General features: G+C 37.1%; 23 protein-coding genes and 2 pseudogenes across 30 annotated transcripts; 14 read left to right on the top strand and 11 right to left on the bottom strand.

Moving 5' to 3' along the window:
• Window positions 1-1,506: 1,506 nt before the first annotated feature.
• Window positions 1,507-3,842, bottom strand: LOC119988002 (annotated as a pseudogene).
• Window positions 3,843-3,995: 153 nt separating this feature from the next.
• Window positions 3,996-9,537, top strand: LOC119987780 (actin-related protein 2/3 complex subunit 2A-like). The gene is made up of 9 exons (XM_038832694.1): window positions 3,996-4,228; window positions 4,878-4,944; window positions 5,068-5,275; window positions 6,010-6,179; window positions 6,325-6,402; window positions 7,126-7,258; window positions 7,346-7,437; window positions 8,240-8,296; window positions 9,120-9,537. Exons 1-9 carry the CDS (start codon window positions 4,167-4,169, stop codon window positions 9,207-9,209), a joined length of 957 nt encoding a protein of 318 aa, XP_038688622.1. The 5' UTR covers window positions 3,996-4,166; the 3' UTR covers window positions 9,210-9,537.
• A 427-nt stretch (window positions 9,538-9,964) lies between these two features.
• Window positions 9,965-13,586, bottom strand: LOC119988071. Of its 2 annotated transcripts, none has more exons than XM_038832975.1 (5): window positions 13,283-13,586; window positions 11,989-12,525; window positions 10,932-11,346; window positions 10,735-10,812; window positions 9,965-10,473 (listed from the first exon to the last, which is right to left on the bottom strand). In XM_038832975.1, the coding sequence occupies exons 1-5, from the start codon at window positions 13,288-13,290 to the stop codon at window positions 10,420-10,422; spliced, it is 1,092 nt and encodes a 363-aa protein (XP_038688903.1). In that variant the 5' UTR covers window positions 13,291-13,586; the 3' UTR covers window positions 9,965-10,419. The 2 variants fall into 2 exon arrangements, with proteins under 2 accessions (XP_038688903.1, XP_038688904.1); XM_038832976.1 differs by having other exon boundaries at window positions 9,965-10,470.
• A 4,564-nt stretch (window positions 13,587-18,150) lies between these two features.
• On the top strand, window positions 18,151-22,028 carry LOC119988603 (leucine-rich repeat receptor-like serine/threonine-protein kinase BAM3). Its single transcript, XM_038833697.1, has 2 exons — window positions 18,151-20,875; window positions 21,386-22,028. The coding sequence occupies exons 1-2, from the start codon at window positions 18,244-18,246 to the stop codon at window positions 21,724-21,726; spliced, it is 2,973 nt and encodes a 990-aa protein (XP_038689625.1). The 5' UTR covers window positions 18,151-18,243; the 3' UTR covers window positions 21,727-22,028.
• A 3,077-nt stretch (window positions 22,029-25,105) lies between these two features.
• Window positions 25,106-26,445, top strand: LOC119989883 (probable purine permease 4). The gene has a single exon (XM_038835620.1). It carries the CDS (start codon window positions 25,203-25,205, stop codon window positions 26,310-26,312), a length of 1,110 nt encoding a protein of 369 aa, XP_038691548.1. The 5' UTR covers window positions 25,106-25,202; the 3' UTR covers window positions 26,313-26,445.
• Window positions 26,446-31,917: 5,472 nt separating this feature from the next.
• LOC119989349 (galactan beta-1,4-galactosyltransferase GALS3-like) lies at window positions 31,918-35,075 on the bottom strand. The gene is made up of 2 exons (XM_038834799.1): window positions 33,662-35,075; window positions 31,918-32,500 (listed from the first exon to the last, which is right to left on the bottom strand). The coding sequence occupies exons 1-2, from the start codon at window positions 34,852-34,854 to the stop codon at window positions 32,155-32,157; spliced, it is 1,539 nt and encodes a 512-aa protein (XP_038690727.1). The 5' UTR covers window positions 34,855-35,075; the 3' UTR covers window positions 31,918-32,154.
• Window positions 35,076-39,758: 4,683 nt separating this feature from the next.
• Window positions 39,759-41,174, bottom strand: LOC119990073 (probable GMP synthase [glutamine-hydrolyzing]). Its single transcript, XM_038835890.1, has 3 exons — window positions 40,654-41,174; window positions 40,510-40,567; window positions 39,759-40,403 (listed from the first exon to the last, which is right to left on the bottom strand). The coding sequence occupies exons 1-3, from the start codon at window positions 41,171-41,173 to the stop codon at window positions 39,914-39,916; spliced, it is 1,068 nt and encodes a 355-aa protein (XP_038691818.1). The 5' UTR covers window position 41,174; the 3' UTR covers window positions 39,759-39,913.
• A 1,476-nt stretch (window positions 41,175-42,650) lies between these two features.
• LOC119988380 lies at window positions 42,651-47,316 on the bottom strand. The gene is made up of 7 exons (XM_038833398.1): window positions 46,137-47,316; window positions 45,936-46,057; window positions 44,948-45,634; window positions 43,902-44,565; window positions 43,679-43,817; window positions 43,130-43,223; window positions 42,651-43,026 (listed from the first exon to the last, which is right to left on the bottom strand). The coding sequence occupies exons 1-7, from the start codon at window positions 47,043-47,045 to the stop codon at window positions 42,912-42,914; spliced, it is 2,730 nt and encodes a 909-aa protein (XP_038689326.1). The 5' UTR covers window positions 47,046-47,316; the 3' UTR covers window positions 42,651-42,911.
• Window positions 47,317-48,408: 1,092 nt separating this feature from the next.
• On the top strand, window positions 48,409-51,243 carry LOC119988573. Its single transcript, XM_038833657.1, has 3 exons — window positions 48,409-48,598; window positions 48,781-48,918; window positions 50,908-51,243. The coding sequence occupies exons 1-3, from the start codon at window positions 48,508-48,510 to the stop codon at window positions 50,919-50,921; spliced, it is 243 nt and encodes an 80-aa protein (XP_038689585.1). The 5' UTR covers window positions 48,409-48,507; the 3' UTR covers window positions 50,922-51,243.
• Window positions 51,244-51,528: 285 nt separating this feature from the next.
• Window positions 51,529-55,794, bottom strand: LOC119989980 (LRR receptor-like serine/threonine-protein kinase GSO1). The gene is made up of 2 exons (XM_038835770.1): window positions 52,090-55,794; window positions 51,529-51,998 (listed from the first exon to the last, which is right to left on the bottom strand). Exons 1-2 carry the CDS (start codon window positions 55,493-55,495, stop codon window positions 51,634-51,636), a joined length of 3,771 nt encoding a protein of 1,256 aa, XP_038691698.1. The 5' UTR covers window positions 55,496-55,794; the 3' UTR covers window positions 51,529-51,633.
• Window positions 55,795-60,228: 4,434 nt separating this feature from the next.
• LOC119988390 (transcription factor TCP1-like) lies at window positions 60,229-62,779 on the bottom strand. Its single transcript, XM_038833413.1, has 3 exons — window positions 61,875-62,779; window positions 61,693-61,772; window positions 60,229-60,512 (listed from the first exon to the last, which is right to left on the bottom strand). Exons 1-2 carry the CDS (start codon window positions 62,685-62,687, stop codon window positions 61,704-61,706), a joined length of 882 nt encoding a protein of 293 aa, XP_038689341.1. The 5' UTR covers window positions 62,688-62,779; the 3' UTR covers window positions 60,229-60,512; window positions 61,693-61,703.
• Window positions 62,780-64,714: 1,935 nt separating this feature from the next.
• Window positions 64,715-65,314, top strand: LOC119988092 (CLAVATA3/ESR (CLE)-related protein TDIF). The gene has a single exon (XM_038833006.1). It carries the CDS (start codon window positions 64,856-64,858, stop codon window positions 65,177-65,179), a length of 324 nt encoding a protein of 107 aa, XP_038688934.1. The 5' UTR covers window positions 64,715-64,855; the 3' UTR covers window positions 65,180-65,314.
• An 871-nt stretch (window positions 65,315-66,185) lies between these two features.
• Window positions 66,186-74,059, bottom strand: LOC119988160. 2 transcript variants are annotated; one of them, XM_038833098.1, is made up of 13 exons: window positions 73,904-74,059; window positions 73,709-73,821; window positions 73,129-73,272; window positions 71,895-72,025; window positions 71,321-71,554; window positions 70,353-70,531; window positions 69,531-69,631; window positions 68,491-68,637; window positions 67,921-67,976; window positions 67,763-67,820; window positions 67,402-67,522; window positions 67,207-67,317; window positions 66,186-67,104 (listed from the first exon to the last, which is right to left on the bottom strand). In XM_038833098.1, the coding sequence occupies exons 1-13, from the start codon at window positions 73,911-73,913 to the stop codon at window positions 67,034-67,036; spliced, it is 1,476 nt and encodes a 491-aa protein (XP_038689026.1). In that variant the 5' UTR covers window positions 73,914-74,059; the 3' UTR covers window positions 66,186-67,033. The 2 variants fall into 2 exon arrangements, 1 of the variants encoding a protein (XP_038689026.1); XR_005465561.1 differs by lacking the exon at window positions 66,186-67,104 and having other exon boundaries at window positions 67,763-67,804.
• Window positions 74,060-75,442: 1,383 nt separating this feature from the next.
• Window positions 75,443-76,517, bottom strand: LOC119990133 (transcription repressor MYB6-like). The gene is made up of 2 exons (XM_038835979.1): window positions 76,385-76,517; window positions 75,443-76,295 (listed from the first exon to the last, which is right to left on the bottom strand). Exons 1-2 carry the CDS (start codon window positions 76,512-76,514, stop codon window positions 75,532-75,534), a joined length of 894 nt encoding a protein of 297 aa, XP_038691907.1. The 5' UTR covers window positions 76,515-76,517; the 3' UTR covers window positions 75,443-75,531.
• A 4,615-nt stretch (window positions 76,518-81,132) lies between these two features.
• Window positions 81,133-82,649, top strand: LOC119988213 (pentatricopeptide repeat-containing protein At5g66520-like). The gene is made up of 2 exons (XM_038833175.1): window positions 81,133-81,171; window positions 81,274-82,649. Exon 2 carries the CDS (start codon window positions 81,313-81,315, stop codon window positions 82,612-82,614), a length of 1,302 nt encoding a protein of 433 aa, XP_038689103.1. The 5' UTR covers window positions 81,133-81,171; window positions 81,274-81,312; the 3' UTR covers window positions 82,615-82,649.
• Window positions 82,650-83,356: 707 nt separating this feature from the next.
• LOC119988214 (peptidyl-prolyl cis-trans isomerase FKBP13, chloroplastic) lies at window positions 83,357-85,243 on the top strand. Its single transcript, XM_038833176.1, has 6 exons — window positions 83,357-83,449; window positions 83,549-83,911; window positions 83,991-84,083; window positions 84,588-84,648; window positions 84,750-84,818; window positions 84,938-85,243. The coding sequence occupies exons 2-6, from the start codon at window positions 83,564-83,566 to the stop codon at window positions 85,000-85,002; spliced, it is 636 nt and encodes a 211-aa protein (XP_038689104.1). The 5' UTR covers window positions 83,357-83,449; window positions 83,549-83,563; the 3' UTR covers window positions 85,003-85,243.
• Window positions 85,244-86,090: 847 nt separating this feature from the next.
• On the top strand, window positions 86,091-87,574 carry LOC119988185. The gene is made up of 2 exons (XM_038833143.1): window positions 86,091-86,396; window positions 87,212-87,574. The coding sequence occupies exons 1-2, from the start codon at window positions 86,183-86,185 to the stop codon at window positions 87,355-87,357; spliced, it is 360 nt and encodes a 119-aa protein (XP_038689071.1). The 5' UTR covers window positions 86,091-86,182; the 3' UTR covers window positions 87,358-87,574.
• A 1,982-nt stretch (window positions 87,575-89,556) lies between these two features.
• Window positions 89,557-94,890, top strand: LOC119988182 (vacuolar-sorting receptor 6-like). 3 transcript variants are annotated; one of them, XM_038833135.1, is made up of 13 exons: window positions 89,557-90,115; window positions 90,929-91,621; window positions 91,714-91,802; window positions 92,016-92,085; window positions 92,827-92,910; window positions 93,027-93,103; window positions 93,247-93,328; window positions 93,419-93,501; window positions 93,650-93,713; window positions 93,837-93,965; window positions 94,198-94,301; window positions 94,388-94,498; window positions 94,601-94,890. In XM_038833135.1, exons 1-13 carry the CDS (start codon window positions 89,815-89,817, stop codon window positions 94,631-94,633), a joined length of 1,920 nt encoding a protein of 639 aa, XP_038689063.1. In that variant the 5' UTR covers window positions 89,557-89,814; the 3' UTR covers window positions 94,634-94,890. The 3 variants fall into 3 exon arrangements, with proteins under 3 accessions (XP_038689063.1, XP_038689065.1, XP_038689064.1); XM_038833137.1 differs by having other exon boundaries at window positions 89,558-90,115; window positions 94,388-94,510; window positions 94,601-94,873; XM_038833136.1 differs by having other exon boundaries at window positions 89,559-90,115; window positions 94,388-94,515; window positions 94,601-94,871.
• Window positions 94,891-95,274: 384 nt separating this feature from the next.
• Window positions 95,275-97,789, top strand: LOC119988184 (pentatricopeptide repeat-containing protein At1g06580-like). Its single transcript, XM_038833142.1, has 2 exons — window positions 95,275-96,052; window positions 97,349-97,789. Exon 1 carries the CDS (start codon window positions 95,311-95,313, stop codon window positions 96,043-96,045), a length of 735 nt encoding a protein of 244 aa, XP_038689070.1. The 5' UTR covers window positions 95,275-95,310; the 3' UTR covers window positions 96,046-96,052; window positions 97,349-97,789.
• Window positions 97,611-102,559, top strand: LOC119988183 (protein PLASTID TRANSCRIPTIONALLY ACTIVE 14-like). 3 transcript variants are annotated; one of them, XM_038833140.1, is made up of 14 exons: window positions 97,611-97,740; window positions 98,252-98,324; window positions 98,410-98,571; window positions 98,695-98,832; window positions 99,015-99,140; window positions 99,349-99,477; window positions 99,591-99,680; window positions 99,791-99,941; window positions 100,665-100,774; window positions 101,184-101,255; window positions 101,325-101,430; window positions 101,548-101,745; window positions 102,088-102,133; window positions 102,233-102,559. In XM_038833140.1, the coding sequence occupies exons 2-14, from the start codon at window positions 98,268-98,270 to the stop codon at window positions 102,309-102,311; spliced, it is 1,464 nt and encodes a 487-aa protein (XP_038689068.1). In that variant the 5' UTR covers window positions 97,611-97,740; window positions 98,252-98,267; the 3' UTR covers window positions 102,312-102,559. The 3 variants fall into 3 exon arrangements, with proteins under 3 accessions (XP_038689068.1, XP_038689067.1, XP_038689069.1); XM_038833139.1 differs by lacking the exon at window positions 97,611-97,740 and adding an exon at window positions 97,975-98,182; XM_038833141.1 differs by lacking the exon at window positions 97,611-97,740 and having other exon boundaries at window positions 97,975-98,324; window positions 102,091-102,133.
• A 138-nt stretch (window positions 102,560-102,697) lies between these two features.
• On the bottom strand, window positions 102,698-105,883 carry LOC119988181 (pentatricopeptide repeat-containing protein At3g57430, chloroplastic). The gene has a single exon (XM_038833134.1). It carries the CDS (start codon window positions 105,566-105,568, stop codon window positions 102,899-102,901), a length of 2,670 nt encoding a protein of 889 aa, XP_038689062.1. The 5' UTR covers window positions 105,569-105,883; the 3' UTR covers window positions 102,698-102,898.
• A 942-nt stretch (window positions 105,884-106,825) lies between these two features.
• Window positions 106,826-110,137, top strand: LOC119989570 (mitochondrial amidoxime-reducing component 1). The gene is made up of 8 exons (XM_038835179.1): window positions 106,826-107,038; window positions 107,355-107,504; window positions 108,236-108,412; window positions 108,652-108,740; window positions 108,825-108,889; window positions 109,107-109,209; window positions 109,629-109,739; window positions 109,832-110,137. The coding sequence occupies exons 1-8, from the start codon at window positions 106,936-106,938 to the stop codon at window positions 109,955-109,957; spliced, it is 924 nt and encodes a 307-aa protein (XP_038691107.1). The 5' UTR covers window positions 106,826-106,935; the 3' UTR covers window positions 109,958-110,137.
• A 794-nt stretch (window positions 110,138-110,931) lies between these two features.
• Window positions 110,932-116,597, top strand: LOC119989353 (serine/threonine-protein kinase haspin homolog). 2 transcript variants are annotated; one of them, XM_038834804.1, is made up of 15 exons: window positions 110,932-111,130; window positions 111,204-111,351; window positions 111,438-111,524; window positions 112,275-112,365; window positions 112,656-113,227; window positions 113,362-113,485; window positions 113,875-113,984; window positions 114,377-114,488; window positions 114,675-114,767; window positions 114,849-114,910; window positions 114,985-115,115; window positions 115,205-115,275; window positions 115,370-115,422; window positions 115,704-115,770; window positions 116,058-116,597. In XM_038834804.1, exons 1-15 carry the CDS (start codon window positions 111,115-111,117, stop codon window positions 116,193-116,195), a joined length of 1,875 nt encoding a protein of 624 aa, XP_038690732.1. In that variant the 5' UTR covers window positions 110,932-111,114; the 3' UTR covers window positions 116,196-116,597. The 2 variants fall into 2 exon arrangements, 1 of the variants encoding a protein (XP_038690732.1); XR_005465795.1 differs by lacking the exon at window positions 115,370-115,422 and having other exon boundaries at window positions 116,058-116,199.
• LOC119988001 lies at window positions 116,284-117,632 on the top strand (annotated as a pseudogene).
• A 203-nt stretch (window positions 117,633-117,835) lies between these two features.
• Window positions 117,836-120,122, bottom strand: LOC119989354 (rust resistance kinase Lr10-like). Its single transcript, XM_038834805.1, has 2 exons — window positions 119,363-120,122; window positions 117,836-119,176 (listed from the first exon to the last, which is right to left on the bottom strand). The coding sequence occupies exons 1-2, from the start codon at window positions 120,051-120,053 to the stop codon at window positions 118,020-118,022; spliced, it is 1,848 nt and encodes a 615-aa protein (XP_038690733.1). The 5' UTR covers window positions 120,054-120,122; the 3' UTR covers window positions 117,836-118,019.
• Between the last annotated feature and the right edge of the window lie 3,122 nt (window positions 120,123-123,244).

Here is a 123,244-nt window from a genome sequence, read left to right as displayed (position 1 = left end):
GACCTGCATCAAACACATGGTTGATCCTATATCATGTTCAAAGACTGGACCGAATCCAAAACTATAAACAGGAATTTCTTTCACCAGACCACATAGTTTAACAATAGTTGAATCGTGTCAGAACTGTCTAGCCCACCTCGCTGATATTATTGGACCACAATGCCAAAATTAACATTTTTTTTGCACATACCAAGGAATGGATTCCATATAAATAGACAACTCTAATTAATAAATATCATATTCTATTATTCTCAAATCATCGGCAATTTTTTTTAAAAATAATAATATATGAGCAAGTAGAGAGGCCAAATCCAGTTCAAAGTGATTCCCAAAACTTGATAAGGTTAGGCGGTAGTAAAGATTAGGTGGGCTAAATCAAGTTCAGCTGAATATGAAATGTGATGAAAGATTATTCCAAAACATCATAAAGTTGGCAGTACTAATTAAACATTATGTTTAAACAGATCATAAGAGAACACAAGCTTTTTTCCTGCAGATATTCAAGGTTGAACTTGCAACACTTTCACATGGACATAGAGTCTAGAGAGCTAAAAGTGGAAGTACCTTATCCAAACCCTTGCTTTTGTGAGTCCATTTGAAATGACTTTGCCTACTAAGTCTGGGCCTGTGAAAGGAGGACGACAAGTGGACGAGAATCTCTAAAGCTCAAACACAAATGAAATGGAAGAGACAAGAGAGCAAGTAAAATGAATAAAAACATAATCCAAAGACAACAAGAAAAGAAACCCCCGTCTTCTTTTGTTGTGTAGTATACATTATCTTTTCATGTACCAAAAAAAGAAAAAGAAAAAGAAAATTTCAAGAAATATTAAATAATATTCTTACGGTAAACTAGCTGGGTTTCTACTAAGTTCTTTCAAATTTGTAGTCTCTCTGTTCCTGAGAGTATTACTTTAAGTCATTTCCAGAGAGCAATCTGAGGGTTCAATACGTAACTAATACAAGAACAAAAGCCAAATTCTCAGGCTAGAATAATCAACTAGTCCCCGGTCATTGTTCATGCACTAACTTTAGAGCAAAAAAGTAACCTGATCCACCACAAAGTCTTTGGAAATTACTTAACCCTAATTGAATAATCCCAGTCCCTGTTGCTGGCCATGCCTGGGCAGCTGTATGTACTCTGGGCTGGAAATGATATTGAGCCCATTGGGCTGTGACTATCGTGTACTTTTAAATGAAGAACATAAGTCCAGTTTTCTCCTGTAAGCTGAAGATCGCGTAACCCTTTTTTTCTTAGGAGCATACATCAAAATGTCTAGAATGTACTTTTGTCAGCGGAGCAAGAAAATTTTGTTGAAAGCTGGACATGCCCTATTGCCCTCCACCAAGGCTGAAATGAACCTAATATTCAACTTTCCAGCCTTGTTGATTCCAGAGGCTATGCATATTACAGAATGATAAGGAATACTTGCCTATTGTTCAGCTATGTAGTCTAGAAAACCACGCAAGTTGGACTCATGGTGGTTTTACATAAACCATACAAAACTATACCTGGTTAAAAAAACAGTAAATGTGAACTTAAAAGAATGGTTGTGACTTCAAGTTCTTGAAAAACATTTGAAAATCTACCTGTGGACATGCAAAGTTGCTTCCATCTTTGTTTGATGTTGTTTCCCACTCATCATTACATTTGCTGCACTTGACAATATCCCTTGCATTCAAGCAAAGCCCAGTCTGACTACCATTCAGATGGCCATCTTCACCATTAACATCATCTAGTGTACTCAAATGATCCCAAAATATTTAACATATTTCAAATTATTCAAGACTTGAAATCTCTGTTTATAAATTAGAGCAGCCAACTCCATCCACTCTTGTGCATAATGGATATGCTTGCCATCCATCGACAAAATTACATAACCGGGAAACAGATGACCAAACAAAGGTGAGGTAGATGGTACGTCCAAAACCTATTCAGGTAATTTATTTAAAATGCAGCACATAAGTAGATGGCATGTAGATGTATACATACACAGCACATAAACAATGCATATCACAAATAAGAAGTATATAGACATAGATATGTGAAATATCTCTGTATTCTGGTCTATAACATATTTATGTGATGCATATGTATATAGCTACAATCCCATGAAAACACATGCCCACATGCGTGCATGTGCACACAATAAAATGTGAGTATTTACATACATGTGTGCGGACAGATGGATGTATCTCTATGACATAAAAAGTTCGTAAGATTATGATCAAATACCATTGGGCTTTCACCATCTATGTAAAACGAAAACAAGAGGAAAGAGGAAACTGCTACTCCATGAACTGCACAAAACTGCATAAAATGAACAAAAGCAACCGGCATCAGATTAAGCAAGTGATAAAATGAGAATAACGGTTCGAACAAAAACTGCAAAATTAAAAATGAATACAAGCACCCTCCCAGATCAAAGAATGAATTCGTATAGTGCAATACCTTTGCCAGACGCATATTACAACAGACTACCGCTTATGCCAAATTCCGGCACAGTATATTCGAAGGGCACTCAAGTGCGGCAACAACTCCTACAACTCAAAATTGAAAGCCACCAAAGCACCAGGAATATAACTTCGAGGAAAACTGCTGTGTACTCCATCTGTATGCCTTCACTGCTCGTCAAATAAAAGGCACCTAGAGTAGAAAGTTAGAACCTTTAGAATCTAGACGTTCACATATTAATTTATCAGGCATTTGATTGATCAAGGAACAAATCAAGGAAAACCAGGCAAGATGTTGTAGCATTGCACCCTGCATACAGCATAAATTATGGAATTGTTATCCTCTTTGATACAGTGCTTGTCATAATGGTTTACTCTTTGTACATCTACTAACAATCACATTAATATACTCCATTCAAATAAACTTTAAATTGATATATTTCTTAGTTCCATGTAATGAAAGTTATGTAGTATTCAATGTAATGATATGGATCACATAGAAACAATTTGAAGCATCAGTTTCGATTTTACCAGGCTAAAAAGGGCTACAATGAGCTGAAATTGATCAATATTTTTTATTACATTTGTTCCATTTTTCATCTAAAATCTTTTTATTCTGAAGCTAATGGTATACTTTCTGTACTCATTTGGCACTGAGAAATACAATCTAGGTGTAGCAAACACACGTCCCAGCACATATTCGGACAGATCAGAGCGTAATTAAAAATCATGAGAAAACCGACCTCGCAGCAGCGACAGCATGCCCAAATTCGATGATGGTAGAAAATAAAAGAAAGGCAGCATCAGAAAGTGAAAGGCTCAGGCCATAAACCTGCACATAAGGAAGGAAGGTAGTAAGAACCCCAACATTTTCACAAGCGAGTGGAAAGCATGGAAGCTGTATCGAGTGCATACCTAGGATCGAAGAAGCCAAACAACAAAGCACCGGAAATATTTTCAAACGCAGCATTTCCAGGAAGAAGCCTCAAAGCTATGGCGAGTTCCCGAACAAGAAACTAGCAATTCAATTCAAATGTCAGTAGTGTTGTCAATACAAGCAGCGAAGTGATAGAAACAGAAGTAACGAAAGATAAGTACGTAATATGACTTACTAGGATAACTACGAAGAGTGCAGTTAGGCTGAAGCCGACTCCAATAGAGAACCATATTCTCAAAGCGGCGTTGTATCTCTGTCCAAAACGGAGCAGAGGCTCATTGAAGGCGGAGATCTTACAGTCGCAGTACCAACACGAGATGGTGTTGGAGAGGCGACGAAGGCTCGCTCGACGATGAGCTCGGAGAGGTAGGAGACTGTGATTGCGACTCCGTGCATTTCACTTCCTCCTCGCTTCCATTAGTGCTGGCTACAGATTCTTTCCATTCACCATCAAAACTCATCAAGTGACAAACATCAAAACGCGGCGTTTTACTTGGAGACCGGTTTTATAATTTTATTTTATTTTTCTTGTTATTTTAAATTTTTAATTACTGTGACTGGAAAATAAAATAAAATAAAAACTGAAAGCGGGTTAGCTTTCGAAAAATGGCCAATTGGATTTTGTCGTTAGCGTAGTGAGACAAAAAGAATCTCCTCTTCCACACGACTCCGAGGATCAAATCCCCGCAATCGTCAATCCTCCAGTCTCTCACCGACGCAGAGAAACGGAGACGACGAGAGAAGATCAAAAACTGTCGATTTGTGAAGTTAATCGATGATACTGTTGCAGTCTCACTCTAGATTTCTCCTTCAGACCTTGTTAAATCGGCTTCAAAAGTTCGTCCTTTCTCTTCTCTCCATTTCCTGATTTTGTTCCTTGTATCTAAACGTGTGTGAATTAGATGTGTTCTAATCTTCTTTTTTCCTACTTTTTATCGATTGAATGCTCCTATTTTGAGGATATTTCGTTTGCTGATTTGCGCTCGTGAAAGGGACTTCCTAACTTTGGTGATTTGTTCTTCAGGATTCCCTGTCATATGTAAATGTATAATTACCTACACACATACAAGTCATGAATTGACAAATGAAATACTGTGCTTTTGGTTTTTTATTTGTTTGGCTTTCTATTGGTTGGAGTCTTGGACCATCTTGTACTATCTCATAAGTCATGATTCCCTGTTATATGAAATTGAATGATTGCTGAAACACATTAGAAAATCGTAAATTTACAATTGCAATGACAAGTTTGGTCTTTTATTTGATGCTTGTGTCTGCGCACTTTGGAGAATATGACCATATTAAGCTTTAATATTGGTTAGCTTCCTTTGGCTCGTAGGTGGTCATTAACAATGACCCAAGTTTTCGATTCAGTTTTTTGAATTACCTACACCAACAGAAGACATATACTCTGATACTCATGAATGTATTATTGCCATCTTGTTGAACTTTTGCTGATTGTTTATACGAGTGACTCTTGATTCTGCAGCCTTGAAAAAGGAATTGAACTCGACTACCACTGGGTCGAGTTTGATGATGTTCGTTACCACATTCAGGTAAGTTAACTTTTCAGTTCAGCAACTCTATGGATAAAAGAGAATCATTATCGATAAATATGTAGACGAGATTTATTTCTGTCTATGTGAGCATGGGTTTTCTGACTCACTGAACAATAATAGGTGTCAACAAAGAATCCACATCTCTTGCTCCTGTCAGTGTCACTGCCCACCCCACCTCCAGAAACTAATTTCATTGGTGGGCTTCCTTTTGGAGCAATAGAAGCCATAAAAGCTGCTTATGGTGTGGTGGTTCGAATTCTTGATCCTCCCAGGGACGGCTTTAATCTAACATTGAAGCTAAATTTTTCAAAACTTCCTCCAGATGAAGGTTCAACAAGTTCCTTTCCTAAGGTTATTATGAGCTGTGCCATGGACATGCCAAAACACTTAGGATGACCATGTCAAGTATTTCCATATTTTCTTTGTGGTTCGTTATTGTTATTGTTACTGCCCTTAATATTATCGCATGTAGGTAGCAGCTTAGGATTGCCCTTTGTCAATTGCTGGCTTCATTTTATATACATTTATTTTGTGCCTGTTTTGTCTTGTTTGGTTGTATGATAGTAACTCACGCGCTATATATAAATATACATACATAAACAATGTAACACACACAGAGACACAAATACCCACCCCATTTTGCTTGAGTCATAGTCTAATGCATGATTGAGTGTAGGCCTTTTGACCATTATGCACCTGGCTTATTAGACTCTTTGACCATAGAGCTTAGGCCATCCAATGAAGGCTGTAATTCTCTGGGTCTTACTTGCCATGACTATGGCATTGCAGCCTTAAGGCATATCAGTGTTCACAGTATTGTTGCTGATCCTTCTGTTTGAAAATTAGATATTGAGTACAAGATCATTGAATAATGAATGCATTCAAAGTGTATAAGATCATTAAACATGTTCTTGATTTCTTATGATTTTTTTATAACGATTCTGCAATAGAAAGAAGTTCTGGGGAATTGATTGGTAATTTATGTTGCAATATATATTTCTTTTTCCCAGTTAATAATTTGTATGATATGCTGTCACAGCTTTTGTTGTTGATGTTTTGCAGAGTTTAAACATGCTATTTTGGTGAAAATTGCATCTGTTAGAGAAGTGGTTTTAGGCGCTCCTTTAAGAGTAATTCTCAAAAACCTTGCTTTAAGGAGGGTTGCTCCAAACATGGATCAGCTTGTTGCCGTTGTTCATCGCCCGAATGAGTCGATATTCCTTTTTCCTCAGGTATAGCTTGATGTGGTTGCTGAACATATGTTATTCATAGACCTTTGTTCTTATCTTCTTTTTTTGGGGTCGACTTATTTGAGTGATGAGCGATGATTATGCTTGTGAATGTAATTTGTGATAAATTTGAAACTGTTTCTGACAGGCAGAAAGGGTGACTGTGGTTTTCCCTATGAGATTCAAAGATTCAGTAGACACCATTCTTGCAACTTCCTTTTTACAGGTAGCGTAATCATATTTCTTTTTATATACTGATTTAGATCTAGACATATTGTTGCAACTTCCTTTCTACAGGTAGATTAACCATATATCTTTACTGATTTAGTTCTAGACATCATTATTGCGACTTTCTTTTTACAGGTAGAGAGTAACCATATATCTTTAATATGCTGAATTAGTATCATATAAGGACTAAATGCTGGGATTTTTTTTGGTGATGGGCAAAGGAATGACATTTATAGCCTCTGATATTCTGTCATTGTAGCTTGCAAATGTACCTCTGGTCCTTTTGACAAGGGCCCGCCCAAAAGAATTTTGAGGGAAACAACAAAAGATGTTTTGCCCTTTATCCTTGTTTATGTGTTACTTGTAGCTACTCTGAATTTTTTTGATATTTAATTTTCTTGTTAAGAGATCGATTGGGGCCTAGTGGTAAAATTTGGTTCACTGCAACCTCGGGATCAAAGGTTTAAATCCTGGAAATAGCTAAACCAAAATGCAGCACAAGCCAATATTTGGCTTCAAAATCTTTCTCATGAATCAGATTCTTCGACATTTCCAATTCATAATTTTCGCTTTACTACATTTTAATCTGGAGTCCAACTTCTCCATACCTTAAAGCACCAAAACCACCCGCATGAGAGAGGTTCCAATTTTATTGAGCATTGAGTCTCTTCATCTGTAGATTATTTTATTTATCACCTGTCAAGGTTTGATTATCATTCAGGAGTTTGTGGATGCAAGGCATACTGCTGGACTGAACAATGCTCCTCCTTGTTTATGGTCTCCTTCTCCTCCCCTGGAATTGAAGGAAGCTCCTGCTGAAGCATTATCTGCAAATGCGGGTTTCGTAAGTTTCGGTAATGTCACAATGACCGAAGGAATTTGTTTTGCCTTTTCCATTTTCCATTCTCTAACAAAAATTGTTAACTGTTCAACTGATGCAGTCATTTTCCCACGTCATGTAGAAGGCAAAAAGTTAGACCGTGCTGTTTGGCATCTATCGACATTTCATGCTTACGTTAGCTATCATGTCAAGGTGAGGGTTCTTCTATGTAACTTGCTTCAGTGGTTGCATTTATCTCAAACTCTTTCTAATAATTACGCTGTAGCGTGAAATAGGAAAGATTTAACAACTAATGACTCATTACTTTAATTGATAACTCATTACACGCTGTTCCCGATCTTGTTGGTAAGCTTTGCAATTTAAGATCTGGTTTACTCATTACGTTTTCTGGTATTCGGCCTCTTCACTTTTTATTAGTCATGTTCGCTTGTTGATAGGACCTCCATGCCTCATGGCAAGTGTTAAGGATGCCGTTACAAATATCAAACCTTGTGAATCTTCTAAATCTGTTGGTGTAGTGTTGATTTGTGTTGCCAAAAACTTATCCCAATACGGGTCTGATGACGATTTGCTAACTTTTTACTATGTGTTTGAAACGCTCTTCGACTGCTGCCCATAATTTATGCTCTAGTTGGAAAGATGATGTCCTATCAAAACTTACTCATTCTTTTGGATTTTTGGTACGTCTTAAATTTTAAGTACATAATGAATGTTTTTTACCCTGATTTCATAATTATGTATTTCATGTGTTTTTCCATATAATTCAAGAAACCTTTGTTCGAAATGAGGTAATTATATGCTTTGATTTTATTCAGATTGCTTTCATCCTGTTGTCCAGAAATTCCCTTTTGTTGAATTGATGAGAATATGTTTGTGGATATTTTGTTTTTTGGCAGTGCTTCTAACTTTGATTGCTGGTGCTTTGACACTTGGATGCTTTCACTCTGGCATGCTTTAGTTCATCTTAATCATTTCCATTCATTTTTCTTAACAGTGCTCTGAGGGATTCATGCACACGCGGCTGCGTCGACGTGTGGAATCTCTGATTCAGGTAGCTTTCCTGTTTTCTTAAGCTACTGATACTGTGAATTTTATTGCTACTCAAATGTTCATTTTTTTGATAGCCTCTTCCTGTTTCAACTTATATATATCCCATCGATGATGCTTACTAAGTATATTAACAGTGTTTTAGGATATGATTTCCATTTATTAATATGGGCAATCTGAAACAAGGAATATTATCTCATGTATAATAGATATGTAACCTTGTCTTCCAACCTTGTGTAATAGATATGTAAAAACTTCAATGTTAAGATGCCACCTAGGTTAGCCTTTTAGTGTGAACCCGTCCTGTTAGGGCCATTATGTTGTGCTGCACTAAACCTAACAATCCTGAAGAGTCTATAGAGTGGCTGGAAGTGGTCTCTCGAGGGCACTCAGAGAAGATGACTGAATTCGCTTCTCTCTTTCTGCTAAATGAAGAAAAAGCAAGCTACTATTTAAGACCATTGACCCTTGCGAAGACTGTTTGAAGTTTTTCCTTAGTTGTTCTATGCATTCCATGGATGATCTTATGATATAAGTGGAAGCTCCCCTTTACATTTTCAGAAGTTCTGGTGGCCCTCTGGGTCATTTTCTATTGAGCTCTGTGATGAACGATGATGGAGGTTGCATAATGCATGCCATTTCAGCCCAGGGGTCATTTGTATGGCCTTATTGAATACCGTTTTAAAAATCTGTCTGGTTTCTGAAACTTGCCTTTGTTTTAAAAATCTGTCTGGTTTTCTTTATGTTTGGCTTTAATGGTATAAATAATCTTCCAGATATCTAGTTTGGTTCATTAGAAACTTAATCAATCATATACTGTGTTATAGGCTTTGGATCGTGCCAAACCTGCGTCAGAGGAGTCGAAGAAAACAGCAAATAGTAGGTCGTTTAAACGCGTGGTACGTCATGATAAATAATCAGGGCTTGAAGACATGGTGATGGTAGGCTTTATATTACTCGGATTGTAGTGCCTCAAGAACACTTTGGCTGATTCTCATTTAAGGAGAGGGAAAGTGGTGAAATTTTATTCTTCTTTTAGGATGAGAAAATCTGTTGATTAGCTGCTAGTGTGTGTACATTGTAGTTTGAATGAATTCTCATTTTCTTTTGAGCAGACGATTGCCATTTGCTTAGTCATCTTTAACTTTGTTTCGGCATATTTGCTTTCCAGAAATATCTTTTCAGTTAGCCTTCCTGTAATTATCAATTTGTCTCTGGAATTATACCCGAGAAAATGGTTGTTTTTTAGTTTACTGGGAAATCCTTATGAGATCCGAGCACTATCCATGAGGCATTGCTGGTTGGAGAGGCCAGGCATTTCCCGTTCTTCATTATGCAGTTCGAAGTAAGAATCTTGTTTGTTTCTCTCTGGATTTCTTATCTGGAAGAGTGAGTTTGGGTTTGAGCTTCCCTGAAATGGCTTTCAATTTGCTGCATTACTTTTCAATACACGTATACACTGCGTTGTGCACAACACACATCTAAACCATCCGGGAGCATGACAATTGTAGATGGACTGATATAGTCATCTGAATTCAAAAACTTCGATGATATGAATTCAAAACATTCCAGGTTTTGACAGTGATAAATTTGATTTTTGTTTTCATCGTTAGATTTGTTATGTTAAATACTACATATTTATGATTTGTCAAAATTCTTTGGCCATAGCATCTGTTCATTAACCCTGTTCATAATGCACAGATCCTCCCCGGATCGAAAATGAAGTGTAGAAGCAGCATGATTAAGAGAGGATGAGGTACATTTGAATTTTCAACTAAAAAAAATGCTTAAACCAAAATAAATAACAAAGCACCTATGGGGTATGGAGGTTTGGATAAATCATAAATGGATAATCACCACATGTCTCGCACGTGAGGGTTGAGTAAACGTTGTATGTACAAAATGACAAATCATGAGGTCACATGTCGTGAAAGCTGGTGTGGGTGCTGGACATGAAGTTTGGGGGTGCTGGACATGAAGTTTGGGCCCACCCAGAGAGGAGTGATGGGGCTCTTCTTCAGTCTTGGCAACTCCCTAGCTCCTCCCAGTCCCCAATCCCCACTCCCCACAATCATCCTCCAGCCTCCAGGTGTTAATAGCGCTTTCACAAGGGTGAACTAATAGCATTTATTCAGAATCACTGTCCATGCTCCCCATACCCTTTAAGCCTCTTCTCTTCTGCTGCAAATGCCAATCCCAACACAAACCAACCATGTTAGTCTCCATTCTTTTACACACTAACCACTACATTTTTACCCACTTGATTGTTTAATTCAATAACATCATTTGTTTTTCTTTAAACAATACCAGTTCTAGGAGTTTGTCTCCAAGTCAATTAAAAGCACTAATTGGGTATGATCTCATGGAATTGTTGTTGACAAATTCCAGACTTGTTGAGGTGAGAAATAGAGGAGAGCAAGAGAATAATTGAGAGTTGTTTACCTTTTTCACACTTTTTTTCTCTCTAACTTCATAACGACTCTTAGTCAAGTCTGACAGCCACATTCCTGGAAAACAATACTGCGAATACCCCACAGAAACAAAATACTCTTATTAATCTAACCTAACAAGCAACAAAGGGGGGGGGGGGGGGGGGAAGCCCCACAAAACAGTTTCTCTTTTTTGTTTTTTAGAAATACCTGGAGTGTTTTGTCTACATTCTTGGCTCTCTTTTTGGGTCTATGTGGAAGTTTCGTGCCTTTCATTGCTAGAAAATCCTCCTCCTTCTCCTTCCTTGACAAAGAAACGTAAATCCTTGGCCATTCAATCACTTCAACACTCCCCTTCTTCTCTAATCCAGTACTACTAGTATTATTGGTAACCACAGCTTCTTGTTCTGATTTTGCTGGAGTCTCATCACCAGCTTGAGCTGTGGATGCATTTGTTTTCTCTTCTTTACCTGACCTTGAATAAGGCATCTTTTTATCAAGTTTTTCCACGGCAGGAGGAGATCGTTTTCCGACAGCCGAAGATCTCGAAACATTGCGTACTCCGCTGCCATAACCACTCCTTGACGGCGAGCCATTTCCGGTGGCCAATCGCGCTTCTAATTTCCTGCTCATAGCCACAATAGACACAAAAAGATGGTGATGGTGGTGGTTTGGTATGGGAAAAAAAGTTGGGTTTAGACTTGTGTGAAGTGTAAAAGTGTAAATGAAGTTTTGCAGGTGCACTAATAAATTGGTGAAGCAAAAGGCAAATAATCAGAGACTTTATATCCACCTATAAGAAGAAAAAGGCATAGACCACCCCTATGAATCCATGGATTGCCTTATGTGGTACAGAAAACAACCAAGGGAAGATCTTTTTCATTCATAAATAAGAATAAGAACTTCCAGTTCCAGAAGAGAAGGAAAAACACCAGAAAAGGAATGATATTTTTAGTTGAAAAAATCAAAAAAGGACAAGTAATATGACATTTTCTTCTTATAGAAAGGTTAGATTACTGGAAACTCCTCTTGACCTAATAAAACAAGGCAGATGATGAGAACAGAAAAGGCAAACAAAACCAATTGTAAATCACAATTTCAGATCTAAGAATTAAACTGAAAAGATTATTTCAATTAAAGCGAGAAAATCAATGAATGAATGTAAGAAGAATTATGGGGATCTACAGATTATATCTACCCATCAATATATGCAATAAAAGATTTTTTTCTTTTCAAAAGAAGAAACAAAACAGGAAAGGGAGAATACCGGTGATTGTTTGGAAGGAAAAAAGGGTTTTCTGTTTTTGGGTTAGCAACTCTGACAGTGGACGGTTGGTGTGGGGGCGGCGGAGGGGGAGGCGGCGGCATCTTGTCGGCCTCCGTGACTCTGCGTTGGACCTGGACCTTATTGACGGCCGATGAAGATGATGATTCATCATCGGCTTGAGACCGGATCTCTGACCTTGAAACCCTACCCCTCTTTTTAATTCCCCACTGTAACAGCTCACCACCGCCACTGCCTATACGGCAGGGACTGGGATGGTGCTCCTCCTGGTGGTGGTCAGAGATTGAAGGAGAACCCAGACCACCATTAACAACTCCATTGACGTCTTGAGTTGTTCTAGAAGGGGATCTGAACCTGAAGGGTTTACTTTCAAAACTATCGGTGCTGTTGAGGAATCGATTTGGCATTGTTCTTCCATTATCGCCGTTGATGTCTTGCTTGCACGTTGTGGTAGTTCTCAAATTGGGTTTTTTGTTGCCATTACTTGAAGGAAGACCATCAGGGCTCAATCTTTGATATCTGCAAAACAAAAGTCATTTTCATCGCTAACCATTCACCTCAAAAAGCAAAATAGAGAGCAGGGTAACCCTGAATTGAAATCAAGCACAGCAATCAAAAATGGAAATTCAGAACAAGATTCAATAAAAATTCAGAGGTCAATCTATGAATCACCACTAAATGAGCATTAACAGTACAGTCGATAAAGAAAAGCATGAGAGGGTCGTATGTACTAATTCTATCACTAGATTTAGGTGTAGGAGAAGTGGTGTTTGATGAACAGAGAGAGATTGAAGTAAATCGCACAGAGAGGAACAAGACTCCCAAAACTGCTATGTTTCTTCCTCTCTAACAATCTCTAATCGATTACACTCATGGCGGCTACATTACAAGTGTCAACAGAATTTGAGCTTTTTCTGACAGAGCGATTGACATCGAATCCATTGCTCTTTCGTGCCTTACACACAACAATACAAGTGACAGATCGGAAGTCGAGGAAACGCATATTTCGATCACCAATCTTGTCACTTACACAATCCCACATCCGAACGACAAGTTTGAAATCTGATCTCACATCAAGATACACCCACAAAAAAACCATCTCAATACAAACCGGATCCACCCATCTATTCAATCTCATTCAGAAACTACGAACACAATCACAAAAAGAGATTTCAAGAAGGGCAAGTCAAATTAGATGGGTGGGGGAGAAGAGCTAGCACAAGGAGAAGATATAAAATAATGCAATTGAGAAAGTATTTGGGGAATCCAAGCAGACCTCATCATTATAAGTGTATATATATATCCAAACAAGGTCAAAAAGAGGTAGTAAGCACGACTGGGTTTTGATCTTCAAAATTCCAGAGCAGCCAGGCAGTCAGTTTAACATGCTCTGTCAAACGGATTCATCTACCATTTCGATTCAAACCAAACCCTCGTAACAAATCACAATGGTGGGAGCGACAGTCTAATCGGAGATTAAAGAGAGAAAGAGCGAAGGAGGCTATGTGAAAAGAAAACCAGAGAACAGGGGAGAGGTGGAAGAGGAGGAGGAGGCTGATAGCAAAACAGAAACAACCATGTGAGGCAGGGCAGCGGAACCGGAACCTAAGAATTATATGAGGATTTTAATTTAACCTACTTGTAAATTTTTAATATTTACCGTAGTTGTTAAAAAAATTATTTATTAATTTGCTTTCTTCTTTTTTTCTTGTGCATTTTCATACCTTCCAAGTTTGCCCCCCTACCCTCAATGGACAATCCACCAACTAAAACCAGCTCGCGGTTGAGAAGTTGAAACCCTTCGCTAACACTTTAGAGTCACACCTCTTATAAAATATCAACGACTTACCTTTATTCTGTGTAAAGAACTTTTGAATATGAGGATACGGTGCACGGATTCGTGAGTTTACTCCACCGAGATGGATCCATTGTAGCTAAACAAAAACACCATTCATAAACAAAGCTACTATTAAGGACCAACCCTACACAACAAGCAATATAAAATTACTCTAAATGTTAAAAGGTGTTAAAGGGATAAAAATCCCACATCGATTGTTGAGGGGCTTGGTGTCTAGTTTATAAGCTTGCCCAAGTCTTCAACTCATTGTCCAGCCTTTTCCAGGAAGGTGGGCTGTGAACTGCCACGGCCCAATGGGCCGAGATGGTGGGGAGGCTGGCTCTGGGTTGTGCCATCGTGGGCTTTTTCTACATGGTATCCAACAAGGCCTTTTAGGGTGAGTTGAGTAAGGGCCCAACTTTATAGGATGATATCGAGCAGGCCGACGGGGTTGAAAACTCCAAGTGTAAGTGGCGCAAGGTGCCCAAGTCTGGCTCGCGACCCAACGAGTAGAAATTGTTTTTATCGGGGACGAGCACACCTGCTCCGATACCATGTAGAAGATCCCACGATGGCACAATCCAGAGCCAGCCTCCCCACCATCTCGGCCCATTGGGCCGTGGCAGTTCCCAGCCCACCTTCCTGGAAAAGGCTGGACAATGAGTTGAAAACTTGGACAAGCTTATAAACTAGACACCAAGCCCCTCAACAATCGATGTGAGATTTTTATCCCTTTAACACCTTTTAACACTAAATCCAAACAATTTATGTGTCTAAATTACATAACATCAAAATATATTATTAAACCTCAAAATGCTCTTTAATTCATCCTTGTTCCTGCTGCTCTGGCTCTGGAGAATGTCACTTTCACTACTTGTCTTGCTAATTTATTTTTTTTAAAAAAAATTGAGAGAAAAAACAAAACAATTTTATTCTCATTCATTCCTAGATATCTCGTTAATACATGCTCACTCAATTGGAATAATAAGAGCTAATATCCAATCTTGTGTTATTGAATCCTCCGAAGGGACTTGATTGAATAGTACAATCACAAAAGTCACGTTCTTTATTTGTTTTTTCTCCTTTTTTCTTTGTTTCCATAAAAAAAAAAATCAATTTGAGGATTTTTGTGGTCATGGACAAATGTATAATGATTCATCCATGCCCATATAGCGTATATGTATTATATGTATTCATTTTTTTGTTTTTGAGAATCCAGTATTCGTTTTCACCATTCATTTCTATTTAGGGTCATCAATTCTTATTAAGTCCATACATTTTCATAGTATTTCAAGTCATGCCTTGCCTTTTTTAGGTATTCATTTCTCACTATCTCCTACGCAAATTCTCTTAATTTTTATCACCACCACAACGATATCTCTATGATGTACATGCACACACCATTGTCAATGTTTCTCTAGCATTTATGCTGCATAAATTTTTGAATATGGTGTTTCTTATTAGCCCAACACTGATCATAACCATACATCGTGGTCATATAGTTGATCTATAATTTTTTTTCCTTCAACGTTAGAGTAATCATTCTGTTGCATAAAATTACGTATGTACTCCTCCAATTGATTTACCAACTTTTAATCCTGCTAACTACATGTCTCCTTCATCTTGAAAATCGAGGTCAATATGACAATATATTTGAAAACCATACTTTTTATTACTTCTCTTCTATCTAATTCAATGGTTTGTTTGTTTCCTTGTCTCCTATTACTAAACTTAATTTTCATAAAAAAAAATTAATCATACTTAATTTAAATCCTTTCAACTCTAAGATCTTGGCTTTACATATTTTTTTTTTCTAGTAAGTGGGTTTACATATTTCAAATTTATATCCAAGTAATATCCATTTTATAATTTTGAATTGGACAAGAAGCCCTTACTTGAATTAAAAGCATGCCAATTTTCAGATCCAACTAGTATTAGTTTAAGATAATGCAAATTTGAATTAAAATAAGTTTCATGATTAGTTTGATGACTGAATAAATTCCGGTTGGCCCCTCCATATTTAGATTGGGTTATCACACGTATCTTTTTACCCATAATGGCCTGGTCAATTCATTAATAATCCAACATGTCATTACTTGTATAATTAAAATGCATGCCCACCACCAAACCACCAACATTGATTTTCAAGATCACTACATAAATCTAACATCACAAAAACAAAGTATAGGAAATTACAAACATCGGGCTATACTGACCTATACCGAACTATGTCGTAAATATATTGGACTACATCGAGATATGTTCATGTGGACTAATCAAATAAATACATTAAAAAAAATTAATTCTAGATCAAGAGTTTCAGTTTCTCCTTCATTAAGAGAAACTGATTTTTATCAGATTTAGGAGCCACATCACTATGCCCCGAATATGCATTCAGTAAACCATATTGCCATATGAAAAACTAACTGTACACGATTGAATCTACGCTTGATTGATGATGTGTTGGATGAATCCAACGGTCAAAAAGATGAACTCAGGGTCCCGAGCCCTCGACCCGATCATTGGTGCCTCATTCAAGGCGTAGGCTACGGAATTTATAGGTTGGTTAAAATATGTAGCTGTTCAAGTCCAGTCCAGCCACTCAGGCAGTGAAATCAGGCCCATTGACATGAGGAAGATCGGCCCATACTTTTAACAGATCCCAGGCCCGTTCAAAAATGTCTGGACTTTGGAGTTTGGAATTGCTAGTTTGCTACCCAATGGACCGTCGAAAGGAATGTTGACCTGATCCAAAGCCTATAATTAATAACTGATGAGTGCATTATTTTCTGATGTGACCAAAGTGGTTGGCTAGGTGGAAGGGCATGTCACTTACTTTAGGCCCCAAAACTAATTTGAACGAGTGCACATAACAAGTAGTAGAAAGTGGCCAAAAAAACCAGACAAGCCAACAAAAAAGGGGCCGAGGGGGAAGAAGATGAAGATTCCAGTGATAATGATGAGGATGATTATGGGCATCATCCCTTGAACCCAAGTACCCAACACCATCAATATGTATACACCTACGGAGACAATCAGCTCGTACATTAATCAATTGTTTGGACTGTTAGTGTATATATATATATATATTGTGTATGTAAAGCTAAAATGTCTCTAAATCCTTGATTTCAGGCGCACTTTGATCTGATGCATTCTGGGACCAACCTGTAATCATTATTAGTTGTATATATAATCTGCAAACACAAAGAGTAGTTCTTACTCATTGACCATATATATCATAAGGAAAAAAAGAAGTCAAACAACTGGTCCACGCACACACAAGTAGACACAGAGAGTAATGAATCTCAAGCATCATATTTCATGCTTTTCCTTTGAATTCTTTCACTTTCTATCCTAAAGTAATCGCTATCGTTGTTTCTAAAGCAATGCAAAGAAATATTCCCCACAACAGGGATGGTAAGGCTTGATTGTTAGATTTATAATCCCACATCGTTTGGAGAACATCAAACGATGTGGTTCTCGTTTGATTTATAAGAAAAGTTCAAGCTACTTTCAATCAACAAAGACCCCATAATAAAAACGAAATCATGAGAGTAATCCGATGTATCCAATCCTCAATCTCTAATAAAGACTTTTTTTTGGGCTCAAGTATTGTTAAGTGAGAGTGCTCAAAGAAACAAAACGTGCTAGCACAATGTATCAATTTTGAATCGATAAACCCAAAACGGATAATATTTGTCGTTAAGTGAGACAACATAGAGAAACAAAACTATGCGGACCCGATATATACACTTTGAATCGATAAATCCAAAACGGACAATATTTTTCGTTAAGTGAGACGGCCTAGAGAAACGAAACCATGCGAGTTCAATGTATCAACTTTGAATCGATAAACCCAAAACATACAATATTTGTTGATTTGAATGAGGTGGGATTTTTGATATTGATGTGATTTACTTAGCTACTAAAGACAGACTAACATAAGATTTAGCACACTCACATTACATGCAATGAGAGTGTATAAAGATTTGCTCTTCCCCATATATATGTTGCAAAGATTCAAATCTGATGGAACAAACATTGAGAGAAGAAAAGCAAGGGTATTGACGTAACTAAGGCTACAAAAGTGAGGGAATTCTAAAGCAATGGATTTTTGATCCCAACTGGCTATGGCTACACACATCTTTATACAAAAAAACACATTAGTGCTAGCTTTTGCTTTTTCTTTTCATAAAGCAAAAGATGAAAACCAAGATATACCAAACCCAAAGTGAAAGTGAAAGACTCTGGCCTTGGATGCTGTATTAGATTCATTAGACACCCAATTTGATTCTCTAGTTACCCACAAATTGAACCAGAAATGACTTTCATAATTTTCTTTGCTGGTTTCTGTTAAATATACCACACAAGACACATTCTCTTATTCCAAACTGCCTCCAATGGCTGCAGCTTCTGATATCAGGATTGTAGTCCTCACTTGTCTAATAGTATTCCTTTCTTTCACTTCTTCTAATTCACTTCCTTCACATAATCTGTATCTCAAACGACAAGCTTCGATCCTCGTTTCGCTCAGACAAGGTTTTGAGTCCTTTGATCCATCTCTTGATTCCTGGAACATATCAAACTATTTGTCACTTTGTTCTTGGACTGCCATCCAATGTGACAATACTAAAAGATTGGTTGTTGGTCTTGATATCTCCAATTTGAATGTCTCTGGATCTTTTTCGTCCGCGATCACTGAACTTAAAGGCCTTGTCAATCTTTCAATCCATGATAACAGCTTATCTGGTGAGTTTCCATCCGAAATTCACAAGCTCGCAAGGCTTCAATTCCTCAACATATCCAACAATCAGTTTTCTGGTGAGCTTAACTGGAATTTCGGTCAGTTGACAGATCTTGAAGTGCTAGATACTTATGATAACAACTTCAATGGCTCACTCCCACTTAATGTCACTGAACTTGCCAAGATCAAGTACTTGGATTTCGGCGGGAATTACTTTACTGGAGAGATTCCTACCAGCTATGGAAGTTTCAAGCAGCTCAAGTGGCTATCACTGAAAGGAAATGATTTGGGTGGATTGATACCAGGCGAGCTTGGCAATCTTACGACGCTTGAGCAGCTTTTCCTGGCTTATTACAATCAGTTTGATGGAGGAATCCCACCTGAGTTTGGTAAGTTGATCAATCTGGTTCATCTAGACCTTGCAATATGTGGCTTAAAAGGTCCAATTCCACCAGAGTTGGGCAATCTGAAGAAATTAGACACACTTTTCTTGCACGGCAATGAACTAAGTGGTTCAATCCCACCACAGCTAGGCAACTTAAGTAGCTTGAAGTCTCTTGATCTTTCAAGAAATGCACTAACAGGTGATATCCCATTCGAGTTTTCCGGTCTCCGCGAGCTCACTCTTATGAACCTGTTTATCAACAAGTTACATGGAGAGATCCCTCACTCCATTGCAGAGTTGCCAAACCTGGAGGTCTTAAAGATTTGGAAAAACAATCTCACTGGAGCCATACCACCAAAGCTTGGAGAGAATGGTAAGTTGACTGACCTTGACCTGTCAAGCAACAAGCTTACCGGATTAGTCCCTAAATCTCTCTGCTCTGGCAGGAGACTAAATAATTTGATTCTATTCAATAACTTTCTGTTTGGTCCTCTACCTGAAAGTCTTGGCCAATGTGCGACACTAGAGAAGGTTCGAATGGGACAGAATTACTTGAGTGGATCAATACCAAAAGGGTTTCTTTACTTGCCTGGATTGTCACTCCTTGAGCTGCAGAACAATTATCTTAGTGGACTAATTCAACAAAACACCAGCAAGGTACCATCAAAGCTTGAGCAGCTGATTGTGTCGAACAACCGCTTATCGGGGCCTCTTCCTTCATCTATTGGCAATTTTTCTAGTTTGCAGGTCCTGTTATTGAATGGTAACAGATTTACAGGAGAGATTCTACCTGAAATCGGTCGGTTGGAAAATGTTCTGAAGTTGGATTTCAGCAGAAACAACTTCTCTGGAGGAATACCTCCTGAGATAAGCAGTTGTTCCATGGTGAGTTACTTGGATGTGAGCCAAAACAAACTTTCAGGTCCAATCCCAATTCAGATTACCCAAATTCATTTATTGAACTACCTAAATGTTTCTTGGAACAACTTGAGCTCTAGCCTTCCTAAGGAGATTGGATCCATGAAGAGCTTAACTTCAGCTGATTTTTCCCACAACAACTTCTCTGGTTCAGTACCCGAATTCGGACAATATTCATTGTTCAACTACACATCCTTTTTGGGTAATCCTCTACTCTGTGGATTTTCCATGAGCCAATGTAACGACTCATCAAACTCACCTTCAAAACTCCACAACCAAAATGGCACCAAGTCTCGAGTCCCCGGAAAGTTGAAGCTTCTCTTTGCGTTGGGATTCTTGGCATGTTCTCTTATATTCGTAGTCTTGGCAATCCTCAAAGCGCGGAAGATACGAAAGAATTCGAATTCATGGAAGCTCACTGCATTTCAGAAACTGAAGTTTGGAAGTGAAGACATACTAGAATGTCTGAAAGACAACAATGTTATAGGCAAAGGTGGCGCTGGGATTGTTTATAGAGGAACAATGCCTAATGGAGACCAAGTAGCAATCAAGAAGTTGCTAGGCATCAATAGAGGCTCATCTCATGACAATGGACTATCTGCAGAGATACAAACACTTGGCAGAATCCGACACCGGAACATTGTCCGATTACTGGCATTTTGTTCAAACAAAGAGACCAACTTGCTGGTTTATGAGTACATGCCAAATGGAAGTTTAGGAGAAGTTCTGCATGGGAAGAGAGGTGGTTTTCTCAATTGGGATACCAGGCTCAAAATAGCCATTGAAGCTGCAAAAGGCATCGCTTACTTGCATCATGATTGTTCACCACTGATAATCCACAGAGATGTCAAATCAAATAACATTCTGCTTAATTCAGAATTTGAAGCTCATGTAGCAGATTTTGGACTTGCCAAGTTCTTACAGGACACTGGTACTTCAGAGTGCATGTCTGCCATTGCTGGCTCTTATGGTTACATTGCTCCAGGTACTTCTTCTACCCCCCTTTTTTTTTTTTCTGAATTACTAATTTCAACAAATATAGGAGTTTAGGGTAACTATGAATATTATTGTCATTATTTTTCTAAAAAAATGGAATATCCATTGTTTTGGTGGACCAAAGCAGTAAGCAGAATCATGTGCAGACCAACAAGGTTAAAGTCTCCACTAACACAAAGGAAAATTCTCCTTTTTTTTTCTTCTTTTAGTATTGCCCTACCTCTGTAAGCTTTTTTGCATGTCTTGGAAACCAAAATCCCTTCTTACATTCAAACCAATCACAAAGAACACTCTTTGACCAAAAACCCCCAGAAATTAGAAAACTAAACAAAACCTCCACAGAATCCAAAGCATACCCATGTGGAGAATCATCTTGATTGGTATCATCTAGGGTTTACTTTCCCAAACTCCAAAAAGAGTTTTTTTTTTCTCTGTCTTCAAATTAGCTAATTTAACTCATTTTTTAATTTTGTTGTTGTGCATTGATTTTGTGTTGCAGAATATGCATACACATTGAAGGTAGATGAGAAGAGTGATGTGTACAGCTTTGGGGTGGTTCTGTTAGAGCTGATAAGTGGGAGAAGACCAGTAGGTGACTTTGGAGAAGAAGGATTGGACATTGTTCAATGGACCAAGATTCAAACAAATGGAGTCAAAGAAGGAGTGGTGAAGATATTGGATCAAAGACTAAGTGATAAGATTCCAATCAATGAAGCAGTGCAGGTGTTCTTTGTGGCAACATTGTGTGTTCAAGAGTGCAGTGTGGAGAGACCAACCATGAGAGAGGTTGTCCAAATGCTTGCTCAAGCTAAACAGCCTAATACATTTCAGATGCAGTGATTTCAAAATACACCAATTAATTAAGCTTAACTGGGGCTGCTTTTAATTAGTGTATATGCTGCATTATTTTCTTTTCTTTCCTTTTTCTTTCTGTTTTTTGGTGCTTTTTTTTCTTCAATGTTTAATTTTATATGCTAGGTTGGTGTATTGTGTATTTAGGTCAGCCAATGGGTTTATTCTGAGCAGCATGAGGTAGAAAGGAGGAAAATTGTAGTTTTGATGGTACGGTTGGTTTCAGAATTATTTAATTTTGACTTTTTAAGCTGGTATGATAATAAATAACTAGAGCTGGATTTGGTTCAATTCTCTGCTGCAATGTTAGCTCCGATTCTCTCTCAAAATTATGTTAAATCATGCTTTAAAATGTGTTATTTTGATGTTTATAATGTTATAATATAATAGATTTTGAAAAAAAAAATTCTAAATTCTAAATCCTAAACACTAATTCTTAACTCCTAAACTATAATATGTATTTTTTTTTTAAAAATCGTAATTTAATATTTTTTTTGGAGAGAATTGTAACAAGAATTGGAGTCCCTCCCACTATTTATTCCATTCTTGACCCATGTATGCAAATTGGGAACAAGAGGAAGGGAAGGGTAATGGGTTGGGCCTTAACAAAATAAATAACGGTTTCTTCAAGGCTCACTTGTCCGTTACATCCAGGAACTTAAGGCCCAACTCCTAAAGCCTAAATGGGGGTAGTCAAGCCCAAAATCGTAAGCCTCCACTTATGCTTTGCTTTTTTCTTTTTTTGCCCTTTTGTTTGTGCTTTTGATTCAAAACCTATTTTAATACTTTATTAGAGAAAACCTTATTTTCTTAGAAAATTAACAATTCTAAAAAAAATTTGAGACATTAATAAATAATTACACGAATTTATGTTTGTGAATCGCCACTTTGACAATTTGGAGGGTATCAACATAGTGATTAGTAACTCCAACTTTAATCCTCCTTCCAAAAAATTAATTTTTTTATTTTTCTATTTGAAACAAAATTTTTTTAAAAAAAATTCTCAGCCTACTCAACCACTCTTGGATGGTTTTCCGTGTAAATTTAATTTTTTTGTATTTTTCCTTAATTATTATACTCCTTTTTTTTTTGGTTAAATTCGTAATAATAATCTACAGCTTTTGTTTGTTCAATTACAACCTTGTAAACAGTACAAATACTCCGTTTGTTTGGAGGAAAACTAACATCTTATGGAAAATATATCTCAAGAAAATAATTATCATGGAAAAACAACTAGTTTTTAGTGTTTGGACAAAAAAATTGCTAATGTTATAATTTTAATGTCTTATTATCTATATGAGGTACAATTTTAATTGACCTAAAAGTTCCTCTGAGTCCCATGTGACATTGAACCAAAAAATGTCTTAATTTAATGTCTTATTATATATATTTATATATATATGTACAGTATTATATATAAAATATACCTTTTTTTAATTCACCTTAAAAGGTCTTCCATGTATACTTTTAATAAAAAAATGAACTTAACAATTAGTTTATTGTTATGGGGAAAACAACATCCCAAAGATGATAAGGGAAGTTGTTTTCTATCTTACAACTCCTTATTCTGAGTTGACTTATTATAAATTTTATTTGACTAATTTTGTTTTCTTATCTCCAAACACCACAACTTAGGAAAACATTTTCAGGAGGTTGATTTTCTGTCAAACAAACGGAGTCAAAATGACACTCTCTTTTTTTTCCCCTTCTAGATTGATACATCATCACATCAAAAGGCAATACTACGATAAAAATCATTACTTAGATGACCAACCATTATCTTATCCAACATAGGATTTTCAATCGAAGTCAAAATATCATAATCATGGTAGGTAATCCAGTTTGGTTTACACGACTAGCAATAGGCAATAGCTATATATATACGTGGATGGACCTATATATATATATATATATATATATATATGGAAACAAAAAATTAAAACAAATTATTTTAGAACTTGAGCTCTAGAGAGAGGTCATATTTAATTAGAATAAAAATACTATTAGTGTTAGGTGAGGATATAGAAGATGTGTGCATTGTAATTACCAAAATAAAATAAAATAAATGCTAATAGGAGATAAATTAACTAAGATGCTTCATAATCGAAAAACAACTTACAATCCAAGAAAATAAGCTGCTAAAGATCAGTGTTCAATTTTTGAAAAAAGTCACTCCACATTATGTGTAAGTACTAAAGTATACGTACATTATACGTGTCCTCGACAATAAAAACTTTGTGAGTAAGGTATACATACATTATACGTGTCCTCGAACGTAAGAACTTTGTGAATGGATGGATGTTGTTTACTATTTTATCATTGGAGGTGGCCGTGACTTCTAGCAACCCAAATGGCCAAATGAGACCCAAAAAACCATCGATCAATTATAAGAGATCAAAAAACATGAGCGTGCATGTAACGCTTTGCTTAAGAAAAAAAAAATGGACACTTGTTCACACAATGCCCTCCACAGTCCACAATATGACACATTGTGGAGAAAAGCACAGGAAAAAATGGTTGAGTAAGAACTAGAAAGTGCAGGGAGGGGAAGAAGAAGCAGTCAACCTGCAACATGGCCGTTTCAAAATCATTAAATTTGTACTACTTACCAATTTCCATATCTGACTATCCTATGCAACCAAATGCCATTTGTCTCTATTTTCATTCACTAAACCAACACCTGCCTCTCTGTTTCTTTTTTCTTTATTAGTTTGTTACATACACATATCAAATAGACTAATAGTCTCATACCCATATATGCACACAATCCTCATTCTTAGAGAGGATACATGGGATGGGGTTGAGAGAGGCTCGAACTCGAGACCACACACATGAATTATCTTTATATTCTTATCAGTTGGTAATTTGAGATAAAATTAAATTTGTTTTGTATTTCTCTATAAATGGAGAATTCTAATGAAATGGTATTATAATGAGTGTAGATCTCTCATGAGACTCAACGGCTTTATATATTTCATTATTTGTTCTTCATTATGGTGGCAGTGATATGTGTATATGGTGTATAATCATTGGATCACATTAGTCAGCCGAAAGCCTAATTAGACCCCCCACAATTTGAACAAACCCATATGTATGAAGTTGTCAATTTAGCCTATAAAAATTTAAGTAACCTAAATAATACTTTCTTTCTTTTTTTTTAGTTATAGATAAACGAGAGTGGGAGTTCGAACCTAAGTACCATCCGAGTGTGCTCTCTTTCTTTGATAGGTAAACAAGAGTGGGAGTTCGAACTTAGGTACCGCCCAATTTGAGTATATGTCTTAATCAACTTATATTAGGAGTTGTTGGTAATTAATGCTGATATTACCCCCAATTAATACTCATCTTAAGAATCACAAATTCTTCTCCGCCCTTTTTAATGGAAGTCTAGCTTTCTTCCATCTCAAGCCCCACAACCAAATCCACAAGAATCAATTGAGGAAAAAAAAAATACATCACTAGCCATGACCAACTACAATACTGTTGATCATCAAGAAGGCCAGAAAACCAACAACAAAACAGGGAAGCCATACTTGCTCCTTTTAGGGCTCAACTATGTTTTTCTCTTTGTGGGTTCAATCTCATCAAGCTTGCTCTCCAAGTACTATTTCATTCATGGCGGTTCAAGCAAGTGGGTGTCAACATGGGTTCAAAGTGCTGGATTTCCCCTCCTTGTACCACCAATTTATGCTCCTTATTACCTCCTCAAATGCACTAATAGAAGACCCTTCTCATCTTTCACACCCAAAATTCTCATCTTGTCAATCTTTGTGGGCCTAATGTTGGGCATAAACAATCTTCTATTTTCATGGGGAAATTCTTACTTACCAGTCTCAACATCTTCTCTCCTCTTATCATCCCAACTAGTCTTCAATCTCATCTTATCTGTTATCATTGTGAAACAAAAGATCACATTTTTGAATCTCAATTGTGTAGTCCTATTGACAGTGAGCTCAGTCCTTACTGGGTTGGACTCGGATCACAACAAGCCACACGGGTTGACCCAACCCAAGTACTACATCGGCTTCTTTTGCACAATCGGTGCTGGCTTGTTATTCGCTCTGTATTTACCAGTCATGGAGAAAATCTACTCGAGAGTGAATACCTATTCAATGGTGATGGAAATGCAGTTTGTGATCGAGTTCGCGGCGACGGTGTTGGCCACCGTGGGGATGTCATCGGACGGTGGGTTTACTGATTTGAAAACAGAGAGTGATCGGGTATTCGACAAAGGACCCGGATTGTACTGGGTGACGGTGATATTCAATGTGGTGACGTGGCAGATGTGCTTCATGGGTACGGCAGGGATGGTGTATTTGACTTCATCGTTGACCGGAGGGATTTGTTCAACAGCTATTTTGGGTATGAATGTGTTGGGAGGAGTTTTGGTGTATAGAGACCCAATTGGAGGTGTTAAGGCAGTGGCTACTGTGGTTTGTCTATGGGGGTTTTGTTCATATGTTCATGGTATGTATTTGAAAATGAAGAGAGAAGAGGAGGAGGAGAGAGTGAGAGAGATTGAGAATAAGCAGAAGAATTTGGACATGGAGATGGCATCTGCAGAGAATGTTTGATCATGGGTGTTTAATTTTCTTTTCTTTTTCTATTTGATCTTGTCGTGGTATGTGTGTTTCTTTCATGCAATTGAATTAGCTTGTTGGGTTTAGTTGAAGAGAGAAAAATAACAAAATGAAAATAGTTTGTTCATAGTTCCACCCTTTCGAGAATCACGAGTAACTCATACGACACTCATGTGTATGATATATCATAAAGGTCTCGAGTTCGAACATTCTCATCCCCTTCCCCTATACTCAAGGAAAAAAAAATCCACCCTTTCATTCAAGCAACCTAGGGATGGATAAGTTGGCTGGGAATTTATCAATTTAGATGTGATATAGCTAAGTTAAACTTTTCATGTTGATAATCTGCGACTTGTTAAAGTATTTGGGGAGAGTGACATTCCAAACGCTTGAAAATTATTCTGTGACCTAAACTCTAAATTATAAATGGAAAGTAAAAAATAAACAAACAACGTAGTTGTGGTTTAATTTTCAGGGTTGGATTAATTAAGATTAAGTAGTGAGAATCGCAAGGTTCTCTATGAAGCAAACTTTAGTTCCCAACAAAATCAAGTCTTAAACTATTTGTTTATTTTTGTCGTAGATTGAGAGAGAAAAGTGAACCCATTTGTTCATGTTCCTATTTCTAGCTAGTTTGGATTTATTAAAAGGATTGGTACGTTTGTTTATTTGTCTTAACAAACAAACAAAATTCATGAAAAAACACTAAAATAAAACCATTGAGATGTGTGATTTGTTGTCTATTTTGCCAAAAATAGGGTTTCCTATTGCATCCAATAATCTATCTGTTTCTTTTCTAGTCTTGTATTATATTTTTTTGAATTTTTTTTCTTATAATAGAAGATAAATTCTATTTATCCATGTCATTACAAAATCAAATGGTATAATTGGGCACTAAAATGGATTTTGATTAGCTTCTTGATAGGCAACTTTTGTTGGTTTATAGCCTTTAGGATAATTTTTAGTGCAATTGGGGTGGGACATGCAATGAGACCCAAAAAATGGAATTTTTACTAGTTTGGAATGACACCCAATTGAGATATGCAAACCCTCCCTATTATTCATGCACTAATTTCCTTATTGTAGCAACATAGATTAACAACTAGATATACATGAGAGTGAAAGGGTCCTGTATTTTATTCAAAGAAGAAGAAGAATGAAAAATTGTTATTATTTTGATATTTCAATACTTTCTTCCAAATCAATTACAACCAAAAGATGGTAGATATGTCCCTTAGCTTGATAAGTATGATTAATGACTCTTGTGCTAATCCATACACATGTACACCATACAAAGGGTAGGCCTATCTCTTTCACCATTTTTTTTTTTTCTTTCCTTCATCAAAAGTTTTTTGCCCTTTTGTGTTTCAACGCATCAAGGGTCAAAACGAAAGTACAGGAAGCCAATGATAATAAAAAGGGTCAAAACGAAAGCAAATTTGATCATAATCACATTTTGATTGTGATCATAATCAATTAAGTTGTGAAACAATGATTTGTTGAGTTTGATAATGGGATCCACTCATTAGTCACATATGCTGAGTGACTACTTACTGTAATTAGAGATTGCAAGATCATTAACTGGAGACTAAATTCCAAAAAAAGAAACAAAGGGGATCAAAGAAAGGTCAATGGGCGTAGAGATTAGAGATCTTATAATGGATTTGTTTTACGGGAAAATGACATGTTAGTACCTATTATATGAAAGTTGGACACTCAGGTTAAAGAAGAAAATACTTTACCATATAAGTATCTCTTTTTCACATAAGTATCCATTTTAAAAATTGATAATTACATAATCTCACATTTGTTCTTCTTCTTCAATAGGAATGGATATAAAAAAATACCTAGATTTAAGACATATACTCTCCATCTCCATCATTGTCACGTTTGCCTCCATCTCCACCACCGCCACTGTTCGTCTCCATCTCCGCCACCATCACCATCGCACCTCTACAATCATCTTCTTCATTTTTTTATTAACATTCTTCTTATTTTTATTAGTCACATATGCTTAGTGACTAATTACTGTAATTAGAGATTGCAACTTGCAACTTGCAAGATCATTAATTGGAGACTAACTTCCAAAAAAAGAAACAAAAGGGATCAAAGAAAGGTCAATGGGCGTAGAGATTAGAGATCTTATAATGGGATTTTTATCGGCCGATACATTAGATTGTACTTAATTGTAAAAATGTACAATCACTAAAACATCCTTTTAAAAAGTACATTGGGACCAGCTTTTACCAAAATAACCTCAAATTTGATTTTCTCTCTCCACGAAATGCGATACAATAGTGATACTTTTAAACAGAAAGTCCAATATAGTGTTCAGTTTATATCTTTCCCTCATAAAATGATGATACAAATGTTGGAATGCAAGTTTGATTGCATTACGTGTCTTTCTGGTTCAATTGTATCATTTTAGTGGATTTTTGGTGTTAGTGATACTATAGTGATACATCTCTGAAGCTGTAAATGTTTTTTCAGAACAAGCAAGAGAGGTACAAACCAAGAAAAGAAAATCAAGAAAGGAAAAGTATTTAGGAAGAGGAAATATGCATACTGGTTCAATTATATCTTTTTAGTGGATTTTTTGTGTTGGTGATACTATAGTGGTACATCTTTGCAGCTGTACAATATCAATGTCCCTAAATTTTCTTCTGCTTATTATACGAGAAGAAAAAAAGACAAAAAATAGAAAACAAGACCAAACAAGAGTCATTCCGATCAATTTGATGAGGATCACCTCATCAGTTCTCACTCTCTGTATTTTATAGTGTTGAGAATATTTATCAACGTGCTCCTCATATTTGTTGTACAAAGCAGGAATTATGATGGATAAAATGGTTCCTGTGACAATGTCAGTGACAAAGCTTCATAAAAAGCCAAATGGAATTTGAGAGGATAGGAGGAGAAGAAGAAGAGAGGAGAGAAGAAGAAGGGTATTGTACGTATAAATCAAAAAATGTCTTAAGCCAGATGATCAAATTACCTTTAAATTGCACTTTTTTACAATTTTAAAAATACCCATGACCTTTTTACAATTAAATTGTCCAAAGTGTTCTTAGTGCCAATTGTTTGATCTTATAATGGACTTGTTTTATCAAATCTATTGTGGGTTTGGATTGGTCTGCAAGCCAATTGGGTTGGGCTTGGGCCTGATTAATGATTAGAATAGATGCATGGGCTTCATTGTTAAAGGCTTATGGTCCATTAAGTATTGGGTAAGATTAGAATTGTAGGATGGGCTTTATTATAAAGGCCCTTTATGTGGTTTTTGGCCCAAATTGGTACTGGAATGATTTTGGTTTGAAAGATTTGTAACATTTTTTTGTGATGTGGAATCTTCCCACCGAGTAATTGATTGGTAAATTTCGGGTGATATAGAAAACCTCACAATCCACATGAACCTGTTGAGAGTTAGGCTGAGATTTAGTGCGGAAAGATAACGCGTGGTGGCATTCGCATATGTTGGGCCGAACAATGACTCCTCTCGCAAATTAGGATAATAGAAATACCCATGTAACTTGAACTCACAACCTCCACAGCTTGCACTGAGTACTTTTGTCAGTTGTGCGACTGTTGACGATGACTCTGCAACTGTTACAAGTGCCACTGGCATCCTCATCCAAATCAAAATGCTTCCACCTCCACCACACCACTGGCACCCTCATCCAAATCAAAATGCTTCCACCTCCACCACAACATCAGCACCAGAAAGTACTGCCAACCTACACCATTTCTGGGTCTTATCCTTTGGAGTAGGAGGAGCGATGGTGTTAGTAGCAGGGGCTTCGAATTGGACAAGGATTGTAGAGGGGCTCTCAAGCATGGTTCAACCAGAGCAACCGCCTGTAAATCCCATGAATCCTCTCCCCATGTTCGGTTTTCACCATCGTCTCCAACATCAAACCATGCATCACCAGCTTCTTGCATTAAAATCTTCGCCAGAGTGCATAAACCGTTGCTGGATCAGGTAGTTCATTCAAGTTAGCTGCTAAAAGCTGATATTTCTTCTCGAGTAAGAGAATGTGGTACTGGACTACTGGAATGTGCTCCGCTCGTCCGCATGTCCGCCCCTGCTGGCCCATTCGGCCCGAACTCAGAGCCTTCCATTCCATTCCATTCCTGGGCTGCTAGAGAAGGAACAGCCCAGTTGTGCAAATTCTGTGCTGGGCTTTAGGGTGCACTGAGAAATTCAAGTGATAGGCCCAAGCCCATTATTAGGTTGCCCTAGTATGAATGGATGATGTCTTTTGAAACAGATAAAGATTCTTACAGAAAACAACAAAACCCATGCCATGGCCACAACACAAACTGTTAAAAATAAACAAATAAAACTATAAAGAAAAAAGAAGAAGAAGATACCAATATTTGTCTTGATTTGAATGACCCAGTGAACCCCAGGTCTTGGTAGGGTGATTATTCAGAGCTGAAAATGACAAGAGTCCATTATATCATGAAAAGTTTTGGGTTTAGTCAGTCTTGGCAAAATTCAGAACAAATTAGCTTCGTTAAAATATAAAATTAACACATTCTTATTTAAGATCATCTGAGAAAGAGTTTCATAATACAGAGTCAATGGAATTCAAGAAAGAATCTCTTCTCAGTTCTCCCCTAATGATACCCAACCCAAATGGACCCAGAAGAACATCTTATAATTCCTCCTACACATGCCTTGATGTGCGGTTTCCCCACACCTTTCCTTGTGATGAAATATTTATTATTAAAGAATATGAAAAGTAACAACAAAATAATGGCCAGGCCAGTGAAGCAATTCTATCTTTGAACATGTCACTACTTGTCCTGCAATAATAAGTGGGAAAAGGTAGACAACAAATTTCATAGCTGGACTTGTATGAGTTGTATCAATTCAGACTTGTTGACCCAAAACTTCTATAATCAACACGGATTGCTAAAGTTTACATCTTTGACATATTAGTATATATATATATTCACAATGACATACATGCAAAATCAATGTGTATTAAGGAAGTTTCACTAATCATGATCATTAATGTCTTCACATGTACACCCTAATGCCAGATCTTGTGATGTGTTCCTAACATTATTCAACTCCTGAATTATGGGATGTATATGAATACTATATATTTGCACAAACCCAGCTCATTGAAATTTTAGGTCAACTTCAGGAAAACCCTAACTCTCTGTATGGAAGCATCAAACATGTGGGTTTAACTGGTACAGAATTCTCCAGGGATTTCTCTAACTGAGTCATTTGATTAATCTTTCCTTCAATGAAGGATTAGTTACAAGATGAGACCCCAAAGAAAGCGACCAGTACCCCACATGACCTTTTGGACTTGTCAAAGAGAGAGACCAAATGGGTACAGCCTGTGACTTTCCTTGAACAAAAAAAATACTTGTACAAAACTCTACACAAAACCTCCACACACATTCATGATTAAAAAGAAAAAGAAGAGAGAAAAGGTTGAACAGCAAAGCAAACCAAGCACATTGGTCCCCCTCCCACTGGTTTGGTAGCAATGGTAGGTCCACATACCGACACGGGAATCAAACAAATTATATATTACTACTGTCATATTTTATTATAGAGTGATTAAATAAAAGAATCAAGCTATCAACTTCAATGCTACATGAAAGATTAATATTTATGTATAGAACAAGAATGAATGCAACACCTCCCATATTTCTCTAAAAGCATCATCATATAATATATCACATAGAAGAAGAAAGAAGAAAAACTATCATACAAAAATAACCCAAATGTATCTGCTCCCCTGTTCATCAATAACTTCAGAGAAAAAAAATAGAGGAAAAAAAGAGAAGTGTGAGCCCGGAGTGGCCGGAGTCATTGCCGGGTATTCTGTAATCTAGATCCAATCATTTTGCCCTCAAATTTCTTGATACCCCAGGAAATATCCCTCAATGTGGTGTCCAGAACATAGGGGTTCCTTTCAAACTCTAGCTCTGTCACATTCAACAGGTTCCGGCATGGCTCACGCCTTTGTGCAATGGTTCCATGGTAATGGTAATATTTGATTTTGCTCTCTGTCTGGTGTGTTGTCTTGCCATCTAGGTTCTGTGACATGTGCACTCCAGTGGCAAAGACACTGCGAGGTTGAATTGCGTATTTGCGATCCCTTCTAATGCCTTTCTTCACATCTCTATATACAAGCTTCTCAAATCCCCATTTCCTGCAAATCACAACAGAACAGGTTGATCAATGCCAAAATATGATGTGAAAGGCAGTTTCTTGATAATAATAATAGAACAGGTTGATCAATGTCTTGATTTCACAATTTTTTTCCAGTATTTTTAAGTCAGCATGTGGCCCAGTGGTAGAGGTCACTTTCCATTCCTGAAAACAGTCTCTTGACTTGCCCGTGCCCAACTCCACCCACTGCAGCAGCCTTGTACACGGAAGTTGTTTACATATCTTTTAAGTCAGCATCGATCTTATTTTGAGATTGACATCCACATTATTGAAGGTTCTCAAGTATTGTATTTCTTCAAACTTTTTACGGATTATTTTGTAAAACAAATAAACTTTCATCACCATAATTGACATAAATTTGAAAACAATGATGCTTCAAGCATCTTGATAAAGAAGGGAAAAATAAAAGTCGAAGCTTAGTTTTGATTATCCCCAAGAACTGAAGCAGGCTTTTGAACAAACATTGTAATTGCCAAAGTCTAAATCATTCATGAGAAACAGTCAGTTTATAACAGTATTGAAACCCCCCACCCCACTTCCACTTGGCCTACCACTAAATGAAGAGAAGAAAGAATCAGTGACCACACGACATTAGATGAATACTTCCAAACAAATACAGACCACTTGATCTTTCTCATAAGTTTTCAACATCAATTCTAAAAAGTTACCATCATCAACCACCATAAACACCACATGATCATAAACAAAATCATTTTAAACAAAACAAACAGTACTATTGCAGGCATCCAAAGTTTCAGTAGACAACTTGTTTTCCATGTATAGCTTCTAGTTAACACTGAACATGGCCTCCTTCAATAGGTAAAGACTAATCTAACCTGGCCTGCGCTCCAGTCCAGAATATGCAACACAGGATCTCAGACTAAATTCTCATGGTATGTGTAAATGAATTCCTATTTCAGCAACATGTACATAATTCAGAAAGAACAATCAACCGTGTTCTTAACTAATTATACCAAGTAAAATTAATTACCAAAACAGAACAAACAAACCACTGCTTCATGTCATAGCAAAAACTAATTCAATGCTGCTCAAGATGATCTATACCTAAAATTCTCAAGCAATGCACTGTTGAGCCTAACAAAGTAGAAGAAAAAATTAGTGCCAAAAACAACTTAATTACCTGTGCAATTTGTGGTTATCAGCAGTGAGGCAGAGCTTGCTGTTCATGGGCATCTGTTCAATGGTGAATTGAGAATACTCCGACAGAGAATCGAGCACCGACTTGAGGGTATTCTTCGGTATATAAATATACTCATCAACATCAAAGAAGAACATCCACTTCGCCATAAATCTGTATCTGTGTAAACAATCGTTCACCACCATGAATTGATTGTGATAATACCCATCAAACCTCTCCTGTTCCCTTATATCCTGCACAGTGACATACCCCAGCTCCATCCATGGCTTCAACACCTCCATAACTTCCTCGTGAATCCCTCCGGCGTCGTGTATTACGAAGTGGGATTTCGCACCGAACAGCCTCACGTGGTACACTATCCACTCCCTCACTCTCTGAGGGCTCAAATTGCCATACAAAGACGATCCACAATAAAAGTAATCGTACTTCGGCGTGGATGTAAAAATCGACACGTCTAGGCCACCGGGTGCTTCTTCAAGAACTTCAAATCTGTCGGTGAGGTTAAACTTGGTGTCTCCGCCTCCGGAAGTGGAGGCGTGGAGAATAAGCTTCCCACCGGAGTTGTCCCCGTTGATTTGCTGCTCAAAAGTGCAGTTCACAACAACAACGGTGTAGACACGACCATACCCCCAATCTGTAAGGAACTTCTTACCAATAGTGGTGACAGAGGAGGAAGAATTGGAGCCAGAGACCCACTCGCATTGGTAACTGGGTCTGCTGTACACATGGATAGGCTTGGAGGAGAGACCCACAACGGCAAAAGTGTTGAGTCCGCCTCTGTAAGCTCCCATGGTGATAAAATTGTAGGCGGCCGAACCGTACCCATTGAAGGCTCGCTTTAAGATTCCGTTCTCGAGAACCTGATCTCTTTCAACAGACGGTGGCGACGGAATTGGTGACGGAGTTGGCAACGGTTGCAAGAGGGGCGGCTCGGATAGTGGTGGGGTTTGGGAGATGTTTGGAGGGGCAACGGCAGGGATGGGAGACGAGATTCTGGAAATACAGAGACGGAGATCAGAAGTAGTAATGGTGAAAGGGGAAGAAGGCAAGACTTGGATCAGAGTGGCAATGCCAGCTAGAATCAAAAGAGCCGTTAAGAGAAGCTTAAGCTCTGTCGCACAGTTCCACACCACACCCAGAACCATCTTCTTCTCTTTCTCATTGGGTTTAACCATCTTCCACACCAATGAACAAGCTCTGCTACTCTGTTGATCCACAGAGAGCCGAAGAAAGTAAGAAGATAAGAGAACTAGAAAAGCAGAGAAAGAAGGGTACTATCTCTCTCTCTATCTGCTTCTCCGGCTTTTCTCTGCTGTTTGTCTCTCTTTCTCGCTTTTTAATTTAAGTTTTCCTTTATCTTTTCTCTTCACTGTGCAAAAAACTGCAATAATCGACATGGGAGTATGGGGTTCATCATGTGATTTGTTAAAGCAGATAACGGTGTGATTAAATTAAACAAAAACATAATTGGGATTAGTGAATAGTGGAGAGTGTGATTCGTCAAAGTAAACCAGAGATTAGTTAATTTTTGATTAAGCAAAGAAAGACGCGTCAGAATACGGTGGGTGGGTGGCTACCCCTACTACTCCTACGAATTTTTTCTGTCAAAGTCCTAACGACGACAAAAGAAAGAAGTGTGCATATACGACTCTTGCTTGATTTCCCGTCTTCAATTTTCATTATTGCATTCAATTATTTTTTTCACTAATTTTGTTGGATTTGGAATTTTAGCTTTTGTTTTTCTTTCGGATTTATGCGAAACTTCCATGGTTTTTGGATTTGTTTTATAGTTTTATTATTGGTGAAATTGTATAAATTTAAGTATGATTCAGCCTCATTGCTATTAAATAGTGGTTGGATGGAGGAATTAAGTCTTGACCTAACCGGTTATAATAAATAGTTGTGAATTTAATTCTTATCGAATCTATAAATTAAATTACTATTTACTTGTCTAGCATGAGTGGTGAGAGTTATTATGAGGCTCATGAATTTATCTAGTGCACATTCGACTTTGATGCTAAGTATTATTTTTTTCATTTTGAAGAAATGGAAATTAGCATGTTCATGTCAATAGTTAAATTTAAAATATTTGTGCTTAGATTATATTTATTTTTATGAATTTCTCCGATCTTATTGATTATTTTGGTGATCAAACGACTAACGAGGGGCATATGCTTTAATAATTAGGACTATCACCGTGACCGTCGGACCTACTAACCTTTTTTATTGTAGGTGATCAAGATCTAGGGAGAAACTTTTTATCTTGGATTGAAGAATTGAAGCTCAGAGCCACCAAATTGCATAAGGGCCCAACAAGGTGATAATCTTGTTCCATAGTAGCCCTCGTACTTGCAGGTCGAATATATGTGAATTCAAGCTCAATTTAATGCGAATAGGAAAAAAAAATCATAAACTTTCCCGGTCTCTTGGGTTGTCATTCAGGTATGTTTGTAACCTTAATTAATTGTTGATTTTGCAATTTGTTTAGTCAATTGGATTATGATTAGTATTAAGTTATTAACATAGGAAATTGATTTCAAACATACTGTTAAAGTTTTAATTGGAAAAAAAAACTAGTACGTATAAATACTTAAATAGAGACTAAAAAAAAAATTAGTACGTATTATTTACTTAATTATTAAGAATTTTATTATTGTGTTATTAAGAATTTTTTTGATAAAACGGTTTTTTTTTTATTGTTAATAGAAATTCTAGTCAAATTAGTATTTCTAATTTTATTATAAGTATTTTTTGATAATTTCATATCTATTATGGTTTTTTCAAGGGTTGTCCCTGTTAAAAAAAGAAGAAGAAGAGGTGCATATGTCTGCATTTTATTTGGCAATTAAAATAATATATCCAAAAACTGCAATGATATTATGCTCAATTCATTTTTGGTGTTTTGCAATCAAATTTTGGATCTTATGGTCACCCACCCAGTACAATAGAAACGTCAAAGTTGATTTTTTATAAGAAAAGACAAAATTATTAATTTTTTTTGTCTGGTAAAGTCAAAAAAAATTAATGAGAACATGAGATTATACAAGAAAACCGGTAATAATGCGTAATTTTACCAAAAGAGTGGATAGCATGACACGTGTCTAACAATAAGTGGACCTATTGATTAAAATTTCACTAATTTTAATAATTGCATAAATTTTTTATTTTCTAAATACATATTTAGTTTCAAAAAAAAAATAAATAAAAATTTACATAGTATCGTTTGAAGTTAGGTCCTAAAAAATAAAATGAAGGAGACATTTTTGTAAGTTTCTACACATAAATTAAATCAAATGATAAATTAATGTGACATATGATTTAAAGAGTTTGATACGTGGAAGGTTGTGGAGCAGCTGGTGAAACTTGTCAAATACATCTACATCATAGCTTTGCACTGTTTTTAATTATGACATTAAAACAGAAACAAAAAATTAAGGTTATATTGAGGTTAACTAAAGTGTATTAATTAGATTAGATTATGTACTAATTTTATGTTGCGGTGGGGATTTTTTGTTCTTTTATAAATACTTATATTATTATTATTATTAGGGATAAGTATCCATTTGACCCCTGTACTTATCAAAACGAGTCAATCAGACCCCTCTACTTCAAAACGGACCATTCAAGCCCCTCTACTTTCGACTTTGGGATTAACAGGCCCTTCTGTTAGTTAGACGTTAAATTTTGCTGACCTTGCCGTTAAACTATTGACATGTATTTTTTTATTTTTTTATTTCTGAGGTGGAAAATATAAAAATATAAAAAAAAATATAACAACCCTATTCTTCATCTCTGCTCCCCCGCCGACATAGCACGACAACCACACACACCATCTCCGTCGTCTTTCACCTTTGCCGGCCAACGACCACCCGAAAACCTTCCCTAGCCGGTCACAAAGGTAACCCGACCAATTTCGTCCATTCTCGACTATCGCATCTGCCATAACCACCTCACGAAGCCCACGATCATACATGGACAAAGTTGTTCGATCCGATCACCAGAGGGGCCTTCGACGGTCACCACCCATCCAAAAAGAATTCCCAAACCGAGGCGCACCTTCTCCACCCTTTTTCAAGCTGGAACAGCCACCGGAGGAGGAGGACCCGTGAAGGACCCAAACGGGTCAACCTTGACCCGAGTACAGTTTGTACATTTTGCAAACAGAGGCAATCATTTTTATTGTTTCTCTTTTGTCCATGTCATTTTTATTTTTTTTCCAAAGAATTAATTCCATGTCACAAAATGTTTGTCACATCAGCGACCATTTAACGTTTGATTAACAGAAGGGCTTGTTTTTACCAAAGTTGAAAGTAGAGGGGCTTGAATGACTCATTTTAAAGTAGAGGGGCTTAATCCATCCGTTTTGATAAGTACAGGGGTCCAATGGATACTTATCCCTTATTATTATTATTGTTTTACATAAATAGGTGGGGACTTTGAAAAGATTCGTTATTAAATGATTGTGCACATAGTGTGTGGGCTGGCAAAAAAAATATACACCCAGTTCATCAGCCGACGCCAACCAGTCGGTGGTCTTTCAATCATGGCTCCACCACATGACATGACCCATTTTTGTCAAACAACTAACCGTCTTACTCCCACCACATATATATATATATATATATATATATATAGATTTACATATATAGAGAGATTTATCCGGGGACCGTTCCAGCCTCCAGGTCCGAACCCTAACCATCCCACCCTTGTCTCACCTTTTCATAATCGTGGATTTCAACACAGATCATTTGAGTGTCAACATAATAATATCCGTAGAGCGAAAAAAAAAGGGGTGAGATTTCATCTTTATCTTTCTTTTAGATTTAGGCAATTCTCAATTTATCCAATTTGGAGTAAACTATGTTTTTAAAATTCAACGATCCATAATTTGTACATGACATTAAAATCCAACGGTCCATTATTTATACCTGACATTAGTTCGGTACATTGTGTACTAGACAGTGCCCAATCCGAATATATCCAACACATAGTTGTCTATGGTTGGTGTTCATTAAATTTGTATAGTCTACAAATGTAATTCTTCTGAATTAGTAGTTTACAAACTGATACTATCTATCGTAGGCCTTAAACAAGTCCTTAAATCTTGGGCCCATTTAGTCAGATCTTTGGAAGCCTTGCCCATGGTCAGAGAGAAGTAGTAGTAAGTAATAAATATGGTCAGGCTGTAATATAGTCCAGTTTGGTGCATACTGGATCCGTCAAGGATGAGGCATTGCCTGCAGCCTGATATACATGTAATAAGTATAGGACATTTCTTGAACCTGACAGGCTGACACAACTAAAGCTGGAAAAAAGAACCCAACTTATTTTTACCTTTTAAGGAAGTGAATTGATTGTTCTGGCTTTGGATTCCTCATTAATGTTAGTGTCCTCATCATTGCACTACTGTAACTATAGTCTATAGGTTACAATGATAGAAAGAAAGAAAGAAACCAAAGCATTTTATTTATTAACTCACTTATGATTCTTTTCTACTACATAGCCGTTACATTTTATTCTATATATTTTTTTCTTTTTCATTTTTTAAGGTCCATCAACGGTAGAAAACTACACTGCCCAAGCCCAAACATGTGGTCTGGAGGCACCGGCGGGCAGTTGCATTCTAAGAGTTCTAATTAATTGTTTGAGGAATTAAAGAATTCAGCCCAAATCCATAGTCCGGCAGAAGTGCGTCCCAAAGGCCCAAATATCTATAGTCCAACAGCAGAAGATTGGGCTCTATAGTCTAGGCTGATTATGTTTAATTGTTCTAAAATTGCTTTTAGATGACCTACTATAGTTGTGTCTATGTAGGCTAAAGATTGGGTTAGAAGGGGCAATATTGATCCAAAATATTACCAAATGATCCTCATAAATTTAAGAAACAACGAATATTTTGGAGTTTTTGGCAAAGGCGAGGGGTTATGACCCCCAACAACAACGTGATTCTGTCCACGTTTGTATTTACTATTTTTCGAGTGCGTACTTGATAAATTTATTACAACCACATAGAAATTCAATGTATGGATTCGACAGTAAAAAATAAAAACTCACAAGTTGTGCTGAAGAGAAACTCAAGTCATCTAAACATGCAAATATTTAGCTTAAACCAAAGGCATGCACTTTCGATCATCGCCCACAATTTCAACACTTCCTTTCTTGTCTAATCAACTATTCTTGTGCCATATATGTATGGACCGTGGTTGCTTGTGATTCTATAAAGCCGTTTCTACACTACGATTTTGAGATCGCCAACGCAGTGCATTGGATGTGTCTTGGACAAGTGATCAAGTGGTCATTGGTGAGACCAGCAGCTTGCATGAATGACTGAACAATAGTTGGTCCTACAAACCTAAACCCTCTCTTCACCATGTCCTTGCTTATGGTTTCTGATTTTGAGGTCTTAAGAGGGACTCTCTGGCATGATCTGTATTGGGTGCTAATAGGCTTCTGACTCACAAACCTCCACAAATACTTGTCAAATGACCCAGATTCCTTCTTAACTTGGAGAATACATTTTGAATTGTCAACAACTCCTCGGATTAGGCTTAAATCAAGGCCGTAATCAGTACCAATTGATGTGATTTTCTTTTCTGTGAATTTGGCAACTTCTTCTGCATCAAACCCGGAAAATGCCTCCCTGAAAGATTTGCGCTTTTTCAAGACTGAAGTCCAATCTGATCCAACTTGTGCACCAGTTAACACTAATAGTTCAAACAACATCCTGCAACAATGGCAGAAGGGCTCAAAATAATATCATTTTTGACATTTTCCATTGATTCAGGATATATTATGTGTGCTTGAGGAAGAAAGAAAGCTAGACAACTTACATATCATCGTGGACAGGAACGCCCCATTCGTCGTCATGGTAAGCAACATAAACAGGATCTGCACATTCTAAATCCTGTTATTTACTTTAAAAAAAAAGGATTACTGTTTATGGGGGAAATATCAGAGGTTTTGAGTTCTGGTACCTGAATTAGATGTCATGTATCCACATCTATTCTCCTCTTGAGCAATAGTACTCGTAGACGACAAAGAACCAACCGAAACCACCTTTGTTTCTGACTTGGCAGATTTAGTCCTTCCATAATGAGCAATTCTCAATTTTCTCTGTTCCTGCATTGTAGCAACTTGTTCTCTCCTTTTTGCTGCAATGCTACCCGGAGCCTCGACTTTCACTGAATTGTTGTTAGCACCGGCTTTCTTCGACGTCTTTGTAGTGGAGTTGAAGGCCTTGTCATTGTTTCTTGTTTTAAGTAATGGTGATGATTTTGGTGATTTTAGCTTAGGAGAGATAGGAGGGGACACTGAAGGCCTAGTACTAGCAGTACTAATTGGTGTTGGTGAAGGTTTAGGTGACAAAGTAGGAGATTTTGGAGAGACTTTCTTAAGCGAACTAGGCCGTTCCAAAACAGGAACTTGGTTCGATTTCGGCTGAAGAACAGGACGGCCATTGATATGATCAGGCTTAGAAAACTTGGAGTAGCACATATTTTGTTTGTGTGTGTGTGTGTGGAATGAAGAAAAGTGAAGAACACAAGGGAGGGTTTATAGAATGGCAAGTAGGGTCAAGCCCTTGTGAAGTTGTAACATGGGTGGGTTAGGGTCTGCCATACAGTTTCCTCATGCCTAGGACACTGTTTTCTCTTTTTTGTCTGATGGGGCATAGAAAATGACTCTGACAGATTGAATCATGGAAAGTCTCCTAACCCTAACTGGGTCCATATTAGAATAGTTTTTGATATATTATATGTTATGTGAAGCGGATGAAAGTGGTGCCAATGCCAGCTCTGTGATGGACCCTGCATTTCATTTTCAGTTTCTGCCTTTTACTGCTTGAATACTCCAAAGCCTAATCCTCAAGCTGAAGTGGGGATCAAGGCAAAATAGAATAATCATGATAATTGTGTTTGTCCCAAAAGCTAGCTGGAGTGAGTTAATTAAAAAGGTATTTTTGCTTTTTTTAGTTGGTGACTAATCAAACTCATGTCTCTCAAGGCATTGTTCTTTTTATGGTTTAAGTTGATGCTGTTATGATGGTACATGTTCAGAGCAAGTTTTCTTCTTTTTGCCCATTTGCTACAGCATTAGCAGCTGACGTGTGTGCAATGGTCCCAAACCCTACCCGCATGGGCTTCAATCCAATCACGTTGCGGCCTATTTGGCAACCCGAGGTACGTTTACGCTCACTCAACTGTATGAAGACCATGGTGAGCTGGGTGGTTCTTTGGTTATCAAAAAAAGGTCCCAAACCCTAGTTGCCACAATGGACCAATTCGGTTGATAATGAAATTTCTGAATTTCCTGTGTTTGATACAAAAAAAAAATGATATTCTTATCATCTTATGTCATGCACAGTTGATTTTGCCTTAAACGTGTACGCATATCAACAGACAGAACCATTTACAAACCATTTTTGAAGAATTATGACTAATATTGGTCACTGATCTATTAATAAAAAACAAATAACACTATTAATGCAGGACAGGAAAACAAATTAAAGAAAAAACTCAACAGCAGACATGACCACACTGATACTATCTTATCAGCACTCAAGATACACACATGTCCTCCAAAATGCAGTTGAAATGTAATTTCAAGAAGAACAACGCATATGTAATGTGTTTCTCCAACAAATTTGCATTTTTTTTAAAAAAAGAGAGAGGTACCTACCTGCAATACAGAATCCATGCAGAACACATGATTGATTGACATTTTCACAGTAAAAGAGCTTGATCATAAAAAATTCTGTCTTTTTTCTTTGGCAGGGATGAAAAATTTATCATTAGTGGAATTGTGGAGGATGATAGAGACTTGTCATATAGGATGTTCAGTGTCCTAGGAACAATCTAAAACATATGGGACCTGTGTTATCAGTATATGATAACATCAATCTTGATCACTATTCTGGCTAGTAGATGCCAGTGCAAGAAATATTCTCTAAAATTGTAAAAAGAGAAACAGAATATTGACAGAATGTAAAAAATGCAGCTTCTCCATTGATAAGCATACTCTATAGAAGTGAGAACCCATGTTTGACCTCAAATATAAGGCATGTACAAGAACAAGAAGGAAAAAAAAAAACTGCCCAGTTCAATGAGTTACGAAGGGGATATAGCATGCGTAAAGAAAGCAAGAAGAAGAATTTTTATCTTTAAGGGCATGATTATTAAGATTGGATAAAGGAAGAAGGCGGTCCTCAGTAGCAAGAACTCGTTCCCAGTAGTTATCAATCCAAAAAAGCTCGCACAACATCATCTATAGGAGCTCGGCATATCGGACATTTCCCACTGCTCCATTGCAATTCATGTGCACACTTCAGACAGGTGCACATATGGCCACATCTGAGAAGCATGAAGAACAACTATTCAGAACAACGAGTACTCGGGATGCTTAGAAATCGAAATGAGAATCGACAATATCAAAGTAAACTTCAGCAGCAAGTACCTGTACAAAAGTGAGTCAACTTGCATTTCATAGCAAATACAACATCTCCGATTCTTAAGTGCCCTATCAAGTGAATTATTTGCATCCCCTTGAACTGTGATGATAAATTCATAAGTCATTCATTGAAATGGTAGAAGAAAAGAAAAGCAAATTATACGCAAAATAAAGAAAAAAGAAGTCAAGGACCCAAAAGGTCCAAAGCTATCAATTTTTTGGTCTTCAAGCTTGTTTACCATTATGGAGAAAAGAAATAACTTTCTTAGAGACATTCTGTCATGACTATATAATCTTTCACATAACATCAGAATAAGCAAAGCCCTCCTCGGATAATATTTTCTTTTCCTCCCAACGAAATAGGGAGTTCAGTACTTCAGTCTAGAGCCATGGCGCAATCATCTTTTACATTGATGTTCTTATTAAGAATGCTCCTCTTTAGGTAAACGTCAAAAGATTGTCTTTCCCTGAACATCTTTTGACCATATATATCACATAAATCTTTGGTCATGGTTTTTCAGACAAAATATCACGAATTCAAATCTCTGAACTTACATGAATGTACTTCCCGCTTCATGGAGTTCAGACATTGCATTTGCATTTCCATGCAGCTCTGTATCGATTTTCTTAGCTCAAGCATTTCACGCTGCATTTGCACCATATGCCCTCGTAAGTCACATATGAGTTCCATTTCCTGCATGTCCAGCAGTGTTATTTCATTAACCATAGATCTGAAACTTTACACAGAATTAGCTCTTAAATTGAACGGAAAACTTACAAGAGAAGGATGGTTTGTTGAGGAAGAGCACTGTCGATTCTCCATATGGTAAGAGAGAAATTGCGGATGTTGTTGTGAAGATATTGAGGGAGCTTGATCAGAATCATCACTAATTTCATGAGATCTGTAACTCCATGACCTAAATGGAGATGGAGAATGCATTTGCAATGATTGTGAGGACTGACTGAAGTAATCACTGGCTTCAAGATATAGATGACCAGTTGGAGTTTCTCTTTCTTCATACATTTGCTCATGGTAGATTTCCTGCACTGGTCGTTCTTCTATCGCACCAGCCCTTCCTCTAATCTCTAGTTCTTCTCTTTGTTCCTCTACCTCAACTATACCCCCTTCTCCTTCTTCATCTTCTTCCTCACGTTGTCCTTCTGCCTGGACTTGTCCTCTACCTTCTCTTCCTGCTTCTTGTTCTTGCATTCGTACTCCAGCCACATTCTCATCATCATCTTCTTCTTCTCCTTCTTGATTGTCAACTTGTTGTGTATGACCTTGTAAGTGAGCCAACACCAATTGGTGCATCCTCTCCTGACTGTCATCATCATCATCTTCTTGATTGCTTGTTGTATCCGTTTGTCTTTGTGCATGACATGTCATCAATTGGTCCATTCTGTCTCGGAAGTCACTAGAAAGGACACTTGATACTGTTTGTCTGCAATCGAAAATTTGAAATTAGATTGACGTTTAGTAAAATAATGAAAGAACCTATACCTTGAATGTGATCATTGAGCCAAAATACAACTACTGTAAATTGGTATCTAGAAAACTATTGTTTATCCATTCATATATCCTAGCTTCAAATATACTGAAACAAAATAATCAAAATAGATCAATCAGCTTCGCTAAAATGCCGTATCCATAGGGTCGCTCACTTTCTCTTTTTATGGTTGGTATTCCTACTGATAACCTTCAATACTTGAATAAAATCATCCCATCTCTGGCTATTAATATTGATGCATTGTGAACTTAAATGAATTGTAGGGGAAAAAAAGCATGAAAAACAGGGCAAAAAAGAAATAAAATGATCATTATACCTTTCAAGGAGTCGGCGTATTTCTTCATTTTCTGAGCTGTTGCTAAGCATCTCCTCATACCATGCTTGCCTACGATCTTCCCAGAAACTCCGTGGACGAGCAATATCACTAAACCAATCATATGTTGAGCCTAAAAACTCATGTGGCTCATAAGCCTCTTGTTCTTCTTCCATCTCAGGTTCACTGCTCTCATTCAAGGATCCTGTTGTTTCTGCAATTTCTTCTGAATCTAAATTTCTATTGTCGAAGCTTGTCTCTTGCCACATGACATTTGAACTCAGACAGGATACTTCTGGAAGGGCCTTGCTGACTTCACTCCTCTGGGACACGGAGTGTTCTCCTAGTGCTGTGCCTGGCTTCTCCGAGGCAGAAACATCATGAGGCCTACTGTCTTCACTTAGTCTTTTGAGTGTAAACACGGAATGCTCCTCTGGTGCTGTTTCCTGCTGCTCAGAGGCAGAAACATCATGAGGCTGACTGTCTTGACTTAGTCTTTTGCATGTCAACATGGAGTGCTCTTCTGACGATGTGCCCTGCTGCTCGGAGGCAGAAACATCATGAGGCTGACTGTCTTCACCTGGTCTTTTGAGTGTTGGAGCATTCTCCAAACTGTTTACTGTCTGTCTATCAGGGCTTCTAGAAGTAGTTGTCGTCATGCCTTGCTCCACAGCTCCATTAAATTTCTCCCTGGAAATAGGAGACATTTCATGTTTATCCAATACAGAAAACGGATTATCTCAAATCAAAATGATTTTCCATGCTACAAGATTATACTAATTGAGCATTACCTCCTAGAAACTTTAATAAGATCATTTCCTTATACAAGCTATTCCAATAAACGGTTTTCATATATTTCTTGCATTGTCAATTGATACATCAAAAGGTCATTCACAGCAACAAAAGATGAAATCAACATTTTCTAAATCATCATAATATAAGTATGGACATGTTACTGTCCTCGTGAATTTACAAAAGTTAATGAACATACCTTAGATGCACGACGCCAGAACCTTGTTTCAATCTGCTCAATTGAGGAGCTGCCTGTGATTTTGTGCACAGTTGATCTTGAATTGCCATTCCACGTTGCAAGAACCTAAGACGAAGCATGGACTGCAACATAAAACAAGAAGAAGTGAGTGAATATATATGCTTCCACCATAGGAATTAACAAATTGCAATTCATATTCACCTGAATGCGGCCACGTTGTGCAAATCTTGACACGACCTGACGCTCCCCAAGTGAGCAAAGCTCCTGCTTCCTGTCGCGCTCCATCTGTACAATCAAATCATTGAAAGCTTGCCTTCCTCGGATTTTTGGCGAACACACTATCTGCATCAAAGGCCCTCTCAATTCTGACTGATCAGACCCTGAAGAGAGCCTCCGGGAGGGTGAATTGCAGGCGCTAATGCTATGATGTTCGTGATCATTGTTGTCAGCGAGTCTCCTAATGATATCAGCGACTCTAACCACCCTCTCGCTCTCTCCGGCATCAGAACTCCTGCTCTGTGACAATGTAGGCGGTTCGCTCTGTACGGTTCTCTCACATTGTGATTCCCAATCCATTAAAGACTCATCATTGTTGGTGCGAGTCTCCAGCCTTTCATCACCAGAGTCCAATATTTCATAGCTTCTTGATTGTTCTTTGGCGCCCGAACATGGTTTCTTTGTGCTGTTTGATCGATGCAGCCTGGCCTCCCACATTTGAACGAGTGAAGAAGCTCCAAGATTTTGCGCTCCGGTGGACTCTGATTCTTGGGTCCGTCTTGTCTCGATGTTGTCCGACACCATCTCCCGTGCTTGTCTCCATCGATCAAGAATCCGAGCATGTCTGGAGCTTATAGAATTCTCCTCTGTTTTTTCAATTTTGTTGTTAATCCTCCTCAAGTTCCGATTTTGACAACTATTCTCGTCGTTTGAAGACGAATCAGGATAAACAGAAATACAATTGTGGACAAGTTGTTTCAGATTCTTCTCAAAAGCAGCGGCGGCGGTAGCGCTCTCTCTGCCGAATCGCTCATTCCTATTGTGGTCTCTGAGAACGCAACCGAAAGGGGCAGACGAAGCGAATTCCACTTGCGACGATGCCATTTTCGTCATATCAATCCAAATTCATAACTGTTTAATCAAACTGGAGATTGAACATTCATCACCAACCCGCTTCATCAGTTTTAGAATAAATTGCAAAAACAAAAAAAAAAACCCTGAAACAAATCTCTCACCGCGAAATCAAGGGTTTATTTTACCACAAAAGACAATCAATCCCTTTTGGGGATTCTATATTTAGCGAAATCAGAGAAACTGTTATCTATAACAGGAAAACAAGAGCGCATTCTAATAAGAAACAGCGGGACTTGTGGTGGAAAACAGAGCATGTGTGGGGGAGAGACGTTGGGTTATAGCCGTTATGGATGAACATGTACGGGCCCACAAAAGAAGACTAATTTTAGCTACAAAAGTTAGGTCATGATTGTACAAGAGAGCATAACTTATAGTACCTATACATATACTAAAGAAAAAACTATAACTAGATTTATCTTTTTTGACTTTCTTCATTGTAACGTTAATTATGTTACTTTATATTTATTTTTTGATTGGATTCTTGAGATTTTGACATTATTATTCTCCCCCATAAATGTTGGTGTTCAACAATTTAGTTGCTTAATGTTGGATTGTATTCCTTGTTTCACACACACATACTCATTTTAAAATCTCATAGGAGAATTATATGAGGTCATAACTTTTAAGGTTCAAAATATTTTAAAAAAATATATATTTGTAATCCAAAAATATATTTGTCGTTCGAAATAAAAAAAAACATATATAGAAAAACAATTTTGACCCAATGCTTGTTATACAAATTTACCATAAGTTGTTTTCATCCCAAAATCTTTGAATTTTGGGAAAGATAATCCATTCAATATTAATGTTGCCAGAATGTTGGATTTCAGTCCTTATTCAATATTTTATCTAAAAGAACGATTTTCACCTAATACTCATGTACCATTTGTTGGATACTCATGGAGATTAAAAAAAAAAGGTTTATACTTCAAATTAGATAGATGGAAAATTTGGATTTTTTTTGTGAAATTTGGAAGAGGATCACAAATATTCCATTATTTTTTTGATTAATTATTAGTATAATTGTTTCAATATATTTGAAGAACCATGAACATTTTAACAATTTGGGTGATAATTTAATTGGTGAATCTCTATGTGGCAAAACTTGGATTCGAAAGGTTATGAGTTCGATTCTCATTGGAAACAATACTCTTGTAATCACACGTTGGACTTTGATCCATCTTACCATGTTGTCAGGTGAAAAACTTATGTACGCGCAAACTTGATGATATGAGTTTAGATCCATATTTGATGTCTAAAAGGCAAGTTTTGCACAAAATAAGGAAATGGTAAAGTGGTAAATTTGCTCACAATAAGATTGTCCACGTGGTGTAACGTTGGGTTAAAACGACGGCGAAACCCCGATATCCGAGCATCACTAGACGAAGACGACGCCGACGAGACCAAAATTTGCAATTGCAAAGCAAAAGCTTCATTGCAAATGGCACTGACAGTGACGATGATCGGGGCCTTGTGGGGTTTGAGTGTGCAGATGCACTCCAACGCTCTTCGGAAGCTCCCTTACATGCGTCGTAAGTTTTTACCCTAATTCTTCTCCAATTTCTTTCCTAATCAACATGTGAGGAAAAAAAAAGAAAAGATCTGTTGGGATTACGATTAGATTTTTTTTTGAGATGCTTCTTTCCTAACCAACATGTGAGGAAGAAAAGAAAACGTCTTTTGGGATTACGATTAGATTTTTTTTGAGTTGCAGATCCATGGGAGCATTTGATTGCGATGGGATGTGGGTCGGTCTTCGCGAACCAGCTGGTGAAATGGGACAAGCAAGTCGAAGAGGACACTGAGAAGATTGTTCAGAAGGCCAGGGAAGCCAATGAACGTCGCTACTTTGGTTCGTTTTTTCTATAGCTTCACACTGCATCGATTTTTATTCGTTAATTTTGTGCTTGTGGTGGTTTTGGGTTCTATATGAAATCTAAACTGAATTCGAATTTGTGCTAATGCCCAGGTTTAGTCTGCCAATTCGATATAGATAATGTTTGGTGTCTAGATAGTGACATGTGATCAGCATTTAGTTGCCAAACTCATGTGATAATAAAAATTCAGACTTGATTTGAAGCTGGTTTTGAGTTCCAAATGATTTGTAGATCATTTAGTACCAGAAGCAACAGACTATATTTTTATACATTCAATCCACTTTTCCTTGACGCTTCTATAAAACATGTCGTGTACGTATAAAGCTTTGAGTAAATTAAGATTGGTGATGGAGGTTATTTGGAGTGTTAACAAGTGGTGCAAGGAGGTTTGTTGGAGGCTTTTGGGGCTGGAATAGGATGAAGAAGAGTCACTGGTGTATTATCTTTTATTTCAGATGATTTTTCTAAACTTTCAGAAGGTGGATATGTGACGAAGCATTTTTTTTTGAACGAAAAAATTTATTAACAGCACCAAGGGGGTGCAACCGAAGAACAAAACAGATTACATAATCTTAATATAATCGAAAATATTATAACAAGTACTAATCAACCAAAGCTTAAGCTCTGAGAGCCAAATCATTATGTTGGCGTATATTCTACTTTGCTTTGAAATTTGTTATTGGTCTTGCAGTGAATCATGCTTAAAGTGAAGTTATAAGGTCGATGTCTTAGCAAGTATCATGGATTGTATTGTACGATCCTTCCAAGTTCTAATCTTGGTCTTCCCTTGGGTGCGAATGTCAAAATATTTTTGGGGCCCAAATTTAAGTGGAAAAGGAGTTATCTCTCGAAGGGATGGAGATTAGCTCTTAGCCTCTTAGGAACTTTGTTGATCTTGCTGGTTCACATGATGGGTGAATTCCAAAGAATAGATGAAAACCATATGGGATATGGGTGTGAAAAAAAGGGTTAAGCAAGAATGATGTAGTTAGTACCCATATGCTGGCTTTTGCAAAACAGGCTATTAATGGGAGCTGGCATTCTATACTACTTGTCTATAACTAACTATGGTTGTAGCTGACATTCTATATTTGGGTCGGCGCTTGTTTTCTGTATGAGACAAATGAACTCTAAGAGTGTGTTTGGATTGAGGGATTTGGAGGGAAGGGAAAGGAAGGGAAATAGAGTTTCCTTCCAGTTCCCTTGTTTGGATAGTTTATCAAAAATTAAGGGGAGGGATTTGAGGGGATTTGGGAGGAAGATTTTATTAAATTTTTGTTAAAATTCTCTCTCCAAAATGGAGTCATTTGGAGGGAATGGATTACTAATTAAGTCATTTGTAAGTTAAATATCTATTTTACCCTTGTACATAATATTTTAACATAAAAATAAGGATAAATTAGTAAATTAAACATATTTTCTTTCCTTCTTTTTTTTATCTATCCAAACATGGGAGATGGAAAAATAGTCCCCCTTCCCCTCCCTTCTTTTCCCTTCCCCCCAAATCCCTCAATCCAAACACACTCTAAGTTAATTATATTTACTATTTCTGTGTGGGTATGTGATCCTCTTCTTGCTAAGAGTAAGCTCTGGTGACCATGCAACTCAAATTTCTCTCATCTTTTGGCTTGGAAGATAATGATTTGATGTTGAAATTATAGGACTTTGCTGTTTCGTGTAATAGCAAATTTGGTTGATGTCGTAGGTCGGTTTATGGGCAAAAGTAAAGTTGTCAGTTATGGCTACGTTTACCTAAAATGGTTGTTTTGGAAATTCATCTATGCTCGTTACAGTGGAAGCTCATGTATGTTGTGTTGCTAAGTCTTCGGGAACATCAAAAATCCTATTCTCATTTTCTTTCAGTTTTACTAACTGTTTTAGTATATAGTGATAATTCTCGTATGTGCTTATTACCATTTCAATGTCCAATTTTCTTGATATTGGTTCAACTGATTATGTTGTAGATGAAGACGAATAAGTATTTGCAATCATCCTCCAGACAAGAACTTCTCTATTTCCTCCTTATGTTATGGTCTATAGACACTACTGTTTTTGCTTTTCTATTCGTTACTTCATTTTGGTGGCTTACAATCTCTCTAGTTTTTGCGGCATATAAGAGCTGTGATGCTCTAATGATGGTAATTGGCCAGACTGTAATAATACTAACTGGAAGCTGAGTTACATTTTTCAGTAAGAGTAGCTGTGGGCATGTCTTAGACACGGCTTAAATGCGTAAATGCTTGTGTTTCATCTATAATAAACAGATCATTACTGAAATGTATTAGCTTTACCAATGTTGTTTATGAAGTTGTGGTGATATAAGCATCTGGCTGTATTAAATTCCATGACCAATGCAAGACACCAATGCATCCGCCATTCAATGGTAATTGCTTTTCAAATTCACTAGAAATAGTAGAAACTGATAGCAGCAGCAATAGGTGATTAGAAATTGAAGCTGCTCAAGTTCATCTGCCCACTTTTTTTCATTGAGTTACCATGGTTTAAATCCTCACAATTTAGGTGAAGATATGTTGGTCAAGCCTGCCCAAAATGCAGACAAGGCCTATTAGGCTCTGGCCTAATGATCACCATAAAACTTGAAAGACTGCAAATGTACGATTTTGGCATGAAATGTAAATAAATCAAACCGATTGTTTCCCTAGCATCAATCAACTTAGAGAGTAGTTTTGTCAGTTATCCATGTTATTCTTCCCAAAATCCAGCACGCTATTGCTAATAATGTGTCGCAGTTGATCACACACTTGCCGGGATGATGGCCTCTCTTGTGGCACTGTTTTTGTGCACTGCAATGCTAACTCAAGCACTTGACATGCTGCACTTTCTTCATCTGGCAAGAGTGGCTTCAGTGCAGGATCAATCAGCTCCTCGCGCTCTGAACCTTGTGTTTCAATGCCTTTCTCTACCCATCTAACCATGTCCATCTCGACACCAAAAGTTGCATCTGTCGGCATTTTTCCGCTCACGAGTTCCATCAGCACGATACCCATGCTGTAAACATCACTCTTCTCTGTGGCTTTCAGTGAATATGCATACTCTGATGACCGGCCACATAGACATTTGTTAGAAATGCATAAATAGTGAAACAAGCAGTATTACTGCTTTAATTAGCAGAACATATCACGTACCTGGAGCAATGTAACCATAAGAGCCAGCAAACCATGCACTTGATTCTGTATGCGAGTCGTTGTAGTCTTCGACTACCGCTTTTGCCAGCCCAAAATCTCCCAAGTGTGCTTCCATATCGGAGTCTAGCAACACATTGCTTGATTTAATGTCCCTGTGAATGATCCTCGGCACGCAGTCGTGATGGAGGTACTCAACTCCATGAGCTAGTCCCACTGCTATCTTCAGTCTTGCTTCCATGTCAAGGCATTTCTTCTTCTTGTTATTTACTGTTTGCTGGTGCAGCCAGTCCCAGACACTACCATTCTCCATGTACTCATATATCAACAGATTTGAACCTGCTCCTCTGTTGCTGCAATACCCCATCAACTTCACCAGATGCCTGTGCCTTATCCTCCCAAGCGTCTTAACTTCTCTTGTGAAGCTCTTGTTCAATAAGAAATCGTCTTTCCACAATATCCTTTTGACTGCTAATGTTTCTCCGGATGAGAATTCGGCTTTGTAGATTTTTCCAGACCCTCCTGAGCCGATGAGGAACTCGTCACTAAGACCATTTGTAGCTTCCATGATGTCTTCCCATCTGTAATCTCGCTTGCCAGCTCCATTTGGGAATATCAGTCTTCGCTGCGCTTGAGTAGAAGTGGAAGAGTAAGCACAGTTCACTTCTTTAGCCCTCTTCATGAATTCCCTTTGACGTTTCAACAAGATGGCTCCGAGTATAAGTACAGCAATCGCGGCTAATGTTGATACTGCTGAGATTGCAACCACCGATGACTCGCTTAGCCTTGATTGCTGCTTCTTGGATCTGATGTCATTGCAGTGATCAAGCGGGCTTCCACAAAGACGCAAGTTCCCTTCGAATGCCTCAGGAGGCCAATGAGAGAATTGCTTCCCTAGTTTTCCTTCAAGATTGTTGTAAGAGAGATTAAGCTTGCCCAAGCTACTCATGTCACTGAGTTCAGGAGGAACTTCTCCCATAAGTTGATTGTGAGACAGATCAAGTGCTTCCAGCTTAGATAGAGTCCCAAGAGTAGGTGAGATTTTACCACTTAAATTGTTGTAACTGAGATCTAGAATGCTTTGAAGATCCTTTAGTTGGCCGAGCTCGAAAGGGATCTCACCATTGAAGTTATTTCTTGAGAGCCTGAGCTCATACAGCTTGCTTAGTTTACCAATTGCCGGAGGGACTGGCCCGGAAAGGTTGTTCTGGTTGAGGTTAAGGACATTAAGTGATGCCAGCCTACCAATCTCAAGAGGGAGCGTTCCATTGAGCGAATTGCCATCAAGAGAAAGTACTAGCAACTTGGAACAATTGAATAGTTCAGGAGGAAGAGACCCAACAAATTGGTTGGAGGAGAGCTTAAGCTCCCCCAACTGAGGCAAACTTCCAAGCCACCGCGGTATTGGCCCCGAAAGAAAATTGTTGTTTAGATCAATGTGGGTCAATTTCTTGCACAACAAAAGCTCAGCTGGAATAGGTCCAGTGAGCAGATTCCCTGAGACATCTATGAGTGATAGTTCATGAATCTTTCCTAGTATCCATGGGATTTTCCCCGTAAATCGATTCTTCCCTAATCTCAGCCTCTCCAGCATAGGAGAGTTTCCCAGCTGGGGAGGAATTTCATGGTCAAATGCATTGTTTGTGACATCAAAAGAAAGAAATGAATGCGAGCTACACAATGCAGCAATGCTACCATTCAATCTGTTCTTCGAAAGATTGATTCTCGTCAAGTTCGCTAAATTCACAAGTGAATCAGGAAGATTACCTTCTAGGGAGTTATTGTATAGCATGAACTGTTCGAGACTCTGAAGAGACCCAAAAGTGTTGGGGACACCACCAGAGAGACGATTATCCGCCAAGTCTAGGATAGTTAGTTGATGACAGTTACCCAGTGTAGCGGGAATCTCACCGACAAGCTCATTCTGCCTGAGATGAAGCAAATTCAATCCCTTCAACATCCCAATAGAGTCCGGAATATTCCCACCGAATCGGTTTCCATAGAAATCGATCATTTGCAAGTTTGAACAATTGCCAATCTCTTTTGGAATCTCCCCAGATAACTGATTGTCATAAAGATACAAAATTTCTAGATTGCTGAGCATCCCAATCTCCCTTGGCAGATTTCCCTGTAAATTGTTGTGATACAATGCCAGTGCCTCCAGGTTGCTAAGGTTTGATATGAATGGAGAAATTGAACCCACCAAGCTGTTGTTGTGGAGAAAGAGATCTGTCAAATTAAGCAACTGATAGAGCTCAATTGGTATTGATCCATTGAGAGTATTATTGGACAAATCAAGTTGCTTCAGTGACTGACACTGGCTCAATTCTCTTGGAATCTCTCCATATAGTTGAATTTCTGATAAAATCAAGTGCTCCAAGTTGGGAGTGTTGGAGCAAATGTTCTTTGGGATAACCCCAGAGAGATTGTTGTTTGTTATAAACAAGTAAACAAGCTGGCTCATGCTACCAAACTCCTCTGGAATTCCTCCTGTGAGCTTGTTCACTGATAAATCAAGAGTCTGAAGATTACCCAGTTTTGCAATTGACCTTGGGATTGGACCTTCAAGTTTGTTCCCCATGAGATTCAAGTAGTTAAGCTGAGTCAACTCGCCGACTCGAGTCGGTATCTCACCAGAGAGGCTGTTGTTTGCCAAGTTAAGAAGTTGGAGATTCCGGAGACTACCCAATTCAGATGGGATTGACCCATTTAGGTTGTTCATAGCAACAGTGAAGACGGTGAGGCTAGAACAATTGCCTAGCTCAGCTGGAATCGGACCCTCTAATTGGTTCTGTTGCAGTACCAAGCTCTCAACCCGGTTGAGTTGGCCGAGTTGGGGAGGTATTGGGCCTGTAAGACTACATGAGGCTAAACCAAGAGTGACCAGATTGACAAGATTGCCAAATGAGGCAGGGATTGGTCCACTGAGTCCGTTGTCACCGATTCTCATAACTCCGAGTCTAGTAAGTGAGCCAAGCTGAGTTGGGATGGACCCAGTGAGTTGGTTAGAGAACAGAAGCAGAGATTCCAATGAAGAAAGGTTAGACAGAGTGGTTGGAATGGGACCGGTGAGACCGTTCAAGGAAAGATCAAGGTGGAGCAGGTTCTTCAAACCACCGAGTTCGGGCGCTATTGACCCGCCAAGTGACGAGTCAGAAAGGTTGAGACTCACCACGGCCACTGTTCCATCCACCGAGTTCCTCCCACAAGTGACTCCTCTCCATTTACAAAAATTTCTGTTCTTTTTAGACCAATCACGCAGAACTCTTTCTGGGTCTTCTGTAAATGACTTCTTCACCTCCAAAAGAACAGAAAAATCATTGCTTTGACACAACACAAACCCAATCGAAAAACAGAGCAGATGAACAATAACAAGTGAATAAACTTGTCTTTGCATTTGCAGCGCCATTTCTGTGAAAAAGAATTGAATGTCTCAAAAGAATTTGATGACGAAGAGGGACTAAATAGTTTTAATTCATGTTGGTGTTCATAACTGCATGAATTGAAGAGCTCTGTTCATGCATGCATTGATAAAGACAACTAGTGAGATTGTATTGGTTATGGTGATTGGCGGTGGCAGGAGCAGTGATTGGTCTTGGATAGTGAGAAGACGCGTGAGACAGCCATGTGAGGCTCTGCATGATGGTTGAGTAATTCTTAATGGACAGCAGAAACAAAAACAGGGGGTTACCGTGGAAAAGCAGAGGAGTCTTAAAATTGGTGAGAACAACAGAAAGAAGAGATAAGAGAGATCATGAAATGTTGTCTGTGGAGTAAATGACAACAAATTTGTATTAAATAGGGGAATGGTCTGGTTGATTCAAAGGTCAAAGAGTAGTCAGAAAAAAAAAAAAAATCTATATAATTTTAGAACAATGTTTCTTGCCCTATTTTCAAAATTTCTTATCCTGCCTGTTTTAAATCTCATACATATGGAATGTGTTTATAATGAGTGTCTGAGTATGTGACATTGTTAATAATTTTATGGGAAAAATTAATAAGTGCTCTTAGGGTATTAGATGAGGATAAAAAAGCGTATTGAAACTTGAAGAAGATAGTGTATTTTAAGTTTTAAAAAAATAGGTGAGAGAATATGCTATGATTAATTCTTAACAAGTGTTCTTAAGGCACCCGTTAATATTACTATAATTTTATAGAATGGTCCAATAGATATGGTGTTCTTGTTCATATTGGGTGAGTCAAAAGCTAAAGGAAACCCCAAAATATTAAGAGAGAGAGAGGAGATATGGGATTGTATGGGAGAAGATACAGTGGTTGTGGGTTTTGCTTGTAATAGTGTGTTAGCTCAATGTGACTGAAACCCTAATGAGAAAGTGAGTTGTTGAGTTTCTATATGTATTTCAATTTTCAGTTGGGATTAGATTACATGGGAGAAGATACACAGTGGTTGTGGGTTTTGCTTGTAATAGTGTGTTAGCTCAATTTGACTGAAACCCTAATGAAAAAGTGAGTTGTTGAGTTTCTATAATGTATGTATTTCAATTTCCAATTTGTTTAGGCCATTAATGATGAAGCTTTAACAAAGTCAAACTAATCCCCACGTATGCAACAGAACCTCCAAATATATTCCAACTATTTAAACAATTAATACTTCTTTTTTTTTAAAACATCAGCAGATCAGCTTCTTTGAAAAGATTGAAACTAAATAAATAAGTATATGCCATTGTTATTGGTTTGAGCTACCAAAACACAATGTCCTTTTGTGGCCAATTTGGGGTTTTGATTGGTTGCATGTAATTAATCCCTATTTGCCTACTCCAAATTGGGCTGCTCTACTACTCTAATTTATGTTTACTATATTGTAATATTAATTAATTAATATAATGTTTATTATACTCTTCACCTTTTTTTGTTTTTGTTTTGTACAAACAATTCAAACCTAATCAGTAGAGTATATATGTGGATAAGCCATTGATATTTAGACTTTAGCATTAATTTTAATTCAACGTTTTTTTTTTAATTATCTTTGGAGGTTAAGCTTCAATTATTGTTCCACGTAATGTTGTATTGGGTGGTTAGGCACAGAAATAAATTACCTTCTAGATTCCTTTAAGAAAGTAGTATAATTAGGTCATTTTTTAGGCCAAGAAGGAATTATAATTTCTTGTAAAACAGTACTTATATGGAGAATATTTTGATACGAGAAGGAACCAAACATTGAAGAAATATAGTAAATAACATGACAACCTTAATTACTTTGAATTCTTGGTACATCTAACTTCCCCAAAAGGCCGATTCGTGTTCTTCATAAGACACCATTTAATTTTGATACTGGGCCTAGGAGACCCAGTCCAACAACCGATTATCAGTAGGTTCAGACCCGTGACTCAACCTCAGAAAAATTGGTTGCCATTAGTTCGTGAATTTGATCTCACTTATATTATGCACTTCCTTCTCACATCTAAACGATGTTGGATCGTAACAAAATGTTGTTATGATTGTGTGATTGAAACTAATGGGTCCAAAAATCAATCTCATAACAGCTTGTGATTATGGGTTTGTGACACATAACAACAAGAATCCATGGCTTCTCTTATGCTTTTTCCCCCATTTTTTGTTGACAATTATGAGAGTTGTTAGTTTAATTAAGGATCAGAGTTCTACCTAAAAAAAAAATGTTTCTACCTGTGACACCTCATGGGCTAAAGAGAACATAATCTTATGTAGTTTATTCTTTGAAAAAAAAATTTAAAAAAATTATCTGGTTAATTAATTATAAGATACAAACCAAAATTCTTATGGAGATTATTAGATAATTAATACTAAATTGATTTATTTAATAGGAAAAACAAATTGAATTGTAGATTCTTTGTCCAAGGGAGATGGAGACAAACTTATTATTAAGCTAAGGAATTCTTAAGTAGTCTTAATTCTGACTTTATCACACTCAATGATCCACCACATCTTCCCCAATATTATGAATATAATACATGTTTTAATACAATATTATATATCATATGTATTGATCATTGCTTGAAAAGGAATAATCATATACGCAGTGAAGATAAATCAACGTATGTTTGTATAGTTTGAACTTGTTTAGAACTTAAAATATGTAAATAACTCGATGGTATAGCTTTCTATATAGTGTATATATATTGCTAGTTTTTTCTCTCTCTATTTTTCTTAATTAATTGAATGTAGAGATTGGTGTAGATTTGGATATGTCATGATGAGAATATATATATATATATATATATATATATATATATATATATATATATATATATATATATGCAAGCATAAGGAAACACTGATAAAAGGCTGCTGTGATTGAACTTTTTCTTCTTGTGGAATTGGAGCATACAAGACTTCAAATATGAGCGGTAATGTGACATATAGTCCTTTTAAAGTTGTTATATGTAGGTATCAATGTGATAGAGATGTATATACTGTTGGAGAGAATACCAAGTTTACATACCATGGGCAAACTCAAGTGCGCCACTAACATATATGTTTGGAACCCTTCTAAACCTAAAAACTTTAGATGATAGATTATGGGTTTTATACTTATACAATGTGAGACTCCAATCACTTGAGAATTTTCAAAAATCTCCTTGGAATGTTCTAATTTCTAAGAGCCTTATGATGGGTTGAGATTGTATTTCGACTTGGGAAAATGAAAAATATTTTACGATCATCGATAGTCAAGTTTGGACAATAGAATCCATTGATATTTCCTAACATATACAAGGATGGTTGTTGAAGATCACTTCTGCTGGTGTTGGTGTGTGTGTATGCTTCATTTTTGGTCTTGGTCAATCCCTAACTAATCTAGGTGTACTTCATTTCAAGGACAAGGAATTAGAGAGTAAATGGGCTTGAGCCCAAAAGAGTAACATAACAAAGCTATAGTTTAGGCCCAACATTTGATTCTTTTTACAGACCCAGGCGAATAAGTCAATATGGGGCATCCAATATATGTTTGTTTTAGGCCCAAGCCCAAGCCCATTGGCATGGGTCCAAATTAGTAGCTTGAATCCTTACACTGGCCTCCCCTCCATAAACAGGTTTATGGACCAAATCCAAATCAGTAGTATATTAACAAATTTCAGAAATTGAATCAACACACAGATTTCAGTCAAAGTTGGTCATCTCTCTGTAGTCTGTACACTTTGAGAGTTGATAGGATTGTGCAGCAGCAGAGAATAAATCAAAGCAAGTACAACTATCTTTTCGATCGAAAGAGAGAGATCTAGACAGAATCATAAGAGTATGACATTTAATTAACTTTTTTAATTATACTATATTAAAGTAGTTGTACTTGTATACAAATCAATGAGAAGAGACAGGATATATATATATATATATATATATATATATATATATATATATATAATTTCATTGTCAGTCACCCATGCAAGTATGCAACCCTTACACACTAAGTAGACAGTCAAGTCAATATCAATATTATCTCTCCGTCCTATTGTATCTACATCTCCATCTCCATTTCCTATTACAACCTCTGAATTAATGTGCTCCTTTGTTCCTGTTATTGCTATCGTGCAAGCTACTCTTGTTGAGTTAATTTCACAGTAACTATTTGCATCTGTTAATTTGATGAGCTAAGGGTAAGGGGAGGAGTCCATGTTCAATTCAATCAAAATTCCAGCTTTTCCATTATATATATATCTTCAATATCTTGGTTTCTTTTTTTCCGGGTGTTGTCGGGCATGCTTATTTTCAGATACAAAAGAGGACAGAAAGATCAATGATTGATGACCAAATTCATGTTACATTCATCATGTGTGTTTAGTTCTCTGCTCATTTATGTTTTCAAAAATGTCACATATTTTTTTGACAAAAGACATATATATGGTCCATTTCAAGCTGCTGTTTTTCTTTGGTTTAATTTGGTATATAATGCTAATTGATGATTACTTTTAAAGGGTATAAGCCCCAACAATTCATTCATGCTAGCAAAGTTATACCTAGCGCCGCGATAGTAGCTTAGGAAATTACAAACAAAAACCAAGGAAAATAGACATCCTGGACTCAAGAACAACAAAACAAATTAACACCGGACAATATTGGGATGACTAACACTATCCCAGGATGAATTTGGACAGACTAAACAACAAACACAACACAATAAATGCCAAATCTGTAATTAGTACACAATTAATTAGAACATTCAATTTCGGATTTATTGCCACACCACCTTATCTCATATGAAATAGTAATTTCTTGACATGCAACTATATATTAATAGTAGGAAGTACAAGAGAAATACGTATAACTGTATAAGTAGCTAGCCATCAATAGTTCATACTATACATGGCAGTCAAGATATAAAAAAGTCTTTAAAATACATAATCAATCAAGGATTCAAATTCATATATAGAACCCTTTTGGTGATCTCTTAACCCTTTTGGTAATCAAAGAGATCATGGGTTTTATTGAATCTGAACAAGAACAAAAAAGAAAAGAAAAGAAAAAAGGCAAAACAAAGGGTCAGATAAGATAATTTAGGACAAAAAGATAGTATGAAAAAACAAAGAAAAAGGGTTTCAGCATCTCTGTCTCAATTATCAGAACTAATTCAAGAAATAGTATCCTTCTTCAATATGTATATATATCTACATCTAACAATGAATGCACTATAAGCCAAATATATAAACTACCCACCATGATCATCATAGACTTCCAAATCAAATTGTTTTGGGCAATTATTAATATAGTCATTAATCATGTATAGTATCTCTAAGCCATATGTATCCACCATAGTAGAAAATTCAAATATTTCTCCTACCTCTATAAGAGTTCAAATATACATATTTTTTTTTACCTATATATATATATATGGGCATGCATTAGCTACACAAGAACTTCCCATTTGACTAAAACTCTGATATCACCTTAAACATCATTCCTCTTAAAAACTCAAAATAATCTTCTCTTCCAAAAGAAAAGAAAAAAGAATCAGAAAATATTATATTACTCTTTCAAAACTCTATACCCTTGAAACCTCTAATGAACTCAAGTTCATCTCAGCTGATCTTCATGCAAATGCAAACGCTCCAAGCGTCAAGGATCTTAGTTTGTGAGGACTTTTGGCATTTAATTGAAATATTGCTCTATAGCTACTAAAATTAACCAAGCCCCAATTACTACTTTTTGGTAAAGTTTAGATTATACATAATATATTTGTATTTGACTATTGATGTATTAGCTTGAAGCCTTAAACCTTTGAACATAATACACATAATATATACCAATGTTATTAGAAAAGACATGCTTTCATAATGACTCATATTTGTCCCAACTGTTAGTAAGGGTGAATCACTTTGTTTCTCTCCTTGAGATACAGGTCCAACAAATGATTTTTTTTTATATGTAGGCTGCAGGTAGAAAGTAGAAACTAGTTTCAACTTTCAAACCTAAAAAATAGCCATGTGGAGTTACTTCAACACAAGTACAAAGAGTAATATGGACGACCTTCTCGAATATGGTAAATATAAATGGAAAACAAGTTCTATAATAATCCACCATCAATCATGCCAAACAAGAAAACACAGCAAAGGTAAGAATTAATTTTGAGAAACGAAAATTAATGGAGAATCAAAACAACTAGGACACACTTACATATTTAGTCCTCAAGCATTGTAGTAAATATTATTGACATTCATTGTTGTGGATTCCCATGGTTGATTTGCCATAGACGACTGCGTTTTAATTCCACAAATTAAAACAAGAGTACGTAATTAAACATCAAACTAGAATCATAATTAAGAAGCAAGAATATTATTTGTAAATTAAATATATACCTCTAGATGGGCTCGCATTTGCTGTGATTGTGGAAGGGTTAGATCCCGTGATGTGATTGCATTGCTCATCTCCCAATTTTGAGGCAAATTGGGGAAACTGGTGTTGATGAGGATTGATTCTTGTCTTGGAATTTGACTATCAACATCTTCAATTTGAATTGGATCAAGATCAAACTTCAAAGAACTTGTCATGATCCCCGCTCTTGCTCTTGCTCTCGCCGTTGACCGAATTAACTTTTGTGCAGCAAGATTGACCATAATTTTCTTCATCTTTGACTGATGATCAGGAGTACTAGAAACACCAACTAGTGATGATGATATATTCTTGGGAAGGTTTAAAATTCCCTCCAAGTCACCATTTTCAGATGCCACAGAAGTGGTGCTCAAAATGTTAATATTGTGGTTTGGCTCTGATAAATTTTTGATTGAGTTTCTTGACTTGACCAGCAGCCACTCTAGGGTTTTGCTTGCCTTGTCAAACCCTAACATGTCTTGTAGATCAAAGAACTTCCGCGCAATGTCGATCGATAGTCTCACTCTCCGATCCCTTACACCTTGAGATGTGCAAATCTTTCTGTGCCGATTGTAATCTTTGTTTTCAGTGGAAATTGGCATCTGGGTATTGGAAAAGCTTGGATCTTGGTGGTTGTGGTAATGGGGATACAAAATTCCATCATCATGCCTAGCTTCTTGGACAAAGAAATGAGGCCGCTGTGGAGGTGGCAGCGGCGGTGGATGAGAGTGGTTATAGGAGGAGGTGGAAGAGGGGAGGTGTGAAAAAGGAGTAACACTAGTGTTGGTGGAAGTAAACATAATCTTGTGGATGTGAAGATGACACCACCCAACTAGCTAAGTAGGGTTTTTCTCATAAACAAAAAGCAACTAGTGATTGCACTACAATTACTTGGTGACTCCACCTCCACTAGAATCACCAGCTAATATAATTATTGGTGGGGGACAATTTGGGGATTTCAGAAATTGTGGGAACAAGAAACCTATATATGTACATCTTTTAAACCCGTTAATTTATTCTGAAAGAAAGATGTTTTGAAAATTGTCTCAACCCTTCCAAGTAATTTAATTTTTGTATTTGAAGATATAGCAAACCTACTAAGGAGAATTGATTGCACGTTGTTACTTTGAAGATATAGCAAACCTACTAAGGAGAATTGATTGCACGTTGTTACACACATGGCATGATAATAATAAATGAATAGATACACTTGCCTCTCTAGGTATAGATATCGAATACATAGTTTTTTTGAGGAGATTTCACATATACTCTACCATATTTTCCTTACAAGTATATACTAGTGCTCCCGATTGATTTATGAAATTTATATTATCCTTCAAAAAAAAGTTAGAGGGCTTCTTAGTACTCCCAAGTCCTATCAACACATGTAATTAAGCCGTGTCCTACATGTGTGTCTTGTTCAATGTGTTATTTACTACTACGAGTACATGCATATATGATTAGTATATAATTAGTATGGAGGCTTTAGTACTACATATCACTCTCATGCGGACACAACTGATTTGGGCCCAAGAAGGAGAGCCCAAGAGGCCCAGACTCCAATCTTTGTTGTTGGGCCCAAAATTGATGACCCACTTACAAGCCCAAAAAATTTAAAATTTTGAAGAGTCGATCAATGACTGCTCTCTGTTTGTGTGGTGCCTCTGTCATATGCCAAATAAGCGGAAATGGCTCCAATGGGTGGCGAAGATAACACTACTTTGATTGAATTTTACCAATCTAGAGGCCTAAATGTGCTTGATTTGGTTGTTCTGTCTGGAACACACACAATTGTGAAGGCAACATGTGGTTCAATTCAATGGAGGATCTGCAATTACAATAAAGCCAATGGAGTGATCAAGAATTCAATTGATGACAAGTACTTGGAATACTTGACAAGGAAATGTAGTGTAGATGGGCCTCACATTATATTCATCTTCTAATGATTATAACCCCAACAAAATTTGATGCAGAGTACATCAGAAACCTTGACAAGAAAATGAGATTATTGTGGACAGACTAAATTTTGTATTCTGACCCAAGGATTGCACCTATTGCCACTATATTAGCTAATGCTGTTAGATACCCCACATCGATAACCCAAATGATGTGGGTTTATAGGAAAGCCCAAGTCTTTACTATTTAAGAGGCCTTTTCCTGGATCCAACTAATAAACCCAAAACAGACAATGTATATGCTGTGAGTATGGATGGGATTTTCAACATGGTATGAGAGCGTCTACTTGTCCACCACCCAATGTAATGTATGAACGGGAATCGATAAACTCAAATCGGATAATATCATTAATGCGAGTAGTGCTGAGATTTTCAACAAATGCTCCCTCAGTTCACGGTGTCTATGGTGAAGCTTGGCAACATTCAGGTCCTAACAGGGCATGATGATGGAGAGATTAGAACCAACTTCAATTTTATGAATTCTAATGGTCATTACTTCTTGTGTTTGCTCTCTATTGCATCATGTTTTTTGTTTTGCACTAGATCCTTTTCAATCTTTTACAATTGGTCATTTTAATTTTATCTTCTGTGGTTTTGTGATCTCTATTGGTGGGTGTATTTGAGTGAAACAGGTTTTCTTTGACTCTTTATGAGAGTGTGCTATCTATTTCCAACTTCTTGCATCAAACAATCTATCTGTGGGCACCACTTTTTCTTTCTCACAGGAGACTGTCTAGATTCCCAGAGCCCCTTCACTTTCATAAAAATGAATCCAAAACAAAACATTACAAAACAAAACACTCTCTACCATAAGAATATGACATTTGATAAAGCCATCCTCAGCTCTCCATACAAAGCAAGTCCACCCTTTGCTGCTTTTCTTTCTTTACATCTCTCTTTCATTTCCCTCCCCTACAAGTCTCTCTGCCTCTAAAACACAACCTCTCTGTTTCCTTGATTAGTATGGCTGTTGATTCTCCAATGATTTATACTTGCATGGCTATTGAGTATTGATGGCTTATGTAGTTTCCTCCATCACTTCTTTCACCTTCTTCTTCTTCTTCTTCTTCTTTCTTGTTATGTTTCAGTACTCAACAATGGCAAACAAAGAAAGCAGATTTCTACATGTAGTTACAAGTACTAATGATAATGAAGCTGCAGCAGCTACAGGAAGGAAGGGTATCAGCAATGTTGTTCATATTCCTCCTCCTTCACAAAGCCGGAGAAGAGAGCGGCTTCGAGCTCGTAGTAGATCGACATTGCCATGGCAAGAAAAGATTTTCAATGCTAGTGAACATGAAGTTCCAAGTGGTCCAAATCCCATCTCCAATAGGTGAATTGGCATATATTTGTTTTTGGGTATTGCATATACAGTTGATTATTATTAGGTATGTTTTCTTTTTAATATGGTTTGGGGTTTTATTATTGTAGCAATGTGAGATCAGATCACTACAGTGAATTATTGTGTAAAAACAGAACAACATATGCTAATCATTCATATATGGAGATATTGATGATATATATGATAATGATATGCAATCCCAGTCACTGCTGTTTTCTTTAGATTTTATCATTGCAGATACTAATATGTTTTTTTATTTTATTTTGTGCCCTTCTTACTTTCCTTACTAATTAGTAATTAAGGTTTACCCCAAACCTTTTTACTTTCATCCTAAGATCCTAAATAATTAGGATCGGTTTTTGACCGGCACGACACAACTCAATTTTTATGTATAATCATATCGGTGGATAATCGTACTGGTGGACCGGCCGATACCGGCTGAATCTCGTATTAAAACATTGTTTGCAGTTGGTGGAGAAAAAAGGTCAAAAAAAAAGAAGAAAAAAAGAAGGAAAGTAGTAATAAAGGAGTAAAAAAGAAAAACAGGGACAAAATGATTAAAAATTTGTTAGGGTCCTCTTGTTGAATACGAGACCTGAATGCCAATTCTCCATCCCCATTGTTTTGCGTGTAAAGTCATAGGCATGGCATCCAAAGCAAAGCCGGTTAACAGGTTCCTTTTCTGGCTCTTTCAATCCCCCCCCCCCCCCCCCCCAGCAAACCATCCATGTTCAATTCTGGTAACTACATTTATGCCACTCTCTCTTTTCTCTTCTTCAAAAGCAGAGACAGTGAGACGCCATTAAAAATGGTCCACTCTGTCCTCTTTCTGTTGGCATCTACCTTCTCTTGTATGGTTATACATGGAACTACTTGAACAACCACCCAACACAGTCAACACTATTGAGCTTTCACTATCCATCACGAGAAGCAAGTTTAGCATGAGAAAATTAAGGTCACTGTAGACTGCAATATACATGCCAAAAAGGAGAGAAGCTCTGTAATGGATTTTGTTTCAATGATTTTTTCCATTCTAAGATCTTCCCAGAAAGCAAGTTCAAGTCCAAGTCCAGAATGGGAAATTGGGATGGCGTAGTAATTGGTGATGAGAGCATCACTCTTGTCAGTTTAAAGCAAACAAAGTAACTTCCATCATCTCAATAAAGATAAAAAAAAACTCCTCACAACACCAGTTCCTCCCCTTTGCCATCACCTCATAAAATCTCTTTTGCAGCTTTTCTTTCTTTTACTCAAAAGCAGTTTATCAGAGCGAACGTGGCATCCATGCAGTTTATCAGAATTTTCTTCTTCTTCTTGGTGTTCTCTAGTCTCTGCATACAGTAACCACACTCTACTTTCCAAATCAAAACTACACAGTAGGCTTCTATGGAGATGGACACAAGTCCAGTGCTACTCAGGTAGCTGCTGCACCTGCATGTAAAGCTGCATAAAAGTTCTCTCTGCTCCTTCTAACTGCCCTCCCTTCTATTTTCCTATCCTTTTTGAAGAATCAATGAAATAATTCATGTACATGCCTCTAAATTGTAATTTAAACATAGGCATAAAACTAAGGATAAACATTCTAAGAAATTTTTTCAAGGAGTAAATAAAGCAAATAATAAAATAACAAGAAAAACTAAGCTTTTGAGGGTAGTAGAAGAGGATCCAACCCATTTACAACACTCGGTATAAAGCCCTTCCTGTAGATTGAAAGTTCTTGCTGCATTCTACACCGCACTGGAGGTGTCAAAATTTTGTGCTCTGTACATTTGCACGATATTGCTGCTTCTTCCTATATCCGAGACGGGAAAAAAAACACAGTTTGTTTCTTTATGAGCCAATTGATGGATCAGAACCAGTGCATGTTGAATAGTCCTTCCTTTGATCCTAACCAGGCTTCATTTAGCAATCCCCTACACTCTGGAGAGGAGTTTCAATATGAGTTTTCTAAAGGTAAATGACCCAATAAGATACATAATAACAGGAGAACAAAATTATCTTTCAATGAGGAAAACATATTACTTTCAGATCTCTGCCAGCATATTGTTGAGCAGACTGAATTCGAGAATTTATCATCAAAAAGCAGCTCACCAGACTTGAGACTCCAAAGCTTAACTTTGCAGTCCTCTCCACCTGAAACATATAACTGGTGTTAAACAGGCTGAAACTCATAAACTCATCATCAATAATTCACAAGTAATGCAATGCTATATGGACCTGACAATATAAATCTCTCAGATGGATCAACTCCAAGCTGCAAATGAGTATGGGAGTTCACATTCCCTTCATAAGATTGTACACCTCCTCTCTTAGTTAGGCGATGATCATAAAGCTTAATCTGCAAAATACGGTACGCCCACCATCACCATGTAAATTACTTTCCTCTAATTCTCTCTCATACTTTGATCATCCAAAAAAAAAACAAAAACTAAAGGAAATGAAAATGCATGCTAAACGGATTTCGTAACGCAATAGTGAACTTCAGCAGCAGATGTGACATTTAAACTACCATTAGTACCACGGATGAACATTTTAGCATGCAAAAGCAAGAGTGTATCGTAAAAAAGTAAAGACTAACCGATCCATCCATCGAGCTTGCCAAGAAGTACTGGTCGTAGAGCTGAAGTGATACCAAACTAGTGTTTCAAAACCAGAGAAGAATTATAAAATAGAAAGCAACTAAAGAAATGTAGAAACCAGCCTATATAAGGTTGTTATTTGTAGAAGACTACTGACCTTGTAATAGAAGAAGGCATATAAGTGGTGTGAGAAGCACATATGTTTCCTTTGACCTGCAAAAAGGGGAACCAGATCCGTTATCCACGAGCTATCAATGAGCGAAAAATAAGGCGCAAAGACAAAATATCAATATCTATAAGTCACGAGTAAAGGCAACTATAAGCAAGTGCACAAGATGAAATTTATGAGAGAATAATGACTGCAGTATCCATTTTCTTAACTAATTAATTGCAGAAAATTGTTCCAGTGGGTTTAAGAGAAGTTGATATTCCATGAGGAATATGCAAAGAATCCTCTGTTCTTTTTTGGAACAACTTAAACATCCATCAAAGTAAGAAAGTTGATTCCAATATTCCATTACATCACTACCCTGCTTATACTTGCGATATTTCTATTTTTATATTGTAGATAGGTTCACTAGAACCGTCTGTTTCGATATATAAAGGCTATTAAGTCTATTAAAAGCCCATCATTTCTCAGACTATACCATCGATTTTGCTTTTGTTTTTTAAAAGCAATTTACAATATACAATCAAGAGAAATTATAATCTACACGATATATGATACCTCAAACCACCGTCTATTAGAATTTTGATTAGTTCTTGAGTAGGGTATTCGTTGCCTAACAAGTCTGGAAGATTCCCCTGCTTGCTTCTCACGAACGTCAACAGTCAAAATTGCCCCATTTCTGAGTCCGCATAAAACAACATTTTCCTACCACACGAAGCAAACTGGCTCAGGAAATCAAAAAAGTTTTGTATTACACATACATATTACAGATATCCATAACAGCATTACCAATTACACAGCCCATTTGTTGTATACTTGCAGTCATCATTTAATATTCTTATCAGTTTTCATTACGTTAGCTATTAGGCCACTTGTTAGTGTAAATGTGTATTGTATTTGTCAATGGGTGACTGACTACATCAAGAGAACTTTCAGTAATTATATGCTTTGAAACTAAGATAAAGTTGGCCTTCAGAGGTGATCATCCAATAAATCATAGCTGTTATGCCAACTTTCTTCTACTTCAACAATTTGCAGCAACTCCATCCACATCCTATCTGATTTCTATATCAAACCCTACAAATCTCAAACTATTACTCAACTTAAACTTTCCTAACCAATTGCCTAAAACTTAGAACATTCCCTCAAGTATTGTTGATGGATAGTATTTATGGAGCCTAGGAACAGCTTCAACCAACAATCAAACTTCCTTCAAGAGAAATAAACCTGCCCAAAGGCCAAATCATAACACCAACCTTAATCCTTTTTCATATTCAAAGTGCTCCAGATCGACAAGTTTTCCATTGATCAAATGACAAATTGCATACAACTTAATAAGTCTCATGCTGCTATCCAACATGACAGCTACCCAAAAAATACCATTTAAAATACCAATGGTATTATCAGAAACAGACTGCTTCTAAAACAAATCTATTAATTGTTGAGACCTTGTGTATTCATGAACCTATTTGTCACTTAATTTTCTCAGCAACAAAAAATATGCACCCCCCAATTATGCAGTCCTATTAAAAACAAGAAATACAGCAAGAGATAATTTTAGAAGTTGATTGCATATCAGAAAACTGTGTATAAGTTACCGAATTATGAAATTGCTGCGCCAACACATCACTGCTACAACGACACACCCATGATGACGCTCCACTCTCCAAATTGACTAGAGCAGCTCCCAAATTAGTTCCTGTGACAGCCAAAAACAAATGTTTAAAGAAAATAAAATAAAATGCTGAAGCAAAATTCTATTTGAACTCAACACGAGTCCATATCCTTTGCCATGGAAAGATATATGCATTAACGTTTACACTAAATCATCTTTTCTAAATTTCAATGATCTCCACTGATTTAAATATTTCCAGTACATAACCTCAACCGCAGTCATGCAATGACAAGCCAAAAACTAGATGGACTCCTCAGAAATTTCTATGATGAAAGATACCAAACAAGTCGAACAACAAGCAATAAGACCATGTAACCTAGCTCAAGTAGGAAAGTGGCTGCTTTACTAGAACTTACCCCAAAAAAATTGAAAAGGATAAAAACAAAGAACAGACACATTCTTGAAGGAAATTAAAAAAAAAACAAATTTAATTATTAGAGACAAAATTTTGTAAAGGTTGGAATTTCCCCAGTTTACTAAACTTGTTTTGAGCGGCCTCATTTAAGAGGAGAAAAGTCTAATTCACTCAATATCATCCATTGGAAGAAATCCAGAAAAGGTTATGGGTTCAAGCGTGCGCCAAATATTGAAGCAACCAACTAATATCCCTTAATATAAAGATAGTATAGGGTATCAGCAGTGTCAGGCCATTTCCTTACTATCATGTACGTCACAATATCAATGCTAAATTTTATAACATACAATCATAAGAATAAAACAAGGGGAACAAATGCAAAAAACTTGCCAATCACTGCTTTACTGGCATTAGAATTGCAATCTGAAGTCCATATGGTACAATCGAAAGAAGCAACATCATGTATCCTCCGCCAGATGATAGGAAGGAATTGCCTAAAATCTAGAGGTTCAGAGAGATCAAGAACATAAACAGAACCACCAGATTTTTCTGAGCCCAGAGTAGATACCCTGTTTCCCAAGTCAAGGCATCACAAGTGACTGGGGGAAATAAAGACAGATTACTTTATACAGATATCTAATGAAGATTGTATCCATGCCAAGAGTATATGACATTGCACAAACTGCACAAATGAAAAATCAAGTAAAACAGGCTGAGCAGCATTACAATTAAGCAGTATAGATTCATCGAAAACAACAAAACGCTGAGTGTGTGATGGACTGATGGCTGAGGCACTACAGCAGGTTAACCCCCAAGGGAAACTTCTTTACCCCATTTTCCATTTTCAAAGAAGGATTTTTCGCCCCCAACAGCATAGTCCCAACCTCATCCACTAGACCATGACAATGCAAAACAGTATACATAATTTCTAAGAGGCCCCCTTCTGCTTGAGATGCACCACTTGTTCAAGTGGTCACTCCTCACTGTCCTGTTCTAAGGAGGCAAAGTTCAAATTCCCATCCATTGTGAATAATATTAAAAGGAAAAAAAAAAAAAAAAAAAAAAGGAGACCCACTTCTGCTTAAGGATATCCGCCAAGTTCCTGAATATAAAACCTTACCTAGCGATCAACTAATGTTCTTTGTTCCAGACAAAAAAAAAACACTAATGTTCTTTGTTGGGGAGACAACAAATATTCTAGAGTATCTTAAACACCCCAAGACCCAATTACCATAGAAGGAAGTAAAAACTAAAAAAACAAAAACAGAAAACACGATGACATAGTGGTACCAAAATGTACATTTATATAAGAAGCAACACATAAAAGAGCTGCTAAAATATAGAGCTTGGAAGGATACAGCGCGAACTGGCTGTTAGAACCACCATCAACATTCGATGGAGACTGCTTTGAAGACAATTTTATACTGGATATACCAGATGACATTTGAATTGGGAGTCCTGCGCTTCTCAAAATATGAAGACAATCCTTACTCCGCTTTACTTTGTTTTCTCTGTTGTGAGGCCTCACAAGATCTGGAGTGCATACCACCCCATTATCAAAAAATTGTCCAACATTTCCAACTTCATAGCAACTGCAAGAGCACCAAACTTTAAAGCAATAGCTCATAATGGGACAGACACTTAACAGATGCAAACTATAAAGCTCTAAAGAGAATCATAGAAAGAATGTAAATGATGTGGATAACCATCAAGTAATCGCCATCACCGGTGAAAATATAAAGCATTGAAAGATATGACAGTCAAGAATCCAAAATAAATCAACATAGCCCTAGAACCTCAACCAGTATTAGAGAGATAGAAAGAGAAGGGACAATGGCACTTTTTTTTTTCTAAAAGGAAACCTTTAACAGCCCAGAAAAATATATTAGATAGGAACAGCAATGATCAATAAATAGCAGCCTTTATGCATACCTCACAGAACCATTTACACTGCCTGCTAACAGAACATCCATTTCAGTTTGACCCTCCGGTGTACAAACAGCAAGACGAATCTGTTCCAATGCACTTTCTCCTACCCTATCTGTCCCTCGATACTTGTGCACCTGAGATTATTAAAAAAAAGAAAATATTGTGTGATTCAACCTACGAATGAAGATGGAAGCTCGGTATGAGTTTGTTTTGAATTTAATGAGAATTCAGAATAAATGCTATATGATATTAAGATAATTACATCAGTAAAAAATAAAATAGAGCTGTGCAAAAGCAACAATAGGGAAACAAGCCACAACCAAGAGTAGACAAACAAAAATTCAAATTACTTGATATGAACCATGTGACTTTTATTCAATGAAATGCCTTGAAGAATGGAGGTTCATTTATAAAACACCAAATCACTGGGAGTCTTTCTGAAGATTGCCCCTGTATATTTTCATATGTAAACTCTGCCACGGGAACTTGCATCAATGGCTTGAACGCAGACACCAAAGCAATGTGCAAGAGAAATGAGAATGCTTACCATCATGGAAACAATAAATTGGTAATGATATTAATGTACTTTACACCAAAAATGGGTAGTTGTATGATACCTACTGAACCACAAAAGGAACATCTTTTCGAAATTTTGTCCGGAATGGAAACTGCCATAGGGAGCTCTTAAGTTAGTCCTCGGACGATTTGAATGACAGAGTGATTCAACCTTAGAGAGATTCAATTCTTCGGCAGTCGGCACACAAAAGAGTTTAGGTTTCTTCGAATTTAGTTTTTTTTTTTTTAAAGGAAACAACCAAAACCACGTCGTTTTGGTTGTTTCCTTAAAAAAAAAAACTAAGAAAGCACACGAGGCGCTGCGCCTTGCGCTCCTCACCTGAGCAGAGGCGCTCGCCTAGGCGTCGCCTCTGCGAGGCCAGTGCCTTGCTACTGGTCCAGGTGCAGGCACAGGCACTGCGCCTCGCTGCGCCTAGGCATGCTCCTCGTGCGCTTTTGACAACTATGGTCCATTCTGAGCATCATAAACTACAAATACAGCCTAATTGCCTAAAATGTAAAAGATAATGCTGGACAAAGAACTGATAATAATCCTGGCTTAACTAATATGTTCACTAAAAGTTTCACCAACTTCCACGCATATATAGAACATACACTAATGCATAGATTATGCAGGAAAACATTATAGCTTTTCAGAGGCAAAAATGCAAGAGCAACATACCACGGGTTCGGATGCTTGTATCTTATGAATTTCCTCCTTAACATTAAGCTTCCTTTTATTGAAGGCAACAACATTACCATTCACTTCCCTAAACTGAAGCAACTTAGATATTTTCACAGCAACACTCCTGCAAATGTTCGTAGCCTGAAATTAAACAAAAACAAGCTTAAGAACCTTTGATAAACAAAATTTTCAAATCAAGTTGACCTGCCAACAAACCAATCAAGGTAGGCATAAAGAATCAAAGACTTAACCAGCTCAAAAAAAAGAATCAACCCAAAAATAAAAATAAAATAATTACTACTATAATAACATAATAGAATAATTGCAATAATAATATCTGATGCCTAGTAATTTTGTTAATAGAGACTGGGTAAACTTCATAATTGACAAGATGGACGCAGAGGACGAGCTGAGTAGCAATTCCACTAAAGGTGGAAAATTTAAGAACTAATACACATAAGAACTTGAAAAAGACTTAAAGCACAAATTTTTCTTCATCTAGTAATGGGAGCATTAAAAAGTTGTACACTTTTGAGCAACTTAGCAACCAAGAAAACATAAAATTATAGAAAACTACCTCTGTAGGTTCTTTCCGGGTAGTGCTTGAAGAAGAACGAGAAGAGCCCGGAATTGGGCCTTTGATAGGAAAGTAGCGATTCTTCTCCGCATCATAGTAAAACCCAGGAAGCTCTGATTGTATACAAATACAAAATAAATTCAAACGCTCAAAAAGGATTAAATTCGAAAAACAAAGAATTGAAAATGGAAACACCTTGTGGCATACTGAAGGAAGAGACCGGCGACCGTTAATTTTGCCGATAGCGACTGCGTGTGTATCGTTTCTTCTGCTCCTGCTTTTGAGAGAGAAGAAGCGGTGAACCGAACAGAACAGAACAGAGAAGTTACGTAGGAGACCCCTTAACTTTCAAAAAATTACGAAAACCCCCCTTTTTAATGAGTTAGGGTTTAAGGCTTTTTATGCTGATCATGACCCAAACTACAGGCCCAGCCCAATATTATGAGCTGGAGGATCATGGCCACCATCCAAAACCATAGGCTGGACACGCCAAAAACACACAATGTGTTTTTATTAGCACATGCGATATTGAATATTAAAAAATAGAAATTTTCATATAATCAAACACATGGCACAAATCCTAACTAGTGTGTGTAAGAGCATGAAACAAAAATAAAACACAAATATAGAGTGATTTGTTTCAAATATCATATGAGATAGTTTACAAGCGACTGTAACTTTTTTAATTTTTTATGGATAAGGCCTTAAAAAGGCTGGAAGGGGATTTGAATTTGGGATGATTAGGAATACCAAAAATTGAATGACACGTCTGTCTTTACTGGATCAAGTATTTTCTTATCGTTTATGTTTTTAAAACTATTTTGCACTTTATTTTATTTATTTTTTGAAGGTTTGTGGGTTCGATTCATACTGATTCAAATCTATAGGCATTCCACGTGTTATTTTTCTGCTTTTGTTCCCCTTTTTGTTCATTTTCTTCTTTGCTACTTGCTTTGTACTTGGGTTTACTTTGAAGGCCATCTCTTGATGCCCTTTTGTTATTCTTTGTTTTGGTCAATATATTATTTGCTTATAAAAAAATAGTGGTTGCGAGTTCCCATGTCTTAAGATTGAAGAGTTAATTTGTGTTCATTTATTTCTATACATGTTTCTCAAATGTATTAATTCAATACAGGTCGATTACACAATCATGCAAAATCTTCCAATGAAAGATAATTAAAGAAAATTTTGTCATAGATCAACTTGTTTTCTTTCTTTTATTTTTTTCAATAGTGCTAGGTAGCTCATATAGTGATAACCCATGGGAACTCAAGTCTTTTAAATGAAATTTTAAAACGTTTTAACTTTCAAAATACATATTAAATTTTTTTAAAAAAATTACATATTTAGAATGAGCGCATAAAGCTCTTTCTAAAGTAATTCATTGTCGATGAGTTTTATCGGATAAATCTTAATTCTATTGTTTTAATGGAATTTCTTAATTCCATTGTTTTTTTCAATAGAATTTTCAAAAACAATGAATTCTAGAATGTACTTTAAAAAACAATAGAATCTATATTAAAACAATGAATTTTAGACAATGAATTAGGGGATAAAAAAGTGGAAATAAAATTATTTCATTTATTAAATCAATGGAATAAACTTGTTGGGCTCCCATGAGCTACTAAACTAATGGGCTACATGTCATTTTTGTATTTTTTTTCCCATTTGGCTCCAAATATATATGCAATCTGAACTTAATATATAAAATGTTCAATATTGATACATATCTAGTCTAAAAAACTCCAATTTCATTATTTCAAGCATGAAAATATATTTCTAATTATTACAATAATACATGGGGAATATATACATGCATAAAACTAAATATAATAATTGTAATTACCATCCCATGCAAGCTGATGATCAATGGGATCATTTTCAATATCACACATTTCAAAATCAAAACCAAAACCAAAAGTAGTACCACTTGAACATTCAACTCCAGCACTAGTAATGCTCAACTGATGATCATCAACACTATTGGCCTTCTTCTTCATTTCTAGTACTTCACAAGCTGCCTTCTCTTGTTCTTGTTTTTTCTCCACATCTCCATCAAATAAGCCACCAGTCCAAATGCAGCTATCATCTATGAAACTCCCAAACCCAGATGGATGAAGCAAATTAGCTTGTGGGTTTTGTTGTAATTGGGTATAATCACTACTCTCAAGAACATTAATATGGTCTTGATTGAAACTAGAATGATTAAGAGGAGGTTTGATGCTCATAGGAGGATAGTATTTCATTTGAGAGTTATTTAGAAAGGAATAGATTGAGATATTATAATTGCATGGACTACTACTAGTTTTAGTATTAATGTTATTATTGAGGGAGAGGAGATTGTGAGTTTTGGGATCTAACCCTTGTGAGATAAGTTTCTTCTTAACACAAGAGTTCCAAAAGTTCTTGACTTCATTGTCTGTTCTGCCAGGCAAGTGTTTGGCTATTTGAGCCCATTTGTTGCCTACAATTCTGTGAACATCAATGATTGTCTTCTCTTCTTCTTCACTGAATGAACCCCTCTTCAGATCTGGCCTCAAGTAGTTTATCCATCTCAATCTGCAGCTCTTCCCACACCTTTGTAATCCTGTAATTTAATCAATTAAGCTCCTCCACCCACAAACCCATTTCAAGAATTAAATATATGTGTGTGTGTCTATATATATATATATGTACCTGCTAGCTTTGGAACAGAACTCCAAGGGCCATGGCCTTGTGTGGTTATGAATTTGATTAACTTGTCATCTTCTTCAGGAGACCATAAGCCTTTCTTCACTTTCTGTTTGGTGCAGCAGGGATGCCCCATCTTTAAACTAATTTCCATTTAGAGGAGGGTGTTGTTTCTCCTTATATTTATATATCCTCCAAAAGTGGTACAAATCCTCTCTCTCTCTCTCTACATTTATATATATATATATATATATTTAGCGTACGTAAAGATGGCTGTCCTAATTTGGCTTGGGATCTACTCTCCTACCGGCTACCACTACTTATGGTATCATTGATGAGTATTGTTTGGTCGCTATGTACCGAATTATAAACTTGTCTCGGACCTCTCACCTTGACTATCACTTGCTGGTCCTTTTAATATAACATGTAAGAAATAGTTAGTGCGCATATTTAGAGCAATCGCATTAGAATCTCTTAATAGATTCTTTGTTTTACCTATTCAAATGCCTTCTCTTTTTTTTTTGACAATTTTCAAAAGATACCATATGCAGCACCACTTTTCTTAAAATTTGTCATTTTCAAGCACTATTTTACAGATAGATCTAAGTTTACAGACACTGATGTGAATGCTCTTACTAATGTGTATATGTATAGGTGTTCATGAACGCTAAATATTACCATGCAAAAAAAAGTTCATTTATATTATCATCATAAAGTACGTGCAAAAAATTGCATATATCCTTATAATTAGTTATAACCCATTAGTTGAGCCAAACAATTAATACTTACTTTGTACTCTTAATAATCGAATAATATCAACTATTGTTACTCAAGCAAAACTGTTTGTTTAGTGTGAATGAAGTTCTATTCCATATTATATATACACACACCAATGTGTATATATATATATATATATATATATATATATATATATATATATATATATATATATAGGCTCCGTTTGACAGACCATTTGGTAAGTAGCATATATTGTAACATATATTGTAGATAATAAATGGTTGTAATAAATAGTAGTAGAAATGATTTCTGAACTGCTGGTAGGTGTTTGGTGCAACTTTTGTTGATAGCATATATGATGTTATAATTGTTGTGCAAATTACGTGTAGGGGTATTATGTATTTAAGTTGTAACAAATTTAAATAAATTGTGAAAAAATTCTAATAAATAATAACAATATTAAATAAATTAAAGTGTTATAAAAAATTATATTTTATAAGTTTTATAATAAATTTTGTTATTAAATTTTAATCTAATAATATAATTTATCATTAAATTTTAATGTTTATATTAATAAAAAATTGTTAACTAATAAATGAATTTTTTTTTGAAAATGTCGAAACATTGCAACAATATTTTTTTATATAAAAAAAAAATTTATCTTGTCATGTAATGTGGGGCCCGTTTATTGGTATAAGTGATATTTCATTCAAATTGGAGGGAAAAGGGGTAATTAGCATGTAAAATGGTCTAGAAATTGTTGAAATGTGGACAATTTCAACATGACAATGTAGTGTCTATTTGGCACAGCTGCCAGCGGATCCGCTGGCATCCCAAAAGCTTCGGATCGAAGCTTCTGGGACGGCGTCTCACTATTTTAATCATGGGGCCCACGTATTATAATGACTTTTGTTTTTTTGTAGAAATTACTGTGGGCTCATAGTTTTAATAATATATATTAAATACTGTTATTTAATTTAAAATACTGTTAGTTTAACTAATATTTTATAATAAATATTTCATATATACTGTTAGTTTCATTGAAAATTCTGAAGTGAGGGATCCCTCACTTTATTTAAAATAAGGGATTCATCTAACACCATTCATTATGTGTAAATGTGGTCCCCACACGTGATGGGGCCCACGCATGAATGGTGTTAGATGGATCACGCACTTTAAATAAAGTGTGGGATCCCGCACTTGAGAATCCCTCTTAGTTTCATAATAAATATTTAATATACTATTAGTTTAACCAATATTTTGTTGTTATAATTAATATTATAATAAAAACTCATATATAGATATTTAATGTAATGATAAAAAAATTTAATATAATTTTTAAAGTTGATATTTATAATTTATGCTTAAAATTAATCTAATAATAAATTAATTTATTAGTTTAACTTATATTTTATAATATATATTTAATATATACTGTTAGTTTCATAATAAATATTTAATATACTATTAGTTTAACTTATATTTTGTTGTTATAATTAATATTATAATAAAAGCTCATATATAGATATTTAATGTAATGATAAAAAATTTTAATATAATTTTTAAAGTTGATATTTATAATTTATGCTTAAAATTAATCTAATAATAAATTAATTTATTAGATTAAATTTAATATTAAATTCAATATAATACTTTTAGTCAACAACTTTTCCACTAGCGTCAACTATTAATTCACCAAATACCTCAAAGCATATTTCACAGTTTTAAACTCATCAAACAGACCCTAATTATCCAAAAAATGGTTAGGATTTTGCACCCTAATATTGTTGTTTGGTGGGTCTCTACAATATATGGCTTGTGAACAATTTATGGTGCACTAAGCGGACCTATAGTATATTTGGATAAGGGGCATCATATTGACCTCACTACTACATGGCCCTGCGATGGTAATAGCCTAATAGGAACCATTGGATATGGGGATATAATTGAAGAAACCTATGACATATATATATGTGTATACATGAATTCTCATATAATGAAGTAAAGTAATTATCACTTTTTAATGGTGTAGATGAGTGAGATGACAAGTGAGGCCCACTGTTTTTGGTCCCACATGTTTCAAATTAACAGTATACACATAAACTCTTATTTTACACTCTTATTTTAGACGTTTACGTGAAAATTCTTATATATATATAATTAGTTTATTAGGTAGGGTCTTGGAAAGTATAATTTTATTGTCATTTTGTCTATTTTAGTCTGTAGTCTTGTAAACAAAGTATGATAAGGCTATATATATAGACACACACACACAAACAAGGAAATTAGAAGAGACATGATTACAGGAGGAGGATGGTCGTTTAGGGAAAGAAGAGGCTAATGATTCAAAGGTAACCCAAATCATTTCTTGCATACAAATTTAAACACGAAAAAGCCTTCCACCCAGATTCCTGTCTCTCTCACACACATTTATAATATGTAATAAGAGAGAGAGAGGGAGGGGGGGGGGGGAGGGCACAGATGGTTCCTTCACTCAACCGTTACTTGAAAGAGTCAATTTCTTGATGTCAACGAATATGATGATGATTGGATTTCAATTCCTTCATGGTTTTCAAACCTCTGCTTTCCTTTAATTGCTTTTTTGACAACTTTTTTTGTGTATTCTTTGGAGAAAATCACGTGGAAAAGCTGGGATGCTTTGAGGTTAACGATGACCGACAAATATTTTATGCAAAAGTTGAATATGATGAACATACGATCCAATGATAGAGTTAGGGTGGTGTAACATAGATGTCACAGATTCGATTTCTCAAAACAACAACTCCACATATTTGCGCGAATAAAGTCCGGCTCACGACTTGCATGTACAATATCGTAGTGAAATCGGATCTCATGGCAATGAGTTGTTTACCTTTTATTCACCAAAAGCATAAAAATAATAAAATACACAGACTTCAAGACAAAACTGTCTTTGAAAACTTTTCTTAGCAAAGTTTATTCCCAATTCATTGCCATGAGAATTGGTCAAATCTGTACTAAATATGCTATATGCCAACATTTAAAACGAATAAATAGAAAGGAAGATGGCATGATGAATGAGAGCAAATTGCTTTGAGATTGCCAATCAATCTAGCTTATTTCTTTAGGATATATATATTATATTGGTAGCCTAGAAGATTCACAATTTAAACATATATTAGACATGCCTTAGATTATTTAATAGAGTAATGGACCACCTCTCCCTAAGAGGAATTCTTCTTCTATCCATGATTATATATAAGAATTACCGACATTCCAATGATGACATTTTATAAGCTTTATGTAATCAAAAGCCAAACAAACTTGATTATCCCCACTTGTCAAGCCATCAATGTGTACCACTCAACACCCTCTCTTAATTGTTTGTATTAATAAATTATTCATTTATAGTGTGTTTGGATTGAGGGATTTGAGGGTAAGAGAATGGAAGGGAAAGATAGTTTCTTTCCAATTCTCTTGTTTGGATAGTTTATAAAAAATTAAGGGGAGGGTTTTGAAGAGGATTGAGATAAAGAAATCATTAAAAGGAGGGATTTGGGGAGAATTAGGGGGAAGATTATCTTCCCTTCCCCTCAAATCCCTCAATCCAAACACACTATTAGAGTAAGATTAGTTTGCTACTTTTTTTTTTTTTTGAAACAAGGGTGTGGGGAGGAGGTAGGATTTGAATTCACGACCTAATGAATGAGTAATCCCAAACATGTAATGTGATTATCGTTCAACCAACTATTCACTCGCATTAATTTGCTACTTGATTGCCTTGTGCAACACTACTATATTTTCTGATAATAAGTTGTGCATGTGTCGCTTGTGTCCAATCTCCACGAATTTGACACCGTAAATTGGGGCCTGGAAGTCGTGGGCCGAGTAGAGTTGGTGGCCCAGACAAATTGGGGTCCAGTCCAGAAAGTGTTTACGAGGCTGCCAGCCAGAGCCCAGCAATGAACGATTGGGTTTTAATTTAGCGATCTGTTTGAGTGCCTCCGCCGGAGGTACAACGGAACTAGAATACAAGAGGATGTTGTCTGAACTCTGTTGTTCGACTTGTGAAGAAGGTAAACTCCTTTATCAGCTTTTCTTTTATCTTCCACTTATCCTCTTTTTATTCTTCGTGCTACTCACAGAAGTCGATTGCAAACCAATGATTGTAAATACAGCTAGTTCCTAATGGAACTGAGTTGAACGATAAACAAGTCATGCTAGACCCTCTCTCTCACCAACTCAAACCCACAAAAAACCATGTTCTAAGCTTAATCAAAAGCTTCAATTCGTGGGCTTTTGGTATCAAGACCGCCTCCTCTCCCCACAAAGCCTTGCAGCTTTACTGTAAAATGCACCGCCAAGACGTTCATTTTGACAGCTTCTCTATACTCCACACCCTCAGAGCATGTTCGAGTTTCCGTAATTTACCCATCATTCGTCACCTGCATGCCCATATAACCAAACTTGGCTTCAGTGATCACATCTACGTTGGCACTTCCCTCCTAAATGCTTATGTTGTCACCTCATTAGCTGATGCCTGTGCACTGTTCGACGAAATGCCTGAGCGTAACATAGTTACATGGAATACGATGATTACTGGATATTCAAATTCTGGGGATTTATCCAAAGCGTATGCTATTTTTGAGGAAATGCCTGCAAGAGATGTCTCTACCTGGTCTGCCATGATCTCCGCGTATTGTAACAGGGGCAAAGAGAATGAAGGTTTAACTCTCTTTAGAGAGATGTTAACAAATGAAGGTTTAAAACCTGACCCAATGACAGTAGTATCAGTTTTATGTGGGTGTGCTCAGATGGGATCTCCTGGGTTGTTGGCAGGGAAATCAGTTCATACTTATACAGTGAAGAATGGGTGGGAGTTGGATGTGAAAATTGGCACCGTTTTGGTTAACATGTATGCCAAATGTGGATATCTGAAGATTGCTAGTAGAGTTTTTGAGATGATGCAAGATAGGAATGTCATCACATGGACCGCATTGATCTGTGGGTCTGCACAGCATGGATATGGAAAAGAAGCATTGTCAATATTTGAGATGATGCAAAATGCAAGCATCAATCCTAATGAAATGACATTTACAGGGATTCTTACTGCTTGTGCACATACAGGATTAGTGGACGACGGGAGAAAGTACTTCAAGATGATCAAAGAGTATGGCTTGGAACCAACAATTCATCATTATGGATGCATGGTTGACTTGTTTGGCAGGGCAGGGCTGTTGGAGGAAGCACATGATGTCATCAGGAAAATGAAATTTGAGCCAAACATCAATATTTGGGGATCTTTCTTGTCGGCATGTAAGGAGCATAAGCAGTTTGTGATGGCAGAGAGAGTGATCGAACAGGTCTTGAAGGTGATTAGGCCGGAGACTGACGGAGGGGTTTATTCACTTATAGCTGATTTGTTTGTTCTGAATGAAAGATGGGATGATGCAGAAAGAGTGAGGAGATTGATGCTTAACCAAAATGTAAAGAAAGTCAGGGGCTCCAGTTTTATTTGAAGTCTATTATAAGTTTTGGTAGTCTTTTCTTCTTCTCCCTTAGGCAACTTGGTGGATCATATTCCACTGTGTCTCAACAAATACACACCACCATCTTCTTGGAGCAGCTACCCTAGATTCATTACTTTCAAACCCTTGGCATAGTTTTTGGTCATCAGAGGATACTGCCCACAGTATTACTAGAAGATGAACAAAAGGATTAATAAGGAGGCAGCTGAGCTCTCCATCATTTTTGTAAGGCTCCAAAACTTGTTATTAATTTTTGTGTTTTGAAAAAGTGATTTATTCATTTACTAGTGCTAACAGAAATGATATCCAGAGCATATCAGAGATACATGGAGAATTTGATGCCCATTTACATTGAAGTCCGAGTGAAATTGTAGTTACAGTTTGTCTTGTTGAGTAACTTCCATGTTTTTTTTTCTCCTGGACTGAACTTATTGGAATATAGTTTCTCTTTAATCTTCATCCAATCTAAGAGCAATTTGAGCAGTTTATTCTCTGTGCTTTGTTACCTTCAAAGTTTCAACTTTCAACTAGTTAAGGTTGTTTTATAGTTACTTGTTTACTTGCCTAGCGACCTTGCTCAAGCACTCCATGGACTTTAAAGATCCCCTATGATGATGCATATGTTATATAATGTGATATGTGAATTTAAGCGTATAAAACATGCTTGAGTTTTTAAAGATTCTGCCCTGCGTGAAGATCAAAGAGTACTTGTCCAAGAGAGCCTGGAAACTAGCTACTTGGTATTTCTGTCCAATTGCAGAGTGGGCTTTAGAATTGAGCTAAACAGGCCTAATAGCAAGGCCAAGGATGAGTGGACCCAGTTTGGGTGAGTAGCCCATGTGCAAGCCCATTTTGGATTAGATTCATTATTTCATGGTCCTGCTTTCATATTGCGTAGGCTTATCCCATTTGACCTGTTTCTCAGCTCTGGTTGGTACAGATGAGTTCACTGGCATTTTCAGCTGGAACTTGCACTCCCAGAACGCGCAGCAAGACCAATTCAGCACCACTCATTAGAAACAAAAAGGAAGCATTCTTAAAACCACCCCAGAATAGTTGTTCTCCTCTGCAAGTGCATCTTGATGAGAAAGCAACATTGTTCAGCAGAAGAGAATCAATAGCTTTTGGCCTCAGTTTCAGTTTTCTTGATGTTCTTCTTGTGCAACCAAAGCCTAGTTCAGCCGCTGAGAAAGCACCATGTGAACTTACTGAAGCCCCTTCAGGCCTCGCCTTCTGTGATAAAGTTGTGGGTACTGGCCCCGAAGCTGTCAAAGGACAGCTGATCAAGGTAATCATACAGTTCTGGTATAATTAACAAATGACTTACATACATCAAATGCTTAATTTGTGTGAGGTAACATGCCCAGGCACATTATGTTGGGAAATTGGAGAATGGGAACGTGTTTGACAGCAGCTACAATCGTGGGAAGCCTCTTGCATTCCGTGTAGGTGTTGGCGAGGTAACTTTCTATGTGCTTTCTTAGTGAAGCAATTTAAAAATAAAAGCTGTTACATTTCAGATGTGTATATGGCCATACAAGGTCCTTTTGCCGAACTAATCTGGGTTTGAGAATGAACCTTTGATTCTGGAAAAACATTGGAATATAAACAAAACACAATCCAGTTAGGGGAAACCTTGACAAAGTGCGAAAAGCTGAATATCCAGTTGCCTATTAATTAAGGAAAAGAAAAGGTTATTTCTGAATAATTGCAAATGGAGTTTCAAGGTTGCAGTTTTTTGTTAGATATATTGTCTACTCCATCTTACTTTGTTTACTACACAGTCCACTAAGCCGACAACAAGCTAATGAAACTGTGGTATATATTCTTTCACTGAATTTGTTGTTCTTGGAATATCCGGTGTTTCAAAGCGAATTTCTTCTTTAAAATAAAATCAAGTAGGCTTTCATTATCAAATTTCACACAACAACTAATTTGGAATATGTTTTGGATGAATCGCATAGGTTATTAAAGGCTGGGACCAAGGAATCCTAGGTGGTGAGGGAATTCCTCCCATGCTCGCTGGTTTGTATGAAGAAGATGTAACAAATACATGTTATTATTTTCCACGGTATGTACCCATATATACTGATATTATACCTTGCACTTTAACAAACCTAATTCAGGCGGAAAACGTGTTCTGAAGCTGCCTCCAGAACTTGGATATGGCGTGAGAGGGGCAGGATGCAGAGGAGGTGAGCAGTAATTTATTGTGCCTGAATTTGTGTATTAGGATTGCATTGCAGTCTGTAAGTATTAACATATCAAACCAGGCCTGCACTATTTAAGCCATCACAACATGTACATAATGCAGGTTCATGCATCATTCCTCCTGATTCAGTGCTGTTCTTTGATGTGGAGTTCATTGGCAAGGCATGAGAAGCGAATATCGAACAAATTACCGTTCTTTTCCCAACCCTTTTTGGTTGTAGATGAGGTTTATTGAGTGAGTTCAGAGGAATTCTTGTGTATCTAAAGTTGTAAACAGAAGATAACTTGGTAGGATGAGTAGAACATAGAAGGCTGTACCTTTGATTTATTAAGAGAGAAACGACTTGTTATTGAACATCACTGGAGGTGTAGCAAATCAAAATGCCTTCAATATATTTCAGTTGTATAACCAACAGGATGTGGAAAATTCTACCATGCCGTGAAGTTATGATACCTCCCCTCTCAAAAAGAGATGTTACTGATTTTCATTGGAGGCATAACAAATGAAAATGCTGGTCTTCTAGAAATAAAACCCTTTTTTAAAACTCCAATTGATTTGACGTGTTGGTTCCTGGAATTCTAGTAAATTCATGGGGTTTAGATTCGAAACCCCTCACAAATATTGAGGTGTCACATTCTCTGATAAAATACCAACGAATTATATTGATCCCGTGTAGAAAAACTTTCAAGGGTGAGATGTACGTTCAAAAATCAGGAATGTACTCGTTTACTCTGTCAAGGTGGGTCCAAAGTGTCCTATTGGAAACTCCTCATGATTAGGGGTGGCAAAACTCTATTCGGTCTGCATGACCGAATTTGTCCAATTCAGATTAAATCATTTTTGGACATAAGTTATATGTTCGAAATATGGATTCAAACACAAATTTTTTTTATTTGATGTAAAATCGGGTTAGGGTTCAAACACAGGTTTACTTGTCCGGACCCTAACTTGGATTAGATTATTATTCGATTTACTTGCCCGTATTTAAGCCAATAAGAGTTTGATGATTAAATACGTCCAAAATCAATCTAAAAGGTCCGGACATATAAATATTTTATAAACACGCGATGTTGTCCAACTCGGAATCGATTTTTTTCCCACCCCTACTCATAATGTTAAAAAACAAAAAAAAAGCATTTTTTTAAAGAAAAAAGAGACCAAAAATCTTATGTCTTGGTTGATTTTTTAATATAGAAACCCGTTCAAAAATTAACCTTGAAATAAACCGGTTCCGTTTTAGGGCATATAAAGCAGCCGAAAACCAAACTAGAACCTAAAACCCTAAATTTCGAACATTGAAAGTGCAACTGCCGCCGTGAAGCCACCGCAAACACTGTCAAGGCAAAAATGGCGAAGTCGATGAGATGCAAGAGAGAGAAGAGGTTAAGGGCTATAAAGAGAGAAATCGTCGAGCCTTTCTACGATAAGAAAGATGCCGCCAAGCTCGCCGCACAAGAAGCCGCCCTTGCTGCCCCCAAGCTGCCCGTCCGCTATCCTTCTACTTCTGCCATGGAAATCACGGAAAACGATGCTACCACATCTACTACAACTGCAAATATGGGTATCGATGCTCTCTCTTATTTTTTTCGAAGCTTTTTCTTGTGCTTGGTGTCCAAGCCTATTCTTTTTTACTTATGTGCAGCCGAAGAGTTTTTTTTTTTTGGGTGAAATTCAGTGATTCATATCTCTACAGTTATTTTAAATTTGATGCTTATGAGCCTCAAATTTGTTCCTTCATCCTTGTGTCTGTGTTACAACTCACCGAAATCCAAGCTTTTTTATCGTGGGTATATCTTGAACTTTTGCAACATGTTTAAAAAGGTTCTTAGAACAGAGGACTATTTTTCATTATTTTAGCGGAATCCATGTGGCATTAATACTGGAGACAATTGTTAAATGCTCGTGTTTGTGGAGAAAATTTGAGAGCGAAATTCAAAGCCTTAGCAGATTTGTACCAGGAACAATCAAGGATCCTAGTAATGTAATGTGAATTATTGTTAGGAACCCATCCTTTAGATTTGGAAGTAGAAGCACTCTGGTGAAATTTGGTAAAGGAGACTCTCTCTCACTTGCTTGGTTGAGTTGAAGCAAGTAAAAACATAAAACTCTAATCATGTCTCAGAGTCTTATTTCTCCTTGTTTGTTTTACCCAGCAATTGAAGAGAATTAACTGGGATTTCTATATCAGTTTGCCTTGTGTTTTCTTAGTTCTTATCCAAGCTTAATGGTCTGTTATCTTCAATGCATTACCATTGAAGCTAGCTAATTTACATGTTATTATGGGAATTTATCATCATTTAGTTGCTGTGCTGATTTAGCTTGTTAGCGTTTTCAATTATTTAGTTATGATTTTAATATAGTTAGGGCATTCTGCAGAGCTTGAGATGACTGAGGGTAGCAAGGGTTCCTTGAAGCCTGTTGGCGGTGTAGGGAAGAAGTTGAAAAAGAAATTCAAGTTGGGGAGAAACAAGCGTCTTGCCAAGGGCAAGTTCAAGGGCAAGATCAGCAAGCGTAAAATATAATCCTGTACAAGGGTATTGGCTAGTGGTACAATATTATCTTCCTGTATTTCTTAGCAATTAACATGCAAAGTTTTGGTGTCACTGCTGTGTTACTTTGATGTTTCCCTCCATTAACTCGAGGCTTTTTGACCATTCCCTTTATTTCTGACTCTTCCTGCCTTTGATTTTACTTTTTTTTTGAGATAATGCTAGAATATTTTCACAATATCATGTTATGATAATCTGGCTTTTCCTACCCCTTCTGATTACTTGCATAAATATCGAGTACAAATGCATCGTTTTGCATCAAATAAACCTTACATCATGGTGTTTTTCTGTCTCAGGGAACATTGTTGATCTTATGAATTTATCCTCTCTGTAATTTTCTGGGTTGCATTTTCTTGGTGCTTTAATAAATTTTTCCATTCAAAAAAAAAAAAATGCATCAAATAAACCTTACGCATTTCCTTGCTGCAACACATCTTTGGTAGATATCCCACCTCATGGGCACTTGTTTGGTAGAGGTTCACCACATAGTGACGGATTACCCACATAAATGGATGGATCATTGAATTTTTTGAAGGCCAGTGGGAATTCTTCCTTCCAAGTTGTTGTATGATAAGTTTAAGCGCATTAAGGAAGTCAAGGAAGCCAAACTCGTGGGAATTGATCCAGAAAGGTGGTTGTGGGAAAGGTCCAGCGCTAGCGCTTACAGGTTCTGTAAGTCTCTAGTCTTCTGAAAAATCTGTCCACTGATATAATTATTCGATAAATTTAAGATGCACAATGCTGACATTCTTGTTGTGTCACTTGGAATCCCTCCAGTTTGGTTATTCCCTGAAAGGTCAATACTATTGGCAATTTGAACAATGCAGCTGTACTCATCATATTTTCCCTTCAACATGACCCTTAGTAGCTGTTAGAATACCTCATTGTTTTTACCATAGACCAAGACATGTATGTTTCCACTGCACTTGGGAATGCCTCCTGAGAGTTCGTTCCCTCAAAGATCAATGCTCGTCAATCCTGAGCTTCCCCTTCAAGATTATTGTCACTAAGCATCAGTACACTGAGGGAAGCAAGCAATGCATATGAACTGGGGATTTCACCAGTTAAAACTGTTTTCTGATACATCAATACCCCAAAACATTAGCTGATGATGGTTCCAACTTCTAACAGTTGGGAAGCTCTCCAGAAAAATTATTGCTCAGAAAGGAAACAACTTGCAAGCTGGTCATATTACACGTTGAGGATTAGAGGTATTATCGGGCTATAAGCACAGCATAATTGATTCACAAGGCCCATTAAGTTCTAGCCCACTTTGGAGGGAGGTGTTTGGGTAAAAGAGAACATGAGCCCTGATTCCCTGAATGAATCTTGAAACTATATATATATATTACCTAAGAGAGTTTATTATAATAAACCTGGAAGTCAACTAAGTTGGTGAACAATTACAAATATGAAAGGGTTAATTTTTATATTGCATGTGGACGATGTCTGAAGTCGGTTAAATAAAAAAAAAAATTAATCCAAGTTGATTTTTGTTTTTCGTTTGAGGCCACCAAATAGAATAATAGATGGCATCAGCAGCACTGCATTAATGTTTGCCCCTTCAGTTACTCAACTAAACTTGTTTAATGGGCAATCAATAATCCTTGACTTTGTCATTTTTCATTGACTATATAGACGAAGACTTAAAGAGGCTGCTATAGGCTTGACTTGACAGTCAATTTTTTATATCAGGATGTATCATACATATACCACCACGTATAATTAAAACTACAATTCAAACTTTCTACTTCAACGTCATTAATCCGGCCTGTAACGGATAGATATAACCAACTAAACTATAACCTTCCCCAAAAAATATTCCGTTGGAAAAATTCGAATCAATCAATCGTAACCCACGCACACGTCATATGTCTTTATCAAAATAGCTTTTTATTTGAAGGTAATTATTCGTGCCTTGAAATAATTATGAGGGATTCCAACAAATACTTATGGGATTGGTGATGTTTGTGAATTATCATTACAAAACAATCAAATAGATGTATTTATCAATAAAAAAAAATACATTGTGCATAAATTCAATGTTAGATGAAACTTGCCCAATAGTCTAATTTAAGTGAATACCTTAACAATGAAGAAAATAAACCCAAAGACTGAAAATTGAAGCAGTCACTATCCCTCCATCGTCTTCAGTTCTTTGGCCCTCTCTCTCTCTAGTAGTTGCCATATGAACCAATTAGATTAAAATGTTAGCTCTTCTGACTCTGTCAACCACCTCACCTGTCGTTTCCTTTAAGTCACAGCCACTTCACACGCACACCTCTCACTACAATTTCTCTCTTCTTTCCACCTGTTGACCGTTGCACCCACGCCCACTTTCCTTTTCTTCTACGTAGAACTCAACCAAAACTTAGAAACACTTAAAACTTTGTTAGTTTTATTGTTTCTTCGTTTACTGTGAGTGTTTTCATGGCTTTGGTAAGGGAGATTGTGGGTTATATTGCTGTATTAGTGATTGTGGTGGCGGTGGGTTCTGTGAGTGCCAGGTTTGTGGTGGAGAAGAGTAGCATAAGCGTTCTGTCTCCGCTGAGTCTGCGTTCGAAGCATGATGGTGCTATTGGCAACTTTGGGACACCAGACTATGGTGGGTTCATAGTGGGGTCTGTTGCGTATCCAGATAAAGGGGCTTTTGGTTGTGAGGCCTTTGAGGGTGAAAAGCCATTTAAGTCCAAATATTCTCGACCCACAATTCTCCTTCTTGATCGTGGAGGTATGTAAATAGTTCTTTTCCACTCTTCTTTTGTTCTTTATGTCTTAAATGTTTGAAATTTGAATAGTGATGGGTGGTTGAAAGATTTCGTTTTGCTTTGTTTTTTGTACAAGCATAAGCATAAGCAGTTTCTAGTTTCTACGAGTGTGTAGGGTTTAAGTTTTGCTGGTTTTTTAACATGGTTTGACAGGTTAACTGGATGGCGTGATGGGTTTTGTTTAGTTTCCTCTTACTGCAGATATATTTGGTGATGCTTTGATATGTGCTGCTCTTTGTTTTCTTCTTCATTTTCCTTTCTGATTCTACTGCTTCTGTTCTGTAAATAACATCAGTTTACACCAGTTGAGAAAAATCAATGGTAATAGCATCAGCAATCAATCTCTGCTTCTGTCATTGGTCTTTTTAGTTACTGTTCCATTGGATGTTGACTAAATGAGCTGACTTTTACATCTTCTAATGATTTTATCAGTGATTTGACGATTTTAATCCTTGATCTTATCATTCTTTGCCGCTGGTAGGAAACAGGTATCTGATTTCCTGTTTTGTATTTGTGCGCGGATTTGGTTCTTCCTGAGAAGCATACCATTTTTTTTTTTTCCATATTATTGTGGAACCTTTTTATATCAGCTATCTAGCTGAGCACTTTCAGGTCACAAAAAAATTGATAACATAAGCAATTAGGCTTATAAAGATTGGAACAATACCCGTAAAGTGATTGATTATACGACATTGCTACCCACTGGCAAAATGGAACTTTCTGAGAGAGAGATTTAATTATTAAAGTAATTGCATCTAACTTTCAATTCCTTGTAGAGTGCTACTTTGCCTTGAAGGTATGGCACGGTCAACAGGCTGGAGCTGCAGCAGTAATAGTGGCTGATAGCATAGAGGAGCCCCTAATAACCATGGATTCTCCTGAGGAGAGTACCGATGCAGATGGGTATATAGAGAAAATTGGAATCCCATCGGCCTTGATACAGCGGTCTTATGGTGAGAGCTTGAAGCAAGCATTGAAGAAAGGTGAAGATGTTGTGATGAGATTAGACTGGAGAGAGTCGGTTCCCCATCCCGATGGGAGAGTTGAGTATGAGCTTTGGACAAACAGCAATGATGAGTGTGGGACTCGTTGTGATGAGCAGATGAATTTCATTAAGCATTTCAAGGGCCATGCTCAAATCCTTGAGAAGGGTGGATATACTCTATTTACTCCACACTATATAACTTGGTATTGTCCTCAGGCTTTTATTCTTAGCTCTCAGTGCAAGGCTCAGTGCATAAACCACGGCAGATATTGTGCTCCTGATCCCGAAAAGGATTTCGGAGAGGGGTATGAAGGCAAGGATGTAGTGTTTGAGAATCTGAGGCAGCTTTGTGTGCATAGAGTTGCTAATGAAGGCCACCGGTCATGGGTTTGGTGGGATTATGTGACAGATTTCCACTTTAGGTGTTCCATGAAGGAGAAGAAATACAGCAAAGGATGTGCTGAGGACGTTATGAAATCACTGGGTAAGTGCTACTTTGCTTACTGTTATGTATGAATTCTTGTTTGCACACAGTTATTTTTCTCCTCATGAATTCTATCGACCTTGTTTGCTCAGATTTGCCTATCGAGAAGATTAGAAAATGCGTTGGTGATCCTGAAGCTGATGTGGAGAATGAAGTGCTTAAAACCGAGCAAGAACTCCAGGTCATACTTCATATTTGATTTTCTTATCTCCCTTCATTTGCTAAGCTTTCTAATTTTCGGATCGCCAATATATTTTCTCGACCTATATGTTATTATTCAAGGCATATATATTCGCAGTACCGACTATGAAATTTTCTCTGGTCAATCAATTAACAAAAAACTGTTTGGTGACACCTCCTAACTCCTTGCTTTTCTTCTTACCGTAAATATCAGGTTGGGCGTGGTTCTCGTGGTGATATTACAATCTTGCCAACATTGGTTATTAATGATGTTCAATATAGAGGTTAGTTATTTAATGACCATGCTACCGTTGTCAAAAAATGTATAATGAGGTTTGTCAAAACTTGTATGATCCCAAGTTGTATTGGAAATCCGAATCTCAATTGTGACTTCGATGACCAATTCAGTTTTTGAGTAGTTCTTGTTGGCGAATGCCAAAATCTTCGTTTGGCTTGGAAAATTTAAAATCTTATATCAACCCGCCAACCTTCCTTTCTCCCTGCCATGACAATATTGGTTGCAGCCCTTTAATTGCTGTCTGAGTGCTCTTTCATCCCAGTCATTTCAACATCTGACACTCCAACTCATTTTCACAAGTGAACATAAGTAGCATCAACAAACAAAGAGTTGTGGCGATTTTTCTTCTGGTTTCTGGAAGAGGAAGTCTCTTTTACATGAGATTTATTAAAATTATTTTCCAAATTGCCATTTTTTTAATGGTAGTGTCCCCTATTCTGGCATTCATTTTAGTTATGACTACGATTGTAGCTTTTATACTCTAATCAGTGCTTTATTTTGTTCATTTTTGATATATGGCTGTTCTTCACATTTTTTTGGTCATATGATTGACATCCCACTCAGGCCCCCTTTCCTTTGCACTTCATTTCTCGTGTTTTGATCTTGCCAAGTCGGAGCCACCTTTTTAATATATTTATTGGTTGTGTTCCAATCTTTCTTATTTTTAGTCTCTAACAAATTGTATTCACATCATTACAATATAGTTCTGACTCTGCTTCTGATGCAGGAAAGCTGGAAAGGGCTGCTGTGCTGAAAGCTGTATGTGCTGGATTTAAGGAGAGAACTGATCCTCCAATTTGTTTAAGTGGAGGTTGATGCGCTTATTCCACTTCTATTTCATTTTCATGTTTTTATTGATGAGTACGAGTAGAGTTATAGGAAGATTACTGACATTTGTTGTTCATTGGCTGTTCATATTTTCAATAGACATTGAGACCAATGAATGCCTTGAGAGGAATGGTGGCTGTTGGAAGAACGCAAAAGCTAACATAACTGCTTGCAAGGTACACAGATAGTAAAAAAGCTCTTCAGTGCTCTCTTTCCAACCAATACACATTACAATGATTGCTCCTTTAGTGATTCTGTGTCTAGGTATAGGAAGTACACACTTATACTGTTAAGAATAACGGGATCATTATTTTTTCAGGATACATTTAGAGGGAGAGTTTGCGAGTGTCCTGTTCTAAATGGTGTGCAGTATCAAGGAGATGGATACATATCCTGTGAAGGTATTGTGCTTCCTTACCAGACATAAGAATCATCTCATCAGTTTTCTACCCATGTCCACGAGCTAAATTTTAGTACATCTTATGCTACAGCTTTGGGACCTGCACGGTGTGCAATAAACAATGGAGATTGCTGGTCAGAAACAAGAAATGGATTAACTTTCTCAGCCTGCTCAGTTCAGTGACAGTCTAATATTTTTCGTCTAGTTTTTATTCTACTTTCCTTGGCCTTAATACCATATGGAAAGGAATGGTTTCTCTTTGCATTAGATATTCCTCAAAAGCGTACCTTCTTTTACCGTAATGCCTTTGTTTGCATAATAGGAGTCCCAGCTAAGAGGCTGTCAGTGCCCGCCTGGCTTTCACGGGGATGGCCATAAATGTGAAGGTGGTTATAATTTCTCAGTATAATTTATAATTAACAGTCTACTATATGTGTAGATGTGGAGGTTCTTTCATTTGGGACTTTTATCCACAAATCCTTGATGTCTTTGTTTTGTTTGTTTGCCAGATATCAATGAATGCAAAGAAAGTCTTGCCTGTCAGTGTCACAGTTGCTCCTGCAAGAACACTTGGGGTGGATATGACTGCAAGTGCAAGGGGGACCTTCTCTATATGAAGGAACAAGATACTTGTATAGGTAAGCCCGATGATCCGAGGATGCACATAGATTGCTTACTTTGATTCTTACAAATGAAAATCAGAGGCCATTCATATCTGGAAAAACAGATAAAAACCATTTCATGTTCATAGTCGCGCACACACATATTCCCTTCTTCGAAAAAATGGTTCTGACCACCATTTGCAGCATCAATTACGTTTGATGAGTATTTGCAAAGTTCATGTTTTTGACTCCCTTCAATCATTTACAGAAAGAAATGGATCCAAATTTGGATGGTTCCTTACATTCTTGGTCTTGGCTGGTTTGGTGGGTGCTGGTCTAGCTGGTTATGTGTTTTACAAATACAGGCTTCGGGTATGTCGAAAACGTGTTTCTTCATTAATGCTACTGTTAGGAGTTAAGCACTGACATCCTACCAAACATTGTTTTTCCTTCCACAGTCTTACATGGACTCAGAGATCATGGCTATCATGTCACAATACATGCCACTTGACAACAACCAAAACAGGGAAGTCCCAACTGAAGCCCAACCTCTACGACCAGGCTCATCGGTATAATAACTAGTACGGTAGCTAACTGTTTACATTCTAAGCTTGTATTATACGCAGGGATGTTTTCCTTGAACTGACTCCATACATTGCCCCTATTTGCAGAAACAAAAGATAAACCAATCAGTGTACAAATAAGAGTGGTGATCACACTTACTGTTCAGAGAGGTGCAGATAGTCATTAACGATACCACTCTAATACCACCTCATGAGCTATTGACGCGCATAAAATAATTTCTCGAATTCTTCTTTTTTCGATCCTTTTGCATATAGAATGTGGTTAAGAGCTGAGATGTAAATATAGAGTTAATGGTTTATGTGCTGAACAATACATGAGAGAGAGGAAAAGAATAAACCAGAAGAGAATAATGTGGTGCATCTGGATTTTCTAGCTTTTTTATTGAGGATTTCTTTTTTTACTTTTTATGTGCAAAGCAAATGCTCTGCTACAATTGAAAAAGCAGGGGAAATGCCTAAGAGATAAAAGGAGTTGTTCAATAGTCTGTGTAATGTCTCAATGTCAGACATCAACTAAATACAGGAAAGATCGACACCTCTTAATTTGTAATAAGTTATGATCCAACACTCACGATGGTAGATTATCCTTGAGTATAAAATCGTGCGGATCTTAATCTCAAAGTAGAGAATGCATCTACGCTATGACGAGGAGATTTGGTAGTGTGGTGGAAATTACATTTTTTGATCTAAAATACTCTCTTCAATGATGAATGATCTTGTTTCCTGAGGAGCCCCGTTAAGTGCTCGGCGGTGTTAATACTCCCAAAACCTCCATTCCAAAAACCCTCCATCTTGCCATGATGAGAGTGAAATTGCCCCAAAGACTACATCTTCAACCGGTCTCTTGCTATTCGACTTCATCATTCTCATCTTTAGCTGAACAAATTTGTCAGAAACCAACACAATCCCTAACCCAACATGAACTGAACAAAATCAACCTCCTACTTCCACGCCTATGCCTCGCCAACAACAATAACCATCTACACACAGCGACCAACCTCACCGTCGCAGCCCTCCTCACAAACCCACCTTCCAATTCCATATCTTTCTCCTTTCTCATCCACTCTCTCACTTCCCTCCCTGATCTCACGCTATCAAAGTCCCTATTGAATCGTCTCAAGCACTCCCCACCTACTCACCCACATCTTACACCCATCACCACCAAGCTCATTGCTTCGTTTCTCAAGAAGGGTCGGCCCATGGAGGCCTTGAAGGTCTATAACTGGATGATTAGGTCAGGCTTTCCATGTAAAGTGGAGCCAGTAGTGTTTGGGGTTTTGGTAAATGGGTTTTGTGAGAAGGAGCTGCTTCTTGAGGCTTTGAAGGTCTTGAAGGACATGACGGAATTAGGTTTTGCGCCGAACCCTAAATTGAGGGAGAGGGTTTTCAGGAGTTTGTTGAGGGAGGCGAGGATTAGGGAGGCACAGCAGTTGAATGAGGGTTTGCGTGATTGTGTTGAAGATGGTGGTGGTGAGGGTTTGAAGAAAGTGATTGTATTGTTGGACCAGATCATTGCTAATTGGACAGAATAAAACAGGTGAAATTTTGCTCAACTTCTGGATTAACGTTCATATCTATGCCTTGTTTATATAATGCAAGAAACAGGCATTCTTTTTGGTCTTTCTATTTAGTGTTGTCACTGATTGTGTAGTAAGGAACTTTTTGTTAAGTTTTAGATAACCGTGATTTCTTCTTAAGCTGAAATGCTGGGAGTTTCTATTGAAGGGTTAGGATAAACCTATGTTTTTGCTTGTGGATTGAAATGCATGAACCTGTCATCATAGACACAATCATCGAGCACAATATCATAGACACAATCATGTAGCTGACCCTAACATATTATTTGTGGTAAAGATTTTTTATGACGATGATTGAATTATATTACTATCTTTAACATCTCCGATGGTCAATTACTTAACTTTGAGCCATTGATGTTCACATCCCCTTCTCTCATGTTTACATGTACTTGTAACATAGATGGCAAATTACTATTGCTACATTCCCTTAATCAAATTGTTTTCTTTCCCTTGGGGGTGCACATCATTCTTTGAACGAGTGTTCTTCTTTTTTGTGTTGTTCTTTTCCTTTATGGGTAAAGAGAGGATGCCTCAGCCTTTCATTCAGTTAATGTTATGATAGTGAAGACAGATGTATAATGCATTCTAACAAAGTCGCTTCGTGATTGGGAAGTTGCCGCATCACTGGTGAAAATGACTGCAGCTTACCAAAATGTTAACAGAAATCTTATAACAGACTCCTAAGATCTCTGGGGCTTGACAAACAATTACTCTCACTAGATGTCTGCATATTATCAGAGTCGTAATGCCTTTGTATTTCATTTGCATGAATAAAACTGAGGCTGGTAGTGCATTTATTTGCATATGCATTTTTGTGTGTGTAGTTCTCGAGATTGAGAGGGACTACTCTCCCAGGTGGCAAAGAGATAGATTGCTGTTTTAAGGCATTAAACATCTCAAGTGCAAAACTGCAGATGCCTTTGTTCATTATCAGTTTTCACTTCTTAATCAAATCAGCCAAATTCCAATTACAAAGTTCTGTGTCCACCTTATGTTGAGTTGCTTGTACAACTACAAGGTAGATTATTTTTAGCTTTATGCCATGAAAATGTGTAGCCTACTTATGCTAGGATAGCTATAACCGCAAGGCCTTTTTTCATATGCCCAATATTATCTTTACTGGGCAGCAACTCATTAAAATGACTGCTATTTTAATAGTTGCTTCTGCTGCATGATTTTTCTTTGTTTATATGCATGCTATACAAGACAAGCATGCATGTTGAAATTTGTGTTTTTCACTCATTCTTCTTGACAGGTTTTAGTGATGAAATGAGAGGTGTAATCATTCTTGTGAACGCTTTGTTTCTGACCAACACGGCAGCATGCTCCTCAGGATGAAGCGTGGATACGTCGATTGTAGAAAGATTAGAGAAAAACTTCCGGCTGCTTGAAATTAATTTGTACTTCCTAGAATCTATGATAGAGAGAAATGTACCAGTTTCACGGAAAAATCTTGGTACGCTATCCCATCCCAGTCCTAATCCCATTGCCAAACTTTCCTCATGAGGATGTTTCTTAGTTGGTAGCTTTTGTAGTCCAAGTCTTTCTCTGCGTCTTGGGGCAAGCAACCCATCCAAGTATATGCTTCTGCTTCAAGCAAACCATTCAAGGACGTAGTTATTTGACAGCCAAGTTTTTTGTCCCTTGGATGTAAGTTCTGGATTAAATTTTAGCTTATAAAGTTTTTATTGAGTCACAGTAAGTACTAATTGAGTACTCACCTGGCTGGATTCGCTATATTCAGAGTTATTGTGCTGTGATGAACACCTGATGATTTTCCTTCAATTCTAAAAATGTTCTTTTTTCCTCCCCATGAAACTCCAATTGTCAGACACTGTACGACTATGTTGAAGACAATCCATGTAACTCAAAGGGCTAAATGCATATAGAACAGATGAATATTGAAACCATTCCATTTAACATTGATTCTGATTACACCTTAATTTCAAGAAAGGACTCGACTGGTCCGTACTGAATATCGCTGTAAGGAAATTTAACGGTAACAAAAGGTTTTAAAAAAAATGGAAAAAACAAATAGGAAGTGGTGAAGGAAAACGGTGGGAGAAGTTACGGGACTGAAAAAGTGGATAAGGTAGTAGCTGTGTATCTCTCTCTGTAGTGCAAGAAGAAAAGAAATTTGATTCCTTTTTTCACTGTAAAGTATTGTAGGACAAAAAATGAGCTCTCTTGTTCCCCTCTATCAGCTAACGCAGTGCTGCTTCAACAATCTCCAGGTCCTCTCTCTTATAGATACACTTCTGGGTTCTCCGAGAATTCATTGTATAAGCTAATTGAGTAACAAAGTTCATATTTTTGCAGCGCCGGTGGTCACCGGCTCCCGCCCGATACCCATTCAGCAGCAATAGTAAGGCGAGAGAGAACGATGACAATAGCCGAGTCAGACCCATTAGAGCTTCAGTTGAGACAGCCTCATTCCCGCTCTTACAACCTCCAAAAGTTGAAGAGCATTCACCCTCTCAGGTTTACTTTTACTCAATTTATGTTCTTCGATACATTTGAAATTATTTCTTTCCTTGATTTGGGTGTTTTCTGTTGTTTGTCAAGTAAGTGTGTTTTCTTCTTTTTCTTTTTCTTGAAAAACAGTTGGAGCCGGCAGACCCTGATTTGTACAAGATAGGGTATGTTCGTAGTATGCGAGCTTATGGGGTTGATTTCAAGGAAGGACCTGATGGGTTTGGAGTTTATGCTTCCAAAGATGTTGAACCTACTCGCCGTGCCAGGGTGAGTTGCTCTATGGCATTACAATTGTTAGTATCAGGTCTTATCAGCTTTTATCATGGATTGATTATATATTAATCTGTTTCTTGTATCTTTAATCCTCTTTGATGCTAGTACCATTCATTTTAACCTGTAAATTCTAGTTGCTTTGTCTCTTCTCAGTTACTCGGTATTTGGATGGACAGGTGATTATGGAAATTCCAATGGAGTTGATGTTAACCATAAGTAAGAAGCTTCCTTGGATGTTTTTCCCGGACATAATACCAGTGGGTCATCCAATATTTGATATCATTAATTCTACCGATCCAGAGGTAATTAGTAGCATCTTTAGTTTGTTAGTCTTAACTCCTGGTTCACACCTTCATCGTCACTAGTATGTTATGCAGTCAATTACCTATAACTCCTGTTCATTATGTACTCGTTCAGTTGTTCAACTCAAATTAGGGTCATCCGATTGCTGTTTTATTGTAAGATAATAAATTTTACTGTATTCTTATGTTGGAAATCACTCCCTGCCAGACAGATTGGGACCTCAGGTTAGCATGCCTTCTATTATATGCATTTGATCTCGACGACAACTTTTGGCAGCTATATGGCGACTTCTTACCTAGTGTAGAAGAGTGCACTAGTTTGCTCCTGGCTACAGAGGTGTGTCAACTCGAAGAACAGGAAACCATAATGAAGTTGTTTCATTTAACTTCTTTGTGTTGTTCTAATAATTTGTTCTCAATCCTTCTCTATTGTTTCTTATAATGCTGCAGGAGGACCTCTTGGAGCTGCAGGACCCAAATCTTGCATCAACCATGAGAAAACAACAATTCAGAGCGTTAGAATTTTGGGAAAAGAACTGGGTACCGACGAGCCTTTCCATCAAATGCACTATTGTTTTTTTTGTTTCCCTGTTCCAAGAGTTCATTATGCCCATTACTAACAAACTGGTTTCCCATTCAACCTCCATCAGCATGATGGCGTGCCCCTGAAAATTAAACGCCTTGCTTGTGATCCTGAGAGATTTATATGGGCTGTGAGTATGGCACAATCACGGTGCATTAACATGCAAATGAGGATTGGTGCTCTTGTTCAAGATGCAAATTTATTAGTTCCTTATGCTGGTAGGAATCTTATTCTAAATTTGTTCTAATTATAGCCTCTTAAAATACTCCTTTAATTTCGTTTCTCGAAGAAGCGTAGACTGTTGATAGTAAATGCTATCTTTTCTGTTGTAATATGCAGTACAGAGATAATTAGGTATATGATCTTTTTCTCCAAATTGGGCTTAACTTTGAATCCTTTTAGGCCATCCATGCATATTGATCGAGGCGTGGCTAATACTCTGCAAGAACAACATGTTTGTCTAATGGTATAAAAAAGTGAATCGTATGTGTCAGTTTAACATGTCAAATGTTTGTATCATCATTATTATCAGCCAAATGTGTAGCAACCTTTCTGACAACATCTTTTTGCTTGAACAGACACATCTCTGCATTATATTCAACTCAAACATAAAGAAATCTTCCTGTATATGCTTAAGTGTAATTCTTAACTGACAAGTAAAATTCATTAATAGGTGTTGAATTAAACTGTTAGTTGATTTAAGACATATCCCACGTTGATTTATTTTGTACATGCCATCTCTCAATCAAGCTCCATGAATAGTTTAGGCAATGTTAATAATTTTTTTTTTCCTTTTCTTGTTGACTGGCGGCTGTTGCTTGCAGATAGGCAATTTTCCATCTTGATCCCTCCCCATAACAGTCTGCAGTTATTGGTATCATTGGGTATGTATGCTACTTTTTTTTTCATACCTATTTATCAAATTTAGTGATTTTCTGCAGACATGCTAAACCATTCCTTCCAGCCAAATTGTTTCTTTCACTGGCGATTTAAGGACCGTATGCTTGAGGTGATGATAAATGCTGGAGAACGGATTAGAAAAGGAGATGAGGTAATGTTTTCTGTGTTTCTGCTAAATATTGATCTTGTTCATCCCTACACCAGCCAAGCAAGCGTTTCCAAACTCCGAAATCCTTGCATTATTTGGAAATGTAAATCCTAGTTTTGTAAATCTTAAATCTCCCAATGAAAATATTTGACCTATTAAATCATGATTTCCTTTGTTAATTAGTTGCAAATGCAGCTTTATGCAACCTAGAATTCCTTGGTAATATGTATTGACTGCTGATCCATAATTAGTGACTGATCTAAACTAATTGATGGTCCTCAGATTGTCCAATCACCTTTTTTAGTGTTTTTCTTAGTCATTAGCTGCTAAAAGTCTTTTGGTTGGAATTATGTTACTGCCATAACGTTGATATGGAGGTTGTATTGTATTGATCTCATGAAAATTTTCCCAGATGACGATCAACTACATGAACACGCAGAAGAATGATATTTTGATGCAAAGATACGGCTTTTCATCAGCTGTGGTAATCTCTTGGATGACTCCTCTTTCAAATCCACACTTCGGTATCTCTGTTCTGACTTAAATATTGCAGAATCCTTGGGATGCAATCCAGTTCTCTGGTGATGCACGCATACATTTGGATTCCTTCCTCTCAGTCTTCAATATATCTGGGCTTCCTGAAGAATATTATCATAACAGTATGAGTCATATTTTTTAGATTTTTCTTTTTGCTGTATGCTTTTTATGGCGTGTTCTATAACTGTAATTAATTTCTAGAATTTTTCTGGTAGATCCTCATGCAAATTTTCTTGCAGGTGATTTGTCCAGTGATAATGATACTTTTGTAGATGGAGCTGTCATAGCAGCAGCAAGAATATTACCCACTTGGTCGGATGGGGATATGTCTCTAATCCCAAGCACAGAAAGGAAAGCTGCTAAGCAGTTACAGGAAGAGTGCCAACAAATGCTTGCAGAATTTCCAACCAATTCTGAGCAAGACCAGAATTTGCTAGGTATTGTATACTAGCTATTTATGCAACATGATGTTGTATATACGGTAAAACATGATTCTATTTGCTTTTGGCCTTTATTGCGATGGACAATTACTGTCAATTAGACTGTTCACCATCCCGAAGTGGGTACAAAATGTGTCCTGTTGACTGATTTTGTTAAAACTTGATTATCTGGTTATGAAAATCGAGCAATCCTCATTCTAGGGGCTTAGACCAGCATTTTACATCCTCAATATCATAGAGGCAGTCATTGCTAGAATATCAACTTATGCCTGCAAATGAGGGTTTTTTTTTATTTGAACGCTCATCTTGATGTTTTAGCTTTTTGTGTTCTATCGTTAGCAGATTCTATTCCAGACCCTAGGAGGACATATGAAGCTGCAATCAAGTGTGTAATTCTTTCCTTACTTTTTGCTTGCCATTCTCCTTTTCCAAATGCTCAAATCCAGTGCTAGTTCATAACCTATTACCATCTGGGCTTGTGTAGGTATAGATTGCATCGGAAGTTGTTCATTGAGAAGCTTGTCCAGGCACTGGACATTTATCAAGAGAGGATATTGTTCTAATCATGGATTTTTCATCATTAGAACCACATTTTCTGTCACACGGTTGATGAAGAAAGTACAAGTCTACAAGATACATGGCAGTAACCGAGGGATCAGCCAGCCGGATGTATTAATTTTCAAATGGTTACAATGTGTAAAGATAATCATTTCTCATTACAAGGCTACAGATCAATTGATTGAAAATGTAGTATAGCTATTTTGGATATCAAATGCTGCAATTGATAGAAACTAGATTGCCATATGGGTTATGCCTTTCTGTTTCCGCTTTGAAATTACAGTAACTCACCTTTGAATGAGCTTGCCAATTGTTGGAAATAGCTTTCTACTTCACACCAAAACAAGGGAAGAAAATGTTGAAATCAGTAATTGAAAACAAAATGTTCAAAATGGGAATGGGAGCAACAAATGAGACTCAAAATTCCTGTAGTTGATCTATTTATTTCTCTCATGCTTCAGAATAAGTAACTTTGTACATGTTTCTATATCACCAGACAAATGTTAGAATGGGGAAACAATTCTATATCACAATTTAGGGATGATGTGATCCAAATAAACATGTCACTTCTTCAGAAAGTATGGAGACTGCTTCACCAATAGTCCCTGCAAGAACAATTTCCGTTCCTGAAATGATGGAACCTCCTTACATCTCTTACAATGATCTCCCTGTTCACAATCTTTGAGATGAATTTAGTTGCAGTGTGGCAATCATTGCATACTCTAAGATTCTTGGCAACTCTAATGGTGGTTCCAGGAGGAGTGTTGAGGATGCCAAAAGCTATTGCCAGTTTCTCACTGTGCCCACAAAGTATAGTTTCTTTCTCCTCCTCATCAAGATTGTGAAGTACACAAGAAGTATCAGGCACGTATCCGTCCTTTTTCATTCTCTCCGACAAGGTTTCAAGAAATCCATGGAGCTTCTCACTCTCTGGGTGAGATACATCCCCCACCAAAAACTTATGAACCTCATCACCATACTCAATCCAACTGCATCCAGGTTCTTTTCTTACTCCAAGTTCTTTCATCTTCCTCCGAACATCACCTGCCTTGTCCCACAGTCCAGCAGAGGAGTAAATATTTGAAAGCAAAACATAGTGACTGGCCAGATTTGGTTCCAATCGAAGAAGATTCATGGCAGCAGTTTCCCCGATTTCAACATTTTGGTGGATTCGACAAGCACCAAGCAAGCTACTCCAGGCATCAACTTTGTCAAAATCTGAAGGCATGGTATTGATGAGTTGATATGCTTCTTCGACTTTACCAGCTCGACCAAGTAAGTCCACAACACAAGCATAGTGATCTGGGCCAGGTTTAATACCGTAGTCATCTTTCATTCCATAGAACAACTTTAGTCCTTCATCCACCAACCCTGAATGACTACATGCTGCAAAGACTGAGATGAATGTAATTTCATTAGGCTTCACTTCCCCTCCCATGGCTCTTTCTGTCACCAAATTTCTGAACTGTTCTAAAGCTTCCTCCCCTTTTCCATGCATTCCGTAAGCCATGATGATACTATTCCAAGTGATTACATTTTTTATGGGCATCTGATCGAACACCCTTCTTGATAAGTTCAAGCAGCCACACTTTGCATACATGTCCACTAATGCACTTCCCACCGCAATATCTGTCGCCAACCTATTTTTGATGGCATAAGCATGGATTTCTTTTCCTTTTGCTAGTGCCGCCAAAGCGGCACAACCAGGAAGGACTGTCATTAAGGTTACTGCATTAGGTTTAAGAGGACCTTGTTTCTCGTTCTTGTAAAAATCCTCATCTTCGTTAATTTTGTCTAATCTTTGCATTTCATGTAGCAGAATAAGTGCATCAGCATGGCGCCGACACATAACATACCCAGTGATCAAAGTGTTCCAAGACACTATATCCCTTCCCTCCATGCCGTCAAATATAGTTTTTGAAGTATCCAACCTCCCTAACCTTGCATACATGTCCACCAATGCATTTTGCACATACTTGTCCTTCTCTAAACCCCTTTTTATGGCATACCCATGTATACATTCTTTGTCATGAAATGCATCTGAACGTACAAAGGCAGGCAAAACACTAGCCATTGTCGTAGCATTTGGACCGATCCCAGCCACTGCTTCCATTTCGATGAAAAGCTTCAAAGCCTCTTCATCATTTTCATTTTGTGCATAACCAGAAATCATAGCATTCCAGATTGCAACCTTTCTCTCCAAGATACTATCAAAAACTCGTCGCCCACTGTCAACCTCCCAGCAATTGCAATACATATCAACTAAAGCACTACCAACAAATGAATTCTCGATCAGGTCACCATTTCTCAAAGCGTAGGCATGAATTTCCTTTCCAGTATTAATCAATTCCAAATGAGAGCAGGCAGGAAGAATGCCGGCAAATGTAAAACAGTCAGGTTTAACCTTATAAACAACCATTCGCGCAAAGAATATCAATGCTTCTGAAAACCGTTCATTTTGGGACAATAAGCTTATCATCGTGTTCCACGAAACCAAATCACGGCTCTCAAAGCAACTAAACAAACCTTTTGCATAATCTACTCTGCCTAGTTTAGCATACATAGCCATCAAAGCATTATTCGTATATGTGCTCCAATCACATGTTCTAAAACTATACGCATGCACTTGCTTTCCCAGCTGTAACCCCTCACTCTTGCTCAAATTTGAACAAGCAAGCACGAGACTCACCAGAGTAAATGAACTAGGCTGCACATTTTCCTCTAACATTATCCGAAAAGCCTCTATGGCCACTTCCCATTCCCCAAACCGACAAAAGGCAGAAATCATTGAGTTCCAGGTAACCTGATCTCTTTCAGCAATTCTATCAAACACGCTCTGTACATCACCTATATGTCCACACTTACAATACATATTAACGAGGGAATTGGCCACCGACACCGAAGATAATCCACACCCACATTTAACAATTTGCCCATGAATCTGCTTCCCTAAATTCAAGTCCTGAAGACCCGCTACCGCCTTAAGGAGCGCTGGGAATGCTACGTAGTCGGGTTGGATACCCAAAAGGGTCATCTCTACATAGGTGGAAATGGCTTCATGGAACCGATTGGATTGGGTTTGGGAGCGGAGGGAGTCAACCCATGAAGCCGGAGAGACAGAGAGGGAAATGGGTTTTGGAGATGAAGTGGTGGTGGAAAGAGGAGGGTGTCTGTGGAGGGTAGTTGTGGTCGGTTGTTGGTGGTTATGGAGGGAAGAGAGAGGGAGTGAAGGAAGAGGAGAAAGTGAGTGAGTTGAAGACATTTGGTAGTTATTTCAGTTACAGGAAGTGAGGATTTGCTCTCTGGTAAGAGTGGCATACCATGCCAGAACACCACTCAATCAGTGGTTGTGGCTGGTGAACATGGCTTAGTTTCTCGATATTCTTTTTGTGTTCTTATCAGCTTGCTGCAATTTTTGTGGCATTTAAAACAGAAAAAAGACTAACAGGGAGGAACCAAGCCCAAAATTGTGTCTTGGGCTTATGTTATCAGAGATGGCTTGGTTATTATGTAATGTTTGGGAATTCAGAATTGTTATCAGAGATGGTCAGATGGACTTTGATGAGGCCCATTTTGCTGTTTGATTCTGGTGCATTTCTGTAGCTCTCTCTCTCTCTCTCTTAAATCTTTCCCATCTTAATGTTCCAGTATGGCAGTATCAATTGGTCCAACATTAGGATTCTTATCACCATAATTCTGTTTGATTCTGGTGCTTTTCTGTAGCTTTTCTGTAGCTTTTCTTTTTTATTTTTTTATTTTTTATCTTTCCCATATTAACGTTCCAGTATGGCAGTATCAATTGGTCCAACATTAGGATTCTTATCACCAGAATTCTGTTTGATTCTGGTGCTTTTCTGTAGCTCTTTTTTTTTTTTTTTTTTTTTTTCATATCTTTCCCATATTAATGTTCCAGTATCAATTGGTCCAACATTAGGAATTTAGGATTCTTATCATCAGAATTATCTTTTCACTCAGTTGCACATAAATAGGAGTTTGAGAGTGCGTTAGGTGGTTCTGTCAAATCATTTTACATGTGAAAAATATGTCAGGAAGGTAGGTGTGATTTTCATATATAAAACCTCAAACCTGCAATTACATTTCCCAAACAGTAATAGAAGGGTTGATAACAAAAAGAGATAATTATTTTAGATGTGCAGAGTGTCTTTTCATAAGCACGGCCTGCAAAGTTGCGAACCATTGTGTTTGTGGGAGAGAGTTGAGTGAAGTGAATAAGATAAAACTCCGCTCGAATAAATTGAAATTCAATAACTATAACATTCGGGACATAAAGTATTTATATTGAAATTAAATAACTAAGACATAGAAACAAAATATATTTTACATAATGATAATAATTAACAAATTTATCAAACAACTCATAATTTATTTTACAATTTAAAATCAGTTTTTTTCTCAAAATTTATTAAAAATCAACACAACCACCCCACCAAACGTAAAACTTATATCTTCCTGTTCAACTAAGAAGGAGGAGAACCCTCACCTAACTCTCCCTCCCTTAAATATACACCTCATTTTTTTCAATCAAACATAGTTTTCCATAAATCACTTTGCGCTTCCTCTTACCGCTCTAAGCGTAACAGAGTGTGCAAAAAGAAAGCTAGAGAGAAGATGGAGAGAGGATCATCAGCTGCCAAAGTTTCATCTATCTTCATCTACCCAATCAAATCATGCCGTGGAATTTCTGTCTCCCAGGCACCTCTTACTCCAACTGGTAATTGAAACTATGACTACCCATTTCTCATTACTCTCTTAATTTACTCTGTTTTATTTTTTTTTTGTTTTGTTTCCGACTTACTTGAGCTATCTCGCTTTTTGATTGAATTGCGAGTCGGGTTTTGTATGATATCACTTGCATGTTGTGGATTTTGTAAAAAATCTCCCTGATCTCCCTTTTTTGGATATTTGATTGCTATTCTTTGCTTCTTGCCGTGTTTCCTCAACTTTTCTTTTCAGTGTTGATATTAATCTATTTGCATATATTGGTCTTTTTTAGCACAACGATTTGATTTTTGTTCTGGGTTGTGCAGGATTTCGTTGGGATCGGAACTGGTTGGTTGTGAACTACAAAGGGAGGGCATATACACAACGAAATGAACCAAAGCTTGCTCTGGTTGAGGTAGAGCTGCCAAATGAAGCTTTTGTGGAGAGATGGGAACCCGGAAAAAGCTCTTATATGGGTAAACTCATTTTGTCGGCTTATTTTCTCATTGGTTTCTTCATGTTATTGTCTTACTTGATTGAACAAAAAAAGAAGCCTACTTGCTGTGAAATTTTGAGTGATGTTCCATTTTCGCGCTGAAGAGTTTGTTTGCATTGAATTGATGGATAAATTGATCAATTTGTCGTATGAGTTTGACATCCTTCAAGAAAGAGGACTTACTTCATACTGCATCTAACCTAAGTTACAAACCATTTCTAGTATAGACACAACAACAAATGAAAACACGATAACGAAGCGTTTGTGGTGGTTTGAGGATCATTTTTCATTTGCCCTGAGTTTCCTTTTATTCTTTGATGGTGCCGACCGATGATCGTCTTTAATTGTCTTGAAGTACTGCAGTGATGAATTCACACAAGTCTTCTATGTGCATCCATCAGTTGGGCCATTTATCCCCACATGTTTCTTTCTGCTATAAGCCTCGTTTATAATCCTAAACCCTAAATTTCAATCATATAATACCTTTTTTAGTTTCACCATGTCTCCTACCAGAGGAAACGAAACTGGAAAATATCATTTTCTTTCATTTGAGCAATTCAAACAGTACAGTACTCATAATTTTGCTCGGAGAGGATTTCCACAGCTAATATCCATTTTCTTGTCTTTATGCAGCATTTTGTGTATCATTTCTTCTGTGGTTCGTTATTCGTGATTTTTAATTGTGACTTGTTCTTTCACTTTCCTTTACAGTAATAAAAGCTCCAGGGATGAATATGCTTAAGATTTCACTCAGCAAACCGCGTGAAATAGCAGATGGAGTCTCAGTGTGGGAGTGGTCTGGCTCTGCATTCGATGAAGGAGCTGAAGCATCAAAATGGTTTTCTGATTATCTTGGGAAGCCCAGTCGGCTAATTCGTTTTAATGCAGGTATGGTTTGAATTTAATGCATTGGTAAGAATAAGACACTACCTGATTAAATAAATAAAAAAAAGAGACCACCTGATTAGAAGTCTTTGTAAGAAACTGTAGATCACTATAAGCATGAGATAAAAATATTCCAACATAAGGGGAAAAATAGAATAATTTGGTGTAATTAGCTTGCAGATTTGCATGCTAAATTTTAAAACAACGAATGATTAAGCTGCACTTTGTTCTTACTACTGCAGCATCGGAAACTAGGCCTGTTGATCCTGAATTTGCTCCTGGACACAATGTTATGTTTGCGGACCTCTTTCCATACATGCTATTGTCTCAGGTTAGTCTGTTTTCAAAATGAAACAGTCTTGTATTCTGCTCCCACATTAGATTTTATATCATCACATCTCCATATCTTTTGCAGACGTCACTGGATGCACTGAATAAGCTTCTCAAGGAGCCTGTTCCAATCAACCGGTTTAGGCCAAAGTATATATTCTTGTTCACACTGTATCTCCTAATTTTATTTAGAGCGATCTAAATTTATAGTAATGCAGCATATCCTCTTAAGATCTTTCAATGTGCATTGACTGATTTTCGTGAAAAATAATGTTATTCTTCCAATCACTAGCATCAGTTTTCCCTCCCTTTACATTTCATCTACTCAATGGATATATATCTTCAACTGAATTTTTTAACGTGCCAGCATACTTGCTGATGGTTGTGAGCCATTTTCTGAGGACTTATGGACGGAAATCAAGATAAATAAGTCCACCTTTCAAGGTGTCAGGCTATGTTCTCGCTGTAAGGTAAAAGTCTCCCCTCCTGCAAATTATGTGGTTTTTACTAAGGCTCTAATATATCCATCTAATTGGGCACTAGCAGAAGTTCTGTTACAATCTCATATCAACTCACATCATTCTAGATGAGTTTTCAGTCCAAATCTTCCAAAATATCCCCCTGAGAAGTGCTGATGACAGTTTTATATCAGATCATCCTAATTTTGTTTTAATTATCTTTTAGCATCAACTGAAAGAACATTTCGTTTTTGAAGTCCTTCAGCCTTCAGGCGTGCATCCATACCAACTATGGATATCTTGAATTCTTGAGTAGATAAATTCAAAAGTTCGTTGAACAACTTACACCATTTATAGTTTGAAGCTCTGCACTTTTTATATGGTCTCTCTGCGATTTAGTTCTGTGCTGATTAAGAAAATATATGTTTCAGATTCCTACCATTAATCAAGAGACAGGGGTTGCGGGTACTGAGCCAAATGAAACTCTGAAGAAAGTACGGTCAGATGCAGTCTTGCGTCCAAATCGTAAACAACAGGGAAAGGTGATAAGTAGATCTGAAACTTTATATGATGTTTATTGACACTTGCTTGCAAATGATAGAAAGTTAATCATGCAAAATGGTGCCGCATGCAGATCTACTTTGGGCAGAACTTAGTTTGGAAGGACAAAAGTACTGGAGGGAAGGGGAATGTTGTCAAAGTGGGAGATCCAATTTTTGTCCTCAAGAAGGTCTCTTCTGTTGATGAAGCCGTAGCTTGAGCTATGAAGAATGTCATATGGTAGTGAACAGTGTTAATCCATTATCAACTTCACCATCATAGGGAGAGTAATAAGGTGAAGACAATCTCTGTGCCCTCTGATTCTGTAATAAGAAACATATTTATGTGAAGCTTTGAAGAAATTACTAATATTTATGTTTTTGCTGATTGGAAGGTTGAAGCTTAGTGAAAATCTCTTTTCAAAATGAATAGGAGGAGTTTAATCACAACAGTTATGAAACACAGTTGAACGAGGCTGTGGAGTTTGGAAGAAGTCCTTTATAATCAAAACTAACATATAAAGAGACCTCTGCAAATGCATCCAATGGCGAAAACTTGAAAATACAAACCGACCAAACAGTAATGATACAGATGCTGTCAACTTCAAAATAAAAAGTTGAATACTAGTGTCCCCCAAAACCATGGACGCTAGTAGTGGTGACAAAAAAAATGGTTTCGAGTCGGACAATATCATGCGTTTACGAAATACTTACATGTTTGGGCCCTAATTCAGATTGGATTTTGGACATAAAATTGATCACGTACATATTGGTTTAAATTTAGACTGGAGACAATAACTTAATACAGGTAAGGTTAGGACAACTAAACTGGATAAGATTTATGTGTTTGGACCCGGATTCGGTTTTAAATAGGACAAAAATTTTATGTTTGGACACATTTCGTATATATAACTTATGTCCGAACTTGGTTCAATCCAGATCAGACAAATTCGACATCCAAATCAGATAAAGTTTTGCCACCCCTAGACATTAAGCATGTGGTTTTATATGTAAGGACTAAAACAAGGCCAAACCAACCAGCCCACGTAACCTCGCCTGATATATGGATCTCAGCTCACTTTCATTAACTAGTGATGCTTCTGCGGCCCACTAGGTTAAACGCAAAAGTGAAACTCGGCCCACTTCAGATAAATGGAGTTGAGCCGATTACAGTTTCAGTTTCAGCAATCAGACCTTCAGATTTTGGGTGACTAAATTGTAAACGTTTGATAACCAACAGTCTGAAAGATGTATAGATGGGTTTGTTTTATCTTTTTATAAATAATCACTCCACTCCACTCGCGCCCCCAAACGGATTTCAAAATCTATTCCCAGTCTCTCTCTCTCTGCTTGCCATTGTCTATCACTTCTCTCTCTAATGGATAACAAAGCAGGTACGAAAACCCCCAAATTTTATCCATATATGTACATTTATACGCGCATTGCATTTCTCACTGCTCTTTGCAGGTACAAGTGGCGATGATCTATGGGCTGAAATCGTAGGCCCTAACCACCACGAACGGAATCGTCAACCACGACAACAGGAGCAATCTGAAGTTGGGGGGGTTTATCGGAGGAGAAAACCCCAAAAACCCTCTCAAAAAGATTTGGACTTGTAAGCCTTTTTTTCTTTGGGTTCGACTGGTTTACTTGAAATGGTATTCTTCCTGAGCTTTTCTTTTTATTTGTGCGTTTGTTTAGAAAACGGGTTGACTCGATTACTATAAATCGGGTGAGTTTTGCTGCTGCAGGCAAGAGGGTCAGTTGGAATCGTTCTCTTTCCACCAGGTTCTTGTTTCCTTTTTTAAAAAAAATTATAATTCTTCTTCCTTTTTTTAGTCTGCCATATTTAATTGTCTATTGGGTTGATTATGACTAATGCCATCAAGTCTTCGCTCAGTGCTAGAATAAGATATCTCTCTTCTTTCTAGTTTCTAGTATGAGTATGCATTAGTGGGAAGAAATTGTTGAGAGTTAAAGTTTGAATTTAATTCTGTAATTAAGATCGTCTGTCCTCATTGATGGTTAAATGCAGTGATGCAACAATCTATTCCAATTGCACAACTTACTTTATGTCAATCTTAATATCGCCGCTTTTTCTTCCACCTCTCATAGTGTTCTCACCTTTAAGTAAGCATTGGAAGAAAGAAGTAAGATTTTTTACATACTTATCATCTGTTTTTTTTTAGATAGAAATCAATTCTGTAATTAAGATCATCTGCTTTTTTGTTGCCTGGATGCAATGATGCATCTATCTATTGCAATTGCACAAGTAGAATGCTGCTGTTAATCTTAAGCTTGCCACTTGATTCTGTTCTCTCATTGCATTTGCGCCTTTCTAATTTGGTGATAAAGACTAAAGACTTGAAAGAAATTGAATTTTGTGTGATTATGATCTGATTCACTTTTTACCCTTGCTCATGTTTGCCTTTTGATGATCTAAATGCTCATGGAGTATATTGTGGCCTTTAAGATATCAGAACATCTCTTTCACTATGATTATCTCTCTGTTGGTCTTTGGCTATGGGATTCAAGCAGAGGGAGGACAAGTATTGCTGTTGGTGCCTGTGTGGTCAATCAGCCCCAAAAGAAGCAGGCTAGAAGAAAAGCAAAGCCAGCCCTTCCCAGAGTATGACACGCTATTCTTTTGTTTGTTACATAGCATGGTGTATACGGCCATCAGTGCCATGCCTTGGCTGCATACTCTTTTGAGTTCTTTTTTTTTTTATTCCCCTTCAGTTATGTAGTTCATTCATTGGTCTATAGCTTGGGTCTCCTTAAACTATTTTACCTAGTGATTTCAGGCTCAGCGATTTAAGATGCTTTGATGTCTAGTCATCTATGTGTTAAGAGTGCCTAAGCAATGTATCTTATCATTTCTTTCCATCATGAATGCAATTGAGATTCTGGTGTTTGCAGGGAAAAGTTGTCCCGCCTCCCAATTTTGAGAAAGAAAGCGCATATTTCAAGGAAGTTGATGCCTTCGAGTTATTGGAGGAGAGCCCTTCACCCAAGAAATTTGGAACGTGGGTGGGCTCAGAAAATCAAACTGATGATGTCGCTATATCATATTTATCGTCAAGATTAGAGAAATGGTTAATGTCCAAGAAGTTAAACAACAATTGTGGGCCTTCTAGCACACTGTCAAAGATATTAGGAGTACCGCCCATGCGTCTGGAATCTGTTGATGATGATGATTTGGATTCTTTAAATTTGAAAACCCCCGAAAAGTCTTCTTCCCATTCCAAAAGTATCAATTCCAGTTTGTTAGAGAAATGTGTTCTCAGAATGGACATTAATTTAGAGAAAAGAAACAAAGTGTTGGTCAATGAACATGTTAATTGTTGTGAAGATATCGAAACTGCAGTTAAGAAGCTCTCTTTAGCATCTGCATCAGTTCCATTTGCTCATGATCATCCATTTTCTGCACTTTTGGCAGTTTGTGGGCAGTCAGCTCCTTCAAAACTGCTGGAAGTATTTTCCAAATACTGGTTCGTTCCTTTTTCTCTTATTCCCTTCCTAGTTCTTACACATATCTTATTTTAGTGTTTTTGTTACTCTTATAAATTTTATCAAGTGTAGTTCATGCATCTTTGAACTGACCAAAATGAGATTCCTGATGCAGTGATCCAAATAGTATTGTCAAAGTTGGTGAAGGAACTTTTGGAGAAGCCTTTCGGGCCGGTAATTGTGTTTGCAAAATAGTTCCAATCAATGGAGAGTTACGAGTGAACGGGGAAGTACAGAAGGTATTCATCATAATCATAATAGTATTGCTACAAGATTTTTCTGATGCAATTATTTATGACAAGAGGTTGGCCAGTGCTTCAATTGTTAGCAAATTTGAATAATTGCTTTCCGGTTAGGAGAAATTTAAGGTGGAATATGTGCTTGGCTTTTAGAGAAAAAATAAATAGAATAGAATTGAGTTATTTGACAACTACTCAATTCTTATGATAGGAATATTGTTGATATAAGTTTCTAGTTGCCCTGAAAGTAATAGCAATTTCTTACCCCCAAATAAGACACTTGTAATATAAGCCTATATCATAATTTAAACTTGAATCTTTTTTGTTTTGTTTTGTTTGAATGAACTTCTTAAGCCTTGTTCCCTTACCGAGTGATTTACAATGTGCAGAGGTCAGAAGAATTGCTTGAGGAGGTTGTACTGTCCCGTACACTTAATTGTTTAAGAGGGATTGATGATGGTGCTCATAATGCATGCACAACATTCATTGAAACATTAGAGTATGTTTTCCACCTAATATGTTTGAATTCTTATCATTTTACAACTGTTTTGGTTACTTAAGGACGCACTCAATCAACTTTATATATAGTTATTTACTAAGATAAATTTGGGACATGGAGAAAACCTTGGTGAATTAAGTAATGCTCTAGGGGGCATGGTAGATTTTTACATTGGATTGGAATGCCACAGTATCTTCTTGCCAAGCCTGACGTCTTCCCTCACTTGGCCCTGCGTTGTTAAATTGGCTGATTTTGGGTGGGCCTGTGTGAGGTCAAAGATAGGATAAAACTGAATTAGTCTAGATGCATGTGGAATTTTTCCTTGAAAATTTCCACATGCTTGGAAAAACATACATGAGGGATTGCATGCTACTTACTCTTTGATTCTACAGTTTACAAGTGTGCCAAGGTTCTTATGATCCTGCATTAATAAAAGCATGGGAAGATTGGGACGAAAATAATGGTTCAGAGAATGATCACCCCAAGGATTTCCCAGAGAAGCAGGTTTTTTCTCCCTCATTTCATGCATGCTTAGAAAGTTATACTTGTTAAGCTCTGAACTCAACCTGTGGTAAGCAAAACGCCACATCCATCACACTAGTGCAAGTACCTATTTTTGAACAAATATTTAATTGTTAAAATCCACTCCATTTTTTTTTTATTTACTATCCCTAATTAGTTTGTATTCAGTGCTACGTTGTCTTTATTTTACAACATGGTGGTAAGGATCTCGAGAGCTTTGTACTCTTGAACTTTGACGAAGCTCGTAGTTTACTGGTTCAGGTACTGTCCACATTCTTTCTTTTTTGGAGTTATTCATAGATCTACGGTCTGTTGTTTATTTTAATTTCCAATAACTTGCAGGTTACAGCTGCCCTTGCTGTGGCAGAAGCAGCATATGACTTTGAGCATCGTGACCTGCACTGGTATAATCATCTAGCTGTCTGTATTAGCATAATGTTTTTGTTCTGCTGATTGCTGATTAAGAATTTTTGTTCAGGGGAAATGTACTTCTAACTCGAAATGACACAGTTACATTGAAGTTTACCCTGGAGGGGAAGCAGATCTTTGTCAAAACTTATGGATTGGTGATATCCATAATTGATTTCACCCTTTCAAGAATCAATACTGGTACAAATTCTTTTGCTTTATTTTATGGTTGCTAAACTGAAGCTTAATTTTGTTTCTTACAAGCGGTCACTTACATTCTCTTTGTGCAGGTGAAGATATACTCTTTCTAGACTTGTCAACAGATCCTGATCTCTTCAAGGGTCCAAAGGGTGATAAACAAGTAAGAAATATAAAGAGAAGTTATAGAGTATACATGATAAACCATGTTTAGCAGATTAGTTGTTTGGTTAATTGGTTGTCAATGACATATGCAGTCAGAAACATATAGAAAGATGAAGGAGGTGACAAATGATTTTTGGGAAGGAAGGTAAATATTATCTATCATATGGATAAAAAGTAAACAACTCTAGTGCACAAGACTCACGTGGAGGGCGGGGTCGGGGCAGACAAGATGTGTGCAAACCCTACCCCCACATAATATGTGGAGAGACTATTTTCGGGAATTGAACCTGTGACCTTTAGGTTGCACCACTGTAACTCTGCCTCTAGGCTACATGTTCGCTTGTTAATTTCTATCATATATATGTTTCTTATATTTTATAGGAATGTGTGAGGCTTCTTTGATGTTGACTCTATTTCTTCATACAGTTTCCCCAAGACTAATGTATTGTGGTTGATTTACTTGGTGGATATGTTGCTCATGAAGAAAACATTTGTAAGTTTTCTTTCTTTTGAGCTAGAAACTTGATCACCATTAATTTGTCTATAGGGAGTTTTTTCCTTTATTTTCTTTGTTTAATTAAACAAATTTATTTTTTTGGCATAGTGCTGCTAGTGGTCCACATTTGAAATGTGAAACATTAAGGGTAGCTCCTAATATTGAATATCTTGATATCCTAATTTATTGGATATGGCTTCCTAATGGGTTAAATTGCTTAGACAGCTCATTTTTATAAATATCCCTCTCCCCACCCATCTCTAAACTGACTTGTGGTATGCCAGGCACGGTCTTGCAAAGATGAACGGGAATTGCGCTCCCTGAGGAAGAATTTAAACAAGTTTCATTCAGCAAGAGAAGCAATATTTGATCCTTTCTTCACCAACTTGTTCGTTGACAACACCGACGTGAATAATGAATAGACAGAGCAAAAGAGGCTAATTTTGTTTTAGAAAGTTGAAGGCTTTTTCCCTTGTACAGTTTTGGGAGTTAGGCTAGATACTTACTGGCATGAAAGGGAAAATCCTTTTTTCAGTCTTAATAGTCAGGGGGATTGAAATACTTGATAGTAATTTATGGGAGCAGAAAGAACAATTTCAACGGAAAGATGAGCTTGTCGAAGTTGTACAGAAGAAAATGGTGGGAGTCCAGTTCCTATGTTTCATATATCAGCATGAATATGTTTTGATTTTATAGATCATCATATTTACTCCATACAACAATGTTGTTTTTGCTCATCTGAGAAATTGAGTGATATAAAGCAGACTTGGGAGACTTTGGTTGTATGTTACTGGATTGCATTTTATGAGAAATGATTTCCTGTTTTTCGGCTGTGACCTAGTCGGATAAGGAGCTTTTGATAAGTCAATTTGAGTCAAGGAGCTCTTGATAAGTCAATTTGAGTCGATATAAGAGGTAGGTGATTGTGTAGGTACATGCCAAATTAAAGTTACTCTCTTTGAGTTGCTATTAGACTAGCTTTGGCTTTATACTTTTTCGTATATGTGTGTGTATCATAGATTCATTGAATACTAAAATCAGAAGCCTATTTGTAACTAATCTGATTGGAAATGCAGGAACTGCAATAGTAATGTTGTAAAAAGATGAGGCTGTTTTGGTTGGTGAGAAGGTCATTTCCAATTTTCTTTAGACCTCAAAATCAACTGAGAAGATGTACAAGATGGATGACCATGTCAGCCTGTGCTTTGGCTGGTATAATGTCTGATGCAAACATCTTAAACACAGCGAGGGTCCAAGCCCAGGGCAATACGTATGCTTATGCTGGTTGAACAACTTGTTCCATCTCTTTGTGTCGCTAAGCATGGTTATACGCAGTTTGGTGGACACCCTGTCCATTTGGTGTCTCGTTTTTGTTTGCGGGCTGGGACAGAAAAATATTCTGTTTCCAGCTTTACATGAGTGATCCAAGTGGAAACTATTGTGGTTCGAAGGCTGCACTCCAGTAGTTGGGGCAAACAACCAGGCAGCACAATCCATTCTTAAGCACGACCACAAAGATGATATCACCAGACTGACCAGAGGAGTGACGATGGACAGCACAAGTCTGACTTCAGAAAAACTCGAATCAGCTGAGCTTTTCCTTATGCCCTCATCCCTCCGGGAAAGTTAAATATCAGGTATGCTTACCTGATTCTCTAAGCAAGCTTCTTTATGAATTTGGAGTTACCCAACCTGCTCCTGAAGCCTCTTAGGTTACTATATTTTAGTAAAAGCGAGTTTCAGAACTGATTTTGCACAATATCAAATTATCGACTAATTAATTATCTACTTCAGTGGATATGACATTCTGCTTAAAAACATGAGATGGTCTATTGCTGCGGTATGATTGTTCAAGGATATTGCAATACTTGAGTGGAGCTTTTCTACCTCAGTGGATATAGCATACCTGTTTGGAATGGCTTATGCATATCATATCTGGCTATTTTGATAAACATATCATAATGATTTCTTTGATTTCTTTCTGAATATTTACTCAGTCAAACTGTGCTGCCAGCTTGGTAAACATAGAATTATGACATACAAAGAAAGGCAGTGGATAATGTATACCATCAGCCAAAGTTTCCTGGTATTGCATTTCTGCCTCGACTGATGCTACAGCTGATGATTTTAACAATCAATGTACATCAGAATGGGATTATTGGTGGGAATTGATAAGTAATAAGGTATTACATGAATTGATTAATATGAACAATGTAGTTTCTATATCTCTAACAGATTACTTCAACTTATATACTTTCTTCTGCTTCTGAGATGACTGTTAAGTGATGTTCATGGAATGGCATTCCTGGCATACCTACATTCATTCTTGCTCCCTTGTTGGCAGCAAAGGGATTAGGAGGCAAAGTTAAATTCTCATCTTCCCCTTCTAACATTTGAACCACAACTCTCATGGAAGGGCGGTCTGCTGGATTCCACTGAATGCACCAGAGCCCAACAATCATCAACTTCTTAGCAGTAGTAGGATCAACGTCTTCATCAATTCGAATCACTGGCTCTTCTCCTTGACTTAGTTTAGTATACACCCACTCTGGAAAGAATACTTGACTGGTTTTCTCAACTGTGGCATCGACGTTTTTCCTTCCCCCGACCATTTCAAGCAGCAACATTCCGAAACTATAAACATCTGACTTGTGTGAGGCATTGCCAAAGTTCCTTGAAAATACTTCTGGTGCAATGTAGCCCATGGTGCCCCTTGCTGCAGTCATTGAAACAACACTTTGATCCTTGGAACACAATTTCGCCAGACCAAAATCGCAGATCTTTGGATTGAAATTTTGGTCTAGCAATATATTGTGAGGCTTGATGTCGAAATGAACAATCCTCTGTTCGCAGCCTTGGTGAAGATATTCAATTCCTTTGCCTATGCCTAAAGCGATACCATGAAGCTTCTCCCAACTGAGGGATTGATCTTTGTTGCCATTTTCTGAAAATATGAACTTCTCTAGTGAATCATTTGGCAAGAACTCATAGACTAGAGCTCTTCTGTATCCGTCAGCACAATAACCAACCAAGCGAACCACATTAACATGGTGAATTCGACCCATTGTACCCACTTCGTTGATGAATTCTACTCCATCTCCTTTGGAATTGACAAGAATCTTAACTGCAACTGTAACTTCATTAGACAGCTTTCCTTTGTACACAGTTCCGTAACCTCCTTGACCCAGTTTATCTTTGAAGTCATCTGTAATCGTCTTGATGTCATTGTAAGTATATCTTGCAGGCTTAAAAGCCTTGTAATCCTCCAAAAACATCTCAACCCTCGCTTGATTCTCTTCCTGTATCCTTTTTGCTCTGTACGTACTGTAAAATGCTAAGAACAGAATCACAATTACGATGGTACCGAGGACGGAACCTGCAATTAACAGTATCTTCCCTACATCTGCAGAAGAGAGAACAAAAAAAGATGGAGCATTGTCATTCTTTGTCCATAAATATTTGCTGCACACAGGCACAATCTGGTTCAAATCTTAGCCAATTAAGCCTAGCCTACCAATGTTTTTGCAGGTAAGACTGATATATAAGGTAAAGAAAATCAGTAAAGCAGAACAAAAAATGAAGATTATACCCGTCTTTTCTCTTAGCTTTCCATAACACTCAATCTCATTTTTTGTACTGGTAGTGTTCAATCTACATTTCTTGTCTTCAAATTCACAGGTCCAGCAGTCTGGTCTTGTCCAATTCAATTGAAGAACATCACTTCTGTCATAAACAATCTCCCTGGGAACTGAGAAAATGTCGTACATTTTCTCGCAATTCAAAATGGTATCGCTGGAATCATATATATAGCTGTCTGAAGGAACAGAATAAACCGGGTCTCCTGGGGTGCTCTCAAGGCAAGTCACCCTATCATATCCTGTTGGACTTGAACTACCAGAACAGTAGAAAAAAGTGACGTTATACACTGATAAAGTATAATAATTGAAAGGGGAGGCTGATATGTCGAGGTTTCTAATGCTCCTTTGTGGGCAATTATCGGGGTCAGAGACATCTATCACCTTGGACTCGTAATTTATTTTCTGGACTATGAATTTGACTGAACCTGGCAACTCCAACACAGGCTGCTGATTTTCATTGCAAGAGAGGTCAAATCCAGGATAGCCACAGTGACTTGGGTGCTTCCCCTTAATCTTGAAGGGAAACCGGACAGCCGGACCACCGCGGCCGCACTTTATCTCAGAGCACTCATCTTGGCCTGTTGTTGTGACTGCCAATATTAGCCAAAAAAAATACAAAAGCATTTGATAGGAGATGCCCATCTCAGAGCTTTTAGCTATTTGGTTTTATATTAGTAGCCCAGATTTTCCTTCCATAAGTAGCCACTTAAGTCAACTTGACTTAACCATAACCGTGTATCTGTGATCATGTTTTTCCAGGAAATAATGGATGAACCAATGTGTATTTAGTCACTGATTCATAATGAATGGACCATACCCATTTTTTGTTTTTTTGAAAGTTTTGATGCTGACTTGCTGTGAAGAATTTTAAAGAGGGAAGAATAGTAGTAGTAAATGACAAAGACTTTGACTTCTTGACTCGTGTTGTGGAAATGGACGTTGGGTGAGCCTACACTAATGGGCCTAGCAACTTGCGTTTGTAAAGTGTTGGATTAAGAGCCCAATATCTCAAAAATCCAATGGCTCATGAGGCCATCTGCATTCCAACACTTATAATCCAATAATACATTGATGAAGATCTTTATATCTTTGGACAAGTTGGGTTGAACTCTGGATAGATTCAGCGCAGTTCACATTCCAACAACTATATGATATTATTTGATATGGGCCGAAACCCTCACGAATTTATTCCTCCAGCCCCAACATCCTCACTTAAGCCCACAAAATTAGTCATACTTTATTAGATTATGAAAACTATTTACTTACTAGCTGGTCCTTTTCTTACCGATGTGGGATCTCATCACCCAATCACAAATATATATATATATATATATATATATAATCATTTGAAAAAACATAGCATGTCACATCGAGTTTTGGATTTGTTCTTTTTTTTTTCTCCCTAAAGATAAGATCAGCGCACTCGTAGAAAACGAGTGCTTTATTATTTTTATTTATCGAAATCTGACAAATGGACAAACATTTTGATCAATCGCACTACACTAACGCTTTCAAATAGAGGTTCGCGCGATTGACAAAAAGATGAAATTACGAACAATGCTTTTCATTACTTCAATGTCTTGAAAATTGAATCGAAACATGAAAGGAATTGTCTCATTGACTAGAGTACTAATGTTAATTAAAGTTTGACGAACAAGCTTGATCCCTTTTTTTTTTTGACCGAGTCACTCACTATCTAATCCAACATGTCTTTCAGATATCTGAGTAGGCGTAAAACTCGGACATGTCTTTTGGGATAACTGAGTGGACATAAAACTCAGGTTGTCAGAACAATACGTATCACACTGACAATAGATAAGACTGTGCCAAAACTCATGCGGGTGAAATGGGTATCCTAACCCCTCCCCGGAAGTGGGTCCGAAATCAAGAAAAATATTGTCAATTTGTTCGAACTTCTAATCTTGACATCACCTCCTTATGTCCAGAAAATATAACAAATTGAGTTATTGCTCCATGGTTTGATCACCCTTGTTTTCAGGGTGAGGGCAGTCAAATCACGGAGGAACTTTAGGCTGACCACCTTCTCACCATTCAAGGAGGAGTTCGGCTAGCGTGGTATTCATTTTTTGTTCACTACAAGTAGAATTGTAGGTTTAATTAAAAAAGTAAAAAATATATTAATATTAAAATTAAATATCATAATAATATCATATGATCATCTATAAAAGGAAAAAAAAAACTATGAAATTAGAAAATCTAATACAAAACAATACATTTATACGTGGAAATCAAGTTTCACATCATAAGTTAATAACATAAAACAAATAATTCAAAATTCACCGATTTTATGGTTCAATCAGTCAGCATGATCCGATTTTTATAACACTATTAGGGAACAAAGAGTTCAAGAGCGTCCCAATATCTCAACGCTCCTGCCAAACATATATAGTCCAAGTGATTCTAATTTTACATTTTGAACATTTTGGTTATGATTCAAAATATTTTTTTAAAACTTGTTTGATTTAGGGTCATGGCTATATATAGAATTGTAATCTCCTTGCACTGGTATTGGTTTGTAGTTTGCATAAGAGAAGGGCATAGGGAAGTGAACAAAAGTGATAGATCGTTTCTCTTAAAAGGGTTCATGCATGGTGGATTGATTGAAGTTGTGAAAATGATCTATCAACTCCACAAATTCTGGAGGTCTGGCCAGTACTCTGTTGGAAGTTAATTTTGCAAATATTGCATATATATTTAATGTGGGAAAGTTGCATGATTTGTTATTATTATTGTATTTACCATTCATTTAATTTTCATCAATGAACAATTTCGACCATTAATTAAAAGAAAATTAATGCAACTAAAATGATGAGCAACGTTACGACTCCAAAAATTATCCCGCATTCTAGTCCTCAATTCATGTGATGGGTGAGATAGCCATTGATTATGAATGTAGATGTAAGGTTCCACTTTAATTTCCTTCGCGGTTTTGTATGAAATCTAGATTTTTGTCACTTCCCAATCATATTTCTCCAACGCATATGAACTGAACCTTTTAAGATTAAACCATATGGTGTAAATTGTTAGATTCAATTAATGCATGTACGACTCCAATCGTGTATGTGTTCTCAATACATATATATATAGCTCCACGCTTACGTATTCAAATCATATAACTTCTTGAATGATTAAAATGAAAGATTAATTTTGATAATTAAGTATCCCTCTTCACTTAAATTCTTAAACAAATTAAACGCGAAAATGTCAAGCCGGTACCTTTAAGGAGACTTTTGAACATTTAGGTTCACTTAAAAAAAACATTGACACATAAGTACCCATGAAAATGTCAATTACATCACTACCCCAGCTATATATCAATTCATGTTACTGTTTCAAACAGTAATATGAAAGAAAAAGTCTCAAACCCAAACAATTCCTGTGATGGTTCACTACATCACCATCGTCGTTAGACTCTCCTCACTAAGAAGCACAATTCCTAGCCAGATTTCATCCAAAATGACCACCTGAAAGGGAGACCCAAAGTTGGCTCGTTTTGCTCGTGTAATGTTACTGTTTCATACGATCTCAGACCTGAACTCATATTACGATATCAGATCTGAGATCTAACAAGACGAAGACGAAGACGAAGACGAAGACGAATAAAAATAAAAGAAGAAGAAGAAGACGAAGAAAATGAAGAAGATGATTGTGGCGGTGCGATGGTGGTGGAGGAGAGACGACGACAGCGGTGGAGGCAAACGTGGCAATGGTGGAGATAGAGAGTAGGTATCTTAAATCTAGGTATTTTTTAGATCCATGTCTATAGAAAAAGAAGGGAAAATATGGGATTATGTAATTATTAATTTTTAAAA

Source organism: Tripterygium wilfordii, chromosome 21, assembly GCF_013401445.1.
Source record: "Tripterygium wilfordii isolate XIE 37 chromosome 21, ASM1340144v1, whole genome shotgun sequence".
Classification (NCBI taxonomy): Eukaryota; Viridiplantae; Streptophyta; class Magnoliopsida; order Celastrales; family Celastraceae; genus Tripterygium; species Tripterygium wilfordii.
The sequence above is the reverse complement of the archived record's forward strand: the minus strand, read 5'-3'. Positions and strand labels throughout refer to the sequence as shown.

Coding starts and splice junctions, on each gene's coding strand:
- LOC119988181 (XM_038833134.1), bottom strand. CDS start 105,568: ATGTCTTCAACTCACTCACTTTCTCCTCTTCCTTCACTCCCTCTCTCT.
- LOC119988213 (XM_038833175.1), top strand. CDS start 81,313: ATGCTAGACCCTCTCTCTCACCAACTCAAACCCACAAAAAACCATGTT.
- LOC119990133 (XM_038835979.1), bottom strand. CDS start 76,514: ATGGGGCATCCCTGCTGCACCAAACAGAAAGTGAAGAAAGGCTTATGG. Junction 76,296..76,384: donor TTCTGTTCCAAAGCTAGCAG/GTACATATATAT, acceptor ATTAAATTACAG/GATTACAAAGGTGTGGGAAG.
- LOC119988092 (XM_038833006.1), top strand. CDS start 64,856: ATGGCTTATGTAGTTTCCTCCATCACTTCTTTCACCTTCTTCTTCTTC.
- LOC119988214 (XM_038833176.1), top strand. CDS start 83,564: ATGAGTTCACTGGCATTTTCAGCTGGAACTTGCACTCCCAGAACGCGC. Junction 83,912..83,990: donor TCAAAGGACAGCTGATCAAG/GTAATCATACAG, acceptor TAACATGCCCAG/GCACATTATGTTGGGAAATT. Junction 84,084..84,587: donor TCCGTGTAGGTGTTGGCGAG/GTAACTTTCTAT, acceptor TGAATCGCATAG/GTTATTAAAGGCTGGGACCA.
- LOC119988390 (XM_038833413.1), bottom strand. CDS start 62,687: ATGTTTACTTCCACCAACACTAGTGTTACTCCTTTTTCACACCTCCCC. Junction 61,773..61,874: donor AAATGCGAGCCCATCTAGAG/GTATATATTTAA, acceptor ATTAAAACGCAG/TCGTCTATGGCAAATCAACC.
- LOC119989980 (XM_038835770.1), bottom strand. CDS start 55,495: ATGGCGCTGCAAATGCAAAGACAAGTTTATTCACTTGTTATTGTTCAT. Junction 51,999..52,089: donor TTATGGTTACATTGCTCCAG/GTACGTGATATG, acceptor GCCGGTCATCAG/AGTATGCATATTCACTGAAA.
- LOC119988380 (XM_038833398.1), bottom strand. CDS start 47,045: ATGACGAAAATGGCATCGTCGCAAGTGGAATTCGCTTCGTCTGCCCCT. Junction 43,818..43,901: donor CAACAAACCATCCTTCTCTT/GTAAGTTTTCCG, acceptor CTGGACATGCAG/GAAATGGAACTCATATGTGA. Junction 43,224..43,678: donor GAAGCGGGAAGTACATTCAT/GTAAGTTCAGAG, acceptor TTATCATCACAG/TTCAAGGGGATGCAAATAAT.
- LOC119989570 (XM_038835179.1), top strand. CDS start 106,936: ATGGAGAGAGGATCATCAGCTGCCAAAGTTTCATCTATCTTCATCTAC. Junction 108,741..108,824: donor CATACATGCTATTGTCTCAG/GTTAGTCTGTTT, acceptor TATCTTTTGCAG/ACGTCACTGGATGCACTGAA. Junction 108,890..109,106: donor ATCAACCGGTTTAGGCCAAA/GTATATATTCTT, acceptor TTAACGTGCCAG/CATACTTGCTGATGGTTGTG.
- LOC119989354 (XM_038834805.1), bottom strand. CDS start 120,053: ATGGGCATCTCCTATCAAATGCTTTTGTATTTTTTTTGGCTAATATTG. Junction 119,177..119,362: donor AAAGCTAAGAGAAAAGACGG/GTATAATCTTCA, acceptor TCTCTTCTGCAG/ATGTAGGGAAGATACTGTTA.
- LOC119988184 (XM_038833142.1), top strand. CDS start 95,311: ATGATGAGAGTGAAATTGCCCCAAAGACTACATCTTCAACCGGTCTCT.
- LOC119988183 (XM_038833140.1), top strand. CDS start 98,268: ATGAGCTCTCTTGTTCCCCTCTATCAGCTAACGCAGTGCTGCTTCAAC. Junction 98,325..98,409: donor GCTGCTTCAACAATCTCCAG/GTCCTCTCTCTT, acceptor ATATTTTTGCAG/CGCCGGTGGTCACCGGCTCC. Junction 99,942..100,664: donor TTTATTAGTTCCTTATGCTG/GTAGGAATCTTA, acceptor GATTTTCTGCAG/ACATGCTAAACCATTCCTTC.
- LOC119989349 (XM_038834799.1), bottom strand. CDS start 34,854: ATGGTTAAACCCAATGAGAAAGAGAAGAAGATGGTTCTGGGTGTGGTG. Junction 32,501..33,661: donor GATAACCACAAATTGCACAG/GTAATTAAGTTG, acceptor TGTGATTTGCAG/GAAATGGGGATTTGAGAAGC.
- LOC119988573 (XM_038833657.1), top strand. CDS start 48,508: ATGGCACTGACAGTGACGATGATCGGGGCCTTGTGGGGTTTGAGTGTG. Junction 48,599..48,780: donor GAAGCTCCCTTACATGCGTC/GTAAGTTTTTAC, acceptor TTTGAGTTGCAG/ATCCATGGGAGCATTTGATT.
- LOC119988160 (XM_038833098.1), bottom strand. Junction 71,555..71,894: donor AGTGTAAATGGTTCTGTGAG/GTATGCATAAAG, acceptor GTGCTCTTGCAG/TTGCTATGAAGTTGGAAATG. Junction 67,105..67,206: donor ATGCTGGCAGAGATCTGAAA/GTAATATGTTTT, acceptor ACTCCTCTCCAG/AGTGTAGGGGATTGCTAAAT.
- LOC119989353 (XM_038834804.1), top strand. Junction 114,768..114,848: donor CTCGTAGTTTACTGGTTCAG/GTACTGTCCACA, acceptor AATAACTTGCAG/GTTACAGCTGCCCTTGCTGT. Junction 115,276..115,369: donor GTCCAAAGGGTGATAAACAA/GTAAGAAATATA, acceptor TGACATATGCAG/TCAGAAACATATAGAAAGAT.
- LOC119989883 (XM_038835620.1), top strand. CDS start 25,203: ATGACCAACTACAATACTGTTGATCATCAAGAAGGCCAGAAAACCAAC.
- LOC119988185 (XM_038833143.1), top strand. CDS start 86,183: ATGGCGAAGTCGATGAGATGCAAGAGAGAGAAGAGGTTAAGGGCTATA. Junction 86,397..87,211: donor TACTACAACTGCAAATATGG/GTATCGATGCTC, acceptor GGCATTCTGCAG/AGCTTGAGATGACTGAGGGT.
- LOC119990073 (XM_038835890.1), bottom strand. CDS start 41,173: ATGTGCTACTCCAAGTTTTCTAAGCCTGATCATATCAATGGCCGTCCT. Junction 40,568..40,653: donor ATACATGACATCTAATTCAG/GTACCAGAACTC, acceptor TAGAATGTGCAG/ATCCTGTTTATGTTGCTTAC. Junction 40,404..40,509: donor GTTCCTGTCCACGATGATAT/GTAAGTTGTCTA, acceptor CCATTGTTGCAG/GATGTTGTTTGAACTATTAG.
- LOC119988071 (XM_038832975.1), bottom strand. Junction 11,347..11,988: donor TTCCTTCCAAACAATCACCG/GTATTCTCCCTT, acceptor GGCTATGAGCAG/GAAATTAGAAGCGCGATTGG. Junction 10,474..10,734: donor AGAAAAAAAGTGTGAAAAAG/GTAAACAACTCT, acceptor TGGCATTTGCAG/CAGAAGAGAAGAGGCTTAAA.
- LOC119988182 (XM_038833135.1), top strand. CDS start 89,815: ATGGCTTTGGTAAGGGAGATTGTGGGTTATATTGCTGTATTAGTGATT. Junction 91,803..92,015: donor AAACCGAGCAAGAACTCCAG/GTCATACTTCAT, acceptor CGTAAATATCAG/GTTGGGCGTGGTTCTCGTGG. Junction 93,502..93,649: donor TAACTTTCTCAGCCTGCTCA/GTTCAGTGACAG, acceptor TTTGCATAATAG/GAGTCCCAGCTAAGAGGCTG.
- LOC119988603 (XM_038833697.1), top strand. CDS start 18,244: ATGGCTGCAGCTTCTGATATCAGGATTGTAGTCCTCACTTGTCTAATA. Junction 20,876..21,385: donor TTATGGTTACATTGCTCCAG/GTACTTCTTCTA, acceptor TTTGTGTTGCAG/AATATGCATACACATTGAAG.
- LOC119987780 (XM_038832694.1), top strand. CDS start 4,167: ATGATACTGTTGCAGTCTCACTCTAGATTTCTCCTTCAGACCTTGTTA. Junction 4,945..5,067: donor ATGTTCGTTACCACATTCAG/GTAAGTTAACTT, acceptor GAACAATAATAG/GTGTCAACAAAGAATCCACA. Junction 8,297..9,119: donor GTGTGGAATCTCTGATTCAG/GTAGCTTTCCTG, acceptor ACTGTGTTATAG/GCTTTGGATCGTGCCAAACC.